Source organism: Lepisosteus oculatus, chromosome 4 (assembly GCF_040954835.1).
Source record: "Lepisosteus oculatus isolate fLepOcu1 chromosome 4, fLepOcu1.hap2, whole genome shotgun sequence".
In the NCBI taxonomy this organism is placed as follows: domain Eukaryota; kingdom Metazoa; phylum Chordata; class Actinopteri; order Semionotiformes; family Lepisosteidae; genus Lepisosteus; species Lepisosteus oculatus.
The window spans coordinates 5,165,042-5,301,895 of NC_090699.1; the positions used below are offsets into that span (position 1 = coordinate 5,165,042).

Below are 136,854 nucleotides of genomic sequence, written 5' to 3' on the forward strand. Positions count from 1 at the left end.
TTAACTATGATCTCATGGTGATTTACTACACATTAACCTTGATATCACAGTTCTGGATTTAATATCAACACAATAATTACAGTGTGTGAGCTATCTGTGATTGATCAAAAGGTTTTATGTGCAGAAATGTGGTTTCATGGTACAGAAATTCAGGGAAGTCTTATTTGGAGTGGTGCATCACAGGAACTTGTTTTTGCTGTTTTGTGGCTCTGCAGGTGGTTTCCATCAGAAGCTCTTAACCTCACAGGTTGTTTTCTATTACTTGAAATAAGACGTCTTCCCCTTTACGAACTGACAGGATTAGTTCTGCAATAGATGAGAAAATATTGAAATACCCACAAGAATGGACAGAACTCTTCTTGCTCACAGTCAATTTCTCATAGCCCTGTTAGCCATGGAAGAATCTTATGTAGAAGTCTGACCCTGACACAAGATCATTTCTGACCTGGGTTGAGTGCATTTTAAACACTCCCCTGTTGTGTGTGACATTTCAGAAGTAACTGCAAGGAAGGGATGACATCTCCTGGAATAGCCACTGTCCTACGAACTGAATTATTTTCTACAGTCATAACGGTGTACATAGGCAATGGTCACTTCTAAACACTCATTCATGGTAATAACACAGGGTCACCAGAGCTGTACTCAGACTATAAAACCTTCCCGCAAAACTGCTTGTGCTTGGAGCTCTATGGGGGAGACACCTGGTGTGTCTCCTTTGGGATTCTCCAGAAATGGCCTATTTCTGTGGTGTAAGTGTGCTGTGGGATGGAAAAGGCTGAGAAACACTGGATGAACAGAGACTCTGTAGCAGCTTAGTCCTGCACTTGTCGCAATGTATAAATGAAACATTTGCATGAGTAGAAAATGGTATTAACAGTGAAAAACTGTCTTTGTCAAACTCATTTTCATACTGTGGCTCAATATATCCTCTGCAGAATCAGGAAGGCTCTCAGAAATTGACTGTGAGCAAGAAGAGTTCTGACTGTTCTTGTGGGTATTTCAATATTTTCTCATCTATTGCAGAACTAATCCACAGAAATTGACTGTGAGCAGGAAGAAAGGAAGAAAAAACATTCTCAGGAATAGTCACCAATGTCTCCTAATCCTTCACTTGTGCATATCAAGTTCTCCTGTTGTTAATGTTTCATTTCTAGATTGTAAAAATCACAGGACTGTTCATCCATTTTTTCTCAGCCTTTTCCATCTCACGACACACTTACTCCGCTCTTCAGTGAGGGTTTAAAATGAGTTTCAAATCAGCTCCACCTGATTCTGAGCCACAGCTACAGCACAGCCACACTGCAGCCCCGGGCAACACCTCCACAACACCTGACAACACCGGATCACACAGCGGTTTGTAAAACCCACTTCAAATGCACAAAATGAGATCATTATCAATCAGAAATGGAAACTGGACACGGGCAGACCTGGCTGCCCAGAGAGGACAACAGGCTCAGTGACCACAGCCTGGCCAAAGAAACTGGACACAGGCAGACCTGGCTGTCAATAGAGGACAGGCTCAGTGACCACAGCCTGGACATAGAAACTGGACACAGGCAGACCTGGCTGCACAGAGAGGACAGGCTCAGAGACACAGCCTGGCCATAGAAACTGGACACAGGGAGACCTGGCTGCCCAGAGAGGACAGGCTGTGCTCCCACTGCCAGCGGGGAGAAAGAGAGACAGAGGTGCACTTCCTACTGCACTGTGACAAATATTCTGGGATTAGACAAACATTTTTCCCCAAATTTACAAATCTTATATCAGAACCCCCACACCTGCCAGAACAGCTCCCAATCCTACTGGGAGAGTTCAGGTGAACTGGCAGCCCAGTATGTGATCTCCTGTCACAGACTGAGAAACAGTGAGCCTGTCTCTCAATAATTCTCCATATGTCTGTATGTAAATGTATTATGATGTCTCTGTTTAGTAAATGTCTGCAGATCTTATGTTAACTGTATATGCTTTGGCAACACTGATTTATTCTTTGGCCATGTCAGTAAAACTTCTTGAATTGAATTGAGAGAGAAGATCACAGAGAATCAGTAATAAACACATACAACAGGACAGGAGACACAGTCAGAGAGGGAAGTGTGCTTTAACTATGATCTCATGGTGATTTACTACAAATTAACCTTGATATCACAGTTCTGGATTTTATATCAACACAATAATTATAGTGTGTGAGCTATCTGTGATTGATCAAAAGGTTTTATGTGCAGAAATGTGGTTTCATGGTACAGAAATTCAGGGAAGTCTTATTTGGAGTGGTGCATCACAGGAACTTGTTTTTGCTGTTTTGTGGCTCTGCAGGTAGTTTCCATCAGAAGCTCTTAACCTCACAGGTTGTTTTCTATTATTTGAAATAAGACGTCTTCCCCTTTACGAACTGACAGGATTAGTTTTGCAATAGATGAGAGAATATTCAGAACTCTTCTTGTTCACAGTCAATTTCTGAGAGCCTTCTCGATTCTACAGAGGATATATTGATCCACAGTTTGAAACTGAGTTTGACAAAGCCAGTTTTTCACAGTTAATACCAATTTCTACTCATGTAAATGTTTCATTTATACATTGCGACAAGTGCAGGACTAAGCTGCTACAGAGTCTCTGTTCATCCTTTTCCATCCCACAGCACACTTACACCACAGAAACATGAAGATCTTCCAGCGGATTGTAGACATGTAAGAAGCCACAGCGCTCTTCAGTGAGGGTTTAAAATGAGTTTTAATTTGTGCTGGATTAGGCCATTTCTGGAGAATCCCAAAGGAGACACACCAGGTGTCTCCCCCATAGAGCTCCTAGCACAAGCAGTTTTGCGGGAAGGTTTTATAGTCTGAGCACAGCTCTGGTGACCCTGTGTTATTACCATGAATGAGTGTTTAGAAGTGACCATTGCCTATGTACACTGTTATGACTGTAGAAAATGATTCAGTTCTTAGGACAGTGGCTATTCCAGGAGATGTCATCCCTTCCTTGCAGTTACTTCTGAAATGTCACACACAACAGGGGGATGTTTAAAATGCACTCAAACCCATTCAGAAATGACTCAGGCCAGGGTCGGACTTCTACAACGTTATGTCTTGGGATCCTGAAACAGTGAAGTGTCTCTACATGTGACTCCCGAGTGAACAGTCTCGCAGTGTGGCCTGTGTTACTCCACAGCGCAAACCTACAGCAACTGTATCTGATGTCTTGATTGCTTTCTCACAGGCCTCCCTGCCGGGTCAGTCTCTGGGCTCAAGACTGGTGGGTTAAGGGTTAAAGACACTGCTGTTGGACCTTGAGTGAGGTACTTCAGTCCAGTGGCTCCAGTTCACCCAGCTGTGATGACAGGAACCATTGGACTTTTTTAGAAAAGTGGATTTACTGTACAAATACACGTTCATACCTCTCTTTAATCCACAGTTGTGACCAAGATACACTGCTCAGGGGGACTGACCTACAGTAAATGCCTATGACTTTTGGCAAGTGTTAAGATGTGCAAGTTAACATTCATGCTTTGGTGCAGTAGGTATCACCTTCCAGCCCTTAAGAACATAGAGAACATTTAATGACGGAGCTTAACCCTCCTTTTCCTGTAAAACTTCTTCCTTGTGAGCTTTCATCATTCATAGGTAGATCTTATTATTTTCATGATTGTTTTGAGGCGGAGGGGGAGCTCTGTGATGACCTGGTGTCTTGATCCCTGTTCACTTCACACTGAAGAAGACCAGGATCAACCCTGCTCTGCTTGGGTGCAATCTACCTCCCAGTTGATAAAATTAATTACTGTACTTTTCTTTACATCAAGCTTATTCTCTTTCAGGAAATGATTTGCCTGTATATTCATCACAATGGCTGCAATTCTTTTACACATCAGATGCACTGTGTTTGGCAGCAAGCCTCAAAATAATAATAATAATAATAATAAACTTATTTATTTTATATAGCGCCTTTAAAGGTGGCTTCTCAAAACGCCGTACAGAACGACAACAGCAACAACCGCAAATAAAAATAAATAATTAAAAGATATACAAGATAAACATGATGAGAATACACAGAGGTGACAGTAGATGGTGGTACTAAGTACAACAGGAGACGAGAGGTAAAGAACAGAACCAGTTAAGTAAAGGCTCTTCTAAAGAAGAGGGTTTTGAGTCTGGATTTGAAGGAGTTTAGAGAAGGTGACTCTGATATCCTTGGGGAGAGAGTTCCAGAGCTTGGGGGCATAACAGGAGAAGGCCCTGTCACCCATACAATGTAGACGGGCTTGGGGGACAGTAAGGAGGGCAGAATTAGAAGAGCAAAGGGGAGTAGAGCAATAACAGCTCAGACAGGTACTGAGGTGCCATGCAGAACCTTATAGGTGAGCTTGAGGAAAAACCTCATTGATCACCCTGCAGCTCAGCACTGGCAGCCCCATTGGAGCTCAGCAGTGTGAGTCTGGCTACTACCTGGAGGGGGGACTCCTGGGAAAGCTAAGGCTGCTGCTGGAAGAGGTGTTAGTGGGGCCAGTAGGGGGCGCTCATCCTGCGGTCTCTCTGGTCCGAATGCCCCAGTATAGTGACAGGGACACTCTACTGTAAAAAGGCGCCGTCCTTCAGATGAGACATAAAACCGAGGTCCTGACTCTCTGTGGACATTAAAAATCCCCACTGAGAGCTGGTTGAGCAGACTAGAGCATCATCCAGGTGGGGGGACACATTGGTGGTGGAGGGGAGTCCCCTTTATCTGTAAAGTGCTTTGAGTGGAGTGTCCAGAAAGGTGCTATATAAGTGTAAGCAATTCTTCTTCTTCTTCTTGAACGTTGAAAAACAGTGATCTTTTACATATATGGATTCATTGCTCGGTGTACTTAGATTGTCAGATGTTTTGTGCAGGTCTTTAGACTGGTTTTTGTGCACATCAGCAGTCTGCAGCCAACACTCTCCATCAGCTTGCCTTGGGCATTGCCTCACCCCCGATCACATGGCTGCTGAGCAATGCATGTCCTGGGATGGTTGACTTTTCCCAGGGGCTAATAATCCCACATCAGTGGCTCTGTCACATCATCAATGCAGGGAGTCTGCCCATGTTCTGACGTTACAGAGGACTCTCTGAGGACATCTCCTCAGGGTCAGTCTCCGCCTTCTGTTCTGTGTGTTTCTGTGTTTTTAAACGTTGGGCTGTTGAGTGTGGTCCCAGGGTAAATTTAGGCAAAATGGGTTCCTTTTGTCAGTGTCCTGTACACCAGGTGGATTTAATGTAGTTATACTCATTCACCCTTTTAAATTTCTTGTATTAACTCTTTCTTGTAGTTTGGACACCTGATTTCTACTTTTCTTTATCTCTTTCATCTGCACCAATAAACTCATCATGTTATTACAAATAAGTTGTTAGAGAATAGGGTGGGGAACTGAAATAGTTAAAAAGCCCCAAATGTCATCAGTTATACCTTTGAAGCAAGAGATTTCTTTATTCTCTGTCACAGCTCTGGCAAAGGAGTAATCCGAGGCACACCAGACCAAATAAATATTTATTAACAAGCCAGTGTCACCAAATTAAATGATTCACATGATACCGAATCTCACATGTATATAACATTAAACAAAACAGTCTGTATCAGAGGCCTACATTCTCAAGACCCAGAAAACTCAGACTGCTAATCCAGTAATCTGAAATCGTATACAATGTCTAATCAGTCCAACAGGAGAAACAATCTAACATCCTAAATGATCAGACTACGACTTAATGATCAATCTCTCTTCCTGTAAACTAAGATGCCCCAGAGAGAAGGGGGTTCTGCATTTTCTAAAAATATATCACCAAATAAGAGAGAATGTCTTTAGCCTGGGGATTCCACAGATTAGGAAATCCAATTTATTTTTTAAATAAAAGGAGACCAAAGGAAGGAAGGCGAGCCTTCTTAATCAAGTCTCCAGTGATTTAGGTAGACTCTGGTCTCCATGACTGATCTGCACAAGGTCCTCTTGTCTGTCATGTTTCTTCTGCCTTTTTCCTCTCTCTTCCCCTTTCTCTGTTCCCTCTCTTGCCTTCTCTCTCCTGTGTCTTCTTATGATGTCCTATTGTGTGTGGAATATTTCTTCTATCCAGATTAACTCACCAGAACATGTGTGATTACCGGTTCTGCTCGCTTGCCTGTAGCCGGGACAGCAATTCCATTGTTTTTATATTTCATGACACTGCCCTCCACCTCCTCCCTTTCCTCAGCCGTGACGATATTCCGTTTTAAATGCAATTTCCCACACGGGATCAATAGAGTATCTATCTCTACCATCTAAATGCTAGAATTGTCTACCTTTTTAAAGAGGAATAAGTGACAATAATGGTAAATTTCTAGACAATGAAAGAGAAAAGGCTGATGTATTTACTCTCAGATATTTGCTAATGAACATGCTTTTTATTTGCTAATGAACATTTTCTTTTATTAAAACTTCATCAGCATGGAATAAGAAGAAGTGTTTGAGGTACTAGAAGCTCTTGGGGTTAGTCAATTAATAAATCCCCAGGACCTGATAGTATCTTTCCAACTGTACTCAAGGAAATGGGAGATGTTATTCAGAACCCACTGGCTTCTCTCTCCCAACAATTGCTCAAGATCGGAAATTTGCTAGTGCATCGCATATAGTTAGTGGGGCCAGCAGGGGGTGCTCACCCTGTGGTCCATGTGGGTCCTAATGTGACGGGGACACTCTACTGTTAACAGGCGCCATCCTTCGGATTAGATGTAAAACCGAGGTCCTGACTCTCTGTGGTCTGTGGTCTGTGGTCTGTGGTCTGTGGTCATTAAAAATCCCAGGGCGTCTCTCGAAAAGAGTTGGGGTATCACCCCAGTGTCCTGGCCAAATTTCCCCCTGGTCTTTACCCATCATGGCCTCCTAATAATCCTCATCTATGAACTGGCTTCATTACTCTGCTCTCCTCCCCGCTGAGAGCTGATGTGTGGGGAGCGTTCTGGCGCACTATGGCTGCCGTCGCATCATCCAGGTGGGGCTGAACACTGGTGGTGGTGGGGAGTCCCCATTACCTGTAAAGGGCTTTGAGTGGAGTGTCCAGAAAAGCGCTATATAAGTGTAAGCAATTATTATTATTATAATATACATGACGACAAATCTGACCCAAATAGCTAAAGACCACTAGGATCTAATACTACTACATGCAAGGTTATGGAAATGATTAAAAGAACTAAACCAGAGGATCACCTGTTTAGAAATACCATCCATAGGTAGGTCTTGCCTAACCAACTAATTAGAGTACTTTGAACTGACAACAACAGACATGGACAGACCGTGAGGCGTCGTGTTGAGATTTTCTGAAAGTTCCCTGTAAAAGATCAATTCTCAAATTGTGTTTCATCGGTACAGAGAAAAGCAGCGAGATGCTTTTGAAGACTGAAGAGGAAGGTCCTATGCTGACAGGCTGAAAGAACTGAACGTTTTTTTTTAGTCCTCAACAAATGGGACCATGAAGGCACCTGATCCAAAGTATTTGAAATCATAAAGACACCAACAAGGTCCAGCAGACTGAGACATCAACACCAACCAGAGGACACAAGTGGAACCCCCATGGAAGTGTATTTAAAGCTCTGTATTTAGAACTGGGGGCACTTCTTTACCCAAAGGGTTGTGGGAGGGTGGAACACGCTACCCAGCCATGTTGGCGCCACTTATATGTTGACTTCATTCAACAAACAGCAGCTGGGCGAGATTCCTGGATCAATCATCTCCTCGGTACGACAGGAGACAGGCTGAAGAACTGCCTCTCAATTCTAATCTTTGTTATGTTGTTTTCTTTAAGTGTGTCAATAAACCCATTTAAGTTAGTTTTTAATTATATAACAAATCACAGTTCTTATGCTGATTATACAATGATTGCTGGGAGGAATATACTGAATAATATATTTAATATGTGTTTTGATAGTAAGTATATACAGTATATCTTATGGCTAGCAGTGTGTGTGATGCTGAACAGTGGTAGAGTTTTTTCCTATAGTTTAATTTTTCCTATAGTTTTCCTAGTCTTATAGTTTTTTGGCACCCCCTGGTGGTCATGCTGTTGTTACTACAGTCTGTAACTAGAATTGACCTGCAATGCATTGTAACAACTGTAACATGCCGTCGTGGAGAGGTCCTGTCTTCACATAACAACACAGAAAGAGGGATTTAAACCCTCCTAGAAAGTTCAAATGCCAGAAATTTCCTCCTGGAGCTATGTGGGTCAGATCTTGTATAGCTGGTTCCCAACCCCCATCTATGGGGAATCCTGTGTCTGCTGATTTTCAGTCTAATTGGAACCTTCATTAATCATGCTAATTAGTGCTCTCTAAATGAGCTGCCTACTTCTTCTGAGTTTTTGTGCATTCAGTACATAGAGTCTATTACAGCCGCATTGTCCCAAAAATTTCGCACACATACATTTATTTATGAGTCTCTTCTCAACAGAACAAGAATTTGTCCCCTTATTTCTGTCAAAACAGCACAGCTCACAGTAGGTGAGGGGCTCCTGATGTACAAACTCAGGTGGGAATGACACTGTGTCACCCACTCCCACACTGAGACACACTCTGTACAGTCCTAGTACAGGAGAACAGTCCTGTTTAAATAGGAGCTACAGTCCCAGTTCAGTAGAATAGCCCTGTTACAATAGGGGCTACAGTACCAGTACAGTACAACAGTCCTGTTACAAGAGGAGCTACAGTCCCAGTACAGTACAACAGTCTGTTACAATAGGAGCTACAGTCCCAGTACAGTAGACCAGTCCTGTTACAAAGGAACAAGTAATAGTTTTATTCCATGCTGAAAAAGAGAAGAGAGAAAACACAATGTTTTGCTCAGTGACAATTCCAGTTGCCTTGTGGGAGGTTTGAATGAGCAGTATTTTGCCGTTAATTAAACCGACTGAGTAATGGAGGCTGGATGAATGACCTTGAGACGCCGGCGGTGTAGAGAGCAGAGTGTAGCTTTGGGAACAGACCACAAGAGGGCAGTGTAGAGAGACTCCAGAGACAAAGAAATACTATTTCCCAAACTAGCATCAAAATCAAAAAAACTGCAAAAAACAAAAGCAAAAGAAATGTGGTTTGATACGGAGTGCAAAAACATCAGAAAAGCACTATGAAAACTCTCAAATCGTAAACAGACAACCACACAACACAGATCTGCGCCTCAGCTACCGCGAAATGGTAAAACATTACAAACACACACTGAAAAAGAAAAGGAACACATACATAAACAAACAACTCACAGAAAATGAGGAGTCACTAAATCAGAACAGCTACTGGGAGAAGTCCAAAACGGAACAATCTAGCAAACATACTTAGAAAATCTGCACCAAATGCTCCCAAATACAAATAAATCAGACCAAAACATCATTTATGAAAAACTCAAAAATGTTAGAATTTGCTATTAAAGACAACCAAATCCCCTTAGGTTCCCCAATCACTGAGCAGGAGCTACTGGACAAACTGGGCCCTCAGACCACACAAAGCCTGTGGCCAAGATGGAGTCAACTGCTGAGACACAGCAGCTCGAAGTTGCAACAAGCCCTGCTCAAACTCCTCAATCTCATCATGACAGCCGGATGTTTCCCCGAGGCCTGGAACCAAGGACTGATCACACCCATTTATAAGAGTGGAGACAGACTCGATCCCAACAACTACCGGGGCATCTGTGTGAACAGTAACCTGGGGAAGGTATTCTGCAGTACCCTAAATACACGAATACCGGCCTTCCTTACCGAACACAATGTCCTGAGCAAGAGTCAGATTGGCTTCTTACCAGATCACAGCACATCTGATCATATTTAAACCCTACACACACTGATAGACAAATACGTCCACCAAAAAGAAAAAGGGAAAAATGTTGTCTGCTTTATCGATAACAAGAAAGCATTTGAATCGATTTGCCATGAAGGACTGTTTTACAAACTACTCCAAGGGGGTATAGGGGGTAAAGTGTACAACATAATTAAATCAATGTACTCAGAGAACAAATGTGCAGTGAAAATTTGAAACAATGGACAGAATTCTTCACCCAAGGCCGTGGGGAGAGACAGGGCTGCAGCCTGAGCCCAACACTGCTCAATATATATATCAACTATTTATCAGGAATGTTGGAGCAGTCTGAAGCTCCTGGTCTCACATTACATTTCACAGAAATCAAGTTCCTGCTCTATGAAGATGACCTGGTCCTGCTGTCGCCCACAGAACAGGGGCTGCAGCAGAGCCTATTTGGACAGAAAATAGGCTCCAGTACTGCTGGAGCAGTACTGTCAGACCTGGGTGCTGACAGTCAATCTGAACAAGAAGAAAGCCAGACCTCAGGAAAACAGGTACAAATTCACACTCAACAGCAACACATTGGAGCACACATCCAGCTACACATATCTTGGTCTCACCATCAGCTCTTCTGGGAGTTTTGACCTGGCAGTGAAGGCACTGAGGGAGAAGGCACTCAGGGCTTTCTAAGCAATAAGAAGGAGGCTCTTCAACATCAACCCACCAACAAGAATCTGGCTCCAAATATTTCAAAGTGTAATCCAACCCATTGTTCCAAATGGCAGTGAAGTGTGGGGTCCCCTCACAGACCAGGATTACACCCAATGGGACAAACACCCCACAGAAACTCTGCACATGGAGATCTGTAGAAACATGCTCCGTTTGCAGAGAAAAACACCTAACAACGGCAACACTGATTGTACTCATCGGTCACGCCAATAAAGCACCTTGAATTGAATTGTAGAGCACAGCTTTGGGAATAGACCAGGGAATAGAGGGCAGTGTAGGGACCAAAAAAAGAGGAAGACAGTCCTTGTATGATTAGTGTAACATAACAAAGGGACATGGAGTATAGCTACAAGAAAAGACCACTAGAGGGCAGCATAGAATGACTCCAGAGACCAGGAGAGAGGAATAAATCAGGGCTCACCTTCCTGTTGGGAGTATTAGAGTGATCAGGCTCCAGCTGTTAGCGAGCTGATTTCTCACTGCACAAGAGGGGAGCTGAGAAAGAAGGGGCTCTGATCTGAATGCTGGGCTGAAGTGATTAGGTCTCATGGTCAGAAAGTGAGTGGTGTAAACTAACTGCAGGTACTGAGACAAACCCCATGGGGTTTTTGGTGAAGCTTAAAGTACAGTACGAATTTACTCTGCTCTCCTCCCCACTGATAGCTGATGTGTGGTCGCATCATACAGGTAAGGCTGAACATTGGTGTCGGTGGAGGGGATTCCCCATGACCTGTAAAGCGCTTTGAGGGGAGTGTCCAGTGTAAGGAATTATTATTGATATCAGCATACTGGCTGCTGCTGTGTCAGGGGCAGAAGAATTGCAGGTTTGATATGTGTGCCTGGACAAACAGGATCAGCCAGTTAGACCAGGGTTGTATTATAATGGAAAGTGGAAAGGGTGAAGGATTGAGGACCGAAACAGGGAAGGAAGTCTTGAAACAGCTGGTCAGGCCTCGGACAGCTAACCCCTTTCCCTGATAGGTTTTACGTACGTAGGCTCCTCCAGACCAAGCTGCCTTGTTAGGGGGATCTGCTACAGGTACAGAAGTAAAAGATGGACAGTCAGGAGCGAGTTTTCTCCTTCCCCATTTCCCAGGATCCTCTGATTCCTGTTCCTCTAGGCAGGGAGGGACATTGTCTTCCTCCAGAAAAGGGCGGATGAGGGACATGTCTTTGTCTCACACCGCTCTCCTTTTCAACCATCTGCTCCAGAGCCAGTCCACACCGCAGGGAAGGTACTTTATAAGACAGTGTGAGTACTACAAGGAAATGTTCGGGAACTATTCCAGTCCAGTACTGAACTGTCTCATCTTCGCTGTGTCTTCTGAAGTTCATTCAGCTGTTCCAGATGTGCCCCGGTCTTCACTGTGTCTTCTGAAGTTCATTCTGCTGTTCCAGATGTGCCCCAGTGTTCATTGAGGGTTCTGGAGATCATTCAGGTCTGTTTACAGAGACTCTTAAAACACAGGCAGCGTCTGCAGGTTTCCCAATAACTGAAGTACACATTCCTGCTTTTTGAGTTTGTCTTACTTGTTTCTAGCCAGAATGAAACAATGTGGCTCCAAGTCCAGTAAGACAGATCAGTTGGAAAAATGCAGTCCAGCAACTTTGATATATTTACAAAACTTTCAGCTCCCCACTTTAACTCACTGCTGCCCACGTCTTCCCACATGTCCTCACTGCTCCCCCACTCCTCCTCACTGCTCCCCCACTCCTCCTCACTGCTTCCCACATCTCCCCACGTGTCCCCACTCTTCCTCACTGCTCCCTACTGCTCCTCACTGCTCCCCACGTGTCCTCACTGCTCCTCACTGCTCCCCCACTCCTCCTCACTGCTCCCCCACTGCTCCTCATTGCTCTCCACGTCTCTCCACATGTCCTCACTCCTCCTCACTGCTCCCCCACTCCTCCTCACTGCTCCCCCACTCCTCCTCACTGCTTCCCACATCTCCCCACGTGTCCCCACTCTTCCTCACTGCTCCCTACTGCTCCTCACTGCTCCCCACGTGTCCTCACTGCTCCTCACTGCTCTCCCACTCCTCCTCACTGCTCGTCACTGCTCTCCACGTGTCCTCACTGCTCCTCACTGCTCTCCCACTCCTCCTCACTGCTCCCCCACTCCTCCTCACTGCTCCCCCACTGCTCCTCATTGCTCTCCACATGTCCTCACTGCTCCCCACTGTTCCTCACTGCTCCCTACTGTTCCTCACTGCTCCCCACGTCTCCTCACTCCTCCTCACTGCTCCCCACGTGTCACCACTGCTCCCCCACTCCTCCTCACTGCTCCCCTCTGTTCCTCACTCCTCCTCACTGCTCCTCACTGCTTCCCACTGCTCCCCCACTGTTCCTCACTGCTTCCCACTGCTCCTCACTGCTCCCCACTGCTTCCCACTGCTCCCCACGTCCCCTCACTCCTCCTCACTGCTCTCCACATCTCCCCACGTGTCGCCACTGCTCCCCCACTCCTCCTCACTGCTCCCCTCTGTTCCTCACTCCTCCTCACTGCTCCCCTCTGTTCCTCACTCCTCCTCACTGCTCCTCACTGCTTCCCACTGCTGCTCACTGCTCCCCACTGCTCCCCACTCCTCCTCACTGCTCCCCACTGCTCTCCCACTCCTCCTCACTGCTCCCCACTCCTCCTCACTGCTCCCCACTCCTCCTCAGTGCTCCCCACGTCTCCCCACGTCTCCTCACTCCTCCTCACTGCTCCCCCACTGCTCCCCCACTGTTCCTCACTGCTCCCCACTCCTCCTCACTGCTCCCCATGTGTCCTCACTGCTCCCCACTGTTCCTCACTGCTCCCCACGTCCCCTCACTCCTCCTCACTGCTCCCCCACTCCCGTTACTGCTCCTCACTCCTCCTCACTGCTCTCCACATCTCCCCACGTCTCCCCACTGCTCCCCCACTCCTCCTCACTCCTCCTCACTGCTCCCCACTGCTATTAACTGCTCCCCACGTGTCCTCACTGCTCCTCACTGCTCCTCACTGCTCCCCACTGCTCTTCACTGCTCTCCACATCTCCCCACTCCTCCTCACTGCTCCTCACTGCTCCCCACTCCTCCTCACTGCTCTCCACGTCTCTCCACGTCTCCCCACTGCTCCTCACTCCTCCCAATGTTTCCTCACTGCTCCTCAATGCTATCCACTGCTCCCCACTTTACCTCACATCTCCCCACATCTCCCCATTCCTCCTCAGTGCTCCCCACGCATCCTCACTGCTCCCCACTGTTCCTCACTCCTCCTCACTGCTTCTCACTGCTCCCCATGTTTCCCCACTCCTCCTCACTGCTCCCCACTGTGAAGGGACAGTATGAGTGTGTGTGGGGGGACAGTGTGTGTGGGGCAGAGTGTGAGTGTGTGTGGAGGGACAGTGTGTGAGTATGTGTAGGGCAGTGCATGGGTGTGTGTGGGGCAGAGTGTGATTTTGTGTGCGTATGTGTAGGGCAGTGCGTGAGTGTGTGTGAGGCAGTGTGTGCCCCTCTTGGGTGCAGTTGTGCTGTGTCTGCATTAAGAACAGGCGTGGCCTCAGGACTGTGAACAAAACACCAACAAGAGAGACTGACAGAACAGGTCTGTGTACCTGCTGACCCTTCCCTCCTCTGAAACACAGCACCGTCAGGACCACAAGCTGACACCCACAGACTCACACAGCAGAGAGACGGGACTAGTTCAGGAGGACTAGTACAGACACATTGACTGAACACTCCAGTACATTAACACTGCACTGAGAGAGAGGGGTTAATACAGACACACTGACTGGACACTCCAGTACATTACCACTGCACTGAGAGAGAGGGGTTATTACAGACACACTGACTGGACTGAGATTCAACATAGTAAAACAGCAAGGACGTTTAAGAGGTCAATACAGGACTCTGGGAAAAACAGACACAGGTAGAGAGTAAAGCGAAATAAAATCAGGTTGGTGTGACAGAATTCTGGAGAGATACCACAGCTCCTGGGTGGAGACAGAATCTGAGATCTCCACGGACGCTCACAGCAGGACACCCCCGACATGAGGACAGTGCTCTGTCTGTTCGGCGCAGCTCTGCTCTTCATGGTTGGTAAGTGATGAAAACTGTGTTAATGAACTCATTGACTCTGTTGAAGCTCTGGAGCGTCTTTCCTCTTGGGGACGCGCTCCTGCTGTCCTCCAGTCTCTCGACACCCTGCAGAACCACAGGCAGAGGAAGTGAAGGCTGAGAAGTTTATGTGCAAGAGAGGAAGCAGTTTTTCTACTCTCCCAACGTAGTCTTGAACAGAAAAGACCGTAAAGGGACATGATTCAAGTGTTCAAAGGCCTCGAGGGCAGTGACAAAATCAAGTCAGAGGATCAACAGTGACACATGAACCAGAAGGCACAGGGGGAAACCAAGTGCAGTTAAAACTGATAACAGGAGTCGCATCTTTGCGCAAAGGGTGGTGGGGGTGTGGAACAAGCTGCCCAGCCATGTTGTTGAAAACGATACCCTGGCTTCTCTCAAAATACAGCTGGATGGGATCCTGGGATCAATTAACTCCTAACTACCAAACAAGGCACTGGGTTGTTCTCAATTAAAATATACATAGATTTACATTAGATATACATCATTATTTTTTCTATATAGCAGAATTGATGGGCTTCTTTCATTTGCTGATTGCAGCCAAAACGATTATTCAAATAATTAGATCAACTAAGTAATGACAGGATACGGGGACCAGAACTGGAGCTGTCCATCCTGGAGAGGGACAGGCAGGCTCAGAGTTGGAAATCAGAGATAAACACCAGCTCTGGGACAGGTGACCGGAGTCCTCGTCACAGGTCGTCAGTCGAGAGCTTCAGCTCCTTCCCCGGCTGCCTCACCCACTGCTCTCCTACACAGACAGCGAGTCGGAGATTTAAGGAACACAGATCGACATCAGGGTGACATGTGACACCGCAGAGCTTTGTATCCATCGGCACCATTGACGTCATTCATTATGTCTAATAGCAATACTGCTGCTCCTCCCACAGCTATTGACTACTACCACTGCTCCTCGTACAGATATTACTACTACTACTTCTACAGCTATTACTACTACTGCTAGTACTCCTAAAGCTATTACTACCACCACTACTCCTCCTACAGCTGTTACTGTGACTACTGCTCCTACTCCTCCTACAGCTATTACTACTGCTGCTACTACAGCTGTTACTGTGACTACTGCTACTACTCCTCCTACAGCTATTATTACTACTGCTCCTACTCCTCCTACAGCTATTATTACTACTGCTCCTACTCCTCCTACAGCTATTACTACTGCTGCTACTACAGCTGTTACTGTGACTACTGCTCCTACTCCTCCTACAGCTGTTACTACTGCTGCTACTACAGCTGTTACTGTGACTACTGCTCCTACTCCTCCTACAGCTATTACTACTGCTGCTACTACAGCTGTTACTGTGACTACTGCTCCTACTCCTCCTACAGCTATTACTACTGCTGCTACTACAGCTGTTACTGTGACTACAGCTCCTACTCCTCCTACAGCTATTACTACTGCTGCTACTACAGCTGTTACTGTGACTACTGCTCCTACTCCTCCTACAGCTATTACTACTGCTGCTACTACAGCTGTTACTGTGACTAGTGCTCCTACTCCTCTTACAGCTATTACTACTGCTGCTACTACAGCTGTTACTGTGACTACTGCTCCTACTCCTCCTACAGCTGTTACTGTGACTACTGCTACTACAGCTGTTACTGTGACTACTGCTCCTACTCCTCCTACAGATATTACTACTGCTGCTACTACAGCTGTTACTGTGACTACTGCTCCTACTCCTCCTACAGCTATTACTACTGCTGCTACTACAGCTGTTACTGTGACTACTGCTCCTACTCCTCCTACAGCTATTACTACTGCTGCTACTACAGCTGTTACTGTGACTAGTGCTCCTACTCCTCTTACAGCTATTACTACTGCTGCTACTACAGCTGTTACTGTGACTACTGCTCCTACTCCTCCTACAGCTGTTACTGTGACTACTGCTACTACAGCTGTTACTGTGACTACTGCTCCTACTCCTCCTACAGCTATTACTACTGCTGCTACTACAGCTGTTACTGTCACTACTGCTCCTACTCCTCCTACAGCTGTTACTGTCACTACTGCTCCTACTCCTCCTACAGCTGTTACTGTGACTAGTGCTCCTACTCCTCCTACAGCTATTACTACTGCTGCTACTACAGCTGTTACTGTGACTAGTGCTCCTACTCCTCCTACAGCTATTACTACTGCTGCTACTACAGCTGTTACTGTGACTACTGCTCCTACTCCTCCTACAGCTATTACTACTGCTGCTACTACAGCTGTTACTGTCACTACTGCTCCTACTCCTCCTACAGCTATTACTGTCACTACTGCTCCTACTCCTCCTACAGCTATTACTACTGCTGCTACTACAGCTGTTACTGTCACTACTGCTCCTACTCCTCCTACAGCTATTATTACTACTACTATAGTTGTTACTCTGACTATTGCTACTATTCCTCCTACAGCTAGTATTACTACTGCTACTATAGCTGTTACTGTGACTACTGCTCCTACTCCTCCTACAGCTATTACTACTACTGCTCCTACTCCTCCTACAGCTATTACTACTACTGCTCCTACTTCTTCTACAGCTATTACTACTACTGCTCCTACTCCTCCTACAGCTATTACTACTACTGCTCCTACTCCTCCTACAGCTATTACTACTACTGCTCCTACTCCTCCTACAGCTATTACTACTACTGCTCCTACTCCTCCTACAGCTATTACTACTGCTGCTACTACAGCTGTTACTGTCACTACTGCTCCTACTCCTCCTACAGCTATTACTACTGCTGCTACTACAGCTGTTACTGTGACTACTGCTCCTACTCCTCCTACAGCTATTACTACTGCTGCTACTACAGCTGTTACTGTGACTACTGCTACTACTCCTCCTACAGCTGTTACTACTGCTGCTACTACAGCTGTTACTGTGACTACTGCTCCTACTCCTCCTACAGCTATTACTACTGCTGCTACTACAGCTGTTACTGTGACTACTGCTCCTACTCCTCCTACAGCTGTTACTGTCACTACTGCTCCTACTCCTCCTACAGCTATTACTACTGCTGCTACTACAGCTGTTACTGTGACTACTGCTCCTACTCCTCCTACAGCTATTACTACTGCTGCTACTACAGCTGTTACTGTGACTACTGCTCCTACTCCTCCTACAGCTATTACTACTGCTGCTACTACAGCTGTTACTGTGACTACTGCTCCTACTCCTCCTACAGCTATTACTACTGCTGCTACTACAGCTGTTACTGTCACTACTGCTCCTACTCCTCCTACAGCTATTACTGTCACTACTGTTCCTACTCCTCCTACAGCTATTACTACTGCTACTACAGCTGTTACTGTCACTACTGCTCCTACTCCTCCTACAGCTATTATTACTACTACTATAGTTGTTACTGTGACTATTGCTACTATTCCTCCTACAGCTAGTATTACTACTGCTACTATAGCTGTTACTGTGACTACTGCTCCTACTCCTCCTACAGCTATTACTACTACTGCTCCTACTCCTCCTACAGCTATTACTACTGCTGCTACTACAGCTGTTACCGTCACTACTGCTCCTACTCCTCCTACAGCTATTACTACTGCTGCTACTACAGCTGTTACTGTGACTACTGCTCCTACTCCTCCTACAGCTATTACTACTGCTGCTACTACAGCTGTTACTGTGACTACTGCTACTACTCCTCCTACAGCTGTTACTACTGCTGCTACTACAGCTGTTACTGTGACTACTGCTCCTACTCCTCCTACAGCTATTACTACTGCTGCTACTACAGCTGTTACTGTGACTATTGCTCCTACTCCTCCTACAGCTGTTACTGTCACTACTGCTCCTACTCCTCCTACAGCTATTGCAACTGCTGCTACTACAGCTGTTACTGTGACTACTGCTCCTACTCCTCCTACAGCTATTACTACTGCTGCTACTACAGCTGTTACTGTGACTACTGCTCATACTCCTCCTACAGCTATTACTACTGCTGCTACTACAGCTGTTACTGTGGCTACTGCTCATACTCCTCCTACAGCTATTACTACTGCTGCTACTACAGCTGTTACTGTGACTACTGCTAATACTCCTCCTACAGCTATTACTACTGCTGCTACTACAGCTGTTACTGTGACTACTGCTCATACTCCTCCTACAGCTATTATTACTACTACTATAGTTGTTACTCTGACTATTGCTACTATTCCTCCTACAGCTAGTATTACTACTGCTACTATAGCTGTTACTGTGACTACTGCTCCTACTCCTCCTACAGCTATTACTACTACTGCTCCTACTCCTCCTACAGCTATTACTACTACTGCTCCTACTTCTTCTACAGCTATTACTACTACTGCTCCTACTCCTCCTACAGCTATTACTACTACTGCTCCTACTCCTCCTACAGCTATTACTACTACTGCTCCTACTCCTCCTACAGCTATTACTACTACTGCTCCTACTCCTCCTACAGCTATTACTACTGCTGCTACTACAGCTGTTACTGTCACTACTGCTCCTACTCCTCCTACAGCTATTACTACTGCTGCTACTACAGCTGTTACTGTGACTACTGCTCCTACTCCTCCTACAGCTATTACTACTGCTGCTACTACAGCTGTTACTGTGACTACTGCTACTACTCCTCCTACAGCTGTTACTACTGCTGCTACTACAGCTGTTACTGTGACTACTGCTCCTACTCCTCCTACAGCTATTACTACTGCTGCTACTACAGCTGTTACTGTGACTACTGCTCCTACTCCTCCTACAGCTGTTACTGTCACTACTGCTCCTACTCCTCCTACAGCTATTACTACTGCTGCTACTACAGCTGTTACTGTGACTACTGCTCCTACTCCTCCTACAGCTATTACTACTGCTGCTACTACAGCTGTTACTGTGACTACTGCTCCTACTCCTCCTACAGCTATTACTACTGCTGCTACTACAGCTGTTACTGTGACTACTGCTCCTACTCCTCCTACAGCTATTACTACTGCTGCTACTACAGCTGTTACTGTCACTACTGCTCCTACTCCTCCTACAGCTATTACTGTCACTACTGCTCCTACTCCTCCTACAGCTATTACTACTGCTACTACAGCTGTTACTGTCACTACTGCTCCTACTCCTCCTACAGCTATTATTACTACTACTATAGTTGTTACTGTGACTATTGCTACTATTCCTCCTACAGCTAGTATTACTACTGCTACTATAGCTGTTACTGTGACTACTGCTCCTACTCCTCCTACAGCTATTACTACTACTGCTCCTACTCCTCCTACAGCTATTACTACTGCTGCTACTACAGCTGTTACCGTCACTACTGCTCCTACTCCTCCTACAGCTATTACTACTGCTGCTACTACAGCTGTTACTGTGACTACTGCTCCTACTCCTCCTACAGCTATTACTACTGCTGCTACTACAGCTGTTACTGTGACTACTGCTACTACTCCTCCTACAGCTGTTACTACTGCTGCTACTACAGCTGTTACTGTGACTACTGCTCCTACTCCTCCTACAGCTATTACTACTGCTGCTACTACAGCTGTTACTGTGACTATTGCTCCTACTCCTCCTACAGCTGTTACTGTCACTACTGCTCCTACTCCTCCTACAGCTATTGCAACTGCTGCTACTACAGCTGTTACTGTGACTACTGCTCCTACTCCTCCTACAGCTATTACTACTGCTGCTACTACAGCTGTTACTGTGACTACTGCTCATACTCCTCCTACAGCTATTACTACTGCTGCTACTACAGCTGTTACTGTGGCTACTGCTCATACTCCTCCTACAGCTATTACTACTGCTGCTACTACAGCTGTTACTGTGACTACTGCTAATACTCCTCCTACAGCTATTACTACTGCTGCTACTACAGCTGTTACTGTGACTACTGCTCATACTCCTCCTACAGCTATTACTACTGCTGCTACTACAGCTGTTACTGTGACTACTGCTCATACTCCTCCTACAGCTATTACTACTGCTGCTACTACAGCTGTTACTGTGACTACTGCTCATACTCCTCCTACAGCTATTACTACTGCTGCTACTACAGCTGTTACTGTGACTACTGCTCATACTCCTCCTACAGCTGTTACTGTCACTACTGCTCCTACTCCTCCTACAGCTATTACTACTGCTGCTACTACAGCTGTTACTGTGACTACTGCTCCTACTCCTCCTACAGCTATTACTACTGCTGCTACTACAGCTGTTACTGTGACTACTGCTCCTACTCCTCCTACAGCTATTACTACTGCTGCTACTACAGCTGTTACTGTGACTACTGCTCCTACTCCTCCTACAGCTATTACTACTGCTGCTACTACAGCTGTTACTGTCACTACTGCTCCTACTCCTCCTACAGCTATTACTGTCACTACTGCTCCTACTCCTCCTACAGCTATTACTACTGCTACTACAGCTGTTACTGTCACTACTGCTCCTACTCCTCCTACAGCTATTATTACTACTACTATAGTTGTTACTGTGACTATTGCTACTATTCCTCCTACAGCTAGTATTACTACTGCTACTATAGCTGTTACTGTGACTACTGCTCCTACTCCTCCTACAGCTATTACTACTACTGCTCCTACTCCTCCTACAGCTATTACTACTGCTGCTACTACAGCTGTTACCGTCACTACTGCTCCTACTCCTCCTACAGCTATTACTACTGCTGCTACTACAGCTGTTACTGTGACTACTGCTCCTACTCCTCCTACAGCTATTACTACTGCTGCTACTACAGCTGTTACTGTGACTACTGCTACTACTCCTCCTACAGCTGTTACTACTGCTGCTACTACAGCTGTTACTGTGACTACTGCTCCTACTCCTCCTACAGCTATTACTACTGCTGCTACTACAGCTGTTACTGTGACTATTGCTCCTACTCCTCCTACAGCTGTTACTGTCACTACTGCTCTTACTCCTCCTACAGCTATTGCAACTGCTGCTACTACAGCTGTTACTGTGACTACTGCTCCTACTCCTCCTACAGCTATTACTACTGCTGCTACTACAGCTGTTACTGTGACTACTGCTCATACTCCTCCTACAGCTATTACTACTGCTGCTACTACAGCTGTTACTGTGGCTACTGCTCATACTCCTCCTACAGCTATTACTACTGCTGCTACTACAGCTGTTACTGTGACTACTGCTCATACTCCTCCTACAGCTATTACTACTGCTGCTACTACAGCTGTTACTGTGACTACTGCTCATGCTCCTCCTACAGCTATTACTACTGCTGCTACTACAGCTGTTACTGTGACTACTGCTCATACTCCTCCTACAGCTATTACTACTGCTGCTACTACAGCTGTTACTGTGACTACTGCTCATACTCCTCCTACAGCTATTACTACTGCTGCTACTACAGCTGTTACTGTCACTACTGCTCCTACTACTCCTACAGCTATTACTACTGCTCCTACTCCTTCTACATCTATTACTACTGCTGCGACTACAGCTGTTACTGTCACTACTGCTCCTACTCCTCCTACAGCTATTACTACCGCTGCTACTACAGCTGTTACTGTGACTACTGCTCCTACTCCTCCTAATGCTATTACTACTGCTGCTACTACAGCTGTTACTGTGACTACTGCTCCTACTCCTCCTACAGCTGTTACTGTCACTACTGCTCCTACTCCTCCTACAGCTGTTACTGTCACTACTGCTCCTACTCCTCCTACAGCTATTACTACTGCTGCTACTACAGCTGTTACTGTGACTACTGCTCCTACTCCTCCTACAGCTATTACTACTGCTGCTACTACAGCTGTTACTGTGACTACTGCTACTACTCCTCCTACAGCTGTTACTACTGCTGCTACTACAGCTGTTACTGTGACTACTGCTCCTACTCCTCCTACAGCTATTACTACTGCTGCTACTACAGCTGTTACTGTGACTAGTGCTCCTACTCCTCCTACAGCTATTACTACTGCTGCTACTACAGCTGTTACTGTGACTACTGCTCCTACTCCTCCTACAGCTATTACTACTGCTGCTACTACAGCTGTTACTGTCACTACTGCTCCTACTCCTCCTACAGCTGTTACTGTCACTACTGCTCCTACTCCTCCTACAGCTGTTACTGTCACTACTGCTCCTACTCCTCCTACAGCTATTACTACTGCTGCTACTACAGCTGTTACTGTGACTACTGCTCCTACTCCTTCTACAGCTATTACTACTGCTGCTACTACAGCTGTTACTGTGACTACTGCTCCTACTCCTCCTACAGCTATTACTACTGCTGCTACTACAGCTGTTACTGTGACTACTGCTCCTACTCCTCCTACAGCTGTTACTGTGACTACTGCTCCTACTCCTCCTACAGCTGTTACTGTCACTACTGCTCCTACTCCTCCTACAGCTATTACTACTACTGCTCCTACTCCTCCTACAGCTATTACTACTGCTGCTACTACTGCTCCTACTCCTCCTACAGCTATTACTACTGCTGCTACTACAGCTGTTACTGTGACTACTGCTACTACTCCTCCTACAGCTGTTACTACTGCTGCTACTACAGCTGTTACTGTGACTACTGCTCCTACTCCTCCTACAGCTATTACTACTGCTGCTACTACAGCTGTTACTGTGACTACTGCTCCTACTCCTCCTACAGCTATTACTACTGCTGCTACTACAGCTGTTACTGTGACTACTGCTCCTACTCCTCCTACAGCTGTTACTGTCACTACTGCTCCTACTCCTCCTACAGCTGTTACTGTCACTACTGCTCCTACTCCTCCTACAGCTATTACTACTGCTGCTACTACAGCTGTTACTGTGACTACTGCTCCTACTCCTTCTACAGCTATTACTACTGCTGCTACTACAGCTGTTACTGTGACTACTGCTCCTACTCCTCCTACAGCTATTACTACTGCTGCTACTACAGCTGTTACTGTGACTACTGCTCCTACTCCTCCTACAGCTGTTACTGTGACTACTGCTCCTACTCCTCCTACAGCTGTTACTGTCACTACTGCTCCTACTCCTCCTACAGCTATTACTACTACTGCTCCTACTCCTCCTACAGCTATTACTACTGCTGCTACTACAGCTGTTACTGTGACTACTGCTCCTACTCTTCCTACAGCTATTACTACTGCTGCTACTACAGCTGTTACTGTGACTACTGCTACTACTCCTCCTACAGCTGTTACTACTGCTGCTACTACAGCTGTTACTGTGACTACTGCTCCTACTCCTCCTACAGCTATTACTACTGCTGCTACTACAGCTGTTACTGTGACTACTGCTCCTACTCCTCCTACAGCTATTACTACTGCTGCTACTACAGCTGTTACTGTGACTACTGCTCCTACTCCTCCTACAGCTGTTACTGTCACTACTGCTCCTACTCCTCCTACAGCTGTTACTGTCACTACTGCTCCTACTCCTCCTACAGCTATTACTACTGCTGCTACTACAGCTGTTACTGTGACTACTGCTCCTACTCCTTCTACAGCTATTACTACTGCTGCTACTACAGCTGTTACTGTGACTACTGCTCCTACTCCTCCTACAGCTATTACTACTGCTGCTACTACAGCTGTTACTGTGACTACTGCTCCTACTCCTCCTACAGCTATTACTACTGCTGCTACTACAGCTGTTACTGTGACTACTGCTCCTACTCCTCCTACAGCTGTTACTGTCACTACTGCTCCTACTCCTCCTACAGCTGTTACTGTCACTACTGCTCCTACTCCTCCTACAGCTATTACTACTGCTGCTACTACAGCTGTTACTGTGACTACTGCTCCTACTCCTCCTACAGCTATTACTACTGCTGCTACTACAGCTGTTACTGTGACTACTGCTCCTACTCCTCCTACAGCTATTACTACTACTGCTCCTACTCCTCCTACAGCTATTACTACTGCTGCTACTACAGCTGTTACCGTCACTACTGCTCCTACTCCTCCTACAGCTATTACTACTGCTGCTACTACAGCTGTTACTGTGACTACTGCTCCTACTCCTCCTACAGCTATTACTACTGCTGCTACTACAGCTGTTACTGTGACTACTGCTACTACTCCTCCTACAGCTGTTACTACTGCTGCTACTACAGCTGTTACTGTGACTACTGCTCCTACTCCTCCTACAGCTATTACTACTGCTGCTACTACAGCTGTTACTGTGACTATTGCTCCTACTCCTCCTACAGCTGTTACTGTCACTACTGCTCTTACTCCTCCTACAGCTATTGCAACTGCTGCTACTACAGCTGTTACTGTGACTACTGCTCCTACTCCTCCTACAGCTATTACTACTGCTGCTACTACAGCTGTTACTGTGACTACTGCTCATACTCCTCCTACAGCTATTACTACTGCTGCTACTACAGCTGTTACTGTGGCTACTGCTCATACTCCTCCTACAGCTATTACTACTGCTGCTACTACAGCTGTTACTGTGACTACTGCTCATACTCCTCCTACAGCTATTACTACTGCTGCTACTACAGCTGTTACTGTGACTACTGCTCATGCTCCTCCTACAGCTATTACTACTGCTGCTACTACAGCTGTTACTGTGACTACTGCTCATACTCCTCCTACAGCTATTACTACTGCTGCTACTACAGCTGTTACTGTGACTACTGCTCATACTCCTCCTACAGCTATTACTACTGCTGCTACTACAGCTGTTACTGTCACTACTGCTCCTACTACTCCTACAGCTATTACTACTGCTCCTACTCCTTCTACATCTATTACTACTGCTGCGACTACAGCTGTTACTGTCACTACTGCTCCTACTCCTCCTACAGCTATTACTACCGCTGCTACTACAGCTGTTACTGTGACTACTGCTCCTACTCCTCCTACAGCTATTACTACTGCTGCTACTACAGCTGTTACTGTGACTACTGCTCCTACTCCTCCTACAGCTGTTACTGTCACTACTGCTCCTACTCCTCCTACAGCTGTTACTGTCACTACTGCTCCTACTCCTCCTACAGCTATTACTACTGCTGCTACTACAGCTGTTACTGTGACTACTGCTCCTACTCCTCCTACAGCTATTACTACTGCTGCTACTACAGCTGTTACTGTGACTACTGCTACTACTCCTCCTACAGCTGTTACTACTGCTGCTACTACAGCTGTTACTGTGACTACTGCTCCTACTCCTCCTACAGCTATTACTACTGCTGCTACTACAGCTGTTACTGTGACTAGTGCTCCTACTCCTCCTACAGCTATTACTACTGCTGCTACTACAGCTGTTACTGTGACTACTGCTCCTACTCCTCCTACAGCTATTACTACTGCTGCTACTACAGCTGTTACTGTGACTACTGCTCCTACTCCTCCTACAGCTGTTACTGTGACTACTGCTCCTACTCCTCCTACAGCTGTTACTGTCACTACTGCTCCTACTCCTCCTACAGCTATTACTACTGCTGCTACTACAGCTGTTACTGTGACTACTGCTCCTACTCCTCCTACAGCTATTACTACTGCTGCTACTACAGCTGTTACTGTGACTACTGCTACTACTCCTCCTACAGCTGTTACTACTGCTGCTACTACAGCTGTTACTGTGACTACTGCTCCTACTCCTCCTACAGCTATTACTACTGCTGCTACTACAGCTGTTACTGTGACTACTGCTCCTACTCCTCCTACAGCTATTACTACTGCTGCTACTACAGCTGTTACTGTGACTACTGCTCCTACTCCTCCTACAGCTGTTACTGTCACTACTGCTCCTACTCCTCCTACAGCTGTTACTGTCACTACTGCTCCTACTCCTCCTACAGCTATTACTACTGCTGCTACTACAGCTGTTACTGTGACTACTGCTCCTACTCCTTCTACAGCTATTACTACTGCTGCTACTACAGCTGTTACTGTGACTACTGCTCCTACTCCTCCTACAGCTATTACTACTGCTGCTACTACAGCTGTTACTGTGACTACTGCTCCTACTCCTCCTACAGCTATTACTACTGCTGCTACTACAGCTGTTACTGTGACTACTGCTCCTACTCCTCCTACAGCTGTTACTGTCACTACTGCTCCTACTCCTCCTACAGCTATTACTACTGCTGCTACTACAGCTGTTACTGTGACTACTGCTCCTACTCCTTCTACAGCTATTACTACTGCTGCTACTACAGCTGTTACTGTGACTACTGCTCCTACTCCTCCTACAGCTATTACTACTGCTGCTACTACAGCTGTTACTGTGACTACTGCTCCTACTCCTCCTACAGCTGTTACTGTGACTACTGCTCCTACTCCTCCTACAGCTGTTACTGTCACTACTGCTCCTACTCCTCCTACAGCTATTACTACTACTGCTCCTACTCCTCCTACAGCTATTACTACTGCTGCTACTACTGCTCCTACTCCTCCTACAGCTATTACTACTGCTGCTACTACAGCTGTTACTGTGACTACTGCTACTACTCCTCCTACAGCTGTTACTACTGCTGCTACTACAGCTGTTACTGTGACTACTGCTCCTACTCCTCCTACAGCTATTACTACTGCTGCTACTACAGCTGTTACTGTGACTACTGCTCCTACTCCTCCTACAGCTATTACTACTGCTGCTACTACAGCTGTTACTGTGACTACTGCTCCTACTCCTCCTACAGCTGTTACTGTCACTACTGCTCCTACTCCTCCTACAGCTGTTACTGTCACTACTGCTCCTACTCCTCCTACAGCTATTACTACTGCTGCTACTACAGCTGTTACTGTGACTACTGCTCCTACTCCTTCTACAGCTATTACTACTGCTGCTACTACAGCTGTTACTGTGACTACTGCTCCTACTCCTCCTACAGCTATTACTACTGCTGCTACTACAGCTGTTACTGTGACTACTGCTCCTACTCCTCCTACAGCTGTTACTGTGACTACTGCTCCTACTCCTCCTACAGCTGTTACTGTCACTACTGCTCCTACTCCTCCTACAGCTATTACTACTACTGCTCCTACTCCTCCTACAGCTATTACTACTGCTGCTACTACAGCTGTTACTGTGACTACTGCTCCTACTCTTCCTACAGCTATTACTACTGCTGCTACTACAGCTGTTACTGTGACTACTGCTACTACTCCTCCTACAGCTGTTACTACTGCTGCTACTACAGCTGTTACTGTGACTACTGCTCCTACTCCTCCTACAGCTATTACTACTGCTGCTACTACAGCTGTTACTGTGACTACTGCTCCTACTCCTCCTACAGCTATTACTACTGCTGCTACTACAGCTGTTACTGTGACTACTGCTCCTACTCCTCCTACAGCTGTTACTGTCACTACTGCTCCTACTCCTCCTACAGCTGTTACTGTCACTACTGCTCCTACTCCTCCTACAGCTATTACTACTGCTGCTACTACAGCTGTTACTGTGACTACTGCTCCTACTCCTTCTACAGCTATTACTACTGCTGCTACTACAGCTGTTACTGTGACTACTGCTCCTACTCCTCCTACAGCTATTACTACTGCTGCTACTACAGCTGTTACTGTGACTACTGCTCCTACTCCTCCTACAGCTATTACTACTGCTGCTACTACAGCTGTTACTGTGACTACTGCTCCTACTCCTCCTACAGCTGTTACTGTCACTACTGCTCCTACTCCTCCTACAGCTGTTACTGTCACTACTGCTCCTACTCCTCCTACAGCTATTACTACTGCTGCTACTACAGCTGTTACTGTGACTACTGCTCCTACTCCTCCTACAGCTATTACTACTGCTGCTACTACAGCTGTTACTGTGACTACTGCTCCTACTCCTCCTACAGCTATTACTACTACTGCTCCTACTCCTCCTACAGCTATTACTACTGCTGCTACTACAGCTGTTACCGTCACTACTGCTCCTACTCCTCCTACAGCTATTACTACTGCTGCTACTACAGCTGTTACTGTGACTACTGCTCCTACTCCTCCTACAGCTATTACTACTGCTGCTACTACAGCTGTTACTGTGACTACTGCTACTACTCCTCCTACAGCTGTTACTACTGCTGCTACTACAGCTGTTACTGTGACTACTGCTCCTACTCCTCCTACAGCTATTACTACTGCTGCTACTACAGCTGTTACTGTGACTATTGCTCCTACTCCTCCTACAGCTGTTACTGTCACTACTGCTCTTACTCCTCCTACAGCTATTGCAACTGCTGCTACTACAGCTGTTACTGTGACTACTGCTCCTACTCCTCCTACAGCTATTACTACTGCTGCTACTACAGCTGTTACTGTGACTACTGCTCATACTCCTCCTACAGCTATTACTACTGCTGCTACTACAGCTGTTACTGTGGCTACTGCTCATACTCCTCCTACAGCTATTACTACTGCTGCTACTACAGCTGTTACTGTGACTACTGCTCATACTCCTCCTACAGCTATTACTACTGCTGCTACTACAGCTGTTACTGTGACTACTGCTCATGCTCCTCCTACAGCTATTACTACTGCTGCTACTACAGCTGTTACTGTGACTACTGCTCATACTCCTCCTACAGCTATTACTACTGCTGCTACTACAGCTGTTACTGTGACTACTGCTCATACTCCTCCTACAGCTATTACTACTGCTGCTACTACAGCTGTTACTGTCACTACTGCTCCTACTACTCCTACAGCTATTACTACTGCTCCTACTCCTTCTACATCTATTACTACTGCTGCGACTACAGCTGTTACTGTCACTACTGCTCCTACTCCTCCTACAGCTATTACTACCGCTGCTACTACAGCTGTTACTGTGACTACTGCTCCTACTCCTCCTACAGCTATTACTACTGCTGCTACTACAGCTGTTACTGTGACTACTGCTCCTACTCCTCCTACAGCTGTTACTGTGACTACTGCTCCTACTCCTCCTACAGCTATTACTACTGCTGCTACTACAGCTGTTACTGTGACTACTGCTCCTACTCCTCCTACAGCTGTTACTGTCACTACTGCTCCTACTCCTCCTACAGCTGTTACTGTCACTACTGCTCCTACTCCTCCTACAGCTATTACTACTGCTGCTACTACAGCTGTTACTGTGACTACTGCTCCTACTCCTCCTACAGCTATTACTACTGCTGCTACTACAGCTGTTACTGTGACTACTGCTACTACTCCTCCTACAGCTGTTACTACTGCTGCTACTACAGCTGTTACTGTGACTACTGCTCCTACTCCTCCTACAGCTATTACTACTGCTGCTACTACAGCTGTTACTGTGACTAGTGCTCCTACTCCTCCTACAGCTATTACTACTGCTGCTACTACAGCTGTTACTGTGACTACTGCTCCTACTCCTCCTACAGCTATTACTACTGCTGCTACTACAGCTGTTACTGTGACTACTGCTCCTACTCCTCCTACAGCTGTTACTGTGACTACTGCTCCTACTCCTCCTACAGCTGTTACTGTCACTACTGCTCCTACTCCTCCTACAGCTATTACTACTGCTGCTACTACAGCTGTTACTGTGACTACTGCTCCTACTCCTCCTACAGCTATTACTACTGCTGCTACTACAGCTGTTACTGTGACTACTGCTACTACTCCTCCTACAGCTGTTACTACTGCTGCTACTACAGCTGTTACTGTGACTACTGCTCCTACTCCTCCTACAGCTATTACTACTGCTGCTACTACAGCTGTTACTGTGACTACTGCTCCTACTCCTCCTACAGCTATTACTACTGCTGCTACTACAGCTGTTACTGTGACTACTGCTCCTACTCCTCCTACAGCTGTTACTGTCACTACTGCTCCTACTCCTCCTACAGCTGTTACTGTCACTACTGCTCCTACTCCTCCTACAGCTATTACTACTGCTGCTACTACAGCTGTTACTGTGACTACTGCTCCTACTCCTTCTACAGCTATTACTACTGCTGCTACTACAGCTGTTACTGTGACTACTGCTCCTACTCCTCCTACAGCTATTACTACTGCTGCTACTACAGCTGTTACTGTGACTACTGCTCCTACTCCTCCTACAGCTATTACTACTGCTGCTACTACAGCTGTTACTGTGACTACTGCTCCTACTCCTTCTACAGCTATTACTACTGCTGCTACTACAGCTGTTACTGTGACTACTGCTCCTACTCCTTCTACAGCTATTACTACTGCTGCTACTACAGCTGTTACTGTCACTATTACTACTCCCCCTAAAGCTATTACTTCTACTGCTATTACTCTTCCTACAACTATTACTACTACCACTACAGCTATTAATGAACCTTCTGCTACTCCTCCTATAGTTATAGCTACTGCTTTTACCGCTGTTAATAGTTATTACTACTACAACAGGTATTAATTCTGCTACAAATATTCCTTTTACTATTCCTATTACTACTATTGACATTACTATAACTACTGCTACAATTATTACTGCTGCTTAAATTACTATAGTTGCAATTATTACCACTGGTAATACTACATGTGCTACTGATAGTATTATTACTTCTGCTGATATTATTACTACTGCTGTAATTATTACTGCTGCTTACTTTATATTTATATTGTTGCAATTATCACTAATGCTTATATTACAACTGCTACTGATATTAATTCTGCTGATATTATTATTACTACTGCTACAGCAATTATTACTGCTGCTTACATTACTATTGTAATTATTACTACTGTGAATACTATAACTGCTACTGATAGTACTATTACATCCGCTGATATTGTTACTACTGACAATTATCACAACTGCTCATACTACAACTGCTGCTGATATTATTATTACTCCTGCTGATATTTCTATTACTACTGCTATTAATTATTACTGCTGATTACATTACTAGATATTACTTTAAGTAGCGTTATCAAGCCATTATGAACATAGCCATTAGGGTTGAGGGATCAAGTAAGAAGGATCCGAGCATGAGCTCACAAGTTCGGCCAATGTTCCTCCATAGCCTGGTTCAGACTCCTTCCACACAGAGGGAGGGAAACAATGTGAGGCTGGCTCATTCCCAGCATGCTCCACTGCTCCCAGCATGCAAGATGTGATGATGTCATTAACAGCCGGCCCTGCAGGCAGCTATTATCCACAGTTCAAACGGACTACTGTGCCTCTGGATCGTGTTCTTTTGGCAAACGTGGAGGTAATACTGCTGTCTGTGGCTCCAGTGTTTCACCAGCGGTTTGTCTTTCATTGTGTTTTTCAGGGACTGACGCTCAGAGCAGTGGTGAGTCCTGACTCCGATGTGCTCTAAGAGAGAGGCCGTTGGCCGACGCGCAGCGCACTTCAGTCTCTGTACTTAGAGACACTAAATGGAGTGAATATCGTTTATTGCCCTTAATTTCACAACAGAGCCTTCTCGTACGTGGTACACTATGTGAGAGTTGGGGTACAGCAGCTGGAGAACAGGAGATTAGGGGTACAGCACACAACGCAACGGGAGGTGCAGGAGATTTGGGGGACTGCACACATTACAGCTGGGGTATGGGATAGTTGGGGTACAGCACACACTGCAGCTGGGGTACAGGAGAGTCAAGGTACAGCACAATCACAGCAGAGGTACAAGATGTGGATGACAGCAAACTCTAAAAAAGGGGTACAGGAGTGTTGAGGTACAGTGCACACCACAGCAGGGGTACACAATAGCTGGGGTACAGGAATTGCTGCAGGGGGACAGGAGAGTCAGGCTACAGTGATCCCCTTCTGTAGATGTCATGCTCACATCATGAATTGTGAATTCATTTTGAAAAAACCAAGAGAAATGTCCAACTTCCTTCCAGTGTGTGGACGGGCACCCCTCAACACCCGCATCGTAGGGGGCCAGTCTGCCCTGGAGGGCTACTGGCCCTGGCAGGCCAGCCTGCAGCTGAGGGGGAGTCACAGTTGTGGAGGGTCTCTGATCAACAATCAGTGGGTGCTGTCTGCTGCGCACTGCTTCGCAGGGTAAGGAGACACAAGAACATCTGACCTACCCATGAAATAAATGTAAGAGCTATTCTAACTACAGGATGACACCTGTCACTGACACCAACACTTTCCCTGTAGTATCATTGTCAACCCTGAGGAACCGGACCGCTGGTGACAGGAGACAGACTAACACTGTACTGGGACACTAGACTGTAAAAAGGCTCCGTCCTTCAGATGAGACGTAAAACCGAGGTCCTGACTCTCTGTGGTCATTAAAAATCCCAGGGTGTCTCTTGAAAGGAGTAGGGGTGTTACCCCCGTGTCCTGGTGAAAATTCACCCTGTTCTTTACCCATCGTGGCCTCCTAATAACCCCCCTCTCTGAACTGGCTCCAACACTCTGCTCTCCTCCCCACTGAGAGCTGCTGTGTGTGAGCAGACTGGAGCTTCATCCAGGTGGGGGGACACACTGGTGGCGGTAGTGGGATTCCCCATTACCTGTAAAGAGCTCTGAGTGGAGAGTCCAGAAAAGCGCTATGTAAGTGTGAGGAATTATTATGAATCATTATTATTAACACTCACAACTGCTCTCTCTGTGCAGAAGCAGCGTTCCCAGTAGCTGGATGGTGTATCTGGGCTGGCTGAAGTTGTCTCTGGCCAGCACTAACGGAGTAGCCAAAAGTGTCCAGCAGATCATTGTTCACCCAAGCTACAACCCCACTACCTTCAACAACGACGTCGCCCTGCTGAAGCTGAGCAGCCCCGTCTCCTTCACCAGCTACATCCAGCCCATCTGTCTGGCCGACAGCGGCAGCTCCTTCTACACTGGGACCAGCTGCTGGGTCACTGGCTATGGCACGACTGCAGAGGGAGGTGAGTCCCCACTGCTGCCAGGGCTGAGCAGACCAACCGGACCCGAAGAACGGCAGAGCAGAAACAGACCTGCACGCTGAAGACAGAACCAGAGCAGCACAGCAGCTGCATCTTCCAGAGTCTGTGTCGCTTTAGGCCACCACAGGGGGGCCTTAGGACACTCCATCCATCCATCTATCCCTCCATTTTCTAAGGGCTCCATCCAACTCAGGGTCGCTGGGGAGACAGAGCCCCTCCCAGCAAGCAACAGGAAAAAGGCTGGGTACACCCTGGACAGGACACCAGTCCTTCACAGGGCACACACACTCACAACAGGGCCAATTTAGCCAGCAGCCATGTCGCCCTGCAGCTCAGCACAGGCAGCGCCACTGGAGCTCAGCAGGAGTGAGTCTGGTCAGTACCTGGCTGGGAGACTCCTGGGAAAGCTGAGGCTGCTGCTGGGAGAGGTGTTAGAGGGGCCAGTAGGGGATCTAGGGTTGTTCCAGATATCTGCGCTAGAGACTGACTGAACCACCTGGCTGTGGGGTATTGAGACCCACATAGACTAAGGTTGCTGCTGGAAGAGGTGGTATTGGAACCAATAGGCTGCACTCACCCTGCAGTCTATGTGGGTCCTGATGCCACAGTATAGTGACGGGGACACTAGACTGTAAAAAGGCGCCGTCCTTCAGATGAGACATAAAACTGAGGTCCTGACTGTCTGTGGTCATTAAAAATCCCAGGGCGTCTCTCGAAAAGAGTAGGGGTGTCATCCCGACATCCTGGCCAAATTTCCCCCTGGTCTTTACCCATCATGGCCTCCTAATAACCCCCCTCTCTGAACTGGCTTCATCGCTCTGCTCTCCTCCCCACTGAGAGCTGCTGTGTGTGAGCAGACTGGAGCTTCATCCAGGTGGGGGGGACACACTGGTGGAGGAAGTGGGATTCCCCATTTCCTGTAAAGAGCTTTGAGTGGAGTGTCCAGAAAAGTGCTATTAAGTGTGAGGATTTATTTATTTAATTTTCCCAGAAGCCAATTAACCCACCGGCCTGTCTTTGGACTGTGGGAGAAAACTCAAGCGAATATGTAGAGATCATACAAATCCCACACAGACAGCACCCCGAGGTCTGGGACTGAGCCCGGGGCCCTGGCGCAGTGAGGCTGCATTGCTAACCACTGTCCTCCTTGGGGACACTCCAGACAGAATATAACAGAACACATTCGACTCATAGACTCACAGAGCAATGAGATGCAGATGGTTTTCTACAAGCTGGCCGAGCACACAACAGGGAGGGACTCCCCTGCAGATACCCTCAGCACTCGCTGGGGAAAGAGGTGACCGGGAGCCTCTCGTCTCTTGCAGGCTCTTTGCCACAACAAGGTGCCCTGCAGGAGGTGCAGCTGCCAGTGATTGGAAACCAGGAGTGCAGATGCCTGAACTCTGAATACAACATCACCAGTAACATGATCTGCGTTGGACTGAGACAGGGGGGCAAAGACTCCTGCCAGGTAGCACAGGCACAGCCTGCCTGCCTCTGAGATTCTGTCCTCTCTTCTGCTTCTTACTCTTTCAGAATTTGTGTGATATTTAAATTGTAAAATGTGTATACGAGTCTGTATTAGTTTTAATACAATCTATACAGTATTACTGTCTGTATTAATCTCTCTGTCTGAGGAGTGTCTCTGCAGTCTGTATTAATATATACTGGGGCATGAGGACCCACACAGAACTGCAGGGTGAGCTGTGGGGTGTGGGGTGACATAAATGCTGGCTATATGACTCCTACTGAATATGTACTAGGGTCTGTATTCATCTCTCTGTGTGAGGAGTGTCTCTAGGGTCTGTATTAGGGTCTGTATTAATATCTCTGTGTGAGGAGTGTCTCTGGGGTCTGTATTAATCTTTCTGTCTGAGGAGTGTCTCTGGGGTCTGTATGAGGGTCTGTATTAATCTCTCTGTGTGAGGAGTGTCTCTGGGGTCTGTATTAGGGTCTGTATTAATCTCTCTGTGTGTGGAGTGTCTCTGGGTCTGTATTAATTTCCCTGTGTGAGGAGTGTCTCTGGGGTTTGTATTAGGGTCTGTACTAATCTCTCTGTGTGAGGAGTGTCTCTGGGGTCTGTATTAATCTCTCCGTGTGAGGAGTGTCTCTGGGGTCTGTATTAGGGTCTGTATTAATCTCTCTGTGTGTGGAGTGTCTCTGGGTCTGTATTAATTTCCCTCTGTGAGGAGTGTCTCTGGGGTCTGTATGAGGATCTGTATGTAAGGTGTGTGTCTGAATTAGGTTTATATGTGACTCTCTGAATTCTGTTTGTCCCTGGAGTCTTTTTAGTCTCTGTTTTTAGATTCAGGGAGTTTAGTTAATCAAAGATTAGTCAATCAATCATGACTGGAAGTTCATAATACATCATAATACCGTACCAGCAAAACTAGTGCTCACTTTAACATGCTGCACTTAACCCTGAAACTAGCGGTGAGAAGGTGACACATACATAATGAATGTTTAACATAAAGATCGTGTAAATAACCCAGAAGCAGACTACTGTACATGCACCGTTGAGCTCAGCAGCTGAATCCTACCCAGGCAAGATAACCTGAAATGAAAGACAAAGATCTGAAAAACCACCCGACAACCTCTCCTCCCACTCCCTCTCTCTGCAGGGAGACTCCGGAGGCCCCCTGGTGTCCAAGCAGAGCTCCGTCTGGGTCCAGGCTGGTATTGTGAGCTTTGGACAGGGCTGTGCCCGGCCCAATCTCCCTGGGGTGTACACCCGCGTGTCCCAGTACAAGGCCTGGATCCAGGCCCAGATCGGCTCTTCCCCGGCGCCGGGGTTCGTGACCTACACGTCCTCCGGCATCAACACCGACAGCTCCTACAAGTGCACCGCGTGCTCACCCGCCATCGCGCCCCTGGCGCTGCTGCTGGCGGCCGGACTGCCCGCGCTGCTGTAACTCACGCCGAACACCGACGACGGAAGTGTACCGCAGTGTGCTGCAGTGAGCGCTAGTGCTGCTGGTACTGTGTTATGAGGGGTTCTTTCATCAGTAAACTTCAAATCATGATTAATTGACTAGTTTTGTTTTTTTATCTGCTGAGCTCCCTGACTCTAAAAAGACTCCAGGGACAAACAGAACACAGTGAGCCCCATATAACCCTAATTCAGATTCACACCTCACAATGAGAGATTAATAAAGATCGTAATACAGACCCCAGAGACACTCCTCACACAGATAGATCAATACAGACCCTAATACAGAACCCAGAGACACTCCTCACACAGAGAGATGAATACAGACCCTAATACAGACCCGAGATACTCCTCACACAGAGAGATTAATATAGATCCTAATACAGACCCCAGAGACACTCCTCACACAGAGAGATGAATACAGACCCTAATACAGACCCGAGATACTCCTCACACAGAGAGATTAATATAGATCCTAATACAGACCCCAGAGACACTCCTCACACAGAGATGAATACAGACCCTAATACAGACCCCAGAGACACTCCTCACACAGATAGATCAATACAGACCCTAATACAGACCCCAGAGACACTCCTCACATAGAGAGATGAATACAGACCCTAATACAGACCCGAGATACTCCTCACACAGAGAGATTAATATAGATCCTAATACAGACCCCAGAGACACTCCTTACACAGAAATGAATACAGACCCTAATATAGACCCCAGAGACACTCCTCACACAGATAGATCAATACAGACCCTAATACAGACCCCACAGACACTCCTCACACAGAGATATGAACACAGACCCTAATACAGACCCCAGAGACACTCCTCACACAGAGAGATGAATACAGACCCTAATACAGACCCGAGATACTCCTCACACAGAGAGATTAATAAAGACCCCAGAGAGACTCCTCACACAGAGTGATTAATACAGACCCTCATACAGACCCCAGAGACACTCCTCACACAGAGACTAATGCAGACCTGAGACACTCCTCACACAGAGATTAATACAGACCCCAGAGACACTCCTCACACAGAGAGATTAATACAGACCCCCGTGACACTCCTCAGAGATTAATACAGACCCTCATACAGACCCCAGAGACACTCCTCACACAGAGAGATTAATACAGACCGCAGAGACGCTCCTCACACAGAGATTAATACAGACCCTAATACAGACCCCCGTGACACTCCTCACACAGTGATTAATACAGACCCCAGAGACGCTCCTCACACAGAGAGATTAATACAGACCCCCGTGACACTCCTCAGAGATTAATACAGACCCTCATACAGACCCCAGAGACACTCCTCACACAGAGAGATTAATACAGACCCTCATACAGACCCCAGAGACACTCCTCACAGAGAGATTAATACAGACCCTCACACAGACCCCAGAGACACTCCTCACAGAGAGATTAATACAGAACCTCATACAGACCCCAGAGACACTCCTCACACAGAGATTAATACAGACCCTAATACATATAGGAGTCATATAGCCAGCAGCTATGTCACCCCACACCTCACAATTGACAGACACACAGCTCAGTGGGTGTGACCCTGGCCAGTACCTGGATGGGAGAATCCTGGGAAAGCTAAGGTTGCAGCAGGAAGAGATATTAGGGCCAGTAGGGGTGCTCACCGTGCAGTTCTGTGTGGGTCATCATGCCCCAGTATAGCGACAGGGATACTAAACTATGAGAAGGCTCAATCCTTCGGATGAGACGTAAAACCGAGGTTCTGACTCTCTGTTGTCATTAAAAATCCCAGGGTGTTTCTCGAAGAGTAGGGGTGTTACCCCTGTGTCCTGGCCAAATTTCCCCCTGGTCTTTACCCATCATGGCCTCCTAATAACCCCCCTCCCTGAACTGGCTCCATCACTCTGCTCTCCTCCCCACTGAGAGCTGCTGTGTGTGAGCAGACTGGAGCATCATTCAGGTGGGGGGGGGACACTGGAGGGGATCCCCATGACCTGTGAAAAACTTTGAGTGTACAGAAAAGTGCCATAGTGCAAGTAAGGAATTATTACAGACCCCAGAGACACTCCTTACATACATAAATTCAGTCTCCAATATATTGTTCAGTCTCCAATGTTATGCAAGAAATGTGGTACTAAGGGCTTTTAATTAATGCTTCCCCTTCTACACAGATTCCAGAATTTAAATATCACACCAGTTATGAAAGAATAAGAAACAGGAGGAAAGCCACAGTAACACAGGGCAGGCGGACAGACGCTCTCTCGTGCGCCACACTGGCCCCTGCGTCCACCTCCACTCTGCTCTGAATCGTTTCTTTAGAGAAGTGAGACGAACAGGCAGATCAGGTAATGTACCATTTCTTGCATTAGGAATGTGTCCTTTCGCAGACCCCAGCTCGCTCTCCATGAGACACGCAGACAGGGAGAGAAGCTGGGGGACAGAGCGCAGGGTCAGCCATTTATACAGCACCCCTGGAGCAGCTGGGGTGAAGGGCCTTGGTCAGGGGCCCACGGGAGTTGGGATTCCTCGGCTGGCTGCAGGATTTGAACTGGCAACCTCCCAGCCACAGGCGCAGAGCCTTAACCACAGCGCCACCGCTCCTTGACGGGCGAGGGGGTCGGGAGGACGCGAAAGAGCACTCCGGGAAAGGAGGCGTGTGCGCGTTGAATTCCCACAGGTCGCTTTCCGGACGTGAAATCCGATACCGCTCTCTGGAGTCACTTGACAGCGTTGCTACAGCGATGGACCGTCACCACAGGAACGGGGGCGGGAACAAGCTCCGTTCCCACGAGAATTAAGAACGGACACGAGCCAGCGGAAGTCGTGCGGCCGTGTGGCCCCTTCGTAGGACAAACCCCGTTCTTGGCTCATTCCAGAGCCCTGCCCAACACAGTACCCACTGAATGTGCTCTCGAAAGCCTTCCCCCACTTCTCAGGAGCAGGTCTGGCCCATCCTTATAAGATAAGAGAATATGGACCCTCACAGTAAAGATGCAGAATTACAGTGTCTGAAACAAGGGACCCGAGGGGTTATCGGGTTCATTCTCTCCGTTTCTTGTGCTTGATTTTAGCGGGCGTGCTGTCAGTCACGCTGCTGTGGCCCTGAGAGCTACTAACACAGTTCTCACTAGGGTGGGAGGGAGTGGTTCACATTTGATTGACTGTCCAGCAGTGGGGTGGGGGGAGGTCCCACAGCACCCCGCCGTGAGCCTGTAATGGGTGTCACCCTGTGAGGTTTCCTTCGGTGGTGCGGCAAGGCTCGCGAACCGCTTCCGTCGTGTGGAACAGAGCGGTTAACTTCATCGCCCAGCGCGAGTCAGGTGGAGGCTTAGAGCTTGCTTTTCTGGAGCTGTGCGCTGGGTCAGCCCTGTCCATTTCTGTGTTTGGTAATTTCCATTGGTGAGTGAGTCTCTTCTCACTTGTCTGCCTGTTGGCACCTGCAGGCATTTCATCTCAGGGTAGATCCAGATCTCTCGCGCCTGTGACACAGACCAGACTCTGGCAGGTTGCCGAGTAATTTTCTCTTACTTGTGGGGGGCTGCAGTGCTGTAGCAGTTCAGCTACAGAACAGCGGCCCTCTTACAATAGGGGCTGCTGGGATAGGCAGCTATAAACCAAGTGATCAGGACAGGACATGACAGACTCATAGACAAGTCAGTGGGACAGAAGAACAAACAGCTGGGTGTTCAGCCTAACTGGCAAACTGCTCCTGCCTCCTCTCCCCTGCTGGCTTTTGTTTGCCCCTGCTTTTTGAGCTGTCAACTTCCCTCTCACACCCGGAGACGATTCCACAGCAAAAACGTTTCTTTTCAGCATGGAAAAAAAAACCCTTTACTTGTCCCTCTGCAGACTACACACACTGATGCAGCTACCTATGTGAACTCTTAGTTACTGCTGTCGCGCTCCTCACAGCCTTTGTGCAATTCTGGTCTCCCGTCACTCCCAGGCTCTGGAATTCGATCCCCAAGGATGTCTGGGAAACATCTGCCCCAAGCTCTTCCAAATCAAGACCCTCCCTTCAGAAGGGCTTTTATTTAACTGGTCCCCTGTGGCCCCCAGCTTTCCTATTGTATTTCAAGCCCCCATCTCCCACCTCCTCTCAGTGTTTATTTTTTTAGTTCTGTAAAGCGCTTAGAGAACCACCTATATAAAATAAAATTTATGATCCTATTGAACCACAGAGGAGCACAAATATGAACACTTTGGGCAGAAGGAGGTACCCCACCCAGTGATGGGAACAAGTCAAGGTTTATTCCGTGATGCAAAGGGAAGAAAAGTGGGTGGGTTGCTCCACAGCCGAAACGTTTTTCTCCTTTTCAGTGTGGAATAAACCTTTATTTGTTCCTTTGCATGCCGACACAGCTCCCTACTTGGAACTCCTCCATTAAGAGGCAGGCCAACTGACTACATACTACAGAGACACAAAGGCCGTCTCACAGAGCCTGGTCTCCACCCCAGGGGTGTGTAGCCAGGTGGAATTAACAGACCTGCTCAACGGGCTGCCCAGCCCTGACCTCCTCACTGCGGCGCGTCAGAAACCAGAAACTGATCCTCTTAGGCCAAGGGAGTGGACTGCGGTGAAACCCACAGCTCTTGGGACTGAACCCCCCCAAGCCAGGACAAGGTCAACAGACCAGCATGATCAACCCCAGCCAGCCGGAGCACAAACGCCAGCACACGAGTCTTAAACGCCAGTTTATTTTTTTTTTAACTGAAAACGCCAGCACACGAGTTTTAAACGTCAGTTTATTTTTTTCAACTGATTCGCGCAGCTGTTCCAAAACAGCGGGAAAATTAAAAACCAGCAAGTTTACAAAACACTGAACATCGGCGAAGCGGACGTCTGGACGAAAAGTTCTGGAGCCACAACTTAAAAACACGCGGTATAAAAAAAAAAGAGGGGGGTAACTACAGAGGAGGGCGGTTGGGGGAGGGGATACTGGTCCCGGGATCTCGGAGAGGCGGTCAGTACGGCCGGTCCCGGCGGTCCTGTCTGTGCTCGCCCCTGCGGAGATGGAGACAGGCCAAGGAGGAGTGAGCCTCACGCTCCACACGCAACGGGAAAGCTCACGGCGGCACCACTTCTTCCCACTTACCTGCCGTCCATCTTGCCCGGCCCGAATCCGCCTCTCTCGCCACCGCGGCCCCCCCGGAAGCCCCCCCGGTCTCCTCCTCGCCCACGGAACCCTCCTCGGTCGAAGCCCCCGCGGCCCCCTCGGTCACCCCCAAATCCACCTGCCGGGAGAGAGAAGGGGGTAGAAACAGGGTTTAGTGTCCTGCGCCGAGACGGATACTACAGTATACCGCAGTACAGACACGGGGAGGAGGAGGAGGAGGAGGAGGGGGGGGGGGACGGCTCTCTGCTGGACTGGGTTACAGGGAGCAGAAGAGTCCGTTTCAGCACCTCGAAGGCACTTTGCATGAAGGAGACAACAGAAACGGCGCGGTGAGCAGAGAGCAAAACCAGATACCGCTGAGAATCAACACCAATCCAGAACTAAACACCCGTCATCCCACAGTCTGAAGGCGAGACCGGTCGTTTAATGAGTGTGTTCCCTGTCAGGAAGAGGTGGGAAAGGCCTCCAACACGCTGCTCAAGCCCCAGGAGGGGGAGGGGACAGAAAGAACGGCAGGAAGCGATTACCCCCACAGCCAGGCGCCCGGCGGTGCCACTCACCTCCCATCGGGGGCAGCCCCCCCACGCCCTCCGGCTTGGGCGCCTTGCACTGGTTACACTCGTTCCTCCAGGAGAAGTTCAGGTTCCCGCAGACCCTGGAAGACACGAGCAGGCCGGAGCGCTGAGCCAGCGGGCGGGGCGACGGCCGGAGCCACAGGAGGGCGCCCGCCTCCTCTCAGCCCCAGCTCCCGCTTGCAAACCACCCAGACGAGCCTCCTTCCCTCTTAATACACACGACGAAACTCTCATCACGCGCATCTTGAAAAGTCATTACAATTCTAAAGCGCTTTGGACGAGACTGGGAGTGAGTCCCGAGACTCCAGCAGAGCAACTGTGCTGCTTCGAAGCTTGTGAGCAGCTTTCTCTTCGGAGAAGAGCAGGAGAGCTTTCACCCTCCTCTGACTTTTCTCCACTTTGATCTGAAAGCCCCCAAAAGGACTTCACGGCACGTTAACTCGGACGGCCCAGGCCCAGCCTGCCCGCCCGCCAGGATTGCGAGAGACTCACGGGTTCGAGCACTTCCAGTCTCCCGCCCTCTGCTGGCCGCCGCCTCCTCCTCCGCCTCCGTTGTTGCTGGGGTACCCGCCGCCCCGGCCCCCTCCGAAGCCGCCGCCGCCGCGGCCCATGGGCCCTGCGGGAGAGAAGGGAGGGGAAGGCGTGAGTGAGCTCGGCGGCGGCGCTCCCAGGACGAGCGGCGCAGGGCGCGGGCAGGCCGGGCACTCACCTCCTCGGCCACGGCCTCCCCTCATGTTGCCGCCTCCCCTCCCGAAGTCAGCCCTGCGCGTGGCGAACGACACCTTGATCGGGTTCCCGTTGAACTCCTTTCCTGGGGGCACAGAGAGACGGAGAGAGAGAGAGAGCTAAACGGGACAGTTCTCCGACTCAGGAAGGGAATGTCGTCTTCATCTGGAAGTGACGCCAGAAACCCCCCCCCCCACACCACCACTGCAAAAGTACAGGGGACGATGAGCCGCCCAGCCCCCGGACAAACCCACTCACCATCAAACCAGTCGATAGCCGCCTTGGCCGAGGGGGGGTCATCAAAAGAGACAGTGGCCTCGCCCTTCAGTTTCCCCGTCTCCCTGTCGGTGTACAGGTTTATCATGGGCAGACCAGTCTTCTTATTGATCTGAGAGGGAGAGAGAGAGGGGTTAATACAGACACACTGACTGGACACTCCAGTACATTAACACTGCACTGAGAGAGAGGGGTTAATACAGACACACTGACTAGTCACTCCAGTACATTAACACTGCACTGAGAGAGAGAGGTTAATACAGACACAGTGACTGGACACTCCAGTATATTAACACTGCACTGAGAGGGTGAACTGACAAGTGGGGACAAGGCTACCTTGATGATGCCAATCTGTTTGAAGAAATCAGCCACCGAGTCCACAGTGCAGCTGTCTCCCAGCCCCTGGACGAAGATGGTGTTGTTGTCCGAGTTATCCTGCTCCTGCACTGTAGGGGGAGACGGAGGCTCAGTCATTCAAATTCCAAGTGCTGGAGGGTCACACAGCCGATGAGCAACGGTAACGATTCCAGACAAGTCACAGCCCGGGGTTTCCTCAGCACGGGGGGGGGTTGGGTGGGAGCGGTTTAAAGGGAGTACTTCCTGCATGCAGGTTTGTTTTGGGAGGGGGCAGGAGGGTCAGGGAGTGGTTTTGAAGAGCAAGAAGAGCTTCGACATAGCGAGATGATCAAGCTGCGCCGGGAGAGGACGTCAACGTCTACCCGCCAAACCCCCCCCCCCCCCGTCCCGAGGCACCCCGACTTACTTGGGTTGGGGCCCCCAGGTCCCTGGTCTCTGGGTCCTTCAGGAGGAGACAGAAAAACAAAAGGTGAGCAGAGAAGCAGGGGGGCGGCGGGGCAGCAGAGTCCTCCACAGCTCCCCACCCACCCACCGTCACACACTCACCCAGCCCACACCCTCGCCCCCACTCGCCACCCGCCTCCCCCCTTCCACTCGCTCCATCCACACCGCCAGCCTGCACGGCACGCAGCACACCCGTTTCCGAAACAACCGCCCAGTAGGGGGGAAAGAAAAAAATATATATATTTCCACGCCTTTTAAGAAGGCATCCGTGTTTTTCCACTCTCCTAAGGTATGGACACGAAACGCATTCCTGACTGCTGGCCAGCTCTTGCTCTGCGTACTTGGTCAACACCATGCCTCGGATCCACTCATGAAGAATAGGTGCTCTCTGGCTAAACTATTGGGGAACCCACACCCCCAGTCAAAACGAAGAGAGATGCAGGAACCAGCACTGCGAGGCTGGGCTTGTGGAGAGGGAGACAGGCCGTCGCACCCCCCCGGCCGGACCAGGACTGGACCAGACCAGAACGGGAAAAGGTTTATCCCACACTGAAAGGAAAGCCTTCCGGCGTGGTAAAAACCTTCACACCCGGTCCTTTGCAGCCTACGCATGTGGACGCAGCTCCCTGCTTGAACTCCTTGGGGGACAGGTCAGGTCCGATACGATGTCATTGGGAAGGTCCGGAATACTTTTATATTCCACATGAGCCCCGTGTTTCAACGTCCCCAGATTGACACCAGCAGCGCGGAGCCCAGGGCAACCGTCCGCACCCCGAAGCCCTGCGGAGGATCATGCACTGAGCTCATCCAACAGGAACACCGCGTCGTTCGGGGCCGCCGCATGTCGAAAAGCAGCCAGTCACCAAGCAGGTTGTAACCGAGCCCACACACCGAACAAAGCAGGTTTTTAACGCTATTTCTACAGACACTGCGCAGAGAGTTGAATTGGATCCAGCCATGAAACCAAACCAGGTGTGTTTTCTTTTCCATTTACGTTTGTATTTTGTAAATCTTGCACCAATGCTTTCTCACACATTAAACTCCACACAGACCCTCAAGAGTTACAGAATTATAAGAGACAAACGGGCTATTTCTAGGTGTGGGTTTGTTAAAGAACACCTCCAGTTTCTCTGTTTTTACCTAACCCCATGTTTGACTTTGCCCCTGTTTTACAAGAAACATTCACCGACCCTTTATGAACAACCACCATAAACCTTTTTTTAGCTCCAGTTTGTCACAACCATTCACCCGTTTGAAAGCAAAACCTGCCTGAGTCAGATCTAAACCATCACATTGCCACACCTCGTTTCTTTTATTCCAAGGTTTCCTGTCCGACTTGAACTCCAAACCCTTCGTGAATTGGCCCCACTCTGGGGACAGGACCCACCAACACACCAAACCAATCATTTCTTACCCCCAAACCAGGAAGATTGAAGAGTTTAAAGAGCCGTTAACACACTTTAAAGGACTCCAAACTAGAAGACATTTGGGCTGTACACACAGAACTCATGCAGACCTTGAAGATCCATGAGGCGAATCATGCAGGCTGTGCACCGGGACCTGATCAATGAGACCCACAACATTCCCTCACATATGGCCCTGCCTATCCAGTGAGATGTGCTCATTTCCACTGCACCCCATGGGGAAGAAACCATCCTGCAGAGCTTCAGGGTAGTGAGCAGAGAGGTACCCCCCTAGATTTCACCAAACTCACTCCAAACCTTTGTGGGGAACTTCCAGTGTTGCACAGGAGCTACACCCAAACCAGTACCGAAGGAGAAATCGGACCTCAACCCCCGCCGGCGCTTCTCCCAGCCCCCCACGCGTCGAGGGGACGCCCGCGCTGGACCTCCCCGAGGACGGTCCCGTCTCGGGGCCAGAGAAGCGCCGCGGCGGGACCGGACGCATCCGTGCCCGCGTGGAGACGGCGATCCAGCGGTTCGGCCTCTCCGCCCTCACAACCGTTGCCATCTGTCTGACGGAAGAGCAGCCCCCTCCCTGATCCCCCCCCCCGACAGAGAGGAGTCTTCGCCGGTGAGAGCCTCGAGTGGACAGTCCTCCCTGGGACACCGGCCGGCTCAGGCAGCGCCCTCACAGACCCAAATGGTGGGCGTTCACAGACCAGGCAAAGCGCCACATCCTCTTTTAAAGGTCCTTCATGCGACCGGCTCGTGCCATTACGCCACCTGCCTACCACCGCCAGCCCGCTGGGGCTTAAGACCTCCACACACCATTCAGAGATGCCACGTTGACCGTACCACCTGAAGGAGTACCGACCCCCTCCCCCACACACACTCAAAAAAAGTGGCATGCACCGGGATCCGGAACCTCAAACGGTAGAGGCTTTCGCACTTGTGCGCTGAAGGCGTCCAGTCTTGGGGCGCCTCGAATGGAGAAGTCCTGAACACACAGATCGCACTGAACTGACCCAGAGTGCATGCAAGGATGTGTGGAAGCCCCACCCCACCCTGTGACTTTCAGCGGGCGGCGTGACCCTGACCGCGGAGGGGCAGTCCGGGGGCCCAGTGCCACCCCCCACCTTGACTTCATTAGTAGTAACCCCCACCACCCCTCACCCCTCACTCCCCCCCCCCCCAACACTCATACACCCCTCCCCTCCAAACACAGTGAAATGTCGAGGTGTTGTTTCTTTGACTTACCACCATACTTATTGAATCCTCCGCGATCACCCATGCTGATGGAGACACAAAAAGTGAGACGTTTTGAAGGCTGGGGCCGGTATTGGTACCATCTCATCTTTTCTTTTTCCTCACAACACCTCCTTGCGCTCGCCTCTCACACTCTCTCTCTCTCTCCCTGGCCCTCAACTCTCTCCTTCCTCCCTCCTCCTCCTCTCCCCTAAACCGGCCTTCTCCTCAACCAGCGTGTTGTGTCCCGGAGAAAGGGCGCAGGTGCTGTGCCGCACCGGGGACCAGGCACACGGGCCTGCGCCCCCACCCACCTCTGGCTCAGGTAAACGCTAACGGGAAGGGGTGGGCAGGGGGACCTCAACCCTCGACCCAAACCAGGATGCTGCTCGCAAACCTTCACAAGGGACGACCCCCTTTTAGAAATCGGTTCGTACTTTTGAGCCTTATTCACGTAACCCGGCTTAATGCCTCCACTTCGACTGAGATGTGCGTTTAAGTGAGCATTTAAGGTATGGTGAGTATGTTTGTAACCAAAAAAAAAATACCATAACCCCGTTTGTACTCATTTCAGGCTCCTACAGGGGTGTTCTGGATATTCACTGATACCATTAATAACCGTTTTTACACATTTGGTACAGCACTTCTTTTCTTTAAACCTCAGTGGAACATTGCACCCTGAAACACTTTGAGACTGCCTTGACCCTCTGATTGAACCCCTTTCCCTTCTCAATCTCACTCCTCAAACCCCAGGAATCTTAGCCCAAGAGACAAGGAAAGGCTTTTGTACAACCTGTAGGGGAAAAAAAATGGAAAAAATCCCTGCGACAAGAGATGTAGAGATTCATTAACAGAGCAAAATAAACAATACTGCATTGGTACTGAAACAAAGGGAGCTCTATATAGATCAGAAGATTACAGACGCTTCTAGGTTTTATTCCAATCCACCTGAGCCACTTGCGGTCTTAATCTGAACTCATGAACACAGATCTGTACCCCTGACTGGAGACACTACAGCACTGAAGGACTGGGGCTCTCAGGGCTGAACTGAGCCAGTTACTGTCTTCATGAGTCCAGATTCACAGTGACCTTTAACCCCTGACTGAAGACACTAGAGCACTGAAGGACTGGGGCTCTCAGGGCTGAACTGAGCCAGTTACTGTCTTCATGAGTCCAGATTATTCAAAAAGGAATGAACTATATAGGGGCCACATTGAAAGAAAAACCCCAAAGACATCAGGCCCTGTGCTGCCACTGCCTGGGCCCTGATCCCCTTCAAACTCTTAGTCTTCACTTACAGCAGGGGCAGTCAGCTCAGGCGCTCAGTGGCCATATTTGTGCAGCTTTTCCACGGGCAGGCGATTCAGCAAACTGAGCCCCAGAGGTGGAATAAAACCCAGAAGGCTCTGTGAAGCTCCAGCACTGGAGTCACTCACTCACCCCTCATCCAGGTAGGAGGGAGACACTCAGCCTCAAGAAGTGGGCAGGCAGTGTCAGTCGGTGTGTGTGTGTGCGTGCGTGCGTGTGCGAGCAGGGTTCTTAACATCTCAGTTCTTACTGATCGACCACATCAGAGATTTCTCTCCCCTTTCGTTAACACACTATACAGAAACTGGACCAAGATGATTTTTAACAAGCCATCCCATGACCGTTTCATCGGGCACCGCCCTGTTCAGAACCGCAAGCTGATTCTTTCACAGCACCTTCGAACCCAGAGCAGACTTTACTGTACCATCGCTGGGAGCTGGTCGTCAGAATTTCAGTATGATGGGTGGTTATTTGGTGTGGTCCCCCGAAAAAAAAACCAAAAGGGTTTCAGTACAGCTGTGCACGAGCAGTGCTGAACCAGTGTCTCTGCTGTGTAATTTAGGCCTCGTTCGCGATGAGGCACTTGCCCTTTCTTGTCAGCTATTGAGTTAACACCCAACTCCTCGACCCAGCGCACTCTCAACACACTGGACTTTTCAACATCGGGTTTTTGGCAAATGGGGAAAAAACCTTAATGACCTGCTGGTCAAAACTTTTAAAAGCGGGCAGACCAGTGAGAATTTAAGCAGCCTGAAAAGCACAAGTACCCAACAGTGCATCACAGTGGGAGGGGTAAAAAAACCACTGACAGCCTATGAAGAAAAAGGTAAAAGATCAAAGAACAACAAATCAATCCACAGATGGTGTTTTAGGTTTCAGAAGACATGGGTTGAATTTCTCCCCCCCCCCCCCCAACATTGTTGCCTTTCAGAAAGTCTGAACCGCCGAGTTTCGATTCCCTTATTCTCCTATTGACTCAAACTCGTCCTGCAGACGGGCGCAGGGATCAACCAGCTCTACTGAATCGGTTTCTCGTGAAGGAGGCCAGTGTCTGAGACCACCGAAGCAGACGTGAGTGTTAGGACTCTTCTCCGGCGGGACCCCGGGTACCCCTCGCCCTCAAGAGCGCAGCACTCCCAGAAGCCGGCGCAGTTTTTTGTGTTGTGGTTGGGAGGAGCGACTGGGGAGGGGGGGGACCGGCAGTTTCCGGGCTCTTCAGCCGTCACACTTCCCGTCACCGACACGGGGAACCCCCCCCACCAACACGCTCCGAACTGAGGCGTGTAACTTGTCATTCTCGTCACCCCTCTCACAGCCCGCGGTGCAAGGAGGAGAACTCCCAGGAAAAGACCAGGCAGCTGCAGCTGGACCCACCCGCTCACCAAGAGTATCTGAACCCCAGATCTGTGCGAGGTTACTGGCTGTGAACCCCAGTTTCTGCACGGCACAGTGGAGTCTAAACCCTTGTCTTCATCTCCATGCCCTGTGAGGCCTTTCCCATCCCCCCCCGGTGTGGAGCGGACGCCAAGAGGACCTACCTCATCCCCCCGCGGCCCCTGGGTCCGCCCCGGCCGCCTCGGTCGAACCCCCCTCCGCGGCCACCGAAGCCGCCAGCACCACCGGCGCCCCCGCGCCCACGGCCGCGGCCGTCCTGCCCGCCGTAGCCGCCTTCCTGCCCGCCGTAGCCACCGCCGCCCATCGGGGGGGCGTCCTGGCCGTACCCTGCGCAGGGAGGAGGAGAGTCAGTACAGGCACTGGCAGAGCAGGGCAGAGCAGCAAGGAAACGCAGGACAGAGCTCACTGGAGCTGGCAAGGTCAACGGGCCCCGACCGGACACAGCTGGACTTCCAGGGGACGCCACTTTTCTCTATCGCCACATACAGCGTCCTTGGATTCCCAAAGGAGCTTCGCCCATTAAATCAGAATACTAGTGAACTCAAGAGTCCTCCCAGGAGGGGTGACTCACTGGACACTACCGGACCCCCTGAAGAGGGACGGGAGAGTGACTCACTGGACACTACCGGACCCCCCTGAAGAGGGGAGTGGACACTACCAGACCCCCCTGAAGAGGGGAATGGACACTACCGGACCCCCTGAAGAGGGGAATGGACACTACCGGACCCCCTGAAGAGGGGAATGGACACTACCGGACCCCCTGAAGAGGGGAGTGGACACTACCGGACCCCCTGAAGAGGGGAGTGGACACTACCGGACCCCCTGAAGAGGGACAGGAGAGTGACTCACTGGACACTACCGGACCCCCTGAAGAGGGATGGGAGAGTGACTCACTGGACACTACCGGACCCCCTGAAGAGGGACGGGGGGGTACCTCACTGGACACTACCGGACCCCCTGAAGAGGGGAGTGGACACTACCGGACCCCCTGAAGAGGGACAGGGGGGTACCTCACTGGACACTACCGGACCCCCCGAAGAGGGGAGTGGACACTACTGGACCCCCCGAAGAGGGGAGAAGGACCGTGAGAGCTCACCTCCGCCCTGGCCGTACTGGCCCTGCTGGCTGTAGCTCTGCGGCGGGGGGGAGTTGTAGCTGGGCTGCTGGCTGTAGGGGGCGCCGCCGCCCCCGCCGTGCTGGCTCTGCTGCTGCTGGCCGCCCCCGCCGTAGCCGCCCTGCTGGCTGCCGTAGCTGCCCCCGCTCTGGGGCTGGCCGTAGGTGGCGCTCTGGGAGCTGCTGCCGTAGCTGCGGAGGGAAGGGAGGAGTCAGGACTCACACAGCCACAGGACAGGACAGGACAGGACAGGACCACACTGGACACCACTGCCCACAGAGAGCAGAGAGCACCACACACCCCACCACTGCCCACAGAGAGCAGAGAGCACCACACACCCCACCACTGCCCACAGAGAGCAGAGAGCACCACACACCCCACCACTGCCCACAGAGAGCAGAGAGCACCACACACCCCACCACTGCCCACAGAGAGCAGAGAGCACCACACACCCCAACACTGCCCACAGAGAGCAGAGAGCACCACACACCCCAACACTGCCCACAGAGAGCAGAGAGCACCACACACCCCAACACTGCCCACAGAGAGCAGAGAGCACCACACACCCCAACACTGCCCACAGAGAGCAGAGAGCACCACACACCCCAACACTGCCCACAGAGAGCAGAGAGCACCGCACACCCCAACACTGCCCACAGAGAGCAGAGAGCACCGCACACCCCAACACCACTGCCCACAGAGAGCAGAGAGCACCGCACACCCCAACACCACTGCCCACAGAGAGCAGAGAGCACCGCACACCCCAACACCACTGCCCACAGAGAGCAGAGAGCACCGCACACCCCAACACCACTGCCCACAGAGAGCACCGCACACCCCAACACCACTGCCCACAGAGAGCACCGCACACCCCAACACTGCCCACAGAGAGCACCGCACACCCCAACACTGCCCACACCACACACCCCAACACTGCAAACACCTCACACCCCAACACTGCAAACACCTCACACCCCAACACTGCCCACTGCCCACAGAGAGCATCGCACACCCCAACACTGCCCACACCACACACCCCAACACTGCCCACAGAGAGCACCGCACACCCCAACACTGCCCACACCACACACCCCAACACTGCCCACAGAGAGCATCGCACACCCCAACACTGCCCACACCACACACCCCAACACTGCCCACAGAGAGCACCGCACACCCCAACACTGCCCACACCACACACCCCAACACTGCCCACAGAGAGCATCGCACACCCCAACACTGCCCACACCTCACACTCCAACACTGCCCACTGGACACGACCGCCCACATGCAGGACAGTACATTACCTAGTTGTAGAGGTGGCAGTGGACGGCTGCTGGCCATAACCAGGGTAGGAAGACTGCTGGCTGTAGCTGCTCTGGGGGGGCTGGCTGCTGCTGTAGCCCCCTGAGCTGTAGGACTGGCTGGACTGGTTATACCCCTGAGAGGGGGGCTGGGCTCCGTAGCCACCTGGACAGAGGGAAAGGGTCAGCGTCAGCGTCAGGCACAAGCTGGACACTCCTCGCCGCGTCACAAGCGGAAGCGAGAGAAGCAGCACCAGACTTACCGGTCTGCGACTGGCCGTAAGTGGAGCCGTAGCCGCCCTGGCTGTAGGGGGCGGTGTTGCTCTCGGTGCCCTGGCTGTAGCCCCCGTAGCCCTGCTGGCTGTAGGCCTGGGTGGCCGGCTGGCTGTAGCCCTGGCTGGCCTGCCCGCCGTACGCGCCGTACCTGGTCGGGAAAAACACACGGACAGGTCACCCCTGGCCTCGGACACGGCACAGAGGCTGCACCCCGGGGCAGAAGGCTCTACGGGGTCTGATTTCTTATCTCCCAACCTTCATCCGGCTGCCCCTGGTCTCCTGCCCATCCCCACCCCCCCCCACACACGGGCAACAGGGCTTCTTCAGAGCTTCTTCTGGCTCTGTGGCTGGAAGGCTGCTGGTTCAAATCCCACAGCCGGCAGAGGAATCCTACTCCGTCGGGCCCCTGAGCAAGGCCCTTCACCCCAGAGCTGCTCCAGGGGCGCTGTATAAACGGCTGACCCTGCGCTCTGACCCCCAGCTTCTCTCCCTGTCTGTGAGCCCGTGTCTCACGGAGAACAAGCTGGGGTCTGCAAAAAAAACGAATTGCCGACCCATGATCCACTACATTCTTAACCCTGGCTGTTCTTCCTTTTAGCTCCATTCCTCTTATTGTAAAACTTGGATAAATCATTTTTTAAGTCACTGTATAAAACACGTTAATCAGCTGCAGGCTGGCACAGTTACAGTAGAAACACAGAGTCACTCACCCCTGGGGCGCAGTCTGGGAGTAATCTGGAAAAACAAAGAGAAACGGGGGGTCAGTCACTTGGCGACACTTGCACTGTGCCAGGTGCGAAACGCGTTTTACAGGCAGATGAAGGACAAAATTCACAGCATGAAGCAGTCACCCAGACGTGCGAGTATGATGAGGAAAAAAAGAGACCTGGACCTCTTTTCACGAACGTAATTCGTTCCCAGAAACCTTTTTGCAAAGTGACAACTCATACAAAGAAAAACCCATTCCAACATCTCTTACAAAGAAAAACAAGCTGTTCCAGACCCCCAAGAAAGTCCCCCTTCAACCATTTTCACCAAAAATGACAAGAAACACCAAGGACAAACTTTTTTTGTGGTTTACTTTTTATCTGATGAAATCCACTGCTTATCTCGTTAGACCTCAGAATGACCACTTCACTTGCTTTGTGAGTAGCGACACACAGTGGCCCTTTCCTCGCCCCTCCAGGGCCCGGGGGAAGCAGGAGCACACAGGAGCGAGCAGGCGAAGCCGCAGTGTCCTCACTCCCACCCACGCCAGACCCGGCAGTGGAGCCCGACGGTGCCAGCACCCGATACCAAACCAGTCGCCTGCCTCCTCCCTCCCCCGACCTGCCTGAGGTTTCGAAATGTTTCTTTGCATCACGTCTTCGTAGCTTTGAAAGTGGCCTTTGCCACTCAAAACGCGCGTGACAATTCGCATGATTCGTAGCAGCAAACCGTACGTTTGTGAAGGGGGGGGACAGTCATGAAAAATAAAATACAATCCATCGAGCACACGAAGCAGGTCAATGGCTGCAGGAATATAAGAGAACTTAGTTGTACTGCGCTTGAACCCAGGTGGTCTGAATGGAGTTCAGTGACTATACCCCCGGTTGCTCGGCAGTGTAGGGGTGCTGCATGATCAATTTTGAAAAGGCATGATGGGAGAGGGGAACAAGCTGCCCAGCCCTGTTGTTGAGACCGATACTCTGACTCCCCTCTTGACACAACTGGGTGATCAACTCCAGCCTGGATAGGAGGCTCTTCTGTACAGAGAGGGTGGTGGGAGAGGGGAACAAGCTGCCCAGCCCTGTTGTTGAGACCAATACGCTGACTCCCCTCTTGACACAGCTGGGTGATGCACAATTCACTCAGATGAGCACACACGACCAAACAGACTAGATGTGCTGATTAAACTATTCTCACTTGCAGCTGCTTTTCAGCATACGTATTAAAGCAGAACTGCAACTTTTTTTATTTTGGGGTTAGAAAGAATTCGCAATGAGTACATTTCAAACCACGTTAAAAGTAAAAGGCACAACGTGTAAAACCTGCAATTATATCACAAAATAGACCATTTCCAAGTCTGTGATTTAGAACGAGTGAGGGGGGGGCACCCAACGACGTGAAGCAGCCTAATTACATTGTAAACACGCGTGCTGGTAAACGCCCATTTTAAGCCAACAGAAACATCGTTGACTGGATATTACTGCAATATCGCTCTCGACTTTGAGATGGTTTTGGCGACAAATACTACTTGTTAACGCTGCACAAGGATCACTTTGGAACATCCCAGTAGTGAATCGTCTGCTGCGCAAGCCTGTGCTGATTTGCTCTTCCATCACCCTCGTCATCGAGGTGGCTAGTGAGCAGGAAGGGCCGCCGCCTCTCCAGCGCAATTCACACGAACTCTCGATTTAATTGATTTAATTAAATTTAATTCATTTAAATTCGTGATTTAATTCGGAACTCCTCCATTTTTCTTCCTTACACAACGCCAATGAATTCGTGTCGTCACCGGGGGGGTAACGAGCGGCCTGAGAAGCCGGGGCAGCAGCGCGGCGATCAGCTCCCGCCCCTCTCCCGATCTCCACACCGGCCGGAAGCGGAAGTCGGCGGCTCCATCTTGAGCGGGATGACCCGGATGGAGGCGCCGCTCCGCGCGGCATGGCCGGTTCCGCCCCGCCCCCACTCCCCTACACACACACACACCTGCTCCCCCACAGCAAATCCGGGGGGCTCCCTCAACCCCGGGGCCCCCCAAAATCACACCTCGGCGGCCCGGACACTTCGTTCCCGGGGGCGCGAGGCGCACCAGAGGGCGCGACACCCCGCGCCAGCTCGCGCACAAAAGGGGGAGGCAAGATGGCGGCGGCCGCGGAGAGGCGACAGCCCCGCTTTTGTCTCGCCTCTCCCCCTTCTCTCGGGAGGGAAAACAGCCGCCGCCGCCAGCCCAGCCAGCCGGCCGGAAACGGACCCGATTTCAGCAACAACAAAAAAAGCGCACAACCAGAACGACACAGAGCCGGGAGGCCGGGGCGAGCGGAGCCCCTGACGCGAGGAGAAACCCACACGTTCAAACCCCGAACTGTGTGATTTTTACGCGTTTCTCTCCCCGGAGCCACGACCCCGGCAGCGTCTTCAAATTCAGACGTCGAGACTTTTCACTTACACACAGCAGAGAACCGGAGAAGCCGCTTGTTTCACTCCGGCGCGGACAGCGGAGGTTTGAAATGAATTAGACCCACAGGCTAACCGCCTCTTTCCCGCAGGCGGGTTAACGGCCACGAGTTCGCACAGCAGGCGGCGAAGGCCACTTTTTAAAAAACAAATAAAACGATGGTATTTTCTAAAGAAAAAAAAGTAAGAAATTTGTGTTTTTATTTTCTTACCGTTGGACGCCATGGTGGTCGGGTTGTCTTTGTGCTCCGCGACTCTTTCGCCCGCGCTTTTCTTCCCTCAAACGCACAAACTGCTTCCGAAGAAAATAAATACGGGAAATAAAGAAAGCCGATGGGGTGGGGGGTGCGGGGGAGGGAAGAAGAGAAAGAAATAAAAAGAAACTTCGAAGGCGCCGAAGACGACACAGCTCCGCAGCTCGACACTGAGGACAAACTGCGTCACCGGGCCGCCGCGCGGAGACTTTTAAAACCTGCGGCTGGACGAGACCACTTGCCTTGAATGCCTGGGGGGAGGAGGCGGTGCAGTTGGGAAACTACCCGAATCGAACAGTCCCCCCCCCTCCCGTCACCAGAAAAAAAGATGTCCCTGCTGTTCGTATTCCCGTCTGAGAACAACAATTCACTTTTTTTTAAAGTTTGTCTCTTTTTATACATTTACTGAAACGAAGCAGAGGGTGCCAGAAACCCCCTCACGTTTTTGTACAATAGCGCCGGTCTCCCTTAATCCGCCTCTCATTAAGAGATTAACATGGGGTTTTGCGATGCTTCGTATCGGCTCTGGGTTGGAGGTGTGTTGTAACAGGGCACCGCGGCTGTAAACTCTTCGTCTCTCTGCACTGCAACAGAACAGGATTACACTGCATCCTCATTCTATTAAATATCTCACCCCAGTTATCCTCATCTGACCCGGTTTCTGATACATACATCACCTAAGAAAAGAAAGCGGTGAAAATGTAATGTGTGAATATTGTCATATGCGATGTGTAAATATTTAAGGGCTGGAACCGCGTCTTTGTCTGAATGAGGGTCGTTTTTCATCTCCAACTGGTACAGCATTGACACCCAATCCCAAATCCTTTCAGGAGCTGATGGGAAACCTAACAATATTCCCCAAATAGGGAACTGAATTCAATTAGTGGTCCTCTAGGATCGGGACTGGAAACCATTGAATGAAAGTCAGGCGGCACAGGGGCGCAGTGCTGGGGGTGCCGGGTTCAATCCCTGGGGCGCTGTCAGGGTGGAGTCTGCATGTTCTCACTGCCTCCGTGTGGGTCACCTCTCTGTGCTCTTTCCTGGTGGTGGTTCACCTACTCACACGCGCGAGTAACAGACACACACACTCACAGCTGGGCCAACCGGGGTTGAAATTGTGTGTCCGCCCTGGAGCTGCGTCTGGCCCTCACAGTCGTGGGTAAACAAGGAGAGCAGCAGGGGACCAAGCACCCCTGAGGGACACCTATATCAGCGGTCAGCGGGGAAGATAGCTTTCCATCGTCCCTCACAGTCTGTGGTCTGCCAGTCAGGAATCCAGACTCCAGCTGCAGAGAGACACCCGGATCAGACAACAGAGCTGATACTCAGATCATTAAGCTTGGTGACCAGTCTGGATGGAACGATAGTGTTAAAGGCGGAGCTGTAATCAATGAGTAGCAGTCTGACGTGTGCCTTTGTTTTCCAAATGAGCCAGGGCAGTGTGAGGAGCCAGGGAAATAGCATCATCAGTGGACCTGTTACACAGGCGTGCAAACTGCAGGGGGTCTAAGCACTCCGGTATCATGATGTCAATGTGGCTCATCACCAGCCTTTCAAAGCATTTCATTTTGGTAGATGTGAGCGCTACCGGTCTGTAATCATTCAAAGTTGCAATATATTTATTCAACACACGTACAATGGTGGTTTTTTTTTCTTAAAACACACTGGAACAGGGGACTTTAAAAGTAAAAGATTAAAAATATCCATAAAAACTGTGGCCAACTCGTCTGCACATAACTTAAGGAATGCTGGAGTGAAGACCAGGAGACACAGTGTTCCTCCTGGATCAGGACTGAGATCCTCTGAGATAAAGTCATTAAGAGCCCAGGCTGGAGCGAAGACCAGGAGACACAGTGTTCCTCCTGGATCAGGACTGAGATCGTCTGAGATAAAGTCATTAAGAGCCCAGGCTGGAGTGAAGACCAGGAGACAGTGTTTCTCCCGGATCAGGACTGAGAACTACAGAGTTAGAGAACTGAGACGCTCTGCGCCCGAGCTCTTCCAATTTCCTTGATCACCCCCTCTTTTGTCAGGAGAAGTTGTAAAACCCCACCAGTGTTTTCGCCCCGCAGTCCATCGCTCAGAACGCGGTCCGTGTGCCTCTGAGCAGACAGCACGCAGACCAGAGAATAGTGGAGACCCCCCACTTTCACAGAACCCCCAACGGGAGACGGGAGTGTGTGTGTGTGATTTAGATTTCCCTCCTCTGTCTCACTGCGCAGAGTAAAATCCTTCTTTCAGAACGAAAATCAGCAGAGAGGCACATCAAAGGTACTTGAAGAAGATTTATTTGGGGTTTTGCCAGAATAAAAAAAAAAGTAACACTGATGGTATCCTGTAACACTCCCCAGTCACAGTTATCGATCAGCCACCTGTTGAACAGGTCTCCGATCTGTGGGAGCTCGTGGCTGAATGTAACAGGTTTTGAGAATAAGCAGTGGCATATAAAACAGAGCACACGAAAGGAAACTATAGGAAGCAGCATTTAGAATTGAGAGCAGGAGGCACTTCTTTACACAGAGAGGGGTGGGGGTGTGGAACAGGCTGCCCAGCTGGGTTGTTGCAGCTGATACCCCGGGTTCTCTCAAGGTACAGCTGGAAGAGATGCTCCAGTCAGGACAGGAGGCACTTCTGTACATAGAGGGTGGTGGGAGAGTGGAAAAAGCTGCCCAGCTGGGTTGTTGCAGCTGATACCCAGACACAACTCGGAAAGATTCTGGGATTAATTAGCTCTTAACTAACAAACAGGCTGGATGACTCCTGCGTTTGTGACTCGTCCTGTGTTCCCATGTTCTTTCGTGAGTGTCAGTCTGTGTGTGTGTGTCAGTCAGTGTGTGTGTCTCAGTGTTTGAGTGTGTCAGTCAGTGTGTGTGAGTGTGTATGTGTGTAAATCAGTGTGTGTGTGAGTGTGTCAGTATGGGTGTCAGTCAGTGTGTGTGTCTCAGTGTGTGAATGTGTCAGTGTGAGTGTGTCAGTATGGGTGTCTCAGTCAGTGTGTGAGTGTGTAAATGTGTCAGTATGGTGTGTGTGTCAGTGTGAGTGTTCATGTACAGCTCCTCTCTCTCAGCTCCGTTTGGCCTTGTCAGCTCTCAGTGCTCTCTGTCTGCGCAGGTTGACGTACATCAGGGTGAAGTTGAGCAGGTAGGTGCTGACACACACCATGCAGAAATCCCACAGCACGAACACCAGGATACAGGCCAGGTAGAGGGAGCCAGCCACAGACAGCCAGGAGGTCAGCACCAGCAACAGCGCCGCCCTGCTGGACAGCGACTGACCTGCAGACACAGAGGAAGACTACTATTGCAGCACACTGATACACTCAATTACAGAGAGAGAGAGAGAGAGAGAGAGAGAGAGAGAGAGAGTTGTAAATGTCTGTAACATGTCTGTAGGTTTTATTTTACTTCTATTTTTTGTTTTGTTCCATGTTAATTTTATTAGTTTTATTTGCTTTGGCAACACTGATTGTACCCATCAGTCATGCTAATAAAGCACCTGGAATTGAATTGAATTGAGAGAGAGAGAGAGATGGAGGACGTGGGGTTCACACACCGTCACAGAGCAGAGAGAGAGAGAGCTCACACGAGCAGACTGAGACACACACAGACAGGGACGGGGGGAGTCTCGTACCCAGGACCAGCTGCAGCACGTAGAAGATGACCCCGAAGACACTGTTGGGCTGATTCGCCAGGCTGTCGACCCCCACCACCAGCTCAACCAGGCCGAAGCCGCGCCCCCACCTGGAAGACATCGGGAAGTGCACCTCACTGCCCCCCGCCCGTCGTCAGACCGGCACGGGCACGGACTGGCCACCTCTCCCGCGGCACGCGTCTGGGGAGCGGTCTGTCCGAGAGTCCAGATCTATATCTGGAACTAGAGTTAGGCGCAGTTTTTCAGGTGGGCACGGTTACATAGTGGTTAATATTTCTGCCTCACAGCCAGGGCCGGCTCGGGGTGGGGGGGGGTATGTGGCCGCCCAGGGCCCTGTGCTTTGAGGGGGACCCCCCCGCCCAATCCCCAGTCCCGCTTGACACACGCATAAAAATCGAAATGCATACATGATTCTGTTGTAACAGAAAGAATAAGGTTCTGGATCCCGAGATGAAGTAAAACAGATGAGTTTATTGCATGCAAGGAACAATAAAGCCGAAGTCTTGTTTCCCGCAAGAAACAACAAAACCGAAGTATTGTTCGATGTGCCGGTACAAACTTTTAGGTTATATAGTCCTTGCTTGCTGCTTCAGATGTTATTCGATGTTATGGTAAGGGGGGTCATGGTATTTGGCCAGTTAAGAGACCCTGGCCAAATGGTCAGTTTAAGATTATGCCCCCAGGGGGTTCCTTGCTCGCATCTGGAATCCTTATCAGTTAACCCCCTTTCCTGCCATAAACCCCTGTTGCTTACAAGTCTAATTTTCAGGCAGAAGTTAACCCTTTTCACATCTTGTCTCTTACTTCAATTCAAAATGTTAATAAAGCGACACAGGAAACTCTGATTTGAACTCCAGAGGCTCCAGTCAGAACCATTGGGCCCTGAGCTACAGGCGACCGCTGGGACAACACCGAGCACGAGCAGGGAGAGGGCCACATGTCGAAATCACTACAGCGGGAGCGAGGAAGGAACAAGGAGGCAGAAGCCGGGAGGATGCACATGTGGCCCTTAAGGGGGTCTGTGGAAAAGGTTCGTCGTAAAACCCAGGAGCGAAGAGGAAAGGGAGGGGGTGGAGATCTGGATGACGACAGGGACGCTGGGCGCGAGACACCCCGGGCCCCGGCCACCCCTGGAGACGACCCTGGTCACAGCACTGGGGCCCAGGATTCAACTCCTGGGGGGGCTGTCCGCGTGGAGTCTGGATGTTCTCCCTGGGCTCGTGTGGGTTTCCTCAGGGCGCTCCGGCTCTCTCCCAGTGCCTTCTGGGTAAATCAGAGTGTCTGTGTTTTTTTGTGGTTGGAGCGTCCTGCAATGGACTGAGGTCCAGTCTAGGTGGACTGACTTTACTGGGAGCTGGATTAGTTATTAACTGAGATTATAATCAGACTCCACTGACACTGACAGAGCAGTCTGAGACTCTCCAGGCTGGACTGGACTGACTGGACTGGGAGCTGGATGAGTTCTGAACTGGGATTATAATCAGACTCCCACTGACAGAGCAGACTGGACTGACTTCAGGATTAGCTATTACCTGGGAGTACAATCAGACTGACACCCACCGGGCCCGACCGGACTTGTCTCTTTTGTAGCCTCTATACACGTGGCAGACTCAGGAGCAGACAGAGGCTCTGATCCGTCTCTCAGCCAATCACGGGCCGGACAGCCTGCGGTCCTGGAATTCCGACGGACCAATCGCGGCGGAGGGGCGGAATAGAGGGGGCGGGGTTTCGAGGGGAAGCGACGCTGGACGCGCCTCCATTCACAAATATTTTTACTATTATTTCTAATAACGGCGGTCTGAAAACGGTGTCCTCCCGAAAAGCATCCTTTGCCATTGTAAACACCGATAAGTCACATGCATACGCTCCCTTTGCGCACTTTTATTAGCGCAGACAACACTTTTACCGACACTAATAAAAGATTTACAGCGCTACCGCTGCCTTTATGGCGACACTAGGTACAGACGAGCGCTGTCGGCGTCCCTCCTCCTGCCGCGACCGGCGCCCTGCTGCTCGGGGAGAGAGAGCGACGTGTCTCACCTGGACGTGAAGACCTTGGAGCAGCTCACGGAGGAGCTGAAGTCGCACATGGCGCGGTAGCCGGGGTCCCTCTCCCGGGAGGTCTCGACGTGGTAGGCGTACACGGACAGCGCCAGGCCGAGCGCGCACAGCCCGATGCGGGCGCTCCATTCCCAGGCCGGCACCGCCGCCGAGACCCGCCGAGCCGACATCGCTGGAGGGGTCAGAGTGCGCCCCTCTTTCTCTTTCTGCAAGCGGGGCTCCCTCTCTCTCTCTCCTGGGGCTCCGTGCGGGACAGAGCGGGTGTCTCTCTCTCCTGGGGCTCTGTGTGGGACAGAGCGGGTGTCTCTCTCTCCTGGGGCTCTGTGCGGGACAGAGCGGGTGTCTCTCTCTCCTGGGGCTCTGTGCGGGACAGAGCGGGTGTCTCTCTCTCCTGGGGCTCTGTGTGGGACAGAGCGGGTGTCCCTTTCTCTCTGTGCGGGACAGAGCGGGTGTCTCTTTCTCTCTGTGCGGGACAGAGCGGGTGTCTCTCTCTCCTGGGCCTCTGTGTGGGACAGAGCGGGTGTCCCTTTCTCTCTGTGCGGGACAGAGCGGGTGTCTCTTTCTCTCTGTGCGGGACAGAGCGGGTGTCTCTCTCTCCTGGGGCTCTGTGTGGGACAGAGCGGGTGTCTCTCTCTCTCCTGGGGCTCTGTGCGGGACAGAGCGGGTGTCTCTCTCTCCTGGGGCTCTGTACTTCGCTACTCCACTATTACGGAATTTTATCTCACCTTAAAATCACCTGTAATGCTAGTCTCAGATCCCCGTTTCTTTTTCGGTCCGTGCTTCTCCTGTTATCTTCAGCCCCCCAGCGTGTCGCTTTTTTTAAATCTTTCTTTTTGCCCAGAGCTCAGTGCTCGCTCTGCTCCCGCCGTGTCGCAAAGTTGTTCAAGTGGACACAAGAAAACAAGCGCTGGCGACGTGTTCAAGACCCCCTCTCCCCCGCCCTTCCGCTTTCTGATTGGCCGGGCTCTCCTGCCCGTTACGCGGGGAGAGGGGAGGGACTTCTGTGCGCGGAGGATGGTGGGACTTGTAGTTCGCCGGTCAAGACAATTCCATAACGACAAAGGGATGAAGGATTGAGTACTGTGCGGTACTGGTTCCGGACTGTGTTATACCGGACTGGGCTGGGCGTTCTCACCCTGAGAAGCTGTACTGTGTGGTACCGGTTCTGGTGAGGGCCGGTCATTCTCACTCTCCTCCCTCTGATAGGGCACCCCCTTCTGTTTAAAAGTGCCGAACTGAATTGCACTGTGTTAAATCCACTCATGTTCCGAGTAACTCACTTTTATTTATTTTTTAAAGTAAAGGTGAAAAAAATAACCTTTTGAAAGTCGACAGCGGATGATATCTGATCCCCGAGTTTCTTTCTTCAACTGATATGAAAACCACGGAAACATCACCGTATAAAATAGGTATAACCGTAGTTTTATCAACGCTAACGCAGTGGATAGGTGGATTTCGACCAGACAGGAGATAATCGTTGCTGGCTGGTCGTTTTTGTCGTGAAAAACTCTTCTGAAGTTATTTGTATGTGTCGAGTCAAGCGTAGGGGATTAGGCGTGGGCACTATAGTCCCCTAAAACACTTCCTGGGAGCAGAAAGCTCACCCTCTCCCGGCCTCCCACACTGCGGTATCAAACGCACACTTGCGCCCCTACATAAACACGGCTCACACCTGACCCCGCCCCGGCCCCGGTGACCCTGGCAACCGCTCCCCCGCCCCGCCTCTCCCCCGCCTCCTCTGCACGCCCATTGGCCGGAGGACGCGGAGACCCCGCTGCCATTGGCTTGAGCGGGTGCCCGTCAACGGCAACGAGGAAATACACCAGGAAGTGAATGGCGGGCAAGGTGCGTGTGCGAGTTTTTTTTCCTTTTGGTAGGCGGCGGCATGTCGTTTCGCGCAGCCCGTGAGTACGGTTCTTCTTGTTCTCTTCGAGCAGACAATCGGGGCGCTAAGTAACACGTTAGGAGCGCGCCTTCCTCCTATAGGTCTATTGGTGAATGATTTGGATTGCTTTGTAAATTAACGGGTGCCCGGCGGTACCTCTCCAAAGCGGTCGATTTCGGGCGTGTGACAAAGAGTGGGGGGGCGGTTCTAGTGAGGCATGCGTCTAACTTCACGCAACTGGGCTAAAACTCAGTTCGGTTAGTTGTCCGCCGAGCGAAAACGGGCGGCTTTTCAACGCGGATGAGCTGCTTAACGTCAAGCGCTGACGCCGGGTCAGGAGTAAGCTCTTTCCGAAACTCGCTCGGGTGCCGCTGCTGGGCTCGATCTCGTCGCGGAAAGTGCGAGGAAACACCCGCGCTGGAACTCGCAGTTACCGTCTAAAAGTTAGCTCTAAAAGTATTGGGTTTTAATTGCGGCTTCATCCAAGTTACTATATTAACTCTCTCTCAGTGCAGTGTTAATGTACAGGAGTGTCCAGTCAGTGTGTCTGTATGAACCCCTCTCTCTCTCAGTGCAGTGTTCATGTACTGGAGTGTCCAGTCAGTGTGTCTGTATTAACCCCTCTCTCTCAGTGCAGTGTTAATGTACTGGAGTGTCCAGTCAGTGTGTCTGTATTAACCCCTCTCTCTCAGTGCAGTGTTAATGTACTGGAGTGTCCAGTGTGTCTGTATTAACCCCTCTCTCTCAGTGCAGTGTTAATGTACTGGAGTGTCCAGTGTGTCTGTATTAACCCCTCTCTCTCTCAGTGCAGTGTTAATGTACTGGAGTGTCCAGTCAGTGTGTCTGTATTAACCCCTCTCTCTCAGTGCAGTGTTAATGTACTGAAGTGTCCAGTCAGTGTGTCTGTATTAACCCCTCTCTCTCTCAGTGCAGTGTTAATGTACTGGAGTGTCCAGTCAGTGTGTCTGTATTAACCCCTCTCTCTCAGTGCAGTGTTAATGTACTGGAGTGTCCAGTCAGTGTGTCTGTATTAACCCCTCTCTCTCAGTGCAGTGTTAATGTACTGGAGTGTCCAGTCAGTGTGTCTGTATTAACCCCTCTCTCTCAGTGCAGTGTTAAAGTACTGTAGTGTCCAGTGTGTCTGTATTAACCCCTCTCTCTCAGTGCAGTGTTAATGTACTGGAGTGTCCAGTCAGTGTGTCTGTATTAACCCCTCTCTCTCTCAGTGCAGTGTTAATGTACTGGAGTGTCCAGTCAGTGTGTGTGTATTAACCCCTCTCTCTCTCAGTGCAGTGTTAATGTACTGGAGTGTCCAGTCAGTGTGTCTGTATTAACCCCTCTCTCTCTCAGTGCAGTGTTAATGTACTGGAGTGTCCAGTCAGTGTGTCTGTATTAACCTCTTGCTCACTCACTGTCTCAGGCTATGATGTCTGAAGGAAAGGAGAAGCCAGAGGTTTCCCAGGGAGGTGGGGCGGAGCCTGAGCAGGGTGTTGCTGCGGCGACGACGGTTGCCAGGAACCTGGCGCTGCTGAAGGCCCACATGCTGGACGTGAAATTCGAGGTGGGAGACGAGTATGACATCATAGAGACCATCGGCACGGGAGCCTATGGCGTCGTCTCCTCGGCCAGGAGGCGGGACACAGGTGGGTCTGTTCCACCCTCTCATTGGCTGTGTTGGAATTGTCATTGGTGCCACTAATTGTTCTTCTGCTGGGTTATAGTTAAAAAGCAGTTCACTTTTTTAACCAGCTGATCTCCAGCATTAACGGCCCTCTCCGTCAGTCAGTCTGTCCGTTTGTGAGCAGTTTCGCATGTCGGCAGGTGAGAGGGTTAGCAGCAGAGAGAAGAGTTACCTGCCGAATTGTGTTCCTCCCCCAGGCCAGCGGGTGGCGATAAAGAAAATCCCCAATGCTTTCGACGTCCTGACCAACGCCAAGCGGACGCTGCGGGAGCTGAAGATCCTGAAGCACTTCAAGCACGACAACATCATCGCGATCAAGGACATCCTGCAGCCCTCCCAGCCCAACTGTGCCTTCAAGTCTGTGTAAGTGTGTGTGTGTGTGTGCGTGCGCGCGCGCGCGTGCCTCGTGTGTTTCTGTGCGCGCGTGCCTCGCGTGTGTGCGCGCGCGCCTGGTGTGTTTCTGTGCGTGCCTCGTGTGTTTCTGTGCCACGCCTACCTTGTGTGTGTGTGTGCGCGCACTTGCGTGCCTCGTGTGTTTCTGTGCCACGCGTGCCTTGTGTGTGCGCACATGCGTACCTCGTGTGTTTCTTGTGTTCGTTTGCGTGTGTGTTAGTTAGTTGGTTAGTTCGTGGGTGGGTGAGTGGGTGAGTGAGAGTGTGTGTGTTAGTTAGTTCGTGGGTGTGTGGCCTCATATTGACACTGACACCCGGTTTCTTTCAAGACTCAGTTGGACGAGATCCTCAGACCGTCGGACTGAGTGAACCCCTTCTTCTGTTTCCTTGCACTAACACCTGTGCCTGTGTTTCTGCCTCCTCTCTCCCTCTCCCTTCCCCTCCCTCTCCGTGCCCATTCTCTCCTCCCCTCCTTTCTCATTCTCCCCTCTCCTCTCTCCTCCCTCTGTCCTCCTCTCTCTCTCCCCCGTCTCTCCCCTGTCTATTCTCCGTCTCTCCTCTCTCCCCCTATCTCTCTCCTCCCCTCCCTTCCCCTCTCCTCTCTCTGTCCTCCTCTCTCTCTCTCCCCTGTCTGTCCTCTGTCTATTCTCTCTCTCCCCTCTCTCTCTCCCCTGTCTATCCTCTCCCCTCCCCTCTCTCAGCTACGTGGTGCTGGACCTGATGGAGAGCGACCTGCACCAGATCATCCACTCCCAGCAGCCCCTGACGGCCGAGCACACGCGCTACTTCCTGTACCAGCTGCTGCGCGGGCTCAAGTACGTGCACTCGGCCAACGTCATCCACCGCGACCTCAAGCCCTCCAACCTGCTGGTCAACGAGACCTGCGAGCTGAAGATCGGCGACTTCGGCATGGCGCGGGGCCTGAGCGCGCGGGCCGACGAGTCCCGCTCCTTCATGACGGAGTACGTGGCCACGCGCTGGTACCGCGCGCCCGAGCTCATGCTGTCCCTGCACCACTACAGCCTGGCCATCGACATGTGGTCGGTGGGCTGCATCTTCGCCGAGATGCTGGGCCGCCGCCAGCTCTTCCCGGGCAAGAACTACGTGCACCAGCTGCAGCTGATCCTGTCGGTGCTGGGCACCCCGCCCGAGGGCGTGATCGGGGCCATCGGCGCGGAGCGGGTGCGCTCCTACGTGCAGAGCCTGCCCTCGCGCGCGCCGCTGCCCCTGGCCTCGCTGTACCCGGACGCCGAGCCCGCCGCCGTGGGCCTGCTGGGCGCCATGCTGCGCTTCGACCCCCGGGAGCGCGTCTCGGTGACCGACGCCCTGCGGCACCCCTACCTGGCCAAGTACCACGACCCCGAGGACGAGCCCGTGTGCGTGCCGGCCTTCGACTTCGAGTTCGACAAGCTGCCCATGTCCCGCGAGCAGATCAAGGACGCCATCCTGGAGGAGATCCGCGACTTCCACTCCCGGCGCGAGGGCATCCGCCGCAAGATCTCCTTCCGGCCGCTCCTGCGCCCCGTCCCGCCCGGCGCGGCGGCGGCCCCGGCCTCGGCCCTCCCCGCGCCGGCCCCGCCCCCGGCCCCGGCGACGGCCCCCCCCGCCCCCGGCGACGGCTGCCACGACGTTGACATGCCCAGCGCCAGCTCCGACCCCGGCCAGCCGGAGACCATCGACCTGACCACGCCCCTCGGGGACCAGGCCCCGCCCCCGGTCCCGCCCCCCGTCGCCGGGCAGCCGGCCGGGAAGGGGGAGGGGCCTACCTGCCCGGCGGGCCCGCCCCCCGCCGCCCCGGCCCCGCCCCCGGCCCCTCTCCCCCTGCCTCCCTCCCTCTCCCTGTCCCCGTCCCAGGCCCAGTCCCTCTCCCAGGCCCTCTCCCGCTCCCTCTCCCAGGCCAGCGCCGCCGCCGCCGCCACCGCCGCGCGGGGGAAGGCCGTCCGGGGGTGCGAGCCGGACGCCGGGGCGCCCAGGAAGGAGGGGGCGATCTCCGACGACACCAAGGCCGCCCTGAAGGCCGCGCTGCTGAAATCGGCCCTGAGGCACCGGGGCATAGGTCAGCGCCCGAGTCCGGAGGGGGGTCCGTCTCCCCAGATCAGACCGGCCGGTCAGCGTGTCTCTGTATGAACCCCCCTCTCTCACACTCTCACACTCTCTCTCTCTCTCTCTCCCCTCTCAAAGATGGCAGCTCTGCCGTTCTGGGGGCCGGGGGCGCCGAGGGGGGCCTGGGCTCCCTGCCCCTCTCCTCGGGGGGCCCGGAGGCCCGGCGGCCCGTGACCGCGCAGGACCGGCAGAGGGAGAGGGAGGAGAAGCGGCGGCGGCGGCAGGAGCGCGCGAGGGAGCGGGAGCGCAGGCTGCGGGAGAAGGAGAGGCGGGAGGGGAAGAAGGGGGAGTCCCTGCGGGGGGTGCTGCTGAGCGACAACGACAAGAGCCTGCTGGAGCGCTGGCGGCGGATGATGGACGGCCGGCGCCAGCCAGTCAGGGAGGGCGCCGCCCCCGCCGGGGACGGGCCTAAGGAGCGGGAGCAGGCCCCGCCCCCCCCGGCCCCGGCCAATCAGGAGCTCCCGGACCTCGTCAACGGCCTCCCGTCCGGCAGGACCGAGCCGCCCCCCGGGAAGCCCAACGCGGCCCGGAACCTGGCCCGGTTCTACCAGCCCGGAGCCCCGGCCGCGGGGCCCTTCGCGAACCCGCCGCTGCCCGCGCCGGCGCCCCCCTGTGGTCTGGGGGACAACAGCGCCCCGAAAGTGAAGCTCAAGTCCGGGACGCCCATCTTCCCCGCGCAGACGCCGTGGCGCGGCCCAGAGGCGGGGAGCTCTGTTGCCGTCGTCGGAGGAGGAGGAGGAGGAGGAGGAGCTGCGGGAGTCTGCGCGCAGCACCCTTCCCAAGACCTCCTCCCCCCTTGCGCCCACCCCCACCCCGTCCCCCCCAGCATGCCCCCGGCCCAGCTCCTGCCCGCGGGCGATTTCCTCGGCAAGGGCCCAGGTTTCGGGCCCGGACAAGGCCTCTCCTCTCGGGCTGTCCTGCTGAGCGACAGCACCGACACCCGGACCGCCCCCGGCACCGGTACCACCGCCGCCGGCGCCGCTCCAGCCCTGCAGCCTCCCTGCCGGCCCCCAGCGCCTGAGCCCGGGCCCCTGGTGCCCCCTCTGACCATCCAGGACCTCGGCTCTTCAGAGCAGCCCAGCACCAGTGTCCCCGACATCCACACTGTCACCCTGCAGCTCTCCAAATCACAGGTGTGTCTGTATGAACCCCCCTCTCTCTCTCAGGGCAGTGTTAATGTACTGGAGTGTCCAGTCAGTGTGTCTGTATTAACCCCTCTCTCTCAGTGCAGTGTTAATGTACTGGAGTGTCCAGTCAGTGTGTCTGTATTAACCCCTCTCTCTCAGTGCAGTGTTAATGTACTGGAGTGTCCAGTCAGTGTGTCTGTATTAACCCCTCTCTCTCAGTGCAGTGTTAATGTACTGGAGTGTCCAGTCAGTGTGTCTGTATTAACCCCTCTCTCTCAGTGCAGTGTTAATGTACTGGAGTGTCCAGTGTGTCTGTATTAACCCCCCTCTCTCTCTCAGGGCAGTGTTAATGTACTGGAGTGTCCAGTCAGTGTGTCTGTATTAACCCCTCTCTCTCAGTGCAGTGTTAATGTACTGGAGTGTCCAGTCAGTGTGTCTGTATTAACCCCTCTCTCTCAGTGCAGTGTTAATGTACTGGAGTGTCCAGTCAGTGTGTCTGTATTAACCCCCCTCTCTCAGTGCAGTGTTAATGTACTGGAGTGTCCAGTCAGTGTGTCTGCATTAACCCCTCTCTCTCTCAGTGCAGTGTTAATGTACTGGAGTGTCCAGTCAGTGTGTCTGCATTAACCCCTCTCTCTCTCAGTGCAGTGTTAATGTACTGGAGTGTCCAGTCAGTGTGTCTGCATTAACCCCTCTCTCTCTCAGTGCAGTGTTAATGTACTGGAGTGTCCAGTCAGTGTGTCTGTATTAACCTCTCTCTCTCAGTGCAGTGTTAATGTACTGGAGTGTCCAGTCAGTGTGTTTGTATTAACCCCTCTCTCTCAGTGCAGTGTTAATGTACTGGAGTGTCCAGTCAGTGTGTCTGTATGAACCCCTCTCTCTCTCTCAGGTGGATGATGTGCTGCCCCCAGTGTTCTCCGTTACTCCGAAGGGCAGTGGCGCAGGGTACGGTGTTGGGTTCGACCTGGAGGAGTTCCTCAACCAGTCCTTTGAGTTGCCTGCCGAGTGCAGGGACAGGTACTGAGGCCGATTTTGACTCTTCTCATCTGCCTCGCTCTCGCGCTGTCTGGTCTGGTCTCCCACAGTCCGCTCACCGGCAAACACCTCTGTCTCCCTCTCTCCTGCCAGCCACAGCGACTCCGCCCCCCTGTCGGCGTCTCTGCTCTCCGATTGGCTGGAGGTGCACAAGATGAGCCCGGCGGACCTGGAATCCCTTCAGCAGGAGCTGCAGCTGGGCTCTCCCATGATCCTCTCTGACACGCCCACCCTGCCCGACCCCTGACCCCCGACCCCTGTCCCCGGAAGGGGCCGCTGTGAAACCCTGCCCCGTACTCGGCCGCCCGGATAGGCTAGGTCCAAGCTTTAGCTTGCCTCTGACGGCCTGGGGGCTTGGGTTCGAGGGGGCAGGAGTCCTGCGAACAGGACAACGCCGACCGGTGCCCGGCGAGAAAGAGGCACCAAGCGACGATTGTGATCTTTCTTTCTCTGGCGCCCGTTTGTCACAGATTCCCTTTCACCCTGAAACGGATGTGGCCCATTTGGCCCTGTCTTCTGGGACACTAACACTCCGGTATCAGCCAGGATGTCCTATATTTCAACATGGAAATTGTTTGTCCCCTTTCGGGGGCGCCCCTCGTCACGAATCGGCCAACTTACTTTTCTTTTTCGATTTGCATGCCGGAAATCTTGCATGCGACTATTTGCGCAGTAACCACTAGGTGGCGCTCAGGTGTGTAACCCAGCATTACCGGCCGACAACAGTTGCCGGTTTGGAAAATTAAAATGCGCTGCACGCAGCTCGCCTGACCTCTTTCAGAGCCGCTCGACTTGTATGTTAGCAAATTCCCATTTTCAAGCTAACTCAGGAGCCTGAAATCCAGGTCTTACAGTGGCTCCTTGTGCCCGGTTTAAGACTGTGGGACTTAACCATAACAATTGCTCTCCCCTACCCCCATCGCCATGTCGTATATGACATCGATCGCAAGCAGGAGTCTTTCCAGGCTTCAGCGTCCGTAAGGCAGCATGTGCCCAATCGTTGTATCGCAACGCAGAGACGTAGTCCAAGCTGTAACCAGAGGGCTGTCGAAAGAGGTTGAAATACTACCCCCCCCATCCCCCAAATGTGGTACAGTATTTCATAATAATAATAATAATGGAGGGCAACAGAGGGTCGAGGGGAGGGGGCTGGTGTTGGAGAGACAGGGAGGGTCAGACGGAGGGGGCCGGTGTCGGGGAAGAGACGCGGAGGGTCAGACGGAGGGGACCGGCGTCGGGGAGAGACGGGGAGGGTCAGACGGAGGGGACCGGCGTCGGGGAGAGACGGGGAGGGTCAGACGGAGGGGACCGGCGTTGGAGAGACGGGGAGGGTCAGACGGAGGGGACCGGCGTCGGGGAGAGACGGGGAGGGTCAGACGGAGGGGGCCGGCGTTGGAGAGACGCGGAGGGTCAGACGGAGGGGGCCGGCGTTGGAGAGACGCGGAGGGTCAGACGGAGGGGGCCGGCGTTGGAGAGACGCGGAGGGTCAGACGGAGGGGACCGGTGTTGGAGAGACGGGGAGGGTCAGACGGAGGGGACCGGCGTCGGGGAGAGACGGGGAGGGTCAGACGGAGGGGACCGGCGTCGGGGAGAGACGGGGAGGGTCAGACGGAGGGGACCGGCGTCGGGGAGAGACGGGGAGGGTCAGACGGAGGGGACCGGTGTTGGAGAGACGGGGAGGGTCGAGGGGAGGGGGCCGGTGTTGGAGAGATGCTGAAGGTCGATCGGAGGGGACAGATAAGTGACCGTCTTTGACAGCGGTTAAAATCTGCAAGAGGAGCACAGACACTGCCCCCACCTGTCTGCCTTCCACTCTCGGTCCACACCTGCTCACTGGTACTTCCTGTTGTTCCACTGGATCATGACTGCAATAATAACAGTCAAGTGTTTTTTTATGCTCCTGTTTTGCCCCTTCAGTTTTTTTTTAAAGATGTTTTAATAAAAACACCTTGAGAAAGCAGAGTGAGTGGTGTGTCTGCCTGCTAAAGCAGCTGGTTGAGACCGAGGACATGAGCGAAGGATGGAGGGTGTGGAGGAGAGGATGCTGGGAGTAGGGCAGAGTGGGAGTATTCTGGGCAACAGTAGTGGCTGATGGGAGAGACAGGAAGAGATCAGCTGTAGAGAAGAGGATGCTGGGAGCGGGAGAGGAAGGGAGACAGTGCTGTCTGGTGGGTGAGACAGGAAGAGATCAGCTGTAGAGAAGAGGATGCTGGGAGGGGGAGAGGGAGACAGTGCTGTATGGTGGGTGAGACAGGAAGAGATCAGCTATAGAGGAGAGGATGCTGGGAGAGGAAGGGAGACCCATCCGACAGCACTGTGAGACAGGAAGAGATCAGCTGTAGAGGAGAGGATGCTGGGAGACAGTGCTGTCTGATGGGAGAGATGGGAAAACCCCATTCCAGCACGGATGAGACTTCGTAAACCCCGTCTTCCTTCCAGGACCCCCGAGACACCCCAAATGACCACTCCAAGACTTCCACAGTGCGAACCCCCCACTCTAGCGAGAGGCACGGCGAACTCTGTGAAGACAAAACGATGCCCACGTCTCCCACGACCCAAAAAAACAGAAGAGACTTTTCACTCATGTTCGACATTTATTCACACTCCTTCATAAAATCACCTCTGCTGTCCATACAATGGATTCTTTAAAAAGAGAAATAGTTCCAGCACTCATCGTTTATTCTAAAATGATTCCAGTTCATGAGCTGGTTTTAAAAATACCAACGAGAGAACCCCCTCTCCCCCACCCCACCCCCAAAACCTGCCCATCGGCCGATTCATCAACCGGGCTCCTCCTTTGCTGAAGGGCACCCGGACTGCCACCCCAGATGACCTCGGGTCAGGTGATCTCGCTGGGAAGAGCAGATCAGACGGCGACCTTTGGAACCTCTTGGACTGGGGGGCACCCCAAGACGTCCGACGGAGACCCCAACCCCTTACCGTGCCGTCCCGAGGCGGGGTGGGGGTGATATTAGGTCGTTCCCGATTGCAGGCGATCCTGGCACCGGAGGTCGGCGGCTCGCGGGAAGATCGAAACTGGCCCTAACGCACCTGCGGTCAAGCAGGACCCCTGCCAATTGGTCTTCCCACCAGCCCCCACTCTCTCCACCCCCTCCCCCTCTATCTCAGCATGGTGGCGAACAGCACGGACATCAGCCCATGCGCCAGCACCGCCAGGGCGGGGCCCGGCCTGTGGGGGGCGCCGCTGTACAGAATGATCCCCGGCACAGTGGACTGCACCCAGCTGGAGTACGAGGTCACCTTGGTGTAGACGCCGGGGCGGTTGGGACTGGCACAGCCATCCCCGAAACTCACGATGCCCGCTTGGACCCAGGTGTGATTAACCATGGCACAAACAAGGGGTCCCCCAGAGTCTCCCTGAGAGAGAGAGAGAGAGAGAGAGAGATTAATACAGACACACTGACTGGACACTCCAGTACATTAACACTGCACTGAGAGAGAGGGGTTAATACAGACACACTGACTAGACACTCCAGTACATTAACACTGCACTGAGAGAGAGAGGGGTTAATACAGACACACTGACTGGACACTCCAGTACATTAACACTGCACTGAGAGAGAGAGGGGTTAATACAGACACACTGACTGGACACTCCAGTACATTAACACTGCACTGAGAGAGAGAGGGGTTAATGCAGACACACTGACTGGACACTCCAGTACATTAACACTGCACTGAGAGAGAGGGGTTAATACAGACACACTGACTGGACACTCCAGTACATTAACACTGCACTGAGAGAGAGGGGTTAATACAGACACACTGACTGGACACTCCAGTACATTAACACTGCACTGAGAGAGAGGGGTTAATACAGACACACTGACTGGACACTCCAGTACATTAACACTGCACTGAGAGAGAGAGGGGTTAATACAGACACACTGACTGGACACTCCAGTACATTAACACTGCACTGAGAGAGAGGGGTTAATACAGACACACTGACTGGACACTACAGTACATTAACACTGCACTGAGAGAGAGGGGTTAATACAGACACACTGACTGGACACTCCAGTACATTAACACTGCACTGAGAGAGAGAGGGGTTAATACAGACACACTGACTGGACACTCCAGTACATTAACACTGCACTGAGAGAGAGAGGGGTTAATACAGACACACTGACTGGACACTCCAGTACATTAACACTGCACTGAGAGAGAGAGGGGTTAATACAGACACACTGACTGGACACTCCAGTACATTAACACTGCACTGAGAGAGAGAGGGGTTAATGCAGACACACTGACTGGACACTCCAGTACATTAACACTGCACTGAGAGAGAGTGGGGTTAATACAGACACACTGACTGGACACTCCAGTACATTAACACTGCACTGAGAGAGAGAGGGGTTAATACAGACACACTGACTGGACACTCCAGTACATTAACACTGCACTGAGAGAGAGGGGTTAATACAGACACACTGACTGGACACTCCAGTACATTAACACTGCACTGAGAGAGAGGGGTTAATACAGACACACTGACTGGACGCTCCAGTACATTAACACTGCACTAAGAGAGAGAGAGGGGTTAATACAGACACACTGACTGGACACTCCAGCACATTAACACTGCACCGAGAGAGAGAGGGGTTAATACAGACACACTGACTGGACTCTACAGTACATTAACACTGCACTGAGAGAGAGGGGTTCATACAGACACACTGACTGGACACTCCAGTACATTAACACTGCACTGAGAGAGAGGGGTTAATACAGACACACTGACTGGACACTCCAGTACATTAACACTGAGTTCCTAAACTTTGTTGAGCTCTTATCTCCAGATGAGACAGTAAGGCTGCTGATGGGGAATGTACACAGTAAAAATCATCATCACAAATACCTGACAGGAGTCCTTTCCTCCCTGCTGGAAACCAGCACAGATCATGTCCGAAAGGATCTGGGTGGTGGTTGGAAAGGCAGCCGTGGGAGTCTGGTACATGTCATTACAGGTGGAACTGCTGATGAGGGGCACCACGACCTCCTGCAGTGTCCCAGGATTGGGAAGACTGACTGAGAGAGAGAGAGGGGTTAATACAGACACACTGACTGGACACTCCAGTACATTAACACTGCACTGAGAGAGAGAGAGGGGTTAATACACACACTGACTGGACACTCCAGTACATTCACACTGCACTGAGAGAGAGAGGGGTTAATACAGACACACTGACTGGACACTCCAGCACATTAACACTGCACTGAGAGAGAGAGGGGTTAATACAGACACACTGACTGGACACTCCAGTACATTAACACTGCACTGAGAGAGAGAGAGGGGTTAATACACACACTGACTGGACACTCCAGTACATTAACACTGCACTGAGAGAGAGAGAGGGGTTAATACACACACTGACTGGACACTCCAGTACATTAACACTGCACTGAGAGAGAGAGAGGGGTTAATACACACACTGACTGGACACTCCAGTACATTAACACTGCACTGAGAGAGAGGGGTTAATACAGACACACTGACTGGACACTCCAGTACATTAACACTGCACTGAGAGAGAGGGGTTAATACAGACACACTGACTGGACACTCCAGTACATTAACACTGCACTGAGAGAGAGAGGGGTTAATATACACACACTGACTGGACACTCCAGTACATTAACACTGCACTGAGAAAAGGAAGTGGACAAGCAGACATTGACTGCAGGACTCTGCAGACAGAAGATTAGACTCACGATCTTGTCCAATGTTGCCCCAGCCAGTGACGTAGCAGTTCATGCCCTCTAGGAAGACCACCGCAGGGTCAGGTAGACAGATGGGCAGGATGTAGTCAGTGTAGGTCACAGCACTGGCCATCTGCACCAGGGCGATGTCATAGCCCAATATGGCCTCCGTGTACCTCGGGTCCACTATGACCTGTGTGATGAGCCTGCTCTGCTCATACCGGTTAAGAGCACCCAGCTTGTACCGACCCAGATAAAGGGTATAACTGCCGACTGAGGAGGGCCTGAGAGAGAGAGAGAGAGGGGTTAATAAAGACACACTGACTGGACACTCCAGTCCATTAACACTGCACTGAGAGAGAGAGAGGGGTTAATACAGACACACTGACTGGACACTCCAGTCCATTAACACTGCACAGAGAGAGAGAGGGGTTAATACAGACACACTGACTGGACACTCCAGTACATTAACACTGCACTGAGAGAGAGAGGGGTTAATACAGACACAGTGACTGGACACTCCAGTACATTAACACTGCACTGAGAGAGAGAGGGGTTAATACAGACACACTGACTGGACACTAGAGTACATTAACACTGCACTGAGAGAGAGAGGGGTTAATACAGACACACTGACTGGACACTCCAGTACATTAACACTGCACTGAGCGAGAGAGGGGTTAATACAGACACACTGACTGGACACTCCAGTACATTAACACTGCACTGAGCGAGAGAGGGGTTAATACAGACACACTGACTGGACACTCCAGTACATTAACACTGCACTGAGCGAGAGAGGGGTTAATACAGACACACTGACTGGACACTCCAGTACATTAACACTGCACTGAGAGAGAGGGGTTCATACAGACACACTGACTGGACACTACAGTACATTAACACTGCACTGAGAGAGAGGGGTTAATACAGACACACTGACTGGACACTCCAGTACATTCACACTGCACTGAGAGAGAGAGGGGTTAATACAGACACACTGACTGGACACTCCAGCACATTAACACTGCACTGAGAGAGAGGGGGGTTAATACACACACACTGACTGGACACTCCAGTACATTAACACTGCACTGAGAGAGAGGGGTTAATACAGACACACTGACTGGACACTCCAGCACATTAACACTGCACTGAGAGAGAGGGGGGTTAATACACACACACTGACTGGACACTCCAGTACATTAACACTGCACTGAGAGAGAGAGGGGTTCATACACACACACTGACTGGACACTACAGTACATTAACACTGCACTGAGAGAGAGGGGTTCATACAGACACACTGACTGGACACTCCAGTACATTCACACTGCACTGAGAGAGAGAGGGGTTAATACAGACACACTGACTGGACACTCCAGCACATTAACACTGCACTGAGAGAGAGGGGGGTTAATACACACACACTGACTGGACACTCCAGTACATTAACACTGCACTGAGAGAGAGAGGGGTTCATACACACACACTGACTGGACACTACAGTACATTAACACTGCACTGAGAGAGAGAGGGGTTCATACACACACACTGACTGGACACTCCAGTACATGAACACTGCACTGAGAGAGAGAGGGGTTAATACAGACACACGGACTGGACACTCCAGTACATGAACACTGCACTGAGAGAGAGAGGGGTTCATACAGACACACGGACTGGACACTCCAGTACATTAACACTGCACTGAGAGAGAGAGGGGTTCATACAGACACACTGACTGGACACTCCAGTACATTAACACTGCACTGAGAGAGAGGGGTTAATACAGACACACTAACGGGGCACTCCAGTACATTCACACTGCACTGAGAGAGAGGGGTTCATACAGACACACTGACTGGACACTCCAGTACATTAACACTGCACTGAGAGAGAGGGGTTAATACAGACACACTGACTGGACACTCCAGTACATGAACACTGCACTGAGAGAGAGGGGTTAATACAGACACACTGACTGGACACTCCAGTACATTAACACTGCACTGAGAGAGAGGGGTTCATACAGACACACTGACTGGACACTCCAGTACATTAACACTGCACTGAGAGAGAGGGGTTAATACAGACACACTGACTGGACACTCCAGTACATTAACACTGCACTGAGAGAGAGAGAGGGGTTCATACAGACACACTGACTGGACACTCCAGTACATTCACACTGCACTGAGAGAGAGGGGTTCATACAGACACACTGACTGGACACTCCAGTACATTCACACTGCACTGAGAGAGAGGGGTTCATACAGACACACTGACTGGACACTCCAGTACATTCACACTGCACTGAGAGAGAGGGGTTCATACAGACACACTGACTGGACACTCCAGTACATTAACACTGCACTGAGAGAGAGGGGTTAACACAGACACACTGACTGGACACTCCAGTACATTCACACTGCACTGAGAGAGAGGGGTTCATACAGACACACTGACTGGACACTCCAGTACATTAACACTGCACTGAGAGAGAGGGGTTCATACAGACACACTGACTGGACACTCCAGTACATTAACACTGCACTGAGAGAGAGGGGTTCATACAGACACACTGACTGGACACTCCAGTACATTAACACTGCACTGAGAGAGAGGGGTTCATACAGACACACTGACTGGACACTCCAGTACATTAACACTGCACTGAGAGAGAGGGGTTAATACAGACACACTGACTGGACACTCCAGTACATTAACACTGCACTGAGAGAGAGGGGTTAATACAGACACACTGACTGGACACTCCAGTACATGAACACTGCACTGAGAGAGAGGGGTTCATACAGACACACTGACTGGACACTCCAGTACATTAACACTGCACTGAGAGAGAGGGGTTCATACAGACACACTGACTGGACACTCCAGTACATTAACACTGCACTGAGAGAGAGGGGTTAAGACAGACACACTGACTGGACACTCCAGTACATTAACACTGCACTGAGAGAGATAGGGGTTCATACAGACACACTGACTGGACACTCCAGTACATTAACACTGCACTGAGAGGGAGGGGTTCATACAGACACACTGACTGGACACTCCAGTACATTAACACTGCACTGAGAGAGAGGGGTTCATACAGACACACTGACTGGACACTCCAGTACATTAACACTGCACTGAGAGAGAGGGGGGTTCATACAGACACACTGACTGGACACTCCAGTACATTAACACTGCACTGAGAGAGAGGGGTTAATACAGACACACTGACTGGACACTCCAGTACATGAACACTGCACTGAGAGAGAGGGGTTAATACAGACACACTGACTGGACACTCCAGTACATTAACACTGCACTGAGAGAGAGAGGGGTTAATACAGATACACTGACTGGACACTCCAGTACATTAACACTGCACTGAGAGAGAGAGGGGGGTTAATACAGACACACTGGACACTCCAGTACATTAACACTGCACTGAGAGAGAGGGGTTAATACAGACACACTGACTGGACACTCCAGTACATTAACACTGCACTGAGAGAGAGGGGTTCATACAGACACACTGACTGGACACTCCAGTACATTAACACTGCACTGAGAGAGAGGGGTTAATACAGACACACTGACTGGACACTCCAGTACATTAACACTGCACTGAGAGAGAGGGGTTAATACAGACACACTGACTGGACACTCCAGTACATGAACACTGCACTGAGAGAGAGGGGTTCATACAGACACACTGACTGGACACTCCAGTACATTAACACTGCACTGAGAGAGAGGGGTTCATACAGACACACTGACTGGACACTCCAGTACATTAACACTGCACTGAGAGAGAGGGGTTAAGACAGACACACTGACTGGACACTCCAGTACATTAACACTGCACTGAGAGAGATAGGGGTTCATACAGACACACTGACTGGACACTCCAGTACATTAACACTGCACTGAGAGGGAGGGGTTCATACAGACACACTGACTGGACACTCCAGTACATTAACACTGCACTGAGAGAGAGGGGTTCATACAGACACACTGACTGGACACTCCAGTACATTAACACTGCACTGAGAGAGAGGGGGGTTCATACAGACACACTGACTGGACACTCCAGTACATTAACACTGCACTGAGAGAGAGGGGTTAATACAGACACACTGACTGGACACTCCAGTACATTAACACTGCACTGAGAGAGAGGGGTTAATACAGACACACTGACTGGACACTCCAGTACATGAACACTGCACTGAGAGAGAGGGGTTAATACAGACACACTGACTGGACACTCCAGTACATTAACACTGCACTGAGAGAGAGAGGGGTTAATACAGATACACTGACTGGACACTCCAGTACATTAACACTGCACTGAGAGAGAGAGGGGGGTTAATACAGACACACTGGACACTCCAGTACATTAACACTGCACTGAGAGAGAGGGGTTAATACAGACACACTGACTGGACACTCCAGTACATTAACACTGCACTGAGAGAGAGGGGTTAATACAGACACACTGACTGGACACCCCAGTACATTAACACTGCACTGAGAGAGAGAGGGGTTAATACAGACACAATGACTGGACACTCCAGTACATTAACACTGCACTGAGAGAGAGGGGTTAATACAGACACACTGACTGACTGGACACTCCAGTACATTAACACTGCACTGAGAGAGAGGGGGGTTAATACAGACACACTGACTGGACACTCCAGTACATTAACACTGCACTGAGAGAGAGGGGTTAATACAGACACACTGACTGGACACTCCAGTACATTAACACTGCACTGAGAGAGAGGGGGGTTAATACAGACACACTGACTGGACACTCCAGTACATGAACACTGCACTGAGAGAGACGTACTTGGGGAAGCAGTGAGCCGCAGACAGGACCCACGTGTCGCTGATGAGTGACCCCCCACAGATGTGTTTCGCGTTGTCCTGGATGTCCACCTGCCACGGCCACGCCCCCTCCTGGGCGTTCTGTCCTCCCACGATCCGATTGCCCAGGGGCGGGTTTCCGCACACTGAGGGCGCGGCGCAGAGGGGGAGAGAGACCGAAAACACGCGATTAGCCCCTCTCGCCTCCAGACGGCACCAGAGAGCCGCGTAAAACTCAGGTTTTGGCAGGTGTGTTAATCCTTTGATCACGGGTTAGAGACTAGAGTTCACATTCCTTCGTGTGAAGGATCAGTGACGCGTTCAAGTGACAAAGGGATTCGCACGACACGACAGTTGTGCGCCAGGCAGTCTGGGCACGAGTCCTAGGAATTTTATAAGTGAAATTAATTCTTCAACACCACATCCACCATCTTTATAACCCTTTGTGTTATGACCTTGTGTAACTCAGAGTTAAAGTACAGCCAGGAGAGGCCCTGGGAGCGGAAAGAGATGTTTAACTCCACTTAGAGGCAGAGCTGTGTCACACTGTTTACAAGTGAGGAATGATGCATAAAATACGTCACTACCTTGAGCGTCACATGTCCAAAGACCTGCAGGAAAAGCAAAAAGAAAAAAACATCATATAAGCTCCTGATCTAAACAATGCGTTGAACACACACCACAGAGGTCACTGTACAGCCCCTGAACACAGTATACACAGTGCACTGAACACACACTGCGGGGAACTCAGTATACTCACTGAACACAGTGCACACTGTACAGAGAGCCACACACTGACCCCTGACACACACACCCTGCACAGAAAGACACACACACTGACCCCTGACACACACACCCTGCACAGAGAGACACACACCCTGACCCCTGACACACACCCTGCACAGAGAGACACACACACTGACCCCTGACACACACACCCTGCACAGAGAGCCAGACAGACTCGCAGACAGCAGGAAGGTCGAAGGTCCTGCGCTTACTCACCCACAGTGAGCAGCAGTGCTGTTGCTGCTGGCCAGCACACGGTCCTCATTGGGCCTGCCGGTCTCTGTCCAGAACCCGAGGCTTGAACCCTCCTGCCCAACCTGGCCTGACCCGCAGGCTGTCGGATCTCAGTGAACCTGCAGAGACACACGCGGGCTGTGAGGACAGACCTCCCCCAACCACAGACACACAGGCACAGATCTGCTGTCAGCACCAGGCGACGAGGCGGAGAGATCAGCAGTCTGGCCAGGGGAGTAGAGAGTGGCCGCGTAGACCCGCAGAAAAACCAGCCACAACGGAGGTCGGGGGAAAAGTCACGTATTTAACCCCCCAATATATCCACCCCGACCTCTGTTCACCAACATGATTCGTTCCCACAGACCCTTAGGTGTAGCACATATCCGTACACAGAAACGCCCATTTCTCTCACAGAGAAAAAGCACAACCTGTTCCAGACCCCCCCCCCCAAAAAACGACCCCCCTACTTTGACCATTTTCACCAAAAACGACAAAAGCAGCGCCAAGCACCAACATTTGTTCTGTGGTTTATTTTCTTGATCTAAAAAAATCCACTGCTTATATAGGAACAAGTAACAGGTTTATTCCAGCTGAAAAAAAAAAAGAAGAAAGAAAACGCAACGTTTCGGCCGTGGAGCCTTCTCCACAGGTCCCGTCACACCCGAAGGAGGCTCCACGGCCGAAACGTTGCGTTTTCTTTCTCTTTTCAGCTGGAATAAACCTGTTACTCGTTCCTCTGCAGCCTACGCCTGCTGGCGCAGCTCCCCACCGGAACTACACCGCTTATCTAGACCTCAGAATGACCACTTCGCTTGTTCTGCGGTTTACTCGTTATCTGATGAAATCCACTGCTTATCTCGTTAGACCTCAGAATGACCACTTCACTTGCTTTGTGAGTAGCGACACACAGTGGCCCTTTCCTCGACCCTCCAGGGCCCGGGCAAGGCAGGAGCACACAGAAGCGAGCAGGCGAAGCCGCAGTGAGCCACGGCGCTCCGCGGGCTCTGTCCTCGCTCCCACCCACGGAAGACCCGGCAGTGGAGCCCGACGGTGCCAGCACCCGATACCAAACCAGTCGCCTGCCTCCTCCCCCCCTCTCTTTCCTTTTAGAGTAGGGGTCCCCCAGTCCAGTCCAGGGGGTCCCCTCCCCTCCCCGCTGGGCGAAAGGGTGCTAAAGGGGTCCCTCACCAGACCACGAGCGCGGCCAGGCTGGAGGGGCGCGTTCAGGAGCTGCCGGGGGATAGTAAACCCGAGAGCTTCCCGTGGAACCTCCCACGGGGTCGGTGGAGGGGCCAGCTCCTTCACCGGGCGCCCAGGCAGGCAGCGCAAAGGCCAGAGTGGCGAGGGGGGGCGGGAGGGGGAGTCCCCCAGTCCCCCAGTCCCCCAGTCCCTCTAGCCAGGACGGCGAGCCCCCTCCTCGACTCGCCCCCGACCCCCCGCCAGGACGACCTGTGTGTCCCCTCTGCCCGGGGACGGTCGCCCGAGGAGCCGATGTCCCGACAGCGAGACGAAGCTCCTCGAACGCGAGGGAGAGGATTAAAAAGAAAAAAAGTTTCTCTCGATTCGGCGTGAAAGGACAAAGTAACAGCGGCGCGCGGCTTTCGTCCACCCAGGGTGGGTGGGTGGGTGGGGGAGTGAGTGGGGGAAGACGGAGGCGCTCCTCTCCGCTCACCTGCGCTGAATCCCGTCTGGGTTCGGGTTCGGCTTCGGCTTCGGCCGCTGGGACGACGCGGGATTCAAGGCGTCTCTCCTCGTCCGGGTCGGAACACGAACCGCCGCCGCCGAAACGAAACAGAACAGAACAGAACAGACTCCGAGCGCCGTGCAGGTGACCGGGGAGTGAGGTGAAACCGCGCTTCGGGTTTCTGTCTTGTTGTCCTCGCCCTCTCTCGGTTTCAGCCGCTCACATCAGCCACTGGCGCGCAGGGAAGAGAGAGCGGAAGGCAGAGGAGGGGGGGGCGCCTCACCTTTAGCGCAGGTAAACTCGCGAGCTGCAGCCAATCGCCGGCGCCTCCGAGCCCCAGACACGGCGCGGGGGTTGGGGGGAAGCCCCTCCTCCTCCTCCCTCCTCTCTCTCCCCGTCCCCCGGGGAAACCCACTCCCGTGGGGCTCCGCTCCGGCTTCGTGACTCCGGGTCCTAACGCCGCCTGCCGCCCCTGAAACGGGGGTCTCCAGGAACGACAGCCGAAGAAGACCCCCGCCCCCGCCCCCCCCAGTTTCATCTCCTCAGCCGTCAGCAGGGCGGTGAACCTTCACCCGGTCCCAAGTCCTGCTCTGATCGCTGTATTGTCGTTCCGCGCCGATCCCGATGTACAAGAGAGAACTTCGAAACGCAGTGTCTCCCGGGCCGAGGTGCGCGGCAGACCCGCAACAGGCAGCACGGTGCCGCAGCACAACACACAAAAAAAACACACACACACCCGGCCGAGAATCGCGAGCAGCTGCTGAGGCAGGTCTTGGAATACGAGTAAAAATGTAAAGATTCAGGTGGGGAGCTGCGTCAGCATGCGTAGGCTGCAAAGGAACAAGTAATAGGTTTATTCCCTGCTGAAAAAAAGAAGAAAGAAAACACAACGTTTTAGCCGTGGAGCCTTCTTCAGGTGTGAGTCCAGAGTCCACTATACATTCACAAATTACATGAAATAATATCCACAGCTACCCACATTGTACTACTGAGCCTCTCACTCCTCCTCCCTCCCAGCCTTTGTTCTCCCGCTACATTACCTTTGCCTACTGCCCTGTCTCTCTCACACCTGAAGAAGGCTCCACGGCCGAAACGTTGTGTTCTCTTTCTTCTTTTTTTCAGCATGGACTAAACCTATTACTTGTTCCAAAATGTAAAGATGTAATGTAAACAATGTAAAGAGGAGATGAATGGATGGGGATTTTACAGGAGCGTAAGCAGGAACGTGCAAGTCCTGAAGACCTTCGCGGCTGTAGATCAGGCTGGTCAGCACTCGTCCCCGTGGAGTGAGAGAGAAGCAAATAACAGACACAATGTTTCTGCTGAGGTGTGACACCCGAGGAAGGCTCCACAGCCGAAACGTTGTGTTTTCTTCTCTTTCCAGCATGGAATTAAACGATGTATTGTCCCAATATATAATAATAATTAATAATTGCTTACACTTATATAGCGCTTTTCTGGACACTCCACTCAAAGCGCTTTACAGGTAATGGGGATCCCCTCCACCACCACCAATGTGCAGCCCCACCTGGATGTACAAAAATATGTTTGTTCCGAGAATATATCTCCCACTCCCGCGGTGCACTGCCGTCAGATGAGACTCCAAACCCCCCCGTGTTATCTCGTCGTCACACCCCAGCCAGTCTGAACAGCCCGTGTGCAATGGCGGCACCTGCAAGCCGTCGGTGTGTTTGCGGGCGCTGCGGGCGCAGCCGTCGCTAAGAGGGGGGCGGGGCCCCCCGAAAAAAACAATGTTCTAATAAAGTGGGGGGAAAAAGGTTTTCGTTTATTTTTTTTATAACGATTGAAAAATATTGTCACTCATCTAACATTGCAATCAAATTAAATACATTTTTATTTAAAAAAAAAAAGGCGTCGCTAGGCTCCGCGCCCCATCGGGGGTCCCGGGCCGGGATGTGTGATGCGACACGCCAGGCGGTCCGGTAGCCAGACACGGTTTAATCTCATCCCGTGCATCAGAAAGCCGGGCTAACGACAGTCTCTCAGACAACGGCTCAGAGGGCCGTCACACGCTGTGTGTGTGTGTGTGGCAGAGCGGTGGCACTGTGGCTGGGAGGTTGCTGGTTCAAATCCTGCAGCCGGTAGAGGAATCCTACTCCACTGGGCCCCTGAGCAAGGCCCTTCACCCCAACTGCTTCAGGGGCGCCGTACAATGGCAGACCCTGCGCTCTGACCCCCAGCTTCTCTCCCTGCCTGTGTGTCTCAGGGAGACCGAGCTGGGGAATGCGAAAGGACACATTCCCGTTGCGAGAGATTGTATAGGGCCAATAAAGAGATCTTATCTTAAAAACGACATAGACCTTGCCTCCGATATTGTAGCGTCGATGAGGTAACCAGCCTCTGGAGAGTCTCGTGTCTCAGACGGGCGCTCAAACCCGCCCCCGGGGCAAAATAAAACACAAGACTTCACCTCCCGTGAACGCCGTGAAGACGCTCAGTCGTGCCCTGGAGCCGAGCCCGCCGCCTCAAGCCGAGGGCCGGGTCAACGGCCGCGCGGGGTCCGTGGGATAGCCGTGCTATCGCGTGCTGGTCACACACATGCGCCGTCCCGTCATGCCGAGGTCACTGGATACCTGCTTCTGACGGGACACCAAGGCATGTCTTTTTTTTCTCTCTCTCTTTATCGGCCTCAGCGCGCTTCTGTCCCGCCCCGGTGCGTGACTTTCAGATTCACCAGCCCTGCATGCTGCGCCGCTCGGAGCGTGAAGCGAGCGGGACACGCAGGTGGGGCGGGACACGCAGGACCAGACCAGGTCCATCACTCTGTTCTCCTCCCGACCGAGGGCTGCTGTGTGTGAGCAGACTGGAGCTTCATCCAGGTGGGGGGACACACTGGTGGGGGTGGAGGGGATCCCCCTGACCTGTGAAGAGCGCTATACGCTATATCAGTGTGAGGATATTATAGTTTAAGATATCAGAATATCTATAGGAATATTTAGTCTTGAACAGATAAGATTGGTAGGTCAACCTTTTATTTGTAACGTCTTATATTCTATAAAAGGGGGGTCCCAGACCTGGTTTTTGGGGTACCCTATGTCAGGCGGAGCTTTTTTTGCCTCCCAGACTCACATTCTTCCTGTCTGTGGAAAACTGAGCTTCACAGTGAAAGCAGACAGTGAGACCTGAAACACTGCCATTGAATCGCATCCGGAAAGTTAAGGGTTAAGATCCAAGGAGGTGTCTGGGGGTTCCCGGGAACAGAGCTGGGAACCCCGCCTCCCTCTGGAAGGAGCAGTTCTCTTCCCCCAGCTGACATCACCAGAGGCGGAATGGCTCCTGTTTTCTACACAAGTTGCTCTTCCACATTTCCCAGATGACAGTCATCCCAGCTGGGCAGCCTTCCAGCCCAGAATCCGACACTCAGCATGAAGTGAAACCCAGCTGCTTTTACCCAAACCTGCTGGACGGGTCCAGTGAGGGGCACCCCTCCCCGATACTGACGCTGCAGGCCTCTCTCACTCCCTCCCCCTTCGTCCCTCTCTCCCTCCCCCACCCCCTCCCTGTGGATCACTCCCTCTCTCTCTCCTCCTCCCTGTGGATCACTCTGTCTCTCCCTCTCTCTCCTCCCTGTGGATCACTCCCTCTCTCTCTCCCCCTCCCTGTGGATCACTCTCCCTCTCTCTCCTCCCTGTGGATCACTCCCTCTCTCTCTCCTCCTCCCTGTGGATCACTCCCTCTCTCTCTCCTCCTCCCTGTGGATCACTCTCTCTCCTCCCTGTGGATCACCCCCTCTCTCTCTCCCCCTCCCTGTGGATCACTCCCTCTCTCTCTCCCCCTCCCTATGGATCACTCTGTCTCTCTCTCTCTCCTCCTCCCTGTGGATCACTCCCTCTCTCTCTCTCCCCCTCCCTGTGGATCACTCTGTCTCTCTTTCTCCTCCTCCCTGTGGATCACTCTCTCTCTCTCTCCTCCTCCCTGTGGATCACTCTCTCTCTCCTCCTCCCCGTGGATCACTCCCTCTCTCTCCCCCTCCCTGTGGATCACTCTGTCTCTCTCTCTCTCCTCCTCCCTGTGGATCACTCCCTCTCTCTCTCCCCCTCCCTGTGGATCACTCTGTCTCTCTCTCCTCCCTGTGGATCACTCTGTCTCTCCCTCTCTCTCCTCCCTGTAGATCACTCTGTCTCTCCCTCTCTCTCCTCCTCCCTGTGGATCACTCTTTTATTGTGTCCCGTACTGTGCTGTCTGCAGCGTGTGGCCCTAACTGCTGTGCTGCGTGTCCCGAGAGAGCGCAGCACGAGGAAGAGTCCCAGTGTACACACACACACAAGGCAGATGAGCTCCTCTCTCCCACTCTCGCTGGGCCCCTCAGGCGCTTGGATGAGCGCCCTGCCGCAGCTGGGCGTGGAGCTAAGAGCCACAAGCAAGCAGGGACTGTGGGACTGCAGGAACACTGCCCCCTTGTGGTCATTACAGCAGCCAGCAGCTGTGTCCCCCCGCAGCCCTACTGGAGCTCCACAGTGAGAGCCTGGCCAGTACCTGGAGGGGAGACTCCTGGGAGAGCTGAGGCTGCTGCTGGGAGAGGTGTGAGTGGGACCAGCAGGGGGGGCTCACCCTGCAGTCTGTGTCTGTGTAACATACTTCTGAAGAAAGATACGATAAGATGTGAAGAAGGGGTTAACTGATTCCTTTCTGTACAAGGACTGGACGTCCTGTGACAGGCTAGAGTTATGGCAGGAAAGGGGGATAACTGATAAGGATTCCTGATGCCAGCTAGGAAGCCCCCCAGGGAAGGAAACCCAACACTGACCATTAAGAGTGACCAAAGTCTGTGAACTGGCCAGACACCGTGACCTCCCCTCATTACCATGGTAACGAGCTACGTCAGAAGCGGCAGAAAAGGGCTATACTGTATAAACTGGAAGTTTTGTACCGGTACTTTGAACAAAACTTCGGTTTTGTTGTTCCTTGCATGCAATAAAACTCATCTGTTTAACTTCATCTCGGGATCCAGAACTTATTTGTCTGTTACAGAACTTCAGATGAGGGGATCCCCATGACCTGAGAAGTGCTTTGAGTGGGGTGTCCAGAAAAACCCTATACAAGTGCCGAGGACTAATAACCAATAATAACCCATTCAATTAGCCGCCCTTTCTCCAGTTAACACTGCCCCCTAGTGGCCCATACCAGCCATTACCCCACTGAGATTGACAACCACTATCTCAGACTTCAGCACAGGAAGGAGCACCGATAACTAACAATTACACACGGAAAGAAGCAGGAAATGAGATCTCAACTTTTTTTTAAATAAAAATACACAATGCAAAAAATAGTGAACGTATGTACAGAACAATATTTTACAGGAAATGCAGCCAGCTGCCTGGGAGAGGGATGGGGGCGAGTGTGATCGGGACAGGGCGGCTAGGCTGGACTCTTGGGTACAATAATCTTGGCCTCGGGCACTGGGACCTCTCCGTCGCCCCCTCCCTCCCCACGCTACTTCTTGGAGAACTTGGCCTGCTTGTGTTTCGGGGGAGCCCACTTCAGACACAGGCTGTCCACTGGAAAGGGAGAGAAAAAAATCGCACCCAGTTAAATCAAAGCCTTGCCGCTCCGCCCTCACAGGGAAGGAGTCTGGGATCTGGAAGAGGCAGAGGAGAAGAGGGGGCACACAGGGGAAGAAAGGGAGAGGCGGGGAGAGGGATCGGGAGAAAGAGAACAAGGGGCAGTGAGTCTGGGGCACCTGTGATGGGGGGCTTCTTGTACTGGGCAGATTTGAGGTGCTCCTCCACCAGCTTGGGGGTGACGCAGATCACATGCTGCCCCTTCCAGTACTTGACCATGTTGAGGGACTGCAGCGTGCTGATGATGTCATTCTGAGTGATGCTGGTCATCTGGCTGAAGGAGAAGGGGGGCGGGAGTGAAATACCGACACTGATCACCTTCATCTATCTGTGGCATCTGTCTCTCTGCTCTCTACATGAGGGTCTGTATTAATCTGTGTGAGGACTGTCTCTGGGGTCTGTACTAATCTCTCTGTGTGAGGAGTGTCTCTGGGGTCTGTATGAGGGTCTGTACTAATCTCTCTGTGTGAGGAGTGTCTCTGGGGTCTGTATGAGGGTCTGTACTAATCTCTCTGTGTGAGGAGTGTCTCTGGGGTCTGTATGAGGGTCTGTACTAATCTCTCTGTGTGAGGAGTCTCTGGAGTCTAGATCAGTATAGAAATATGCACATACCTGAGATCTTTAATAGACAGTGTGCCTCTGAAGTCTCTCAGGATCTCCAGTAGCACCCAGGACCAGTAGCTCCTGTAGCTCAGCTTGCCCAGGTCAGACAGGGGTTTCTCTGGGGAGCCCACTGTGCTCTCCAGCTTCGACAGCTCATAGCCTGACAAACAGAAAAACAGAACAGTCAGTAGAGACACCCTGACTGGACACTCCAGTACATTAACACTGCACTGAGAGAGAGAGAGGGGTTAATACAGACACACTGACTGGACACTCCAGTACATTAACACTGCACTGAGAGAGAGAGGGGTTAATACAGACACACTGACTGGACACTCCAGTACATTAACACTGCACTGAGAGAGAGGGGGGTTAATACAGACACCCTGACTGGACACTCCAGTACATTAACACTGCACTGAGAGAGAGGGGGGTTAATACAGACACCCTGACTGGACACTCCAGCACATTAAATGCAAATGAAAAAAATGCAGGGTTAAAACACAAATCAGAATGTGCAAGTGAAAGCATGCCCAGGGGTGTTCACACCACTCACTGAAAGCTATGAGGAATTTCCCATATCCTCTCCTCTGGTAGGGGGGCAAAGTCAGGATGCAGGCCACGTTGTTCCCGTCCGGAGACTCCTTCTCCTGAAGGGAAAGGACGGGCAACGATAAACGCACTCACGAATCGGAGCCAAGACCGGCCGGACACGCCCCTCCCTTCGCCAGGACGATATTTTCTCCCCCCTGCCCGTTGCCCCAGCGGCCCAATCAGCCACAGTGCGCAGCTCAGAGGCCCAGCGGAGACGCACAGCTCCACCGACTCCTCCCCGCGAAACTGCCCCGAAACCCCTCTCCCGCAGCAGCTACTGGGCGGCGCCCTGCTGCTGTCCCACAATGCCGAGGGAGGGTGTGGCAGGGGAGTCCTGTTCTCTTTAAATCGGTGAACTTTGAACTGTACTGCTGTCATCCCAGCCCGTTTATCACGAGGATGGGGGGGGTGGATTAGAGGAGTTGAATCTATCACTGAAAGTCCCCTGAAGAACAGTCTGGGAACGAAACACGCCCCCCTGGACCTACAGCTCCTCTCCCCCTCGCTGTGCCGAGAGCCTCATCTACTGCTGAATTACAGGTGGGTAGCTGCGTCAGCATGTGTAGGCTGCAGAGGAACAAGTAATAGGTTTATTCCCTGCTGAAAAAAAGAAGAAAGAGAACACAACGTTTCGGCCTTGGAGCCTTCTTCAGGTGTGAGAAAGACAGAGACAGACACTTCTTTCTTTTTTTTTACAGCATGGAATAAAACTATTACTTGTTCCTTTACTACAGAATTACTATTGTTATTAATAATAATAACACTGACATTTATATAGCGCTTTACAGGTACAGGTGGATGATTGGTTATTAGTAGACCATGATGGGTAAAGACCAGGGGGAAATGTGGCCTGGACACCCCTACTCTTTTCGAGAGACGTCCTGGGATTTTTAATGACCACAGAGAGTCAGGACCTCGGTTTTACGTCTCATCTGAAGAATGGAGCCTTTTTACAGTCTAGTGTCCCCGTCACTATACTGGGGCATCAGGACCCCCACAGTCCGCAGGGTGAGCGACCCCTGCTGGCCCCACTAACACCTCTTCCAGCAGCAGCCTTAGCTTTCCCAGGAAGTGTCCCATCCCCATTACCTGTAAAGCGCTTTGAGTGGACTGTCCAGAAAAGCGCTATATAAGTGCAAGGAATTATTTTTTGAACAACAACAATAATAATAATAATAATAATAATATCCAGGTACTGGCCAGGCTCACACTGCTGAGCTCCAGTGGGTTGCCAGTGCTGAGCTGCAGGGGGGATGCAGCTGGTGGCTCTTACTATCACATCACCACAACACTTTCAATAACGGCTCTATCCAGTACAGGGTGGTGGGGGAGCCAGAGCCTATCCCAGCATCCAACGGGCTCAAGGAAGGGTTCCCCCTTGCACAGGGCAGACACACAATAACAGACACTCACACCAGGGCCAGTTTTCCCAGAAGCCAATGAACTCACCTGCATATCTTTGGACAGTGGGAGGAGACCCATGGGTTTCGCTAGGGAGTGATGCTAACCACCCAGCCGCAAAACTGGGGTCTTCTGATTATAACATCAGAAATATGTTTAAAACCCAAGAGCGGGAAACACTTCTTTACACAAAGGGTGGTGGGAGTGTGGTATAAGCTGCCCAGACATGTAATTACGACAGGACGGGTTAGTGTTAGTACTGGTGTTACTGGTGCGGTTCCCCACAATGAGCCGCCCCCTGCCTGCCAGTGCTGTTAGTACTGGTGTTACTGGTGCACTACCCCATGAGGAGCGCCCCCTGCCGGCCAGTGCTGTTAGTACTGGTGTTACTGGTGCACTACCCCATGAGGAGCGCCCCCTGCCTGCCAGTGATGTTAGTACTGGTGTTACTGGTGCACTACCCCATGAGGAGCGCCCCCTGCCGGCCAGCGCTGTTAACACTTGTGTTACTGGTGCACTACCCCATGAGGAGCGCCCCCTGCCGGCCAGCGCTGTTAACACTGGTGTTACTGGTGCACTACCCCATGAGGAGCGCCCCCTGCCGGCCAGTGCTGTTAACACTGGTGTTACTAGTGCAGTACCTTGGAGAAGTACCCCACTATGTGCGCCCCCTGCCTGTCCACCTCTGTCAGGATGTAGAAGACGAAGGGCTCCACGTCGAAGTACAGCGTCTTGTGGTCCAGGAACAGCTTGGCCAGCAGACACAGGTTCTGACAGTAAATCTGCCACAAACACACGCTAATCAATCACAGACCAGCGGCACACAACGACCACGCACAGAACACCCGTTAATCAATCACAGACCGGCACAACGCAATGATCACGCACAGAACACACTAATCGATCACAGACCGGCACAACGCAACGATCACGCTAATCAATCACAGACAGGCACAATATATAAGCAATGATCACACACATAACACGCTAATCAATCACAGAGCGGCACAATGCAATGATCACACACAGAACACGCTAATCACAAAGTGGCGCAACGCAATGATCACACACAGAACACGCTAAACAATCACAGAGTGGCGCAACACAATGATCACACACAGAACACGCTAAACAATCACAGAGTGGCGCAACGCAATGATCACACACAGAACACGCTAAACAATCACAGAGTGGCACAATGCAATGATCACGCACAAAACACGCTGATCAATCACAGAGTGGCGCAACACAATGATCACACACAGAACACATGCTAATCAATCATAGACCGGTGCCACGCAACGATCACGCACAGAACACGCTAATCAATCACAGAGTGGCACAACACAAAGACCACACACAAATCACAGACTGGCAGAGAAAGAAATTCAGGCTGCACTGGTTTTCCAACATAACGACTGAACACAACACATGACTCCTGTGCTCCCACTGCGGAGGAGTGCCGGGGCGACAGGGCCCCCCAGCGGAGGAGTGATGGGTTATCCTCTCCTCTAACTGCTACGACACCAGTTATCGCAGTGCACCTTGTCTCATTAGGACGCTGTGGATGCGCTGCCCAGCTGTTTGCAGAGTTTGGTCAAGCCAGTATCACGGTTTTACACTGTCAGTATTCCAGCACAGCGCGACGTCACTGCAGGTACCTTGTGGTCTCGGCCGTCCACCTCGTACACAGAGATGTTGCTCTTTCTGTAGATCTCCTTCCCTGGGGGCTGTCTCCACTGGCACTGCGTCTGAAAGAGAGAGAGGCGAGGGTTCGAGCTGGTCAGCCCCATGACCCCCATGAGCGGGTGACATGAACTACTGCCTGGCCCCTGTCCATCTGTACTCAGAACCTCAGTTCTCCTTTTGCCTGCTCTCCCATCCTCCATCCTTTAGTCCCTCACCAGGTGGTGTATGTCTCCTTCTCCCCCCCTCTCTCTGTCACCAGGTAGTCTCTGCCTCCTGCTCCCCCCTACCCCCTCCCTCATCAGGTGGTCTCTGCCTCCTGCTCCCCCCTACCCCCTCCCTCATCAGGTGGTCTCTGCCTCCTGCTCCCCCCTACCCCCTCCCTCATCAGGTGGTCTCTGCCTCCTGCTCCCCCCTCCCTCATCAGGTGGTCTCTGCCTCCTGCTCCCCCCTCCCTCATCAGGTGGTCTCTGCCTCCTGCTCCCCCCTCCCTCATCAGGTGGTCTCTGCCTCCTGCTCCCCCCTCCCTCATCAGGTGGTCTCTGCCTCCTGCTCCCCCCTACCCCCTCCCTCATCAGGTGGTCTCTGCCTCCTGCTCCCCCCTATCCCCTCCCTCATCAGGTGGTCTCTGCCTCCTGCTCCCCCCCTCCCTCATCAGGTGGTCTCTGCCTCCTGCTCCCCCCTACCCCCTCCCTCATCAGGCGGTCTCTGCCTCCTGCTCCCCCCTACCCCCTCCCTCATCAGGTGGTCTCTGCCTCCTGCTCCCCCCTCCCTCATCAGGTGGTCTCTGCCTCCTTCTCCCCCCCCCCCCACCAGGTGGTCTCTCCCCCCCCTCACCAGGTGGTATCGGAAGGTCTTCTCGTACTTCATGTACTTCAGACAGTACTCGCAGATCCACAGCTTGGGCTGCTTGCCGTAGTCCTCCGGGAACGGGGAGAAGTACCAGGCGTCGATCTCGAAATTCCCAATCTGGATTTTATCCACATACTTCACCTTCGTGATCTGGGAGAGTGGGGCAGAGGGAGAGGGGGATCAATCACATGGACTGGTGAGACCAGAGGGGCACATCCACGGGTCCCCTCCACACCGACGCACACAGCCGCTCTCTCTTACCGCCTCGTGCTCCTTCTCCAGGGCTGCTGTGGTCGGGTCCATTTCCGCATAGGTCTGAAACACAGGAGAGGTCCAGTCAGTCACAGCGCCGTGCAGCCCCGACAGCCCCGGTCACAGTGCAGTACAGCCCAGACAGGCCCGGTTACTGTGCAGTACAGCCCAGACAGGCCCGGTCACAGTGCGGTACAGTGTGGTACAGCCCAGACAGAACCGGTCACAGTGCAGTACAGCCCAGACAGGCCCGGTCACAGTGTGGTACAGAGTGGTACAGCCCAGACAGGCCCGGTCACAGTGTGGTACAGAGTGGTACAGCCCAGACAGGCCCGGTCACAGTGAGGTACAGTGTGGTACAGCCCAGACAGGCCCGGTCACAGTGAGGTACAGTGTGGTACAGCACAGACAGAACCAGTCACAGTGTGGTACAGCCCAGACAGAACCAGTCACAGTGTGGTACAGCCCAGACAGGCCCGGTCACAGTGAGGTACAGAGTGGTACAGCCCAGACAGAACCAGTCACAGTGTGGTACAGCCCAGACAGAACCAGTCACAGTGCGGTACAGTGTGGTACAGCACAGACAGAACCGGTCACAGTGTGGTACAGCCCAGACAGGCCCGGTCACAGTGTGGTACAGTGTGGTACAGCCCAGACAGAACCAGTCACAGTGTGGTACAGCCCAGACAGGCCCGGTCACAGTGAGGTACAGAGTGGTACAGCCCAGACAGAACCGGTCACAGTGCAGTACAGTGTGGTACAGCACAGACAGAACCAGTCACAGTGTGGTACAGCCCAGACAGGCCCGGTCACAGTGTGGTACAGTGTGGTACAGCACAGACAGAACCGGTCACAGTGCGGTACAGTGTGGTACAGCACAGACAGAACCAGTCACAGTGTGGTACAGCCCAGACAGGCCCGGTCACAGTGTGGTACAGTGTGGTACAGCCCAGACAGGCCCGGTCACAGTGAGGTACAGTGTGGTACAGCCCAGACAGAACCGGTCACAGTGCGGTACAGCCCAGACAGGCCCGGTCACAGTGAGGTACAGTGTGGTACAGCACAGACAGAACCGGTCACAGTGTGGTACAGCCCAGACAGGCCCGGTCACAGTGAGGTACAGTGTGTTGCAGCCCAGACAGGCCCGGTCACAGTGAGGTACAGCCCAGACAGAACCAGTCACAGTGTTTCACAGTGTGGTACAGCCCAGACAGAACCAGTCACAGTGTTTCTCAGCGTGGTACAGCCCAGACAGGACCAGTCACAGTGTTTCTCAGCGTGGTACAGCCCAGACAGGCCCGGTCACAGTGTGGTACAGTGTGGTACAGCCCAGACAGAACCAGTCACAGTGTTTCACTGTGTGGTACAGCCCAGACAGGCCCGGTTACCTTCTGCACATGGTTGATCTCGTCGTGCTTGCGCTTCTGGTTGCGCGTGATCTTCCTCTCGGGCTGCTCGCCCAGCTCGCCCCCGCACTCCACACTCTTCCTCACCGCGTCCTTCACCGTCTTCGTCAGGGCCAGCCGGTTCTTCCCCACCCACTCGTCCAGGCGCCGGTTAACTGGGGGGCAGAGGGAGCACCGTGCTACAGCGACACACGAGACCACAGCGGAGGCACTACTGTACACAGAGGGTGGTGGGGGTGGGGAACAAGCAGCCCAGCCATATTGCTGAAGCCAAAACCCTGAGCTCTTTCTTGACACAGCTGGAAGAGACACTCCAGACAGGACAGGAGGCTCTACTGTACACAGAGGGGGGTGGGAGAGTGGAACAAGCTGCCCAGCCCTGTTATTGAAGGCGATACCCGCTGTGTCTTGAGAGAAGCCAGGGATGAGACACTCCAGTCAGGGCAGGTACTGGGGTACAAAGCTTTAGGGAACAAGGCCTCTAAATTTGTTGAATGTTCTCACCTTGCTGGGATGTTTTCTTGAGCTCTAAGTGCTGCTCTGTGCTGACTGTGCTGCAGGTATACAGTGGGGTGTAGGTGTATTGGGGTGTTACTGCAGATGTAGGTGTACTGGGGTGTATAGGGGTAGTGCAGGTGTAGGTGTACTGGGGTGTACAGTAGGGTGTTACTGTAGGTGTAGGTGTACTGGGGTGTTACTGCAGGTGTAGGTGTACTGGGATATACAGTGGGATGTTACTGCAGGTGTAGGTGTTCTGGGATATACAGTGGGGTGTACTGGGATGTTACTGCAGGTGTAAGTGTACTGTAGGTTTACAGTGGGGTGTACTACGGTGTACATTGGGGTGACTGGGGTGTTACTGCAGGTGTAGGTGTAATGGGATGTACATTGGGGTGTTACTGTAGGTGTAGGTGTACTGGGATATACAGTGGGGTGTACTGGGGTTTTACTGTAGGTGTAGGTGTACTGGGATACAGTGGGGGTACTGTAGGTGTACCTTGGGGTGACTGGGGTGTTACTGCAGGTGTACAGTGATAATAAAGTCACACTCACAGCCCACATAGTGAACGTAGAACTCCTCTCTGCCCTCCTGTTCGTTCAGGCGTGACTGGATGACCTCCGCAGAGTCTGAGAGGGACAGGAGAGAGAGGAGAGAGGGACAAGAGGATAGAGAAAAATGATGTTAAAGCTCTAGAAGCACACTTCTATCAATTCACAACGCTGCAGACGCAGTCTGATTCACTCTGGGGTGAACAGTATTGTTACTCAGATTCCCACTGCACAACAGAATGATCCACTCCAGGATTTTACAGGAATGCCAGATAAAATCCCACTGCATTGCAGAGTAATCCACTCCAGGAGTTACAGTGACATCAGTAAGAATCCCACTGCACAACAGAATGATCCGCTCCAGGGTTTACAGCGATGTCAGTAAGAATCCCACTGCACAGCAGTCTGATCCGCTCCAGGGTTTACAGCGACGTCAGTAAGAATCCCACTGCACAGCAGTCTGATCTGCTCCAGGGTTTACAGCGATGTCAGTAAGAATCCCACTGCACAGCAGTCTGATCCGCTCCAGGGTTTACAGCGACGTCAGTAAGAATCCCACTGCACAGCAGTCTGATCTGCTCCAGGGTTTACAGCGATGTCAGTAAGAATCCCACTGCACAGCAGTCTGATCCGCTCCAGGGTTTACAGCGACGTCAGTAAGAATCCCACTGCACAGCAGTCTGATCTGCTCCAGGGTTTACAGCGACGCCAGTAAGAATCCCACTGCACAGCAGTCTGATCCGCTCCAGGGTTTACAGCGACGCCAGTAAGAATCCCACTGCACAGCAGTCTGATCCGCTCCAGGGTTTACAGTGATGTCAGTAAGAATCCCACTGCACAGCAGTCTGATCCGCTCCAGGAGTTACAGTGATGTATGTAAGAATCCCACTGCACAGCAGTCTGATCCGCTCCAGGGTTTACAGCGACGTCAGTAAGAATCCCACTGCACAGCAGTCTGATCCGCTCCAGGGTTTACAGTGGTGTCAGTAAGAATCCCACTGCACAGCAGTCTGATCCGCTCCAGGGTTTACAGTGATGTCAGTAAGAATCCCAATGCACAGCAGTCTGATCCGCTCCAGGGTTTACAGTGATGTCAGTAAGAATCCCACTGCACAGCAGTCTGATCCGCTCCAGGGTTTACAGTGATGTCAGTAAGAATCCCAATGCACAGCAGTCTGATCCGCTCCAGGGTTTACAGTGATGTCAGTAAGAATCCCACTGCACAGCAGTCTGATCCGCTCCAGGGTTTACAGTGATGTCAGTAAGAATCCCAATGCACAGCAGTCTGATCCGCTCCAGGGTTTACAGTGATGTCAGTAAGAATCCCAATGCACAGCAGTCTGATCCGCTCCAGGGTTTACAGTGATGTCAGTAAGAATCCCACTGCACAGCAGTCTGATCCGCTCCAGGTTTGTTATGTTCTCAGTAACATTCCCATTGCGCAGCAGTCTGATCCAGAATAATCCTCTCCAGGTTTCACAGAGATTTCAAGCAGATTTCCAGGGCACTGAGTAACCCAAAGATCGCAATCATTGCATTGACAGATTGCTTGGCTTCACAGTGCTGTTACTAAGACTCCCAGTGCACAGCAGCCTCACCCTATCCAGGTTTTAATAATAATAATAACAACAACAATAATAATTTACTAATGTATATAAAGCACTCTTCTGGACTCTCCACTGGTCAGGCGAATCCCCTCCACCCCCACCAGTGTGTCCCCCCACCTGGATGAAGCTCCAGTCTGCTCACACACAGCAGCTCTCAGTGGGGAGGAGAGCAGAGTGATGAAGCCAGTTCAGAGAGGGGGGTTATTAGGAGGCCATGATGGGTAAAGACCAGGGGGGAATGTGGCCAGGACACCGGGGTGACACCCCTACTCTTTTCGAGAGACGCCCTGGGATTTTTAAATGACCACAGAGAGTCAGGGCCTCGGTTTTACATCTCAACTGAAGGGCTGCGCCTGTTTACAGTATAGTCTCCTCATCACTATACTGGGGCATTAGGACCCCCGCAGACCACAGGGTGAGCGCCCCCTACTGGCCTCTTCCAGTAGTAATAATAATAATAATAATAATAATAATAATAATAATAATAATAATAATTGCTTACACTTATATAGAGCTTTTCTGGACACTCCACTCAAAGCGCTTTACAGGTAATGGGGATCCCCTCCACCACCACCAGTGTGCAGCCCCACCTGGCAAACTTAGCAACCTTAGCCTTCCCAGGAAGTGTCCCATTCCCATTACCTGAAAAGCGCTTTGAGTGGACTGTCCAGAAAAGCGCTATTTATGTAAGGAATTCTTTTAACAACAACAACAATAATCATATCCAGGTACTGGCCAGGCTCACACTGCTGAGCTCCAGTGGGGGGCTTTCTTACAGTAGAGTGTCCCCATCGCTGTACTGGGGCATCGGCACCCCCACATCAGCACCCCCCTACTGGCCCCACTAACACCTCTCCCAGCAGCAGCCTCAGCCCTCCCGGGAGTCTCTCACTGCTGAGCTCCAGTGGGACACAGCTGCTGACTGGTTTTACAAGCGCTTTCCGACCCCAGCCGGGCAGCAGCCTGATCCCCTCCGGTCTTTCCCCAGTACCGGCGCTGCAGACCTGCGGGCTCCACGAACACACCGGCACGCCTGTTAAAAACAACACCGGCGGCGGGAAAGGAAAGGCCGGGGCTGGCTCAGGCTGCCGACAAGGTGGAGAGGGGGTCTCTATTATATTTCTATAATAGCTCCAGTGGCAGAAATAAACCCACCCACGCGTGGAGGCGCCCCAGTGACCCGCCTCCACAACAACAACAACAACAACAACAACAGCAGCGACCGAACACGATCGGACTCGGACCCGCGATCCCGGTACCAGCACCGGCGCCACAGCACCGATCAACGGCCAACTCACGCCAGGTCTTGTCGGCCCGCTGGCACAGGTAGGTCTCCCCGATCTCCACCGACACCTCCTGCTCCCTGCCGCCGGCCGCCCCGCCTCCCTCTCCGGGCCGCGACGGCCCCTCCGCCCGCTCCCGGGGCTCCGCTTCGTCCTCCTCCCCGCCGCTGCCGTTGGACGAGGAGGCCGCCCGGAGCCCGGCCTCGCCCTCCGACCTGTCACCGGGGCCTCGCTGGTCCGGGTCGGTGTCCATCCGCTCCTCCGAGGCGCCGGCGCTGTCGTAGCCCTGCCTGCCGGGCGACACCGCCACCACCGCCGCCGCCATCTTGTCTGCTCGCTGACTGCGGGCGCCCACCGCGAGACTGTTCGAGAACGAGCGCGAGGGGGAGCGCTGCCCCGTAAGGTCTGGTGTACGGGCGCCCTCCATTCCGCGCAGCCGCTACCGTAAGAACGCGTATATAAGCACCGCTCTGCATTGAAACGGTCTTGCGGTTTGTCTTGTCGGCTTGCACTTAAAATGTTATTATCCCCAGGGGGGGATTCTTTGCGGTTTTTGGGCAGTACGTCAGTTGAACAAAAACAAGCGCCAGCGCCAAAGAGTGAAGTACGGAAGGCGTTGCTGTTACCGAGAAAAAACAAATCATGAATCATGGTAAATGACTATAATGTGACTGCATAATCCTATAATTATAATAATAATTATATTAATAGTCATATTTTTATGAATGGTATAATTTTAATAGTATTGTAACGAATTCGGGTTCGGCGAGGACGGGCACAGCGACTCAGACTTCGTGGCGTGAAAAAAACACGGCGCTTTATTTATTTTATTTATTTTTATTTCATACTGGGCTGTGGAGAGGTCTCTCTTTGGCTCACCGGGCTGGGTCCCTGCAGAGAGACGCGGGAGTCCCGGGTTCGAGCCCCCGACGGTGGGGGGCCGACCTGATGCGGCAAGGGCGCCCGCCTGAGCCCCTGTTGTGTTACAATAATATGAGACAGTACTGAGGGACAGTGATAACAGTGAGGTGCCATAGGGCTTCATCACTCTGCTCTGCTCCCTGTAGAGAGCCCTGTGGAGTGTCCAGAGAAGCACTGTGTAAGTGTGAGGAATTATTATTATTAGTTGTATTATTTTTATTTTTGTTATTATTATTATTATTATTATTATTAGCATCCACACTGCCACGCATGCGTTTTGCATTATTAGTAGTGATATCAGACAGGAAAATTCTGCTCAAGCAAAGGCTTGAGAAGAAACAAGTGGCAGGGAGAAGAAACAGGAGAAGGCGAACTACAGCAGAGACAATTTCTGTGGTGAAACAAACGTCCTATTTCTGAACTTTGCCAGTTTCTGCAAAACAACTTTGTTATTGTAATTGTGTTATTTTAGTTAGCTAGAACACCACCTGTTCCACTGTCGTGGGTATTGTGACTGTATTTTTCAATAAAATGATTTTATTTTTCCTTAGTTCACAGAAACAGATATGAGGAAATGTTTCTATTTTATTTTTGGTCACCTGACGTCTGACACACTGGCTGACGAAGCTGGTGTCGGAGAGGCTCCTGGGCAGGAGAGCAGGGGGCCAGCAGCAGAGAGCACCTCTGGGCGATAGCGTCTGCCTTCACACTGCTCAACTGCTGCTGAAAAGCTGAAACTGTGGCTGAAAAGCTGATCAACTCTTCTGTCTTCTCCCGAATCGACATCTGTAACGCTCTGCTCGCTGGGGTTTCTAAACCCGCACTGAACAAACTCCAGTGCGTCCAGAATTCGTCAGCCAGAATCCTGACCAGGTCTAGTGCAAGTGGTCACATTACTCCTGTCCTTGTTAATGACCACAGAGAGTCAGGACCTCGGTTTTACGTCTCATCCGAAGGACGGCGCCTGTTTACAGTCTAGTGTAAACAGGGTGAGTGCCCCCTGCTGGCCCCACTAACACCTCTTCCAAAAACCGAGGTCCTGTATCTCTATGGTCATTAAAAATCCCAGGGTGTCTCTCGAAAAGAGTCAGGGTGTCCTGGACAAATTTCCCCTGGTCTTTACCCATCATGGCCCCCTAATAACCCCCCTCTCTGAACTGGCTCCATCACTCTGCTCTCCTCCCCACTGAGAGCTGCTGTGTGTGAGCAGACTGGAGCTTCATCCAGGTGGGGGGACACACTGGTGGGGGTGGAGGGGATCCCCCTGACCTGTGAAGAGCTCTGAGTGGAGAGTCCAGAAAAGCACTGTGTAAGTGTGAGGAATTATTCTTATTAAGAAGAGAAAGTTCAAGAACAGAGAGGAGAGACACGAGTCCGGGGGAGTTGGGACTTGACACTTGCGCCAGGCGAGAGCCCCGACTTCGTGATCATCCAAACCAAACCTGACTGCAGCTAAGAGTGTGAGCCTTGCGAGAGAGAGCGTGCTGTGCTGTGTTTTAGGGAGCTTGGGTCTCCTGGGTGAAAGGCACCTCAGTCAGAGCCGTCTTTCCTGTTAGAGTGCATTTCTAGAACAGGGAGTTAGGCTTTTCCGGGTTTGCAGAGAGAGGGATTGAGCTGCATTGATTTAGAAAGACAGTGTTTCTCCTATTTGGCCTCTGAGTTTGAGTAAGTCTGGGGTTTTTCTGGGTGAGTAAGAGATGTCAGGCCTCTGAAAACCCTTGTCTGTACGCACTGTACGTAGAGTAACCGGTAGTGTTTGCCTTGTGTTTGCTCATACACATTTGTTCTGAACCAGGCGGGCCTGGAGCATGACTCCTCACGCCAACGCTGTGCCAGAGAACACGTGGCTCTGGTCCTGCTGGCCGCTGGGCACATCTGGAGACCTCGCTTGCACGTGGGGGGTTCTGAGTAACGATTTGACTTTTTTGACTGAACCGCTTGGTCAGTTTCTGAAATTCACCATTTTCGTGATTCCCTCCCCATTACATCATTAACGTCGTCATCATCATTACTTTTGTTGTTGTTATTATTATTTCGTGAATTCAGGACAGGAGGTGTGGAAATGAGGGACAATCGGAGAACAACAGAGGAGAGGAGAGGAGAGGAGGCGACACACACCCGATCCTCGCGGTTCTCGCACAGCAGCAGCCCTGTGGCCCCGCTGGGAGTGTCTGCCAGGCAGAAGATTAAACCCGACGTATCGGAATGTCATCCAGCGTGAGTTTTTGCCTGAATGCACCCCCCCCACTGCCCAAAACTGCAAAGCAATTCGTTCTTCGCCGTCAGCACGGGCGGGTTATTTTCCGAGAGCGTTTCTTCTTCGTCAGCTGAACCGAAAAAAAAACAACAGGTCGCCAACGAACATTGCTACACCTAAAAAACAGTGACCAGAACTCCTACCACCACAAAGCCCAAAACAGAGCCCCCTGAGCCAGCTGGTCCTGAGGCTCACTGACCTGAGCCATACCGACACCAGCCAGCCTCAGGACAGCACTGCAACAACACAAGACACACAACACTGCCTCACACACAGACACACAAGAGCTGAGCCCAAAACAGAGCCCCCTGAGCCAACTGGTCCTGAGGCTCACTGACCTGAGCCACACCGACACTAACCAGCCTCAGGACAGCACTGCTAGAGCACCACAACTCAGACTCAACCACATCACAGCACAACACACACAACACACAACCAGCCTCAGGACAGCACTGCTAGAGCACCACAACCCAGACTCAACCACATCACAGCACAACACACACAACACACAACCAGCCTCAGGACAGCACTGCTAGAGCACCACAACCCAGACTCAACCACATCACAGCACAGATCAAACAGCAATATCTCACACACTGGGACACACACACACAAACACAACATAAACTGGAATGCTACAGAACCCTAAACAGACAATACACAGTAGCCAAAATATCTAATCAAGATAACAGCAAACAGAAACAGACCCTGATGAAGTACAGGCTCAGTGACCACAGCCTGGCCATAGAAACTGGACACAGACAGACCTAGCTGTCCAGAGAGGACAGGCTCAGTGAACACAGCCTGTCCATAGAAACTGGACACGGACAGACCTGGCTGTCCAGAGAGGACAGGCTCAGTGACCACAGCCTGGCCATAGAAACTGGACATGGGCAGACCTGGCTGTCCAGAGAGGACAGGCTCAGTGACCACAGAGAGGACAGGCTGTGCTCCCACTGCCAGCGGGGAGAAATAGAGACAGAGGCGCACTTCCTACTGCACTGCGACAGATACTCTGGGATTAGAGAAACATTCTTCCCGAAATTTACAAATCTAATCCCAGAGTTCCCACACCTGCCAGAGTCACAACGGGTCCCAATCCTACTGGGAGACTGGGGAGGGAACTCAGCTGAACTGGCAGCCCAGTATGTGATCTCCTGTCCCAGCCTGAGGAACAGTGAGCCTGTCTCCCAGTAATGCTCCAGCCGCCTACAGGACATGTCAATATTTTATGATATTGTTCCAGAATAGTAGTGAGGACCCTGTGCAGAAAACCAGGGCGATCTCCGGAGGCGTAGCCAAGAGAGCGATCCGAGGTCCGAAAGCCGGAGGTACAAAACCTTCTCAAGGACCCCAGTCATCTCAAGGACCATTCTCAAGGACCCCAGTCATCCCAGTCACAAACTGTTTTCTCTCCTACCGTCTGGTAAATGGTACCGAAGCATTCGGTCCAAGTCCAACAGACTACGGAACAGCTTCTACCTCCAGACAATAAGACTGCTAAATAGCCAACCTGCAGCTCCTTTAGCAAATCACCTGTAATGGCTACATGGACACACAGTTTTCACTGTGTTCAGCATAACTGCACTACTTGTATATATCGCACACACCATGGACACTCAGCGGCTCTGCTCATATTGAGTTTTATTCCATTTCTATTACATCTATTATTATGTAACCTTATTTTTTGTAACCTTAATTTTGTGATTGTAACCTTAATTTTGTGATTTTTGTGTTTTTGTGATTTTTGTGTTTTTGTGATTCTTGTGAGCAAGCAGCACAGACATTTCATTGCCAGCAACTACTGCTGCACGCTGTATTGTTGTGCATTTGATCAATAAACGTTGATGTGGTTTGATTTCATTTGGTAAAGAGCCAAAACCGAAAGCAGGAGACGTAGTCCAGGGTCAGGGAGCCAAGAACCAGGTGGTAAATAACAAAGAGACTGGGAGCAGCTCCAGCCAGGAAAACCCTGATACTGAGCACAGAGGAGTGTGTGAAGCAGCTTTAAACAGGCTGGGGGAAATGGGCTAACTGGGAGCCGTGCTGGAATGCGAGGTGGAATGCCGAGTCCTCCAGTGGCTTGGCGGAACAGATGTGTCTTTGTTGTAAATGTCTGTAGATGGTTTTGCTTTTGTTTCATGTTCATTTTATTTGGATTTGCTTTGGCAACGCTGTTGGTACCCGTCGGTCATGCCAATACAGCACCTTGCATGGAACTGAACTGAGAGAGGGAGGGAGGGGGGAGGAGAGAGAGGAGGGAGGAGAGAGGGGAGAGGAGGTATGCCAACAGGTGGGAGTGCCGATCTTCGATCTTCGTGAGGGGGTGGGGGTGGCAGGAGGAGACGAGGATAAAAGCAGGGGACGGTGGAGGCAGGTCCCATTGTAAGCCATGGCACTGCTCTCCCTGCTGACTCTGCTGCTGTCAGTGACAGGTAGGCTGCGGTTTCTCTCTCACCTGTGTGTCAGTGAGTGTGTGTGTGTGTGTGCGCACCTGTCTGCCTGCGCACCTGTGTGTTTCTCTGTGGGTCTGTTGCCCAGTCAGTGTCGGCGTGTCTCTGAGTCCGCCAGCCTTCTCTTCAGTCCTGACCTGGGCCGATCACTTCAGATCTGCAGCAGATCCACCTGTGAGCCAGTCACAGGCTCTGCCAGCTGTGTCTGTGTCTCACTGAAGTGATTGGGACTCAAGAGCTCATCACAGTGTCACAGAAAACACAGCCTGGTTGAATGTCTGAAGTGCAGCTGTCTCTTGTTCCCTGGGGTGCTCTGTTCCTGTCTGTAACTTCATGTACTAAGTACTGGTATAGAGTTTTATTAACAGGTTAGTCACCGATTGCTATTGGAGCTTCCTACTAATACTACTGGGATAAAGCACTGTGACAACAGGTTGAAGTGTAATAAGGTCTTGTGAAATCAAGGTAAAAGCACAGTACAGTGCAGTAAAGCCCAGTGAGATCAGGATAAAACACAGTACAGTGCAGTAAAGCCCAGTGAGATCAGGGTTAAAAACACAGTACAGTGCAGTAAAGCCAAGTGAGATCAGGGTAAAAGCACAGTCCAGTGCAGTAAAGCCTGGTGAGATCAGGGTAAAAGCACAGTCCAGCACAGTAAAGCCCAGTGAGATCAGGGTAAAAACAGAGTATAGTGCAGTAAAAATACAGAAATTTGTGGTAGGCTATAAGGAATAAGAAAGAGGAAACATTAACTATAAAGAGGTACTAGGAACACAAAACACAGTAAATGGAATAAAGTTTAGGAAAGACAGAATCAAGTATCTGGAAATGGACATGAGGAATAAGAGTGAACAAAAGGAAAAAAATAAACAGAAGAGGGGATCAGAAGAAAGACCGGAATAAAGCAGGGAACTGAAATTAAAACAGGATGACGAATAGGCACTAGGATAGAGGGATGTAGGAATCGAGACAGGGGTTCGAACGAGCCAAGCCCTGTCCACAGAGCTGAACAAGGAAAACAGACTTGGTCGTTTGTCAGTCTCTGTGTTGTCGTCGTACAAGAAATTCCTGCTCACACCTCGCCAAGAAGGCATCTATCTGCTGCCCCTGAGAGCAGGGCTCTGTTAGGAATTCACGTCAGCCCGGCAGAAGCCTTCAGGTTAGTTACCTGCCCGCTGGGAAATTCCTAGATTCCAGCAACCAGTTCTTCAGTTTCGGCTGCCAAAAAAAGCGGAGAGGCCATTGAACGCCTGCCGCCATCGTATTGCGGCGCAACGCGGCTTCTCGCGCGGGTTTCTGCCTTAATTCGCCCCTCTGCCGGGGGGGGCTCGAACCCGGGTCAGGCAAGCGGGACCCTGCCGGCCGAGCTAAGGGAGGCCTCCCGCAGCCCGGGCGGCGACGTCCCCGGCTCGCTCCACCTGTGCGGCGGCCGTATCCGGTACAGTGTGCTCACCGACGCCGGCGGCTGGGAAGAATGACAGTGCGCCATCTGGGTGGAGTCTGCGTGTTCTCTGGGTGTTCACGCGTTTCTCCTGGGGTTACAGGCAGAAACCAGCAGCGCGTGTCAGGACCTTCGGGGCTCAGCTTCACAACTTTCCAGACAAGAGCCCTTACTCACACTTACTGACCTTCTGTAGTCCTTTGTTTCTGTTTACCAAGATTTGTAGCCTGGGAAAGAACACGTCGTACTACAATAAACTTAAATGGGGATTTTGTTTTATTCTGGATCATAAAAATGAGTGGCTGTATTATTTTCTGCTACAGAACTTGGATTTGATGCAGTATAACCTTTAACCCGAAAGATTCACATAGATATACATGGAGATATACACACGGAACAAGTAATAGGTTTAGTCCATGCTGAAAAAAAGAAGAGAGAAAACACAACGTTTCGGCCGTGGAGCCTTCTTCAGGTGTGAGAGAGACAGGGCAGTAGGCAAAGGTAATGTAGCAGGAGAACAAAGGCTGGGAGGGAGGAGGAGTGAGAGGCGGGAGCAGGGGACAGAAAGAGAGACCAATCGAGAGGTGTGAAGTCAGAACAGGTGTCGAGAGGTGTAAAATGAAACATCCAATGAATGGAGAAAATTTTGTAGAATAGTAGTCTGTCGTTAAGAGAAGGGGAAGGTGTGATCCTAGCTGCAGGATAAGTTTGGATTCAGTAGTCTTTCTGATGTATGAGTTCGGAAAACCATCTTTGAGAACACAGACGGAGAGATTAGAGTGGTCGTGGCCGTCAGAGGTGAAATGAGAAACAATGGGCTTGGAGAGATCTTTAATCTTCACAGCCCTGACGTGTTCTCTGAAGCGGTCTCCGAGTCTCCTTCCTGTTTCTCCAATGTAGAGAGAAACTGGGCATTTACTGCAACAGATACAGTAAATAAGGTTGCTGGAGGTACAAGATGCTGTCTGGGTGATCTGGAATTGTCCTGAGGGGCCTTGAATGAGTGTGGTGTTATGTGGCAAGACAAAAAAAAAATACGGTAGTGGCAATTTCCCTAAGGAAAGAAATACTCCACATTAGTGTGATGCCACATTCTTCATTGGTCCCATTACATCACAGAAATATAAAAACAAAACTACTCACTCTTTAATCTCGTCTAATCCAAGATGCACAGAATATCACAGTCTTCTTTTAACACGCTCTGAACAAGTTAAACAGAATAAGGTCATTCTCAAAGAACAAAACACATCATTTCCTCCACAATGGTTAAAGAAATGCAAACATCTAACAAAAATGTATGACCATTTACCGTTACGGACATGATTCCCGCGAACCCACCCACACAGCACTGGAACCTCATGGGAGTCGGGATCACTTCATCCCTAAACATCCACCAATTTTGTCTAACTAATAAGTCACCCTCCCCTCATATATCAGCAATATACATCTCTTTCAAGGATTTCCAAACTTCATTTTTGATAGCTACACAATCAACTAAATTCTGAACATTTACCTCTTCATTCACATCACACGTAGCCACACACCACGCTCAACTTTATGATGTCCACTCTCACAAATTACTGGCGCACTGACGTCACTCATACGTGTGTATCTTAAAGCGACAGCTACCGATTTCAGTGTCAGATTTCAAATATCCACTCCGTAACCACCCGGTTACACTCTCCTCTGCTTATGCGTCAACGTCCTCGGTGACGCCATACATCATTTTAAGCTCCTTCAAACCTGTTTCTGTTTCTGTGTTGATGATTCTGCCATCAGTTCTCTCAAGAACTCTTCTTTTATTTCAGATTCGGAATCACAAGCCCAGCCTGGTAAGAATACTGTTCTTCATAGAGGAGCAACATGACTTAAACATCATACAGCTCAACGCTAAGAATCTCCTGGTAATAAATAGTCACAGCAGGACAGGAGACACAGTGAGAGAGGAGATCACAGAGAACCCCTCAGTGATAAACACACACAACAGGACAGGAGACACAGTGAGAGAGAGGAGATCACAGAGAATCCCTCAGTAATATACTCACACAACAGGACAGGAGACACAGTGAGAGAGAGGAGATCACAGAGAACCCCTCAGTGATAAACACACACAACAGGACAGGAGACACAGTGAGAGAGAGGAGATCACAGAGAATCCCTCAGTAATATACTCACACAACAGGACAGGAGACACAGTGAGAGAGAGGAGATCACAGAGAACCCCTCAGTGATAAACACACACAACAGATAATTGAGCAAATTTCCACAAATTAAATATCAAAGCAACCAGTGATTAGGCTTGCCAGCTATGACAAAAGATTGTAGAAATACCTACAGTAACAGAATTTACTCTTTCTTTTTCTGTTTCATCCTGTAAGCCTGTGGGCAGGCACCCCTCAGTCCCAGGATCGCGGGGGGAGAGTCTGCCCAGCTGGGGTACTGGCCATGGCAGGCCAGCCTGTTTCAGAGGTCCTACTCATGTGGTGGAGCTCTGATCAACAGCCAGTGGGTGCTGACTGCAGCGTTCTGCGTTAAAGGGTAGGGGAGACAGAGGTCCCCCTTTCTCAGTATCTACTGTACTGACAGCAACTGCAGATGGAGATGACTCTGGACTCTGTGACACAGATGACTGGGGAAAAACAATGATCAGCTAGCTCATCTACTGTAACAGTAACGATTTCGACTGTATCAGTGTTCTCAGTGATCACTGCAGATTGAAGCTGCTCACAGTGTAACAGTGATGATTTAGACTGTATCAGTGTTCACAGTGGTCACTGCAGATTGAAGCTGCTCACAGTGTAACAATGATGATTTAGACTGTACCAGTGTCCACAGTGATCACTGCAGATTGAAACTGCTCACAGGGTAACAGAGGTGATTTATACTATATCAGTGTTCACAGTGGTCACTGCACTTTGAAACTGCTGACAGAGTAACAGGGGTGATTTCTGGCTGATTCACAGGTGACGTACTATTAACAGTAATGATCCATGAAGCTTTAGGATTAGGGCAGGTGACCCATCCCCATGTCTCCTTTATATACTTCCTGTTTCTTCTCCTACCTCCCTCCTTCCAGCCTTGATGCGAGTCAGTTCACAGTGTACCTGGGCCGGCTGACACAGTCAAGCTCTAACCCTGACGAAGTGTCCAGGGGGGTCCAGCAGATCATCGCACACCCAGAGTATAACTCTTTATACCGTAACAACAACATCGCCCTGTTGAAGCTGGACAGCCCCGTCTCCTTCACCAAGTACATCCAGCCCGTCTGTCTGGCCGACAGCAACAGCTCCTTCATCAATGGGACCAGCTGCTGGGTCGCTGGCTGGGGAGAAACACTTAATGAGGGTGAGTGTGTCTCATTGTCAGCTAGCAAAAGCTGCATCTTCCTGCTTTGAGGCTGGGCTATACCAGCCTGCTAAGATCAAGACTAACCTCAAATGGCCCTACAGAAGGGGCTGAGTGTCTCAAAGTTGGGGGCAACCTGGGATGACTGGTTCTACTGGGATTGCGGCTGCACAGCTTGTCACATGCCTGTGTGCACACAACAGGCTCCCAGTGAAAGCCACACCACCACTCTCAATGCCGAGAAGGGATATTTGTACATCAGGCCCTGCACTCTGCCTCCACAGTGAGAATCATACGTTCTGGGACTGCGAAGTGACTTTTGTCATTCTTGCCGTGCGCTATTGAAATCTGTATATCAGATCAATAAGGTAAACTCGAGGCAATAGTACAGGACAGTCAGCTTTTATTTCTGGATATTTCTGGGCATACTTTAAACCATTGCCAGCCCCATAAATGTTTTTGTGTGCTCAGTCTTCCCAAATTCAATACTGGGACTAACCTAAAGTTAAACCAGTGTAAAGCTGGAATGTGGTCGTAAACCACTTAAATGCTATGACTGCTTCAGGCCTGTAAACCATTCACATTAACAGACTGCGGAGATATTCCCTCTGAGCGGCTTGGTTAAGCCCGACTTGCAGCCTCTTTCACCTGTTGCCTGTTTGTTGTTTTTTTCCTGACATTAGCTTCCTCTTCAAATGGAAAGGTTTCTCCTTATATAGTATAGTAATAGGTTTATTCCATGCTGAAAAAAAGAAGAAAGAGAACACAACGTTTCGGCCGTGGAGCCTTCTTCAGGTGATTTTATCTCTGTACGGAAAGCGTGTTGCATTTGCAAAATTGAAGTGTTTCAAATGTTTAATAAAGAAGTAAAAAGAACTTACAGCTTACACAAAGACTCAGTACAAACTACAGTGTGGACAAACGAGTGTTAAGAAAAAACAGGACATCTGATTGCTGGTTGCCTTATATTTATTTAAACAAAATGAAATGAAAAATAAGATACAATGAGGTGTTCCTGCCTAAATCAAATACTGTGTGACTTTAAAAGCTGTAAAAAATGGTTTCGATAGCAGAACGTCACCTTGCTCTTTCAATTGGCCTAAGCTATTACACCACACACGTAATCACATGGCAATGAGTTAAACTGATGCAGGCATTTACAAAGAACGTGTACTACTGTGATAATCTGAACTATATGGATATAATTATATCATTATTAATTTCTACACGATTCCATATTATATTCCCTATTAATTAAATTCTAAAAAGTATGCGTTTTTTTCCTGTGGAAACAAGCGCAAGTATTCACAGAAAAGGTTAAAACATTGTAACTTTTTACGAAGACTATAAACTTAATATAGTCAGAAGCAGCACCTAAAAACTTTTCCAACATAACCACAGTATGTAACTGAATGCAAGACTTTGATGCTTAAAATGTTTAGGAAGAAAGTGGAATACAGGTGTGTATTTTTATTTCAAAATAAATACTAATACCAGCCATATACAGTTTACATAATATGTTTATGTTCCTAAATTAATATTGTTTATGACCTTCAGACGCGTTATGCTCCTCTTCTTTTTATGCTCAGCCACTAAAATTTCCTTTTAGTTGTAAAATTCCATATAAATATTCAATATTAAGCGGATTAAAACATGCACAGTAAAGAGATTAAATGATTAAGACTTTTCACCAACAACCAATGCACCATGAGCTCCCGTCGGTCATTTTGGCCAGCCAAGCACGTACTGCGGTACAACAGGGTGAACTGTGGGTAATTTTGCACGGTATGGGGTTGTACGGTGCATTTTGAATGGCTGCATCTGTTCCATAATTTCAATATATTCAATTTGGAGCTCATGCTCATGAAAATATAAAGTGTGCGTCCTATACTCTGAAAGTAACCATGACAACTTGCACGACCACTCATGACCCAATTGCAACCTGTCAAACCAACGTCACCAACTGTTCTGCGAGATATGATAGCTAGCATTACGTATTTTAGTTAATAAACCAGCAAAATGAAGACATTTCTTCATCCAGTCGCCTTCACCTTGACACCGATATCTGCCAGTGAAACCAAAGTCGAACCCGAGATGCCGAGGTGTAAACGAGCAAGGAAATATGACAAATCGTTTATTCAGTATGGATTTAGAAATATCCGGGAAAACAACGAGGAAAAGCCTAAATGCCTGCTGTGCAGAAATGTACTCTCCACAGAGAGTATGAAACCAAACTCAAAAGAAACTTTGAGACCACTCGCAAGGAATGCTTGGCCAAGACAAAATCATTTTTTGAAAGAAAATGCGATGAGCTGAATAGGCAGCATGTGCAGTTTAGAAAAGCCATGATAGTTAACGAGAGGGCTTTGAGAGTGTCTTTTGTAGTTAGCTACCACATTGCTACAGCTATTGATATGGTATCTGCATATTGACAGCGCATGTTTGATAGATCTTGCTATCCTCCTAAATTGCTAAATTACCTGATTAACATATACCTTCATGATGCTATAGTAAAAATGTTTTATTTTCTCTCTATTTATGGATGTGGTTTGAAAGCACTGTGTTTGGTTGGTTTGGGAAATATATGTCATGCTTTCTGAGCTCTGCCTTACCTGTGTTTTGTGTGTGGGATGGCTACTTATGTGGAATTGTTATTCATGACACAATTAAAATAAAAAGAAAGGGATAAACATCCTTTTATACATGTAATAACAAGTCTGTAATAATATAATATTGAACTATTATCTATAGTAGCCTTTTGTTGACAAAGTTGCGAAACCTACAGATTTTCCCATTAGGCCTACTTGTTAGTTAAATTGAGTAGCCCTGCTCTAATTAATGGGGTCGCAAGGATTTTGGGACCTAAAAACGGGGTCACTGGCCAAAAAAGGTTGAGAACCCCTGTTTTAAGGTTTTTCTGCACAGCTCTCAGGATGTTGCAGTCCTGAACTGCTTGCGTCTCCCTTGGACAGCCTGGTCTAGGCCCAATTATTACTCTTCCAGTGGTTTTTGGTTCAAAATGTTCCACTTTCTGTGATGCCCAATGTCTCTGCAATGTTTTCCCTTTCATCTTTACAGTTGCTTGCTTTTCTGTCACAGACACCTCTCTTGTTGTCATCTACCTCACGCATCACTTTACTACAAAAGGAAACCCAAAAACTGAACTCCAACAGGCTAAAACCAGGGCTACACTTTGTTGCAGAGCTGATTTGGCTCACCTTTGTACTTCTATGCAAATCCTAATCTGGCATTTCTGTAATCTGGCAATTCACAGCTCTTTTATGGTTTCACAATTAATTCAACATGTCAAATCTGAGGAATTAGAATCACTCGTACTCACATATACTCACATAAAGAGGGGAGGAATTAACATAACAATTGACATTGATTTAACCGGGCTAAACACGTATGCAAAACACCCAGAAATTTGATGCCTCTGCCCCATTTTAATCTTTTGATCTGAAATCTTAATTTCATTAGTACACAGCAAAAATAACGCATTTCACTCCGCTGTCCCAAAACGCGTGCTTTTCACTGTACGTTTCACCCACTCCTGGCAGGGCTATAGGATGCAGAGCTTTTTCTTCAGATTGAAATAGACAGTCACTCTAAAGAACTCACGAAGGTGTGAAGCATAAAGAGTTGCAAACTTTTAGGGTGTCGGGTCGATTGGGGTGAACAGAGCTCCTTGACAACTGATGAACCCTATATTTCTGCATGAGACAGGCAAGCCTCAGAGATGGCACATTAGTGTTTTAGAAGATATGGGACAGCATATTCCCAGCTGGGACCAGTTGCTGTCCGCCCCCCTAACAGAAACATGGTTGTCAACATGTGGGTACATGCCTTAGGTAATAATAAACTCTCTTGTTTCACAGTGCCTCTATCAGAGAACCGGACCCTACAGGAGGTCCAGGTCCCCATCATTGGAAACAAGCAGTGTGTGGATATTTTTGGGCAAAACTCCATCAATGACAACATGATCTGTGCTGGAGGGTTGCAGCAGACCAAAGGCCCCTGTCAGGTAGGTGGATAAGCCTGATCTCAAAGCATCTCATTGGTTGACACAAGTGCAACGCTGAACTACTCAGCATAGCGTTCTTCCTTGGTCAGTGGTTTAGTTGCCTGTGGTCCGGTGTCAGACAATTCCTAACAGTATTCTCTCTGTGTGTCTCCAGTTTGACTCAGGGAGTCCCCTGGTCTGCAAGCAGGGTCCTGTCTGGATTCAGGCTGGTATTGTTAGCTCTGGAATTGCCTGTCAGAAACCCAATCTCCCAGGGGTGTACACCAGGGTGTCCCAGTACCAGGACTGGATTAATGGACATGTGGGCTCTGGAATCACAGGCTTTGTGACCTTCACCTCCAGTGGCACAGATGCTGGAAGCAGTTCAGCACAAGTCACCACTGCTTCCTCTACTACTACAGCACCAATGTCCACTGCTACCTCTACTACTACAGCACCAGTGTCCACTGCCTCCTCTACTACTACAGCACCAATGTCCACTGCTACCTCTACTACTACAGCACCAGTGTCCACTGCCTCCTCTACTACTACAGCACCAGAGACCACTGCTTCCTCTACTACTACAGCACCAGTGACCACTGCCTCCTCTACTACTACAGCACCAGTGTCCACTGCCTCCTCTACTACTACAGCACCAGTGACCACTGCCTCCTCTACTACTACAGCACCAGTGTCCACTGCGTCCTCTACTTCTCCAGCACTAATGTCCACTGCTACCTCTACTACTACAGCAACAGTGGCCACTCCTTCCTCTTCTATTACAGCACCAGTGACCGCTTCTCCCTCTACTACTACAGCACCAGTGTCCACTACTTTATCTACTACTACAGCACCAGTGACCACTCCTTCCTCTACTACTGCAGTCCCCAGTAAGTGCAACGCTAGTTATTTCTGACAGGAATGTAAGAGGTTCACAATTAGTGAAAAACTTTTAACATAGCTACTGTATACTCCTCCACGTGACCCAATTTTCCTTTCCATCAAAGCTGGGGCACCAAATTGCCTAAACTTTAGTACTTTATTTGGAATATGATTGTCTTCTACACTGAGTGAATGTAATTTAAAGTGAATGTAAAAAGACATGATGTGATATTGCAGGGCTGGATGTGGGAAATCCGTCCAGTCCTCTAGGTGACTCTGCTGTCTCACTGTGTCTTTCAGCCCAAGTCTGCGGGAGGCCCAGACTCAACACGCGCCTCCTTGGGGGTCAGTCAGCTGCAGATGGGTTCTGGCCCTGGATGGCCAGCCTGCAGAGGAACGGGAGTCACGTGTGTGGAGGGACCCTCATCGCCAGCGACTGGGTGATGACAGCTGCACAGTGCTTACCCAGGTACAGAGCAACCCCACCTGTCCCTGTCACCCAGGTACAGAGCAACCCCACCTGTCTATCTCACCCAGGTACAGTCCAAATCCCACCTGCCCCTCTTACCCAGGTGCAGACCAACCCCACTTTTCCCTCTCACACAGATAGAGATCAACCCCACCTCTCCCTCTCACCCAAGTACAGACCAACCCCTCCTGTCCCTCTCACCCAGGTACAGACCAACCCCTCCTGTCCCTCTCACCCAGGTATAGACCAACCCCTCCTGTCCCTCTCACCCAGGTACAGACCAACCCCTCCTGTCCCTCTCACCCAGGTACAGACCAACCCCTCCTGTCCCTCTCACCCAGGTATAGACCAACCCCTCCTGTCCCTCTCACCCAGGTACAGACCAACCCCTCCTGTCCCTCTCACCCAGGTATAGACCAACCCCTCCTGTCCCTCTCACCCAGGTATAGAGCAATCCCACCTGTCCCTCTCACCCAGACACTGACCAACCCCACCTGTCCCTCTTACACAGGTATAGACCAACCCCACCTGTCCCTCTCACCCAGGTACAGACCAACCCAACCTGTCCCTCTCAACCAGGTACAGACCAACCCCACCTGTCCCTCTCACCCAGACACAGACCAACCCCACCTGTCCCTCTCACCCAGTTACAGACCAACCCCTCCTGTCCCTCTCACCCAGGTATAGAGCAACCCAACCTGTCCCTCTCACCCAGGTACAGACCAACCCCACCTGTCCCTCTCACCCAGACACTGACCAACCCCACCTGTCCCTCTCACCCAGGTACAGACCAACCCCATCTGTCCCTCTCACCCAGACACTGACCAACCCCACCTGACCCTCTCACCCAGGTACAGACCAACACCACCTGTCCCTCTCACCCAGGTACAGACCAGCCCCGCCTGTCCCTCTCACCCAGGTACAGACTAACCCCACCTGTCCCTCTTACCCAGATACAGCCAAAGAAGACTCCACAGCTGAAGCTTTGTTTCTTTTCTTCTCTTATCAGCATGAAATAAATCTTTACTTGTTCCTTTGCAATTGATGCAGCTGCCTACTTGACCTAATTCTGAAATGTCATTTTTGAATAATAATGGCTCTTGAATTGCAGTGATAATTCAAGAGTTGTAAAAGTTTGTAACCTTGTGTGTTGTGATAGTGGTGAATTTTGACGGGGTTAGTGTGGGCAGTGCTCATTGTCATGTCATCAAGGCCTGTATTAAATATTCAATTCAAAATACATTATTCATCCCCAAGGAAGGCAATTTAAGCAGCACCCTGCAACGTGCAACATACAGTATATAAAAAAACAGAAATAGCAGATGGACCATAAAACGATTTTGAAAGTAACAGTGTACATAGCAAGGACTCTGTCCTACACTACAAAATAAATACAAATCAGATCATAAGGTATTTAATAAAGTTATTAAAGTACATATGCATTTGTAGAGATTGCTTTATCCAATAGAGATCATACTGATAAAACATCTTTACACTCGTTGTTTCTGAGCCCCCAGTGGCCTCTGAAAAGTTACAGTACATTTGTTTTGCGAAAACATCTTTCTGAAGGCAAAAGTACAGAAGACTGATGAGATGTGTCTTCAGTGATGGCTTCGGGCCTCCCTCAGGATCTGATGGACATACAGCTGTGCCAGAGGTCTCAAAGGCTCAGCAAGGATTTTAGAGCTGAGTTTGAAGGAGGTTTTTTTCTTTTTTGACTGACTGATGTGTAACAACAGATAAAGGAAAAAGTTAAAATACTTCTGATAAAAGAGGTATGGGTGTTGATAGACTTCCTTTTTGGACTTGGAAGGAACTCAGGTTTCCTCAGAACATGTGAGCGCTGCTCAGATGTCTTCACAATGACATCTGTGAACTTAATTTTATCATCAAGCACAGCGCTCAGATATGTGTAACTGTGAACTATACCAACAGACACACAACAGGATTGCTCTTGCTTTGTTTTTTTTTAAATCAATCAATCATTTATCTTGTTTTAAAAACAATAATCTCGAGGTTAAGATGTATCCCACCGGTTGACCAATCCGTCCAAAATGGGTCCAACAGCTCTCTCTTGGTCATACTGATCTCTCTGACTCGTTTCCTTCTAATTCTCTCTATTCATTTGCAGGTTTTGACTTCACACCTCTCTTCATCTCTCTTGACTTCACACCACCCGAGTGTCGATACTCCTTCTCTCCTGCTCCCGCCTCTTTTCCACTCCTGGTTTTGCTTTCCTATGCTTTATTAACTACCAGTTTTCCTCTGTCCCTCACACTAGAAGAAGGCTCCACTGTTGAACCTGTCACGATCGCTACTGCGTCTGGCTCCGTTATTATTTTAACCTTCTGTTCCTGATCCCCCCAGCCGGTTCCGACCCGGTTCCCGTTCTTTATTCCCCGGGATGGATCGCCTGGCCATGGAAATTAGGTTCTGTCTTGGATTACCCGTTCGGACTTCTACATGGATTGTTCACCCCGGAATCACTCCCCCTGGACACGTGCACCCCTTGGACATGCCCCCTGTCTCCAGACCCTCTCCTGCATGAATTTTTCACCAGTGTTTCATCACTTATCCGGATCGTGTCATCTGCATAGGGCCCAGAACGGACTGTTCGTGACAGAAACATTTTGTCTCTTTTTAGCACGGAGCAAACCTTTGCTTGTTCCTATTACAGTGCAATGTTCTCAGAGTCTGTATTAAACCCTCTCTCTCTGTCTCCTTCTCTCTCCAGCTCTGTGAACACCAGTGAATGGAGAGTGTTCCTGGGCAGGCAGAACCAGACGAGCTCCAACACCTTAGAGAAATCCACTGGAGTCCTGAACGCTTTCACCAGCAGCCTTAGTGGCACCAACATCGCCCTCCTGAGACTGGACACCAATGTCTCCTTCACAGACTACATCCTGAGCGTCTGCCTGGCAGGGGCAGGAATCACATTCACCCCTGGCACTCAGTGCTGGGTCACCGGCTGGGGCAACACAACTGCTGGTGAGTCAGGCTGGAAGCTTCCCCTTGAAGGTCTATGAGGAGTCCGTTTCTTGATTGCAGACATGATGAAAGTGTTTCACACAGCCTGAACCAGCTGCACAAATGGGGACCAGTGTTTTTTAGCGGGGGGTAAAGTGGGGTATCATGTGTTCCAGAAGATGCTAAAATTGCTGTGCTTCTCTGTTCCTTTAGTGCTCCTCCAGGAAAAAAGTACAACAATCGTCCAGTGTGACAACGGGTCTTCAGCTGACACCATCTGTACTTCTCCTCTGGACCTGGAGCAGGTGAGCACACCTCCATCACAACTCTTCTCTCAGTTTCAGACTTTATAGATATGATTAGAAATGGGCAGTTTTATTTTTGTAACCCCACTACCTATGACTCTTGACTGGGATGTGGACAACACACACTGTCGAAGCACAGCATTGGGAGCTCCGCAGGGCCCTGGTTGGGCTCTGGGAATGATGCAGCTGTTTTCAGCAAAACTGAAGTTAATGGGGGGATAGGGGGGGTCCTTTTGCACAACCACCTGAGGAAATTCTTGCCAATGAAACCCCACACAACTCCAGTGGCACCCGTCCAGCTCTGAACTGCTTCTCGAGGGAATCCAGGTGACAGCTGGCGAGCAGTCTCGCAGAGCTCCTGCTTCCAGGCAAAAGGGTTGGCACACGCCTGGACTGTGAGAGTGCGGCACCCTTGTCAAGCAGTGATGGGGCACCAGGCAGGCAAGAAGTGGAGTGTTGGTGTTTGGGTATGCCCAGGGGCCGTCCCATGTTTCCCCTCCCGGGTTTGTACCCTGAGGTTCCCACCCTGACCTGCCGGGCCTCTGTCAGTCGGGATGCCTACCTTCAGTCTGTGTTATCGGTGGCTTTCTTCCTGCTGGTTGGTGGGAGCAGTCCTTTTAAGGAGAGCAAAACTACACTGTTCTGTGAAATAAGAGCACTTCTATTCCCAATCTTCTGTGTGTTTGTGGCCTGTGCTACAATATTATCTGTTGGCAATATCGGTCGTAACAGCCGTCCATGAGGTCTCCCAGTGTCGTCCATGAGAGTTGCGATGCTCCTCTTATCCATACAAACTAAATGCAACACTGTGTGGAGCTCAGAGTGTCATGTGGCAAGCTGCCAGTACATGGGATCTGTGGAAATTCCTAAAAAGGGAAGGTGAACGCTGAAAAATAAGGAGGAATTCCAAATCTTGAAACAAAAACAAGTTATTCTCCGCCTGACTCAGTTAAATCTTATTGGCCCATGTTAATGAGATGAGCGGAATTCCTGTCCTTCCTAACGTTAACCCTAATCTCTCTTTTCTCTGTCCAGGGAAACTCAGGGGGTCCCCTGGTCTGCAAGTGGGCCTCCATGTGGACTCAGGTCGGCGTCCTTGTCGTCGAAGACCCCACTGCCGTGACCAAAAGTGGCAACCGTGCGGTCCAGTTGAGTGCGTTCGTGAAGATACTGCGGTTTGTAAATTTCCTGCAGAAGAACGTGGGTTCCAGGCTGCCTCTTGTCTCCTCTAACACGGCGACGACGAGCAACAGCGCCACTTACACCCCCCTCCCCCACAGCGCCCTCCTCCTGGCTGTGCTCCACCCTCTGCTGACTGCCTGGACCTCTGCACTGTGACCCCCTGTGCATTTATAGGAGAACTGCAGTTCCATTGTCCCAGACTGGTTATTAAATCGTGGTAACAATATACATTTGTTGATGGCATATAAAAAAATGTACAGATTTCGAATTATATAAAATAAGATATCGCTAACTATCACTAACTATGTGAAAGTAGTGCGCTTCGCCATGTTCCCATTTGAGTTCCCACGAATTGTGACATGAAGTGGCCCTTCCTGCTCACTAGTCACTGTGATGACTGATGTAATGCGATGTACAAGCGAATGAGTCCAGGTTGTGTAGCAGACATTTCACTGCAGAAATGTTACCACGTGATCTGCACGCCGAGTTAAGAAGTAGTATTTGTCGGTAAAGCTGTCTTGAAGTCAAGAGCAATATTTCTAGTGGATTAAAAGAGAAGGATTCACAAGCCTGCTTGTTTACGGTGTCATAGGGCCGCAACATCACTTCGTTCTGAATCGCAGAACATGGCGCTGCTCACACCTGAAAATGAATTCTATTTTGTGATGTAAATGGGCGGTTTCACAAGTTACCGTGTGCATTTTGACTTTCGTTGCTGTTTGAAATGCGCTCAGTGATGCTATTTCTTCCTAAACCCAACATATGTGTCCAGATCCAAGATCTAGAACTGCTGTCTTACCTTCAAGAGCTGCAAGTCCCTGCAAGTGAGTACCAAACCCACTCTGCCTGATACCACGGGCATTCGAAGTCTTATCGGCCCAGGGATGAAAAGTCGGGGAAACTGGCCTATCTCAGGCTATGAGCCATCCCCCACTCCTCCTCTGCTGATCCAGCCTCTTCAGGGACTGACGAGCTCCAGAGCACCCTGATCCACACTGGGCTCCCCCCCCCCAGATTTCCACAACTAGGCGGTGCTTCCGAATGTACAAGTCACACAGATCAAGAACAGAGCCAGGATCACTCAGGTCCCCACTGGAGATATATTGTACTTTGCTGTCTCCAGTGGGCAGGTTCACGGGAGCATGTACTGTAGTAGACCAGCTCAAGAAGGGGAGGTAATTACAGCGACCTGCCACTAGAGGTTGCTTCAGCCTTCTAATCTTGATAGTCTCATAAACTTTTGATTATTCTGTTTAGATGGCATCCGGGGTGCAGATTGTTCTTGCACATGAATTACATGGGTGTAGTAAAGTTTGGGTTTGGTATATAAAGGGTGTGCACGGTGCTAGTGGTGATTGGGACTTTTTAAAGCCTTTCTCTGCTTGCTATCTGGAAAAGGGCCTCTTGGACTTCAAGCCTCTTGCACTTCACCTTCCTTGGCCATCATGTGCTTTTGTGTGCAGACCCTTGGGGCAGTGTAGGGGCAGCCACAGAGAGCTTTCACAGAGGTTTAAGAAGCCTTTCCAAACTGGTCTTCATCAGCAAGGTCTGTAAAAGTGTTTTTGTGTTTTGAATGACGGATATACAATTTCTGTGTACCTCCCGGACAGGAAGGAATCTTATCGAGCTTTTATCTTGCAATTTAATTATTGTAATTGAAATTGCAAGGGATTTGAATGTACAAAAATATATTTTCAATTGCTGTCATATGTTATATATGGTTAGCATATTTTCCTGCATTGTACATTGTTTCAAATAAAGTTAACAGGTGGGGCAGCACAGTGGCCCTGTTGGTGAGTGTTCTTGCCTTATAGCTCTTGGGTTAGCAAAGCACAGCAGTAAGGCCAGAGTGAGCACAGGGGTGAGATCAAGTGTGATACAGCACACCATAGCAGTAAGACTAGAGTGAGCACAGGGGTGAGATCCAGTGTGATACAGCACACCACAGCAGTAAGACTAGAGTGAGCACAGGGGTGAGATCCAGTGTGATACAGCACTCCACAGCAGTAAGACCAGAGTGAGCACAGGGGTGAGATCCAGTGTGATTTCAGAGGAATTCGATTTTTTTCTTTACAAGATTTCCAACTACATAACCTACTGAATTAGTTTAATTGAAATGCCTTTACTCAAAGCAATAATCTAGTCTCATAACAGAAACTACTATTTTTTCTCTGCGAGTTAAATGTTACCTAACAAATCAACACAGCTCTTGCTGAATAAGAAAATACATTTATTTAAACTTGTTTTTACTTTTAAAATACAACGGCTACAAATTACACGAGATTTCCTTTGAAATTTGCACAATCCACTGAGTTCAATGGCGACGATGTTAGACAGCTATTCCTACGTGATACATTTAGCTCTTTTTCTTGTTGCACCCTAGTTAACAAACATCATTTTCAAATAAGAAATAAAAGCCGAAGAGTTCAGAAAATACAGAACTGCCATGTTGATACTGATCTATGATTTTCATTAAGTTGAGGAAGACGAAAAGACTAGTAAAAGAAAGAAGTAAAAGATAACCATAGCTTCAAGCCTGCGTTGATTTGTATGGCTTCATTTGGTGAATTCATAATTATGCTTTTAACTGCTGTGAAGAGACAAATAAAATGCCATTACCTCTGTTCTAAAAACAACGACAGCAATCATAATAATACAATTATTAATATTGTTGGCGCTTACATTACTGTCCGTCCTTGATGTAGCACTGGAATCACCCTCCTCTCACTAAAAAGTGCGACCAACGGACCTAGCAGTTTCGAAGTGGTCACCACGAACAGTGTTTTAAAAAAATAGTTTTTTTCCCCGCGTTTCCTATAAAGGAGTTGTTAGACACGTCCCACACCCAACCAGGCCTGGGAGTTGCCATGACTCCGCGCCGCGAAGTGTCGTCATGGCAACAGGCGACATCCGGGCCAATACAAGACGTGCTGCACGGCTAAAACGTTCCCGGAGTTGAAGGAACGGAAATGGCTCAGCCGTTTAGATCGCTTTCGGCGCCGGCCGCTGGCTCAGGTGAAGTAGGCGACCGCCTCACCAGGCGGCACAAGGTCTATTGCTTAATAGGCACGTTCAAAGGCGAGTCACAAATCCCCTCCAGCGGCTCTTTCTGTCGCCGTTGTGCTGATCTAGGCTGTTAAAAGTTTGTACTCCATAAATCGTGATATTGTAGCGTTTTTCAGTTCCCACAGGACAAAGGACAAGTGGGGACAAAATAGCAAACCAAGCCACTGCTTCTATTCTCGCATTAAAAATACACACCAAATCTAAACAGAGGCGAGGGACACACGCACACATAAGGAGACCGACGGAACACATACACTTGGTTAGGGTGGTCACTCGTTAACTACAGGCTATACACTTATAAAGCTATACAGGACACTAAACCTACTATAACACTATTCACATACACAGGGTCAGCGGCTGGTCATCGTGCTGACCCTCAGACCCCCCCCCCGGCTACAGCTCCCAGCCTGCTTCGCGGTACCCTGAGCGCCAAGGTGCGCTTCCTCCTCACCACCCGGCGAGGGCGCTACAATATTATTAGTCGCGAATGAAGTGGTTGATTTCACTGTTAATGTAGCTAATGACTCTCATCTTCGCCGAAAATTGACAAAATCAGTGCGGTTTCAGCTGCTGCTACACCGAATGCTGTTCGTTTCATTTGGAAAAGTCATAGTGCTGTGATGATGATCGATTTTATTAATCTTTCATTACGTCTAACATGTGATGAAACACTACAAGTGGCCTTTTTTTTGCTGGTGTTGCAATATAGGTTGTAATAGTTTAAAATTCAAATAATGTAGTCGCAACTGGTTAACGTACATCATCCTGCAAAAGGACACATATCGGCATATAGCTACACAGGTATATAAAAATACATTAAACTAAACTGAACAATGAAATAAATGTGTTTACTTAATTGTTCTCAATCGTGAAATGAGTCTGGGGAGGGGGCTGATGAGAGTAGTGGTTGTGCAAATGGTGAGGTGGACGGGCCCCTGTCCAAGATCTTGCCTAAAAAGTTGACGCCGGTCCTGCCCGTGTAGCGTGCTATAGGAACGGTCAGTTCCCCCTCTGCATTGTCTCTATCAGCGTGTCGGTGAAGAAAAAGACACGGATCAACTGTCTTACCACGGCTCTTTATAGCTGGAGAATATGAGGGCCCACACATTAAACGGGCCACCCCAGTGTGGAAGACCGGGTGAGATGAACTCTTGATGAAGGCTAAGGAGAAGAGGTTTTCTGGCTGTTACGGATGAAAAAAGGGCGTGGCAAATTCATTATTTTCAGAGTCTGTTCAGCGGTACAGATTATGGATCTTACTGGATGAGTGGGTGGTAATAGTGTCATAAATGGAAATAGAAGGAGGAATGGCGGATGACTGAGATGCGCAGGTGAAGCAGGCTGGAGGTGGCAGACGGGTCTGATGTGAAGTCAGGAAGGGTTGATGGGTGAGTAACGATGGGAGTCTCTTGAAACTGGAGGACTATGAACTGGGGAAAAAAAACACGATTAGTTTGTGGAAGACCTGAGACGGACAGACATATTAGTGACTCCACGTCGGAGCCCTGAGGTTGTGTGAGGTGCCATCACCAAGCAGATCAGCCCGGCCTGAACTCGTTAGGGATGGCCTTGACGACCTCGTTCCTCATCAAGGGCATCACACTGTCACTCTGCAACTAACGCCTGCGATTTTCACACCTTTGTGTTTTACCAGACAGGATGAAAACACATTTTAGGATGCCCAATGGAATAATCCTGTCCAGCTTTGTTGATGTTTGAAAAACTTCTGTGAGTGTCCTGTGTCTTGCGTTTTCCTTTGATATATTAAAGTCTGTATAAAATGAGAAGTGTAACTATGGTCAGGCGAGCATATTGACTGAGTGCTAGAAGAAACGCTGACTCTGGGCTATGCTCCCCTTCAGATGATTAAATAAGAGATCTCTGCTTGACAATCTCTTAACCCGAGGGAAGACTTGAGTTTTCTTTGACGCCAGGGACTCCTAGTAAACTAAACACGTAGTAAATTTTACTAGCTACCACTAATCACTGCCCTCAGCCTGGTCGTGTTCTGTTTTTTTAAATTTTGTTTTTACTTAGAAATTAGTTTAAAAAAATATTTTTTTAAGAAACAGAGATCGGGACAGTCATGACATGGGCAACTCCTACAACCTCTCTGCCACACCCTAACCCCCTAAAGGAGGAAAAAGAAAAAATATACACATATATTTACCTCTCGGAAAGAATATATATATACACACACACAAATCTGAACTCCAAGTAAGTTAAACACGTAGTGGATATATCACAAGGTTCAACCAATCTCAACCAAGCCTTCAGCCTGGTCATGAATATTTCAGAAAATATTCAAACCGAAAGACACAGAGATCACCTCTCTAAGAAGAGGACACTCACTGGGCGGGCTACTCCGGCAACCCCAACCTGAAGCGTACCGAGTCACATAAAAGCCGAGGCCAGACATCCGCAAATCCCCCCGTCTCGCAATTCCAGCGCCCACATCCCACCCCCCAGTTCAAACAACCCAAAGGGATTAAAACCTGAAGACACAATAAAGGGAACAGCCTGCCTCCTCAGCACGCGCGCGCTCCAGGCAGGAGGAAGGACGATCTGGGCCGGTGTGACTTCATGAACGGTCTCTGCCCAGCTGCCACAAGTTTGGCGAGAGTAGAAACTGTGGGAATCATTTGCAAAGTTATCGCCATTTCAATTTATCTACCGGGATGTAAAATATTCCAATACAAAATCTCACCCCAAACTTAACCACATTGCATTGATATTAGCATTGCAATTTGCACGCACTCCCCCTTCCTCCCCGCTGGGAACAGTGTTGATGCCATCGCTCTGCAAAGAGCCCACTCCTTCACAGAAAACTATTTACAGATCCCTTGTAGTACAGTGGACCAGATTCACTCTGTACCAACCAGCAGTCAGGACACCTCTACTCTTACTGACAGAGTCCTGGGATCTGTACTGACCAGCAGTCAGGACACCCCTACTCTTACTGACAGTGTCCTGGGACCTGTGCTGACCAGCAGTCAGGACACCCCTACTCTTACTGACAGTGTCCTGGGATCTGAACTGACCAGCAGTCAGGACACCCCTATTCTTACTGACAGTGTCCTGGGATCTGTACTGACCAGCAGTCAGGACACCCCTACTCTTACTGACAGTGTCCTGGGATCTGTACTGACCAGCAGTCAGGACACCCCTACTCTTACTGACAGTGTCCTGGGATCTGTACTGACCAGCAGTCAGGACACCCTTACTCTTACTGAAGGGTAAGCCCCTCCTGCAGAGCTCCTGAGGTCTGATGAGATCAGTCTACAAGGCGTGACGGTTGCAGTATTCATAGCTCTGAGTTCAGTAAATGCACCCCACGGTCTGTGTAGGTCCCGATGCCCCAGTATAGTGACAGTGACACTCTATTGTAAAAAAGGCGCCATCCTTCAGATAAGATGTAAAACCGAGGTCACGCTCTCTATGGTCTTTAAAAATCCCAGGGCATCTCTCGAAAAGAGTAGGGTTGTCTCCCCGGTGTCCTGGCCAAATTTCCTCCTGGTCTTTACCCATCATGGCCACCTAATAACCCCCCTCTCTGAACTGGCTTCATCACTCTGCTCTCCTCCCCACTGAGAGCTGCTGTGTGTGAGCAGACTGGAGCATCATCCAGGTGTGGGGAACACACTGGTGGGGGTGAAGGGGATCCCCCTGACCTGTAAAGTGTTTTGAGTGGAGAGTCCAGAAAAGCGCTATATTAAGTATAAATAATTATTACTATTATTATTAACTGATTATTGTGAACAAGCAGAACCTACAGTATATCTGCCATCTTTTCCATATCACAGATCAGTGACACAAATGTTCTGACTTTTTTGGTAAAACAATCATGTTTACACATATTGCAACTAGAGGTTTGCACATGCAGATGCAGTCATAGTGTACCCAACACTTCACCCTGTGTGAATATAGTCCTTAATCTGAGACCTACTGATACAGGCCCTCACACACCGAAGACCAGGCTCCACACACTGAGTAACATTGTCTCACTCTGCTGAAGACCTGGCTCCACACAGTGAACAACATCATCTCACTCTGCTGAAGACCAGGCTACACAAACTGAGCAACATCGTCTCACACACCGAAGACCAGGCTCCACACACTGAGCAACATTGTCTCACTCTGCTGAAGACCTGGCTCCACACAGTGAACAACAACATCGTCTCACTCTGCTGAAGACCAGGCTCCACACACTGAGCAACATTGTCTCACTCTGCTGAAGACCAGGCTCCACACACTGAGCAACATCGTCTCACTCTGCTGAAGACCAGGCTACACAAACTGAGCAACATCGTCTCACTCTGCTGAAGACCAGGCTCCACACACTGAGCAACATTGTCTCACTCTGCTGAAGACCAGGCTCCACACACTGAGCAACATCATCTCACTCTGCTAAAGACCAGGCTCCACACACTGAGCAACATTGTCTCACTCTGCTGAAGACCAGGCTCCACACACTGAGCAACATTGTCTCACTCTGCTGAAGACCAGGCTCCACACACTGAGCAACATTGTCTCACTCTGCTGAAGACCTGGCTCCACACAGTGAACAACATCGTCTCACTCTGCTGAAGACCAGGCTCCACACACTGAGCAACATCTTCTCACTCTGCTGAAGACCAGGCTGCACACACTGAGCAACATCGTCTCACTCTGCTGAAGACCAGGCTCCACACACTGAGCAGCATCATCTCACTCTGCTGAAGACCAGGCTCCACACACTGAGCAACATCTTCTCACTCTGCTGAAGACCAGGCTCCACACACTGAGCAACATTGTCTCACTCTGCTGAAGACCAGGCTCCACACACTGAGCAACATTGTTTCACTCTGCTGAAGACCAGGCTCCACACAGTGAACAACAACATCATCTCACTCTGCTGAAGACCAGGCTGCACACACTGAGCAACATCGTCTCACTCTGCTGAAGACCAGGCTCCACACACTGAGCAACATTGTCTCACTCTGCTGAAGACCAGGCTCCACACACTGAGCAACATCATCTCACTCTGCTAAAGACCAGGCTCCACACACTGAGCAACATTGTCTCACTCTGCTGAAGACCTGGCTCCACACACTGACCAACAACATCTTCTCACTCTGCTGAAAAACAGTGCTCCACACACTGTACAACAGCATCTTCTCAGTCTACTGAAGAACAGTGCTCCACACACTGTACAACGTCTTCTCAGTCTACTGAAGAACAGTGCTCCACACATTGCACGACAACGGCTTCTCTGTCTACTGAAGAACAGTGCTCCACACACTGCACAAAAATGTCTTCTCCATCTACTGAAGAACAGTGCTCCACACACTGCACAAAAACGTCTTCTCCGTCTACTGAAGAACAGTGCTCCACACACTGCACAACAATGTCTTCTCAGTCTACTGAAGAACAGTGCTTCACACATTGCACACCAACATTTCTCTGTCTACTGAAGAACAGTGCTCCACACACTGCACAACAACGTCTTCTCCGCCTACTGAAGAACAGTGTTCCACACAATGGATGACAGATCCTTCTCACTCTGCTACAGATCAGGCTCCCACATTGGGGATTTCTCACTCCGCTGACACATGTTTCGCTGTCTTCTCACACTCCCATTGTTGAGGAGTCTGATCCCCTCCACATTTCACAGTGCTTGTGTGTGCACTCAGTGTGTTTTTTCACTTCCAAGGAGACAAACAGTGACATAATCTTAACAAATACTTTAATTGCAAGTGTAGAGAAATGCCTGCATGCCTTCTGTTTTAGAAGTTGAGAAACTGGTTTTTCAATGTCATGCTCTGCTAAATTGCAAAAGAGCTGCGAGGCTGGGGAAGGGAGAGTGTGTCTGTGATGGTGGGGGCAAGGATCGGCTGAGACCCCTTTGAAATTTTAATTGTATATTTGATTGTAAAAATGTAATTCAGTTTATCTGCCTCTGCTGGTGCACAGTGTGAACACAACAACAATTTAATATTTACATTTGAAACGGTGACCAGATGGGTTTGTTGATTGTTTGAGTAGTGCTGTTGCTTGGATTTGCAAAATACTGAGCTGAAGTCATGTGATTGCTCAGAAGCCGCAGCGGTTATCTGAAATCTGAGTAGAAATGAGGAATTTCTCTCACTGATTGGTTTCGTTCTATCATTTGGCTGACCTGGCCGAAGACAAGGCCTGGAAAGGCAAGGACTGTCGCACTTAATCAAGACAACCGGCGAGGTGGTAGTTGTGTGGCGATGTCTCCTTAAACACAAGAAGAAGACCTCAGGTGCAGACAGGTCATCCTCAGTGCTGAGTCACGCATTGGCAAAGTCCCCGAGTCACAAGTTTTTCCTTTCCCAAGAGTCAGTCTGGCCATGTTGATCTCCCAGTAGGGCAGTAGGAAGACCACGCAGTGCAAGGATTACAATGGCACAACCAATTAAATTAAAAAAACAACGCGGGAGTTTTGTTGTGGCCAGATGTTTCTCCTGACCTGAGTCCAGTAGAACATCTTGTGGGACCAACCCGGCAGTACAGCCCACAGGAAGTGCCCTTGACCTGCCAGCTATCAGCGGTTGGGAAGACTTGTGGACATTCCCACAGCAGTCTGTCCAGAGGCTGATCAGGATTGTGTCAAAGTACCCAAAATAGACTTTGGCAACGCATCATGTTTAATACCGAAAATGTACCCGTGAAACATCTGTGAATCTATCATCAGAAAGCCTCTTATTGCAGGTGAATGTCCTGGCAACCTGGAGTCTATCACAGAAGGTGCACGACTACACCCTAAACAAGGGGGAGTAGCCCTCCCATACATACAGTACAGAGTACTGGTGTCCATTAATCTCAGCAGCTTTTCTTTTGGAGGAACCAAAGTACTAGGAGAAAGCCCAGAAGGACCTATGGGATACATGCAAGCTCCACACCAATGGCACCCCAGCCTGGAGTCGAACCCAGGAGCAGTGGCAGCGCTAACCCAGCATACCACTGAGCCACCTGTTTGACATCATATCCACAACAAATCATTGAGGCTTGAGTGTTATGTTTCTCTTGTCCATTGGTGTGCAAGAGCTAATGTCTCCAAGGACTACCGAATCCTTCAGGACCCGGGTTCAAATCTCGGCGATGGATTGAAACCAGTAGCGTATTCGCACAGTCGAAAACAGGTCTGATTTCCAGGTATATACTGTACAAAATCTTATCAGTCACCTTACATCAGGGGTCTCCAACCCTGGTCTTGGAGAGCCCCAATCCAGTCAGCTTTACAGATCACCCCGAATCAGTACATCTCCAACTTGGGAGCTCAACTCCAGGTTGTCTTGATAGTTCACCCTAAATCAGGGGTCTCCAACCCTGGTCCTGTGGAGTACCAGTCCAGTTAGTCTTATAGGTCACCCTAAATCAGTGGATCTCCAACTTCGGTGCTGGGGAGCCCCAGTCCAGTCACTCGTACAGGTCCCCCTAAATCAAGGGTGCCCAACCCTGGTCCTGGGGAGCCCCAGTCCAGTAAGTCTTATAAGTCAGCTGGTTTTAAAGACGGAAGCCACTGATGAATGAAGCAAGTAAGACAATCAGTTAAAAGAACTCTGGAGCACAACACTTAAAAAGATTTTAGCACTAAATGCAAATTCTTAACTGACGTTCAGCTGGAGACCAGGCTCTGACAGGCAAAGCCAATTTCGCCCAGATGTTTAAAACATAAATAATTACTGACTTATACATTTTATTTTCTTATATATAATATATATTGAATATAATAAAGATCTTTATATTTCTCTTGCACCTCTCTCATTTAGTCTCCTTCATTCCTCTTATACCCATCTCCCCCTTTACAGAAACCCCTGGTCCCTCCCTCTCTAAATGGTGGTCCTGGCTCCCTTTTCCCACAGCCAGGAGGCTGCCCCCTTAACCAAGGGGGGGTTCTGTTAAGATTGATTGTTCTCAAAATACTCAATGAAGCGCCTGATTCCTGGATGTCTTTATTCCCGGTAAAAATCTTTCTCAGTTATTGAATTGAACAAATCACCTGTCTATAATGGATCACAATGGGAGTTCTACCACACCTTTCAAAACTGGTGATTTAATGGTGACCCCACAAAACCTGCATTACTGAGGCTCTGCATGAAAGTGTGTAGAAAAAGACCTGAATTTACAAGGAACTAAGGCAAAAAAAAAAAAACCTGCCCTTTCTCAGAATTAGATAATACAAGACAATGCAATAGAATGGAATTAGTACATAAAATGTTTGTCACGTCACTGGTCGGACAGCATACCCTCACTGCAGAAACAATGGGACTTTTAATCTCAGTTTCTCTTGCAAAAGTTAAACTACTGCTAAAAGCATAACTCACATTTAAAACGGCGTGTATCTCTGACAAGCTCTTGATGAATGTAGCATTAAGGCTTGAAAAAGAATGCGAAACTTATTTTAAAATACAGAGGGGCTGACAGAGTTTCGGGAATTGTCACTTTGAGCTCCACCAGTAGTGTGAGCCCTGTTTGTATCTGTTGTCTCCACTCTTTCACTGTGTCTCCTGTCCTGTTGTGTGTGTTTATTACTAATAGGTTCTCTGTTATCTCCTCTCTCACTGTGTCTCCTGTCCTGTTATGTGTGGTAATTATGGAGGAATTCTGTGTGTTTATTTCAAACACACTGACTGGGTGAGTAGTGAGAAGTGGGAGATCAATAGAATCTGGATCTGCTTCGAGCCTCACTAAGGAAGTTTGAAAGAGAGCAGTAGAGAAGGGGAGGGTGAGAAGAGGGAGGGTGGAGTGTGTCAGGCAGGTGATAGGTGACAGGCAGGGATAAAAGCAGGGGACAGTGGAGGCAGGTCCCATTGTAAGCCATGGCACTGCGGGGCCAACTACTCTCCCTGCTGACTCTGCTGCTGTCAGTGACAGGTAGGCTAGTGAGTGTGTGTGTGCACACCTGTCTGCCTGCGCACCTGTGTGTTTCTCTGTGGGTCTGTTGCCCAGTCAGTGTCGGCGTGTCTCTGAGTCTGCCAGCCTTCTCTTCAGTCCTGACCTGGGCCGATCATTTCAGATCTGCAGCGGATCCACCTGTTAAGCAGTGATATAAGGTGGTAACAGGCTTTGTGTCTGTGCCAGCTGTGTCTGTGTCTCACTGAAGTGATCCGCACTCAAGGGATCCAAAAACCAAGTGTCAGCCTGATCAATTAAATTGACTGGGTGAAACAACACCATCCTTCTCGTTTCCTGGTGGCTTCTGTTCCTCTGGAGGTGGTCGTCTGCCACAGTCTTCCTCTACAAGTTAGTCGTTTCTTACTGCACTTTGTACTGACTTTATTATGGGATCCAAGGGTTTTGCAATAGTTTTGCCAAGCGAGCACTGTGTTTCACTGCGCTAGACTGGTGGAAATCATTTCAAGGTTCAGATCCAGATTTACACCTATAAAGCTGGTGGCTGACATCTCTAGGAAAGTACAAGAACAGGGCTTGGATTACTGGTTCTCAATCCTGTTCCTGGGTTTAAGTCCAGCCCACCTTCATGAAATAATTGAAGACTTAATCGACCTAAGAAGTTGCTTTGTTGGAGTGTTTGCGTTTTGTTTCTAGTCACAAGTTTGGGATTTTATTTCATTTACAAAATATGAAGGTCAGAGCTCCAACATGTGTAAGAGCTGGGAGCAAACAGTTCAAATGAACCTTAAGTCAATGAAGGGTTTGATTGTGTCACTGTGGGCTCTCCTGGAGCAATAACCAACAGGTATGTGGGTCACCAGGGACAAGACTGGGAACCCCTGTTTTAGATGTCGAGAGAGTGTATCCAGATAAACACACACAACAGTGTCTGAACCCGAGATGGATTTCTCACTACCTCTGTCATCGGGCTACACTGCTGCCAGTCGCCTTCTGAACGAGCGCCGACTCCAGGGCTCTGTGAAATCAGGGGTGCTGGAGTGCAGTGTGAGCTGTGGGGGAGAACGCAGACATACGAGCGTAACAGAGGCACTGGAGCGCTACACCGCCACTCAAGCAGAACATCAACATACTGTACTGCCAATATCTTACTTACGCTAGCAAGGTGTCCTGGAAAATATGTTTAGTTAGGATCACTGCATTCCACGATTCGCTGCTATCTGGCCAACTTGATCAGCCTGCTTACACCTGCTCTTCAATAACAATCAAGCCACTTTTTTGTTGAAGCAGGTACCCTCATCCTGCCTAAGCAGGAAACGGATTTCTCCTTGGTTTTGAGTAAATGTGTTCAGATTTTTCCTTGGTTTTGAGGAAATGTGTTACTGAATGGTTGAGAACAGCAACACTGGAACACAAGATCCGGTCCACTTCGTTCCCGTTCAGTTCCCGACAAGCTGAGTTCTGGCACAAGAGAAGTACCTGTTGGTTTTTGTTTCAGCAGAGCCCTTGGTTCCACAATCAAAACCCCTTCATTGTCTTTGTTTGTTCCCAGAAGTACAACATGTTGGAGCTTAAACCATTGTATTTTCTAAGTGAAATAAAATCCCAAACTTGTGACTAGAAATACTATGCAAATATTACACTGAAGCAACTTCTGACCTCAATTAAGGCTTCAATTATCTAATTAAAGGGGGGAGGAAAGCAACCCAGCAGGTGTGTGGGGGTGCACCTGGACCAGAACTGCGAACCACTGGTCTATGGAAACCAGTTACAGTAATGATACTGAGATGTGATATATATAGATATATACACATATAGATGTGGTGAATAACGTGTCCATAAATCAACTACAGTTGACTTATTTCTTAACACTCTTGATATTATTTTCTATTCAGAGTACAGCATCAGTAAAGTGGCAGTAAAAGGCTCTAGATACAATGTGATATAATACAAACTATCACAGCTCTCTGTAGCCAAGGTAATGTGAGTACAGGAAGTACCGAATTACAAAGGGCTTGTGTTCAAATTTCATGTGTAAGCAGGCTTCTAGGAACCCAGAGTGCATTTCCCCCTAGAAGCAATGTGAGAAATGGTGCTGATGTACCTCAAAAGCCTTTTGAACCCACCATGCTGCTGAACTCTGTCTGATTGTCGGAACCCTAGGACAATTGACCCAGGTCGGACTTGGCCATTCTCTCTTCTCTGATCAGTTTGTCATGCTGTCATTCCAAACTGGTGGCTTTTCCTTCATACAGGTGTATCACTAGCATTGCTCTACAGCAATCAGCTTAGCGTCCATGATTTGGGTTGTATTCTGGATCAGTAATGGGAAGAGAAACTGCTTTAGCATGGCTGTCAAAAGTAAGTCAAAAGTAATTCCAGAGAGCAACAGCTTGTCTCAATTAAATTAAAAAAAATCCTCCTGGAGCTTTATTCCACTGTACAAATGCACCAGCAGATGTTCAGATGTTCAGAGGGAGTATGTCTGTGCCTGTTACTTAAGGAAGCAGACATCACATGAATATCTGCACTGCGTGAGTCAGGAACAAGTCTTTCCAAAATAACAGCATATTTCTATCTAAAACACACAAAGTGCTAAAATTTCAGACGGATTTTGTAGGAAAAGATTTGTAGCTGCCCGGCAGTTTCTGCTCTGAGTCAGCTTTGTTTGAAACGGTATTGTAAAGGAACACAGAAGTCAAAGGCTCAGCCTGTGGGGGAGCTCAGAGGAATGGGCAAAGATCTGAGGTCAAAATGTTGCCAACAGCTCCAGTACCTGCTAGAAAGATTCTACATCCCTCCCCGTTTTCAGCTGTGGTTTGCCCAGTCAGGAAAATAGTTTGGAAGGCAAACATGTAACCAAGGGCGGGGATTGGAAATATTCCCAAAACTCCGGTGTCGCAGGGGGGGTCAGTGTCCCCGAGTCCCCAAGACCACACGATTTTGAGCTCTGCAGCCACACAATCTGAGGTTGTCGAACAGCAGCCAGGAAAATCACCTTCCTGAACTTACAAACGTCATAGATACTACTGATAATAATAGAAATAAAAATAATAATACAGATTCCTGTCACATCCTGAGGAACAGACAGTGAATCTGTCTCTCAATAATAATAACAATTAGTTTTCAGTGTTTCTTCAGATCCGAATTGAAGGACCCTTAAACGGGAAGTCGAACCCGGGTTCACACTGGGAAAGAACGGGAAAAAATAATACCTAAGAAGGAATGTCCTTATATACTTTAAAACGTAAATGAAATTATTTAAAAATAAAATATTGATTTTTCCTAGTGTTTTCAGCAGTATCGTTGGCACTGAGGGTTTTGTATACTTGTATACTTGAGTCAGGTCATCATCAGCGCAGGAGATTCATTCAAGCCCTGGAGTATTGCTGATCACTCTTCTCTGTAAAGATTCGAGCTCTTACGTGTAAGATTGAGATCCAGGCTGTATCTGTGCCAGGGGTGGGCCCAGCGCTTGAAGCGACTTTGTAGTGACATTTTGTTGGCACCCAGCCTCTCGATTGAAACCTGTTCTGGCAGTTCCTTCTCCTAACATTTTAATCCACCCTGCATTCTCCCCTTGAACCAATCTGTTATTTGATCTGGAGAAAGGCATGCAGGCCTGCACGAGTATCACGTATAATCAGTATGTATAATCACATGTGCGGGCTTGTTCTCACTCTCGTCAGGGAGATCATATCTTGGCTCGTTTCCCTGTTACTCCTGATTTCACTCTCACTGGAGACACTGACAACCTCTCCAAACCACAGGAGAGGAGGATGTGCTCCTTCTGTTAGCTGATTTGCTGCTGAAGTGTCTCCAGCTGACGGTATAACAGCTGTCGGGGATTCTCATGAGCCAAGTCGCCTATTGGCCCCCGACTGAAGTTTTATGTTCATTCAGAAAATGGAAAAATGGAAAAAAGGAAAAAAAAGACTGAATCAAGTCTAAGTCGTTTAAAAGTTAAACTTATTGCCAGTCCACAGACAGAGATGTCAGCATATTTCTTTTTTAAAAGCAGAATGTCTTCTCTGGCCTTTTGCAAAATTGGAATAATTAATTCTTGGTCGTTCTTGATTCCTGTAAACTCTCACGTCACATGTGGATGTCAGGTGACGGGTGCCAGACCAGCCCCAGTGGGGTGCTGTCCTGAGGCAGAAATTAGCCCAGTTTGCTGTGAACCCCTAAATTCAGCACCACCTCTTGGGGTATCCACAGCTATCCCATAAAATGGGATATGGAGAAGTGAGTTCAAACTAGATCAGGGGAAGAAAGGAACAGAGAAACAGGGCATAAGCAACACAAAAAGAGAATAAAAAACAGGATCAGGAAATCCAGAAGAGGACTTGGGAATAAAAAGGAACATGGAACACAGACGGTGGAATAAGGATATAAATGTATAAAGCGTAAAGGGAACAAGAACATGCAGAGGAAGAGTGTGAGTAAGGATCACGGCTAAAGAAACAATAGGTAAAGACCAGAATGATTAAAAGAGAACGATTAATAAGAAATGAGATAAGATAAATAAGAAATAAGAAATGAGAATTGGCCTATAGGGAAGATGGCGGCATGGTGGCGCAGTGGGTAGCATCTGCTCATTCCGGGTGTCTTTGTGGACATTTTCCCAGATGTTTGTGTGGGTTTCCTCCAGATGCTCCGGTTTCTTCTCACAGTACGAACAAGTGCTGGTGGGTTGATTGGATTCTGGGAAAATTCCGCCTGGTGTGAGTGTGCGTGCATGTTTGTGTCTGTTCCGCAAGGGACTTGTGCCCCCTGCTTGCTGGATTAGACTCCAGCTCCCCTGTGACCCTGTAGTGGTTGTAAAATGAACGGATGGGTTTAAGAAGGAATATGGGCATGGGATCAAACCAGACAAACCCTGCTGGTGTCAACAGAGCTGGACAGGAAGTGGAAGTTACATGCTCAAGGTTAGGTGGTCATGACTCACTTGTCACTCTTATTCAATATAAACCTTCTCTTTCTCCATTTCCATTTCTCCCAGAAGACATTCACAAAGGAAACACTTCCTCATTCATGAAACTGGATTCCTTTAATATCTATATGTTTTGTGAACACAGATAAAGATATCAGCTTAGTCCACAAGTATATGTTTCATCATGTGACCAAACTGGAGAAAGAGGAGGTGAGACTTATGGTTCCTGCTACACTGGAAAAACAGCATAATTAATCGTTATTCGATTCCTGACACACTTGGGTAACTAGAAAAACTGCCTGATGGTTCTTTATTAAATTCCTGCTTCACTGGCATAACTGTATAGAAACGTGATGGGTTGTTGTTATTAGTTTGGCCAGCAGAGGGAATCCTTGATTACTCCAGCACAGGAATCCGCTCAGTTGTGCTCTAGTACTTGGGAAATCAGTTATTGGCTGAAAAGTGGAGTGTGTCTGGACTACAGGAATCAACTCTGCTCCAGACAAGAACTTTTACTTACCTTCTGTAGTCCTTTGTTTCTGTTGTAAATTTAATAATTTTGCATTCATTTCTCTAACGAGCCTTTTCTTTTTCTTCCTTTCAGAATCACAAGCCCAGAGTGGTAAGAATACTATTCTTAAAAAAGAGCAGAAACTCTTAAAAATAATGCAGCTAAATGCTACGAATCTATTTGTAATAAACACAAACAACTAGACAGGAAACACTCAGAAGGAGAGGAGATCACAGAGAACCCCTCATAAATAAAAACACACTGCAGGACAGGATACACAGGGGGAGAGAGAGGAGATTACAGAGAATCCCTCAGTAATAAACACACACAACAGGACAAGAGACACAGTCGGCCCAAAATACAGAGCAGCCAAGATCCTCTCCAGCTTCTTCCTGAAACTTTTCATGATATGTATTCAACA

The 136,854-nt window shown here is 50.2% G+C and overlaps 7 protein-coding genes and 1 long non-coding RNA gene across 11 annotated transcripts; 4 read left to right on the top strand and 4 right to left on the bottom strand.

Moving 5' to 3' along the window:
* The first annotated feature begins 14,076 nt into the window (after positions 1-14,076).
* Positions 14,077-36,402, top strand: LOC102697077 (serine protease 33-like). The gene is made up of 6 exons (XM_015339419.2): positions 14,077-14,551; positions 31,781-31,801; positions 32,355-32,517; positions 33,082-33,353; positions 34,697-34,842; positions 35,993-36,402. Exons 1-6 carry the CDS (start codon positions 14,503-14,505, stop codon positions 36,281-36,283), a joined length of 942 nt encoding a protein of 313 aa, XP_015194905.2. The 5' UTR covers positions 14,077-14,502; the 3' UTR covers positions 36,284-36,402.
* Positions 36,403-41,036: 4,634 nt separating this feature from the next.
* fus (FUS RNA binding protein) lies at positions 41,037-55,333 on the bottom strand. Of its 2 annotated transcripts, XM_069187954.1 has the most exons (15): positions 55,220-55,333; positions 52,559-52,583; positions 51,836-51,996; positions 51,576-51,738; positions 50,251-50,459; positions 49,298-49,481; positions 46,464-46,498; positions 43,766-43,801; positions 43,339-43,448; positions 42,985-43,114; positions 42,710-42,811; positions 42,493-42,616; positions 41,986-42,080; positions 41,405-41,543; positions 41,037-41,313 (listed from the first exon to the last, which is right to left on the bottom strand). In XM_069187954.1, the coding sequence occupies exons 1-15, from the start codon at positions 55,230-55,232 to the stop codon at positions 41,274-41,276; spliced, it is 1,566 nt and encodes a 521-aa protein (XP_069044055.1). In that variant the 5' UTR covers positions 55,233-55,333; the 3' UTR covers positions 41,037-41,273. The 2 variants fall into 2 exon arrangements, with proteins under 2 accessions (XP_069044055.1, XP_069044057.1); XM_069187956.1 differs by lacking the exons at positions 46,464-46,498; positions 49,298-49,481.
* A 2,200-nt stretch (positions 55,334-57,533) lies between these two features.
* On the bottom strand, positions 57,534-61,913 carry vkorc1 (vitamin K epoxide reductase complex, subunit 1). Its single transcript, XM_069187994.1, has 4 exons — positions 61,333-61,913; positions 60,953-61,286; positions 58,892-59,001; positions 57,534-58,536 (listed from the first exon to the last, which is right to left on the bottom strand). Exons 2-4 carry the CDS (start codon positions 61,141-61,143, stop codon positions 58,325-58,327), a joined length of 513 nt encoding a protein of 170 aa, XP_069044095.1. The 5' UTR covers positions 61,144-61,286; positions 61,333-61,913; the 3' UTR covers positions 57,534-58,324.
* An 821-nt stretch (positions 61,914-62,734) lies between these two features.
* Positions 62,735-71,156, top strand: mapk7 (mitogen-activated protein kinase 7). 3 transcript variants are annotated; one of them, XM_069187939.1, is made up of 7 exons: positions 62,735-62,818; positions 64,279-64,501; positions 64,737-64,902; positions 65,633-66,987; positions 67,113-68,167; positions 69,051-69,178; positions 69,290-71,156. In XM_069187939.1, the coding sequence occupies exons 1-7, from the start codon at positions 62,807-62,809 to the stop codon at positions 69,441-69,443; spliced, it is 3,093 nt and encodes a 1,030-aa protein (XP_069044040.1). In that variant the 5' UTR covers positions 62,735-62,806; the 3' UTR covers positions 69,444-71,156. The 3 variants fall into 3 exon arrangements, with proteins under 3 accessions (XP_069044040.1, XP_069044041.1, XP_069044042.1); XM_069187940.1 differs by having other exon boundaries at positions 62,812-62,877; XM_069187941.1 differs by lacking the exon at positions 62,735-62,818 and adding an exon at positions 62,831-62,881.
* Positions 71,157-71,770: 614 nt separating this feature from the next.
* On the bottom strand, positions 71,771-82,883 carry LOC138238087 (serine protease 27-like). Its single transcript, XM_069187962.1, has 7 exons — positions 82,509-82,883; positions 80,819-80,955; positions 80,404-80,427; positions 79,800-79,962; positions 74,939-75,210; positions 74,085-74,254; positions 71,771-72,574 (listed from the first exon to the last, which is right to left on the bottom strand). The coding sequence occupies exons 2-7, from the start codon at positions 80,865-80,867 to the stop codon at positions 72,317-72,319; spliced, it is 936 nt and encodes a 311-aa protein (XP_069044063.1). The 5' UTR covers positions 80,868-80,955; positions 82,509-82,883; the 3' UTR covers positions 71,771-72,316.
* A 4,880-nt stretch (positions 82,884-87,763) lies between these two features.
* Positions 87,764-99,278, bottom strand: kat8 (K(lysine) acetyltransferase 8). Its single transcript, XM_069187953.1, has 11 exons — positions 98,852-99,278; positions 95,950-96,024; positions 94,879-95,051; positions 93,500-93,553; positions 93,224-93,388; positions 92,362-92,451; positions 91,342-91,482; positions 89,262-89,355; positions 88,715-88,865; positions 88,222-88,376; positions 87,764-88,039 (listed from the first exon to the last, which is right to left on the bottom strand). Exons 1-11 carry the CDS (start codon positions 99,261-99,263, stop codon positions 87,975-87,977), a joined length of 1,575 nt encoding a protein of 524 aa, XP_069044054.1. The 5' UTR covers positions 99,264-99,278; the 3' UTR covers positions 87,764-87,974.
* A 29-nt stretch (positions 99,279-99,307) lies between these two features.
* Positions 99,308-103,872, top strand: LOC138238114 (uncharacterized). The gene is made up of 2 exons (XR_011189273.1): positions 99,308-99,488; positions 101,804-103,872. It is a non-coding gene; the product is annotated as an uncharacterized lncRNA (long non-coding RNA).
* Positions 103,873-104,300: 428 nt separating this feature from the next.
* On the top strand, positions 104,301-120,842 carry LOC102696299 (transmembrane protease serine 9-like). The gene is made up of 10 exons (XM_069187946.1): positions 104,301-104,449; positions 107,717-107,740; positions 108,287-108,446; positions 108,985-109,253; positions 113,132-113,277; positions 113,432-114,146; positions 114,439-114,607; positions 117,342-117,595; positions 117,788-117,879; positions 118,915-120,842. The coding sequence occupies exons 1-10, from the start codon at positions 104,407-104,409 to the stop codon at positions 119,215-119,217; spliced, it is 2,175 nt and encodes a 724-aa protein (XP_069044047.1). The 5' UTR covers positions 104,301-104,406; the 3' UTR covers positions 119,218-120,842.
* Positions 120,843-136,854: the final 16,012 nt, after the last annotated feature.

Bases quoted from the DNA above. Each gene is read 5' to 3' on its own strand.
- LOC102697077 (XM_015339419.2), top strand. From the start codon at position 14,503: ATGAGGACAGTGCTCTGTCTGTTCGGCGCAGCTCTGCTCTTCATGGTT. The intron at 32,518-33,081 runs GTAAGGAGACAC...CTCTCTGTGCAG, and splicing joins GCTGCGCACTGCTTCGCAGG to AAGCAGCGTTCCCAGTAGCT. The intron at 34,843-35,992 runs GTAGCACAGGCA...CTCTCTCTGCAG, and splicing joins GGGGCAAAGACTCCTGCCAG to GGAGACTCCGGAGGCCCCCT.
- fus (XM_069187954.1), bottom strand. The intron at 46,499-49,297 runs GTAGGTCCTCTT...TGTCTCCATCAG, and splicing joins AGGGGCCGCGGGGGGATGAG to CATGGGTGATCGCGGAGGAT. The intron at 42,617-42,709 runs GTGAGTGCCCGG...TCTCTCCCGCAG, and splicing joins GGGAGGCCGTGGCCGAGGAG to GGCCCATGGGCCGCGGCGGC.
- vkorc1 (XM_069187994.1), bottom strand. From the start codon at position 61,143: ATGTCGGCTCGGCGGGTCTCGGCGGCGGTGCCGGCCTGGGAATGGAGC. The intron at 59,002-60,952 runs GTGAGACACGTC...GATGTCTTCCAG, and splicing joins TCCAAGGTCTTCACGTCCAG to GTGGGGGCGCGGCTTCGGCC. The intron at 58,537-58,891 runs GTACGAGACTCC...CTGTGTCTGCAG, and splicing joins CGTGCTGCAGCTGGTCCTGG to GTCAGTCGCTGTCCAGCAGG.
- mapk7 (XM_069187939.1), top strand. The intron at 64,903-65,632 runs GTAAGTGTGTGT...CCCCTCTCTCAG, and splicing joins AACTGTGCCTTCAAGTCTGT to CTACGTGGTGCTGGACCTGA. The intron at 68,168-69,050 runs GTGTGTCTGTAT...TCTCTCTCTCAG, and splicing joins TGCAGCTCTCCAAATCACAG to GTGGATGATGTGCTGCCCCC.
- LOC138238087 (XM_069187962.1), bottom strand. From the start codon at position 80,867: ATGAGGACCGTGTGCTGGCCAGCAGCAACAGCACTGCTGCTCACTGTG. The intron at 74,255-74,938 runs GTGAGTCTAATC...TCTCTCTCTCAG, and splicing joins GGGCAACATTGGACAAGATC to TCAGTCTTCCCAATCCTGGG. The intron at 72,575-74,084 runs GTATTTGTGATG...TCTCTCTCTCAG, and splicing joins GAGGAAAGGACTCCTGTCAG to GGAGACTCTGGGGGACCCCT.
- kat8 (XM_069187953.1), bottom strand. From the start codon at position 99,263: ATGGAGGGCGCCCGTACACCAGACCTTACGGGGCAGCGCTCCCCCTCG. The intron at 91,483-92,361 runs GTACCTGCAGTG...TGTTTGTGGCAG, and splicing joins TGGACGGCCGAGACCACAAG to ATTTACTGTCAGAACCTGTG. The intron at 88,377-88,714 runs GTATGTGCATAT...CTTCTCCTTCAG, and splicing joins CTGTCTATTAAAGATCTCAG to CCAGATGACCAGCATCACTC.
- LOC102696299 (XM_069187946.1), top strand. From the start codon at position 104,407: ATGGCACTGCTCTCCCTGCTGACTCTGCTGCTGTCAGTGACAG. The intron at 104,450-107,716 runs GTAGGCTGCGGT...CTTTTATTTCAG, and splicing joins TCTGCTGCTGTCAGTGACAG to ATTCGGAATCACAAGCCCAG. The intron at 114,147-114,438 runs GTAAGTGCAACG...TGTGTCTTTCAG, and splicing joins CTCTACTACTGCAGTCCCCA to CCCAAGTCTGCGGGAGGCCC.